At 44.2% G+C, this 121,896-nt stretch overlaps 2 protein-coding genes across 3 annotated transcripts in view; one reads left to right on the forward strand and one right to left on the reverse strand.

Moving 5' to 3' along the window:
• DSCAM (DS cell adhesion molecule) overlaps positions 1 to 20,348 on the forward strand; it is a 179,649-nt gene extending 159,301 nt beyond the window's left edge. Inside the window, exon 28 of one of the 2 annotated variants that reach the window (XM_038138300.1) lies at positions 19,364 to 20,348. In XM_038138300.1, the coding sequence (XP_037994228.1) occupies positions 19,364 to 19,707 (344 nt within the window). In that variant the 3' untranslated portion in view covers positions 19,708 to 20,348. The remainder of the gene's footprint in view (positions 1 to 19,363) is intronic. The other variant, XM_038138309.1, reaches the window with a different exon arrangement.
• A 36,550-nt stretch (positions 20,349 to 56,898) lies between these two features.
• PCP4 (Purkinje cell protein 4) lies at positions 56,899 to 105,494 on the reverse strand. Its single transcript, XM_038140382.1, has 3 exons — positions 105,410 to 105,494; positions 87,539 to 87,590; positions 56,899 to 57,706 (listed from the first exon to the last, which is right to left on the reverse strand). The coding sequence occupies exons 1-3, from the start codon at positions 105,416 to 105,418 to the stop codon at positions 57,579 to 57,581; spliced, it is 189 nt and encodes a 62-aa protein (XP_037996310.1). The 5' UTR covers positions 105,419 to 105,494; the 3' UTR covers positions 56,899 to 57,578.
• Positions 105,495 to 121,896: the final 16,402 nt, after the last annotated feature.

Consider the following 121,896-nt stretch of genomic DNA (forward strand, 5'->3'; position numbering starts at 1 on the left):
GTTATATTTATTGAAGGGCCTTCAGGTACATTTAGGGCAGACAAAGCCCCCCCAAGAGGCTACACCCTAAATGGATGATGGGTCACAGGGTTTCACACTTCTATAAGTTTGGTCCATTTGCATATTGGGAGTTAATCTTCCAATTACAGCTTCAGGTAATTAATTCATTTACCTCAAGTTTGCTCCCCTCAAACTCAATTTTGTTTCCATCTCTCAGGGCCTGAGGCAGTGAGGTGTCCTTGATCCCCAGGCCTGGAGAGGAATTGTGTTGTCTGACCAAACTGGGAAAGCAGCAGCTCACACTCTGTATGGAGTTTAGAGTTATACACTAAAGAATTCCAGGATTACAAAAATACGATAAATATAAAAGCTAAAATCCTAATCCCAGCTAATGGAACATATGAGCATGTTCTCCCACATACAGAAAACATGGGAATTTAGGAGCAGGAAGAGGCTGGCTGAGCCATCAAATCCACTCCTCACACTTGCAGCCATCAGGCCGTTGACCCTCCTGGGATAAATATGACCATATGTGGGTGCATCTGCCCATCGCCAGCTCCAACCAGCCTCTAATAAACACTGTCTCACTGTGCTGCTTCGTGCTTGGGAGCAAAAGTTGGCTCTCATTAACTGCTCATAAGGACAGATTGCAGGAGATGTGCTTGTCCCTTCTGCCTTGTGGCTTGTCAGACGTGTAACAACCCTTTAGTGATGTCCTGGATCTGTTCCACTCTCTCTCTTTGACACCACCTAATATCAAACTTGGGATATCTAAATCAGGAGGGAGCAAAAAAAAGGAGAAAATAAGGCTTCAGCTCCTTGCTGCCTGAAGGTGTGTTGTAATGTATTTACAAGGGTTAAGCCATAGTGTGCACCAGCCAGCCTGCTTCTAAATTCGTTATCAAAGCCTCAAGAATTCATCAAAGCTACTGAAACATAAATTGTACTAAATTAAAAAAGAAGAGACTAAGAAACCAAATATCAAGACCATAAAAACTAAATAACAAAAACCTATAAAACACCTAAACTGCAACCAATCATATACTCCAAAAAAATACAAACAAAAACCAAATCAACCAAACAAAAATACCAATCAAAAACTTATACCTAATAATTTATAAAATCTATAAATATATAATACAAACAATAAACAATTTCTACTTAACCCTATAATCAGTTATACAGAAATCCTAAATTTCCCACAGAGGTACTTGAGGTACATCCAACTCTTGGGCTCAATCACATTTCCAGATCACAAATATGGTGTTTCTACTGACACCTTAGTTCCCAACACCACAGGCAAGTTATTTGTGGTACTCTGAGATCAAGCAGGTTATAAAATCTCAGAAGATTTGTCAGTCTTTGTTACAGGATACAGGATGTGACACAGCAGAGTAGGATTCAAATGGGGAAAAGGCATAATTATATTTGTTTGCTTTCTGAAAACATGATTTATTTTATTTTATTTTGCATTATTTTATTTTATTTTATTTTATTTTATTTTATTTTATTTTATTTTAGTATATAATTTTGCCACTGTGAATGCTGCTACTCAGATCCACAGAAAGTAATCAGAGGTGCTCATCTATGTGAAAAAGAGTAATGAATCATCTCTGGAAGGTCTTTTGTTCAATCTTCACCATAACAAGCAGTGGTTGTGAGGACAGAGGAATGGAAGGGAGACACTGGGATCAGGAAGGGTCATTCAAAAGCAGGAACTCTGAAAAGAAAGCATCCAGGATTTGGCTGGAGAAAGCTAAAAGAAAAATGTGGGAAGAAAAAGCCCAAGCAGAAGAGAGACAGTTATAATACTCCAGGCAGGAAATTAGTGTGTCACACAGATAGATAAGAGGGAAAATAAGTAAGAAATAAAGCAGTGGGAGAAATTGCTGATTTCTGTGTAGTCACAGGGTAGAACCACAAACCCAGATGCTGTAGAAATAGATAAAGATAAAAATACTTTTCATTTCTAGCTCCAAAGGAGTAAGATAAATATTTGTCCCTGCTCTGCTAAAGGGAAGCATCTGCATTCACAGCTAAGTCAAAACTGAACTCTTTCCTTCCAAGCAGTCAACAGATATTTTTTATCATTTCTTTAACAAATATCTTGCTCTCTTTCCTTTCATGTTCCAAATGCATTACTTTTGCATATTTAGTATTTGGAAATATTCTAATATATTCTATATAAAGCTGATTTTCTTGAGGGCAGATAGAACCAAAATTTAGTCCCTGTGCTTGAGTAAAAAAATCCTCTAGGGTTGGAACAACCTCAGAGCCCCTCCAGTAATTTACAGACTTGTAGTCATGTTTAGCTCTGTTATTTTTAATGGCTTTATTTTTTTCCTTACTTTTCTTGATTAGCTTTAGCTTTCCTTTGCAGCGAGGAAATTAAATGTATTATAAAATTAATAATTAGCTTCATTACCTTGAAAGAATAATTGAGTGTTCCAGTGGGGCAATTTGAATGTTGGCCCATAAATATTGAATAATGCATTATTAAAGGTCACTTTATGAAGGGTTTTAAACAAAACATATGGATAGAAAGAACTTTCAGCAGTAGCAGACAGACCAATATTTTCATTTTCAAGTCATTGAGGAAACACTTACTGGGCATCTTTCTTCTTTTACCCACCACTTCAGGAATTTGCCAGAGGTAATTTGTAATTCAAATACAATTAATCAAAGTCATTCTCCATTTAAGGACGTGGTAAAGAAATTAAGAAACTTCAGGTACTTGGTTTCAGTAGACAAGAACATTTGAGATAAATCACTGTGCTGCTTCAGCACACTTTGTTCTTCCTTGAAGTAAATCTTGTCTTTCAAGAGAACTTTCACCTGTTTTCATGGTGCTTTGCTTTTCTTCTCAGCCAGTTCAATTTTCCTGGGAAAATGTCACTTTCAATCACTTCTGCCTCTTCCTTCCTAATTTCTGCCCTCCCTTTTCAAACTGCTGCCTGTTGCATCTTATGGGTGAAAAAAGTTTTGAGAGTTTGCAATAAGTACTATTTGGTTTCAAAATGATTCCCAACAGTTATAAGACAGTCTGAAGAAAGACTGTGAGAAAAACTTCTTTTGATAAATGGGGCATTTGGAAATGAATCCCACCCAATGGCAAAGCTGAAAATTAACTCTCAGAAGGTAACTCTCAGGAGTTTGCTGGTGAATTCCTGGGGATGGAGATGTGACTCAGAGGCTTCTTGGTTCCTGTCTCCTCCTTTTTGTCCTTCTCTTAGACAGGAGTGGCTTTTGCTTTCCTCCAGTCTTCAGGCACTTCTCCCAATCACCATGATCACTCAAAGGCTGTTGACAGAGGACTCAATGGCATCTGCCAGTTCCCTCAGCCCTTGTAGGCACATTCCATCCCAGGCCATTCATTTACACACATCCAGTTTGCTTAAGCATTCCCTGACCTGATCCTTGCCCACCAGGGCTGAGTCTCTTGCTCCAGACTGTTCCACTGATCTCTTGGACCTGGGATTCCTGAAGGCTGCTCTGGCCAGGGAAGACTGAGGCCACTAAGGCATTCAGGGTCTCAGCCTTTTCCATGTCCTGTGTCACCTGGTTTCATTCAACACTGGGGCCACATCTTCCCTGGCCTTCCTTTCCTTTCCTTTTCCTTTCCTTTCCTTTCCTTTCCTTTCCTTTCCTTTCCTTTCCTTTCCTTTCCTTGCCTTTCCTTTCCTTTCCTTTCCTTTCCTTTCCTTTCCTTTCCTTTCCTTTCCTTTCCTTTCCTTTCCTTTCCTTTCCTTTCCTTTCCTTTCTTTCCTTTCCTTTCCTTTCCTTTCCTTTCCTTTCCTTTCCTTTCCTTTCCTTTCCTTCTTTCCTTCCTTTCCTTTCCTTTCCTTTCCTTTCCTATCTTTCCTTTCCTTTCCTTTCCTTTCCTTTCCTTTCCTTTCCTTTCCTTTCCTTTCCTTTCCTTTCCTTTCCTTTCCTTTCCTTTCCTTTCCTTTCCTTCCTTCCTTTCCTTTTCCTTTCCTTTCCTTTCCTTTCCTTTCCTTTCCTTTCCTTTCCTTTCCTTTCCTTTCCTTTCCTTTCCTTTCCTTTCCTTTCCTTTCCTTTCCTTTCCTTTCCTTTCCTTTCCTTTCCTTTCCTTTCCTTTCCCTTTTCCTTTCCTTTCCTTTCCTTTCCTTTCCTTTCCTTTCCTTTCCTTTCCTTTCCTTTCCTTTCCTTTCCTTTCCTTTCCTTTCCTTTCCTTTCCTTTCCTTTCCTTTCCTTTCCTTTCCTTTCCTTTCCTTTCCTTTCCTTTCCTTTCCTTTCCTTTCCTTTCCTTTCCTTTCCTTTCCTTTCCTTTCCTTTCCTTTCCTTTCCTTTCCCTCTCCTTTTTCCTTTTCCTTTCCTTTTTCCTCTCCATTCCTTTCCTTTCCTCTTTCCTTTCCTCTTTCCTTTCCTTTCCCCTTTCCTTTCCCCTTTCCTTTCCTCTTTCCTTTCTTTTCCTCTTTCCTTCTCTCCTTTTTCCTTTCCTTTCTCCTTTCCTTTTTTTTTTTTTTTTCTTCCTTTCCTTTCCCCTTTTCCTTTCCTATTGTCTTTGACATCCTTGGACAGATTCAACTTCAGCTGGGCTTGGTCCTTCCCAACCACATTTCTGAGTGTTTGGACAATGTCTCTGTATTCCCTCTGGGTTATCCTTGCCTGCTTCCATCCTCTTGGGTACTCCCTCTCTGTGTCTGAGTTTTGCCCGGAGCTTTTTCTTCATCCATAGAGGCCTCCTAAACTTTTTGCCTGAGTTTCTGCTCGCTGAGCTTGGAGGAGGTGATCCTTGAACATCAACCAGCTCTCCTAGACACGAGAACACTTTAGCTGATGGTACCAGCAGCTGTAGATGTTTTCTGCATCATTGTCCTCACAAAACAGGCAAAAACTTTCAAGTATATGGAAAATATTTTTAAAACAGTCTTCAATTAAAAAGAAAAACAAAACAAAACAAAAAAAAAAGAACAACTTCAGAAATTTCTCTGAGTTTTCAAGAGTCATAGATACCGGGAATGGAACATAGAAGTAAGATATGTTTTTAATTAATTCCAACATTTGGTGTTTTGAAAGCATGTCCCGCACATCCTCGTGGTCTGATCTTCACAACACCCCAAGCAGATTTTTGGAAAAAGATAAGATTAGAACAGATTGCCTGGAGCAGCTGTGGCTGCCCCTGGATCCCTGGCAGTGCCCAAGGCCAGGTTGGACACTGGGGCTTGCAGCAGCCTGGCACAGTGGAAGGTGTCCCTGCCATGGCAGGGGTGACACTGGATGACTCTTTGAGGTCCCTTCCAACCCAAACCATTCTGAGATTCTGTGATTATTTGTAGTTCGTGCCTCATCATTAACAACCCCACCGCTATTTTCCCTTTTATAGTATCATTCCAAGCTGCCAAGCAAACTGGAATTGCTGCCTAACAGCAGCCTCTGCACAGCTTCCCAAAAGTGCAGGGATGGATGCAGACCTGCACACGAGGTGTTGTGGACTGCACAGAGCTGTCACACCTCCCCTGCCCAAACATTGGATGTGACTGCCTGTAGATGGTGACATTTTTCAGGAAGCCATCAGAATAGTCATGTGTCCCAAGAGGCACCTTAAAAGAGAGAATTGAAGCAGCAAAAACAGCACAGCAGGATTTTAAAGCAGTGGGATAAATCCCATCCTTTACAAAAGTGGGTCCTCTCAGCTCCTGTGCAGTGTTAAAATCCTTCAAGCTGTAAAAATGGTGGCAACACATTGTTTTCATTGCACCTTTCTCAGCATCAAAATTCCCAGAAGTTTGGGATTTGGGTTATTCTCCTCCCCACAGCTGTCATTAACTACCAGTTTGGTTAGTAAGATCAGGTCCTCAAGGAATAATTCAAGCAGAGCAAAACTGAGGCAGTTTTTCATATGAATATTCATAAATTTCAACAATTGTAAACCCAAGTTTACCTGTGAGGTTGACAAATGAGTCAGTCCCTCATCCTCCAAAAAAGGGATAGAAATTGGAAAGAAATGCACTCACGACCTCCCACTGTGCCATCAAAGAGTCTGTAATGTAGAAAAATGGAAGATAATTGTAGAGGTCCAAAGAGTTTTATAATAATGTTCCTTTTTTTCTGTTTTAAGAATAATAATCACAAACTGAGTTATCATAACAATTATTCTTCACTGCAATAAACATTGCTGGAGCAGTTTATTAAAAATAGATTCCCATTATTATAATTTTAAATCTCAGTAATAGCCTCAGCCAAGAAGCCTGTTGGGTTTTTTTCTTCTCTTTACTCCTAAATTATTGTGCTGGAGAAAAGAACCACTATTAACTGGGAAATATTTTGATATTTTTGCATCCCAAGTACTATTTATGTCTGAGGTTCTTTTGTGGACAGACCACTTACTTGTATCCCCTGGCAATGGAGTTCATGCTTGGAAGGAATAACAGCAGATGAGGGCTTGAATGGGAAATACCCAGAAAATTTTCATTTCTTTCAATTTGAAGAAACTTCCTTTCCCACAGGGGTACTGCAAAATCAGACCCCCAATTATATTTTTCTCTTTTGCTAATCAGCAGTAAAAAGAACCTTTGATTATATTTGACATTGCCCTTGAGGGTTTGTTTGACTTGGACCACGAATTTCTCTACCTGATGTCACAAAACAAGCTCAAGGTCATTTTTGACCACCCCACCTCCTCAAAAGTGGGGAGAGATCACATGAAGGACTAAAGCATTCCAAATATGATCCCAGAGAACAAATGTCTCTCAGGGGGTGTATCAGACAAGTAGATTTAAAGCATCCCAAGATTTTATATCTCAGAACTTCCTCCACAAACTTTCAGCTGCTGGAAGGAACCAGTTTGGAAAGAAACCTGCTCGTGAGAGGGGAGAAATGGCATTTTTTGAGAGGCAGACCCTGAAAAAAAGATTTTCCAGGGACTGATTGCACAGCTATGAAGATTTCAGGGACACCCCACTCTCCATAGGGAACCTGGGTGCTTTCCTGGATCCTTCCACCTGCACAAAGCAGGGGCTCCCTTTCTCCCAGCCCCTGCTCCCCTGGAAGCACTTTCCTCCTGCTGTCCTTGTGTTCTTATCTGGTGAGCAAGAACATTTCTCTCCTCTCCATTTTCCAGCCCTTCCTCTTGGCCCCCATGTCCCAGAGGAGATTTGACCAGTTGACATTGCCTTTTAACATCAGCCCAAGGCCAGGCCTGCTCTCAACCAAGCCCTCACCCTCCAGATTTGGGAACTTTTTTGGGTTTTTACAGCTGGGTACCTCAGTTCAGCAGCCCAAGTGTAGCCCTTGAACCTACTGCATATTAACTAGGAACAAATACTGATTTAACCTCTCCAGCTTTGCTGAATGATTAGGTTCTCTCCGTTTTTCAAATGCCTTAATTAGCATTTTTGACCCAATTTGGAACTTTCTCACTGTTTTGACTAATCCTGATGATTGAACAGCAAAGCCTTAACGTGTAGACAAGCCTTGAGCTAAAGAATGCAAGTACTTTATTAAAAGATTTACAAGGGTCCCTTAAATGCAGTCTGGGTATCACCTGCAGTGCCTAAATGTTGTTTTAAACACCCAAGTCAAGAAACAAATCTTCTTTTCCAGAATTCAGTCACTGCAGCTAAAAATAAGCTGCTTAGGATAATGAGAAAAATAAGAACCAGGCAGCAATGGAAGGCACAGTATTTTTCCAGTGGCAGCCCCGAGATGTGAACTCTTTTTCTCTGCCCTGTGAGTTCAGGGGTGAAGGAGCTCTTTCCCTCTGACACAGTGATTGGAGTCTATTTAGGGACTGGATTTTTGTTGGAAAGCTGCTGCCAGAGCTGCACTGGCCGTGACTGAATCCGACACAAATTCGGCCACGGGGGATTCAGCAAAGTCTGGGGCTCTTGGCAGCTCACCTTTAGCCTCCTTTCCCCATGCCTGCTATATTATCCTGACTGAAAATGGGGAATAATTCCATTAATTCCATGGTTTCCAGATCCAAAACTGAATTTCTTGAAGATGCAGAGGAACCTGTATCTTTCTGTTGTAGTTGTTCAGAAATCACAAAGCAAAGCAAACAAGGGCTGAGATAAGGGTTGTTTTCTATTTTGGTTTTATATTTGCACTGTCTGCTTTGAAATACAATAGAATATATCTGAAAAAATATGACTATATATACACACACTGTACATGATGTGTACACAGAACAAAGAAATCCCCATCCTGACTCCACAGTGGGAGACCAAGATCCCGTTTTGAGAGAAGTACATAAGGAGACAAAATCAAAATAAGCAGGTGGAAAAACAGAAGGACAGGCACAGAGTGGGAAAAAAAAAAAACCTTCTTGCCTACATTTTTAACAGTAGTAAATACTCTTAGCATGACTGTTAATTTGTATATATGCTTATGTGGTGTATCCTGAAATTACTCCCCTAGATGAGCATCTCCAATGTTTCCATATTAAATCCTTCTGTGCATGGAACACCTTCTCTTTATTTTCTGCTGCACTGTTGGAAAAGCAGGAGCACGTCACAAAAAGACAGATTGTGCCATTTGCTGCTTATCCTAGAAATGGCACATCAGTGATGAGAGGAAATTGCCTTTATCTTGTCTCAGTTTTTATTTCTGTGGAGTATCAGGAGCTTTTTCTCCTTCAGCTGAGAAAAGCTGAATGTTCTGCAGGGATGAAAACCATTTAATTCTGCATTTAATTTGATGTGACTACACACTTGATGTCACTGGCTTTGGTTTTTATTCTGGTGGATTTGCAGACAGGAAGGCTCACACTGCAAGCTTTTTAACCATGCCAGTACAATAAAAATGAACTTAAACAGGTCCAGATCAGAAGCTGAAATATTCTGGGATCAGAAAGGAAAACAGTATCAGCATGAATCTTGAGTTTAAACAGGACAGCTGTTCAGTTACAAGGCTTCTGTGCAATTGTGATGTGGAAGTCTCATTTTAGGTACTGTAGGAGATGTCTGCAACAGAAATTCAAGTCATTGGTGGCACTGGAACAGGTGTTCCAGAGAAGCTGTGGCTGCCTCATCCCTGGGTGTGTTCAGAGCCAGGCTGGACTGGGCTTGGAACAACCTGGGACAGTGGAAGGATTTGAAACTAAAAGATCTTTAACATCCAACTCAAACCCTTCTGTGAGTCTGTGATTAAAGTAATATAAATTATTTTTACAGTTCTCACCTCTGAATCAGTGATACTGGTGTTAGGAAGAGATATTTCAATTAGAGGAGAGAAACAAGTGGTACCAATTCCTCAAAGACTCTGTGAGGAGTGTGTAGCAGCAAAATTATCTTTTCCTGTTGCTTCCTAATTTATTCTTTATTTTCAAAATTAACACTGGCTTTGGGAAAAAAAACAGTATCCCAAACTGTGCTGGTTCAGGATACTCTCGGGTTCTTTTTTTTTTCCATTTCTTCCAGACTAAACTTTGCACATTAAGAAAACCCCCTGCCTGCCCCCAAGAATGCCCATTTTCTATATTTTGATTAGCAAAAAAGATCTTATTAATTGTAATTTAATTTTGGTTTTCTAAAGTGGATTATTTGCTTTGTGGTGCATATATATACATACATACATATGCATATATATATATATATATATATATATATATATATATATATATATATATAAGCTGCAGCTATTAGACTACCCATGTTGTCTGTTAGTTTTAGACACATTTGATTGAGCTGTAGTTGCTGAAGAGTTTTTTGCCTTAAGCAAGGATTACATTTATCAGTAAATTTTCAGCTACCCTCATGTTCTTACAGTAACTTCAATATTAAATTGTTAAAACTACCAGCAAAAGTTCCAAATCAAACCAAAAAGATGCTGTGTCCCCTTCAATTAACACAACAGATATTTGAGAACACTTCTGTTAAGTGTCCCTTACTTGAACCCCACTTCTGCAAAAACTAGATTTTTAATTTTGAAAATGCCAAATAATGTCACCTTCACAGTGTTGGGACACAGTGTGTGTGATTTTTTGCTGTCAGCCAGCCCAAGGTAACCAGCAGCAGGGGAGACAAGAACAGATCCAGCCCTGCTTTAAGGTCCTTACAGACATTTACAGACAGACAATTAAATCAGCCATATAATTAAGTCAGGCTCTGTTATTCCCCTGTGCCAAGGGGACCTGAGTGTAATCTGAGCTCTGCAGGAGAGCTGGCACTACCACACCTGAAAATGGAAACCAAATCTTACCTCAAGAAAGGTCATGCTTGTGCTCTTCTTGGAAATTAAAGCAGGAAATCATATCACTAGAGAAAAAACTTTCATTTTTAACAGTCCTGATCTGATTGTAGTGATGGTCTGTGCCATCCATGGCATCCTGGGGCATCCATGGCTTTATGTGCTTTAAAGCACAGCTCTGCAGGTGGATTTCAGTATGGAAATATTCAGCATCCCTAATTTAAATGTGAGGGCTGTGAGAACCCCTGATCCCAGAGGATTAATTAACAAAAATGCAATGCTGCACCTCATCAGCACCACTCAGGGGAGAGTGAGTTACAGAAATTCCTACAGAAATTCCCCCTGACCCAGCAGAGAGCAGGGCAGTGCTGATGTTGGTTTCCCTGCTGCAGCCTGACCTGCCCAGCTCTGTGAGCAGTATTTTTGCTCTCCTGTTGTCGTGGCATGGTCAGGTTTATCCCTGAATTCACAGGAATGGCTCAGAGCCTGGATGCTGGAAAATCCCAGCTCTACAGAGACAGGGCAACTGAGAGGCATTTTAAAATATTTTATTCCATTATCAGTCTTGTAGAAGGGTGAGACACAAAAGATGTAAAACTTAACACCATCCTATCAGAAGCAAACCTATTTCCTGGTTACAATACCTTATGAATGTATTTCAGCCTATTAGCTTTTGCCACACAATGCTGCTAATAATTCTACCACCACCTATTATTTTGCAAATGCCAAATAATGTTACCTTCACAGTGTTGGGACACATTGTGTGTGATTTTTGCTGTCAGCCAGCCCAAAGTAACCAGCAGCAGGGCTTTCCATCCAGACAAAAACAGATCCAGCCCTGCTTCAAGTTCCTATTATTAGTACCTTATTAATTATATTATTATTATTATTATTATTAGCTATAAATAATAGGTCACCTATTATTTTACCCCATGTGGCCTTGCTACAATGCATCTTGCACAGTTCTAATTCTCCAAAATATCTGGGTTTTTTTTGCAAGGCCATCTTTTGAAACTTGTTTGTAGTTCAATCTCTCTCTCAGCCATGTCATCTCTATTCCATGGCCTTCCTAATCAGCACGCCTCATCTCAGAGTTTGCACACAGATGTGCAAGACTCTGCGAGCTTTCAGGCAGGTTTCGGGAGTCCTTTACAAATCCATTTCTCTACACCTGGAGACGTCAACAGAGCAGCTCCTGCTGATTCCAGTGAACCCTGAAAACTCCTCACCTCTCCAGCCTCCGTGCTGAATCCAGGCTCCCAGCACATCTCAGGAATAAACGTGTTTCCATGGAGCCACAATCAATTCAACCCCCAGCTGAAGAGATGTATAATTGAGCAGCTTCTGTTCACTGCACCCAGGACCAGCAAATGAGTTTTAAAAGTCCAACCTTGCTAACCAGGGGCACCTCACTGAGGTTTTCAGCAGTTTTCCAAGTTTTCCCAGCCACTGGGCAGGAGAGTGCTGTCTCAGAACATCCTTAAAAATGCATGAAGCCGCTTGCGTGCCAAGGCGCGGACGGAAGGGGAGCGCTCCTGGCCTTACCTTTTCTGTCACCATTTCATTATTTATTGACAGATTTGCTGACTTTAGTCCTGCAGTGGGTATTGATTTACACAGTGAGGGCCCTTTTGCATGTTTTTATAACTTAGACACCTCATTAAATCCAAGCAGGAAGGGATCAGTTGTGCTGGTGCACCAGCCCTGTGAGGCTGGGCAGCCACATGGCTTATCCATAGGGTCTAAATCTATCTGACCCCTGGAGTTAATCAATTTTTCCTTCCTTGCTCAGCTCAGTGTCAGAGAAGCCCTTAAAAATACATAAATTCTCCTTAAAAGTTACTTCTGGAAAGGACAAAGCACCTGGCAGGTCTTTTGAAAGTGCAGCACTGTGTTAGAGACTTAAGTTCTGCTTTAGAGAAATGCAACCCAAAAACGTGCTTCAATTCCTGTTCCATTAGATCTTCCAAGAAGAGGTAACAATGTGATAATCAAGGCTCCTGCCATCCTCTCAGGCAGCTGCACAGCCTGTTGTGTCAGTGGAGTTCAGATGGATGATCTCAGTTCAGCTACAGCAGTCATGCTTTTGCTTTAAGACATCTTGATCAAAGGCTTTTTCTTGGAATCAGAAGGCTTAAATCTAAATAACAAAATGAATCACCTTTTAAAAAAGACAAAAAAATCCACATTAGTTGGAATCCTCATTCTCAGTCACTTAAACCTAATCTCCAGTAAGTAGAAATCAATTTAAAGTCTTGCTGAAATCAATAGAGCCAGTGATTTATAGCAGTAGCAAATTTGGCTCCTGAACTACAGATTTCCTGATACCCTGGTGTTCCTTAAGAGATAACTCCAACGATTGGAGTCAACAGCAACTGTTGTTTTTTATTTTGCTCTGTGAATCACAGCTGGTATTTTGAGTATTTTTATGAAAATGCCAGTTTTAGCAGGCTGCAACAGGAAACATTTAACAAGGTGTTATGGATCTCCAACCCATCCATGAGGGTGCAGCTTTTGTGTAGGAAGTTATAAATGTCACCCTGCAGGGGTGACTGGGAAGTCTGATTTATCCAGCTAGAAATGGGAAACCTGGCTATTTCTTTTTCACCTGTTTAGGTGAAAAATGTCAGCAGCAGAAGGGTGGGGTGTTTTTTTTGCCTGCTGAAACACAGAGAGAAGCACGAGAGGATGTGATGCTGTGGGTCGGTGAGCCAGGAAGGGCAGGTTGGCAGCTGAAATGAGTCCTGTATTCAGTCAGTTTAAAAGTACCCCCAAATGCTGAGCACTTCAATCATTTTTCCTGGGCACCTGAGCAGAGGTTGAAGCTGCTCTGGAGAAGGGAAGGGCACGTGCCTGCTCTCACAGCAGCTTTTTCACTAAAGAGGAAGCTGTGCCTTGTCTCCTCCTTCCTTCCTTTCTCCTTCTGCTGCTTGGCTGTTCTCAGACCTTCTGCCATTTATTCTGGATCACCTCAGAGGATTAATAAATCCAGTTTTTGTCTTGAAAAAGTGGCCTCAGCAGGAGCCTGTGTGTGCTGATAATGGTGTGCTCCTGTCAACAGAGAGTAAGCTGAGATTCTCACTCATACGGCCAGTCAGAAATTTTCACATGGAAATTCCATCTTCTTTTCCATTACTGATCAACACTGGCTCTAGGGAGTGGAGCTCTGGCATTCAAAGCGCTCTTCAGAAATTTTTACTCTCCACTTTGTGGCGTTTTGCTGCAAGAAAATAACAATTATCCAACAAATTGGGAAGGCAGCTGCACACTGAGCCGATCCTGGGACCTGTATCAGCCGAGAAAGGAGATGCGGGACTGATCCTGTTCACTCCCACTTCTCGGCCCAGTAGGACACAGCAGCAAGCTAAGCAAATAATTGGCTTTATTGCTCATTAAGTGTGTTTATGCCTCGTGCTGCAGAGCCCTGCAGGTGAGGGGATGGTTCCGGCGCAGTGCGGACACGAGATGGACAGGGAGGGAGCAGCAGCAGGTTTCCAACACTGACAGCAGCAATTGTGAGAAATGCTACTGCTGCTATCAGCCTGGCTTCAGACCAAGCTGCTGCTGTCCAAGAAAGCTTTGCCTGCTAAGTTTTTAATGGTGTGTCAGTTCTGGATGTGACAAAGGCCTCTGAGCATCACTTACATTCTTTTTTTTTCAGCAAACCTCTCACCCTGTCCTTGCAAACTCTTCACTCTTTCCCCGTTTCTAATGCAGGTTTTCCCTTATAGGCAGTCTTTGTCCTGAAAAACAGCCTGTGAGTAGCAGCAAAGGCTTCACTGATTTATTTACTGTGCTAGTGAGCTGGAAAAACCAACTGTAATTTTTTAATCAGCATAAACCTGAGCTTGGAACTACGTCAGCAGCTCTGTCTCCTTTGCTTCCTTTCAAAGGAAAAACACAACATCCCATCAGTGCTTCCCCTTCCAAAGTCAGCAAAGCCAGGAGATGCCCAACAGAGTGGGACTCCATCTGCACAGCACTTGTACACCCCCAGCACTGCACAAGGTCATAATTTGCTCCTAAATCAACATAATTACATCAGCACCTTCCCTGAGCTGACAGGGCTGTAGGGACTCAACCCTGGCATGGTTTCTGATCCCATGGAATCATCCCAGAGAAATCTCTGAGAGCTTTTTTTTTTTTTTTTGCCCACTCACCTCTTGAAGCAGGATGTGTGGATGCCCTATTCAAGCAGTCTCATCCTTCCCTTTGTTAAATAAAACACCCTGTCATAGTCACCAGCCCGGCTTCTCCAAACTCTCTGAGATAATCTCTCAAATAGCACAGAATTTCCTCCACACGGCAACCACAACCTGAAAACCCTCAGGCTGTCACCCTCACTGATGGTATCGCTGTTGGAGTGTTGTGAAGACAAATTGCTTTTGCTTTAGTGGAGGCTCCGATTCATGAGAAAATGCACAGGGCTCTCATGTAAAAACTTGGTAAAAGCATCTTTTTTTTGCAGTCTGTGATGATCCTCGTATTGAAAATAGCACAAATCCTTAGAAATTTTTTTTTTTTCGGAAGTAGATGAAAGCAGAAAAAAACACCATGCAAGCTCTCTGGCATTTGAAAGAGGAATGAGGTAAATCTTTTGGGAGAAAGGAGTGATTCTCAGCTTGGTTTAGTTCTGCAGACGAGACAGCTATCTTGAATAAATTCCAAGAAAAATTCAGCAGTGATGTTGTTCCCTGCATGTAGCCTGTCAAATTCATCCCAACCCTTCCCACACCTGAAGCTGACCTCTGGAATATGACTAAAAATGTGGTTTTTTGGTTTTTTGGGGGTTTTTTTGTTTTGTTTTTTTTGCAAAGTATTTTATATCAGCTTAGTTGTACTGAAATAAGGATAAATTATTTTTATTCGGTGTCGCATTAACTCAGAAAATACTCCCTTTTTGGTAGAATGTGTTGCTTATTGTAAATATCACAGTTAAGTGACTTTTAGCATTTGTTTACAAACATTTATTTGAACTAACATTTTCTTAAATGTACTATACTAAATAATTCATCAGAGGGCTGGCCATTAAGAAAAAAAAAAAAGACTGAGGTAGCTGTGGCTTAAATTGCAGCATTCAGATTTGACTGGGTGCTGATTATTTCTGTACAAACTCAAGGTTCTTATACAGCAAATTCTCCTTTCTTAAAAAATTGCAGAATCACTGAAAGGTCAGGGTGGGAAGGGACCTCTGAAGATGATCCAGTCCAAACCCCATTTTTAAAAATGCATCAGAAAACTGTAGTTTTAGAATGTCTTTTGTACTAATTAAGCCAAAGTGCATGAATTATTAAACATGCTCATTTACAGTGCTCATGCACTTGAAAGGTTTGCTTTCATTACTAATAAGGCACAAACATAGCTGAAAAGAGGTAATTAGAGCATCAAAGGCAATGAACCATCCTGAAACTTCATAATGTTTTGCCCAAAAAAACATCATTCAGCTGAACAGCAAGAAACCAAAAAAATGCCTGCACTGTTGTGTCCAGAGGATAAGAACCAAAGTTTTCCCAAGCAGCTCCAGAGATACAGCAAGAAGCTTTTTTTCCTGCTCAAAAATACCTTCAGAATTGATGTAGGAATGGCAAAGGTGAACCCCTGTGGTTACATTTCAAAGATTGTGTTTTCAAGTCAGAAACCCATTAGTTCTTCTAAATCAAAGACTTTTTTTTTTTCCATCCTGCGAGACCGTTTCAACCCTAGCACAGAAGGAAAAAAAAGTTCCATTCTCAAAATTTTTCTTTGCCAGTGATTTTAATAATGTGCCCTGTTTTATAAGCAGTTGCAGGCAGAGATGCTCCTTGCAGATGAGAAGGAGCACTGATGCTTTTTATGATGGGAAAATGTGTACATCACGTCAAATAATGAAGGCTCTGCATAAGCCATGTCAGAGATTGTGCTTTGAGTACCCAGCTTTGGAGAACAAGTTACACTCTGTGGTTTCTCATTACTGAAATCCTGCTGGAACTTTGCCCCCAGACATTTAGAAAATTGCAGTAAAATGACTGCATGTTGTTTACACAGATTATTGACTATGCTTTCTTATGTAGATTTAAGGAGGGGGGGGGGGGGAAAGGTCTTTTTTTACATAGCTCCAAGCTCCTAAATACACTTGAGAAATGTCTAGACAGCAGCTTGAAAACCAACCTCCATCTCTGTAAGGTTCAATGCTCATCTTTTCTGTAGTCCACTGATAGCAGTGGCTCTCAAGAAGCAGCAAATGTGCCAAGGCACAGCAGCAGCTCCGTGAGGTACCCACGGGGAGCTGTCAGTGAGCCACGCTCCAGCTGCTGCTCCACGCCAGCTCCTTCCTGGAAAGTCAGCCGAAAAAAGGGCAGAAAATGCAGGAGAAAGAGGGAGCAGGTGTAAAATGTCCTGGCTGGTGTTAACAAGGCAGTGGCAGCCCCTCACAGGCAGTGTTGGGTGACAGACACCTTTGGGAAAAGGCCGATTGTTGTGGGAAATGGAAACATGGAGTGGTTTGGGTTGGGAGGGAGGGCAAAGATCACCCAGTTCCAGCCTCCTGCCATGGCAGGGACACCTTCCACTGTCCCAGGCTGCTCCCAGCCCCAGTGTCCAGCCTGGCCTTGGGCACTGCCGGGGATCCAGGGGCAGCCCCAGCTGCTCTGGGCACCCTGTGCCAGGGCCTGCCCACCCTCACAGGGAACAATTCCTAATTCCCAATATCCCACCTAACCCTACTCTCTTTTGGTTTAAAGCCATTATTCCTTATCCTATCACCCCATGTCCTTGTCCCAAGTCACTCTCCAGCTGTCTTGGAGCCCCTTTAGGCACTGGAGGGGGCTCTGAGGTCTCCCTGGATCCCTGTCTTCTCCAGGCTGAACAACCTGAGCTCTCCCCTCCTATCTCCACAGCAGATGTGCTCCAGGACTGGGTTCAACATAGAAAATTTTTCTTCCTCTGGGCTGAGGAACCCCAATGGAGTATGGGAGTGGGAGAAAAAAACCCCCTTTCTGACCCCAGCAGTCTCTAAACATTCCTGGAAAGAGGGAAGTCATCCCTTTGGCATTAGAATAGTCCCAAAGCTCTCACACCTGCTGTTGCTGCCTCCAAGGTGCATTTTGCTGTCCCTGACAGTGAAACCCCCGCAGCTGAGGCAGCCAAACCTTTAGACAGAGGGCAGAGAGATGTGGGGAGCATCACGCTCACTGCTACACTCCTACCCCTCTCCCTCTGGGCAGGAGTGGGGTAGGAACAGAACACAATTCTCCAGGATATCGCAGTGCCGCACAAGGCACAGCCACAGGGAGCAAGTGACACAAGAACTTCCCATCCTGGCTGCCTCCTCCCCTCACAGGGAATGCTCTTTGGAGCCAGCCAACCCCCCAACTGCATTTTGGAAGGACTTGCACTACGAGGGGATGCAGAAGCAGAAGAACTGATGTGACCAGGGGGTCTGGGTGCCCCGGGGACGGGGCAGGTGTTGGACAGCACGGGTGTGCCCACGGGCAGCTTGGCTCAATGCCTGGGCAGAAGTGCAGTGAGCTGGTGCCTCCCTGCTCCTGTGTCCATGTCCTGCTGTCCTTCACCCCAGCAGCAGCAGCAGCAGCAGCAGCAGCAGCAGCAGCAACGTTGCTGTCTCAGCTGAAAAGGGTCTGACATGCAGAATTGTGCTTGGCATGAAAGGTACTGTAGGAGAATCGGGCAAACCAAGGAGTAAAACCAATTAAAGTTAACACCACCCATTTCTCAAGAGGCAATCAGTGTGATTACCATGACAAACCTCCCCCTCTCCCTCCAACTCCACGGTGTGTGTCAGGCTCATCTTGAGATACTCCCATCTTACTCCACGGGGGTAAAACACCACGTGCTGTGAGCCTGTGCTGGAGATGCATCCAGAAAAAACCATATGGTGTTAGACTGTGCCTGAGGGATTTCTATAGGAATAAACAAGGATTCTGGCCAAATGCAACTCCTCAGCAGTTCTCTGTCTGTGACCTGGAATTACAGATAGAGCAGATGCTGTTGGTCTTTTAGCTAAGACTTGCAGTGCCTTGACTTACGTGGGAAAGCAGAGGACCTGTTTTATTTTAGGTCATCAGACAGCTTTTAGCTGGGCTAGAAAGAACAAAATTGTTATACATTGTTTTATTATGAAGAACTGCTTTCCTGGTCTGTTGTTTATGCCACTGGCACAGGTCAGCCTTAATTTCTCCTGCTGTAAATAGCTCATGGAGAGCTACACAGGTGGTGTGGTGCCAAGAGTCTCCTACTTTAAACATTCAGGATGCATCCCATCTGTGGATGAGGCTCTGGGTTTGATATCAACCATATAAAAAAAGCAGCTCCATACCTGCAGAGATCTGTAAAGAAAGGAAAATACTGCTCTGAATGCTTCTGTAACTGTGCTTTTTTTTCAAACATAGGTGAGGTTACACCATCAAATATTTTTAGAAGGGAATGTCATTATGTGCCTGATTGCCTCTCATTTCCTTGAAGGAACATCATGAATGCCTAACAGGCCCAGGAGTTGGGGGAAATAATGAATAAGAGGTTTTCTTGACAATACAAAGCAGAAAGTTGATGCAGGAGCTCAGGTGCCAGTCCCAGTGCATTTTGTTACCACAAAACCAGCAGCATCTTGGTGGTCACAGCGGTAAAAAATTATTAGTGAATTAAACACAGTGATGATGGTTGACAGTTAAATCATTTTGTTATATGAGGACAAGAATGTTTCTGTTTTACTCAGAAATCTCTTGAAGACTACAGCCTCAACACTCTTGCATCCATTTAAAATAGTTCAGTCATTCTACTCAAGATTGGGGCTCGTTAATTGCAACTGTGAAGGTTTCCATTTAAAATGGAAAATAAAAATCGGTAATTTACTGAGCCTCCACATTTTCCAAGTTTTTGACAAAGGAAAACCAAGACCTTTTCTTTTCAGATTTTGAGAAAAAGCTCCTGGTCTTTTCATTTTATCTCCTTCATGCATGTAAAGAACATTGCACTCTCATTCCATTGTGGAAACAATTAAGAGCTAATTCTTGTGGATCTGCCCAAAAGGAGTTTGTTGCACAATTCTGTAAGACCATGGCACAGTAAATGGCTGACAAATAATCTGTCAATCATAAATTCTGATGACAGATCCTCCCCTTTGGTGGCCAAACCGCCTCAAGTCGCTCCCGTTGGGTGAGCGCCACGCGACGCACCACCCAAAATAAAGACTCACTTCTCCCTTTTGCCTCCCCAGGTGATCTCATGCACTTGCCACCCTACCTTAGGATGGACTTTTTATTGAACCGTGGCGTGCAGGGCACGAGCAGAGACCTGGGTTTGGGGCAAGCCTGCTTGGAGCCACAGAAAAGCCGAACCTTGAAGCGTCCCACCGTGCTGGAGCCGATCCCCATGGAGACATCCTCCACGAGAGATGTCCAGTCATGGCAACCCGGTGCTGTGGCAACGTTACCTCAGCGAGAAGGAGCTGAGCTAGGACAGGCTCAAGCAAAAATGAGCAGCTCCCAAGAATCCCTGCTGGACTCCCGGGGCCACTTGAAAGGAAACAATCCTTACGCAAAATCTTACACCCTGGTATAACGAAAAGAGCATGGCTGGACAGTGGCTGTAAATATTTACACTGAAAAACAAAACAAAACAAAACAAAAAAAAAGTCCAATGAAAGCTACCTTTTTTTTATTGAATTCCAATATTTATAATTAAAGAAGAAGATTGCCAAAATATTTGACAAAAAAAATAATAATATGAACGACAGACAGTGCAAAGACTCTCTTGCTTTTTTTCTGTCTGAGTGTGAGCTTCATCTGACTGGACATCTGAATTTTTGGGTAAAAGAGTCCAGTTTTCTGATCTTCACAAGCGTTTGTGTTTTTACTGATTTTCTACGAAGTGCATGGAGACTTAACAAAAACATTTTAACTGGAAGTTCCATCAGACAAGATTTAAAAGGGAAAAAAAAATCACAAAAAAAAAAAAAGAAAATCACCCTCTTTGTGAATTCAACAGGAACATTGATTTGGAAAAACGAAAAGTCTTTTGTCATGTTTGCACTTTTTTTTTTTTATTAGAAAATGGGTCCTTGATTGTTCTTTTTTTGTTGTTAATTAGGATGAGTGATGTCAGTGGAGTGAGGAGATTGATTTGGGTTTTTTTTTAATATTAATTTAATGAGACACTCTTTGCATTTTGTCTATGCGAAATAAAAGGGTCTTCTGCCTTTATTTGTGATGTCTGCTTCCATCACCTTTTGCTGTGGTTTTCCCAAAGTGTGATAATCATTTCGGTGCCATCCTCTGAGTCATGTCTTCTGGTGCCTTGGGAAAAAGGAAAAGGAACTCAGGGCTCACATTTTTGGAGAAAAATTGGGGTTCACTCACCTTTTTTTTTCTGCCATGGGGCAAAGAGGCAGAAGGGTGCAAACCCTGAGTGCTCTGAACCAAACCCACCCAGGACTCTCAGCATTTGCTCCATTTCACACCAGGAGGCTTTGGTTGAGCTTCAGTATTTCTTGGATCAGAAGAAATGCATTGACGTCACTTTACTTCCTCCTTAGAAATGGCTCTTTAGTCCATTTGAGAGCAGCTCTTATGGAAATTCTTTGCTTACGTAAGGACCGGGGTGGAAAAAAACCGACAGCTTTTCCCATAATAGGAAAAATGGGAGGAAAAAAGTTATTCCAGGTCTTTCTCTAGAGGAAAAAAAAGCTTGTTACGTGGGAGCTGTCAGCTCGTATTACTTTGTTGCATCCTCTGATTCCATGAGAAGTGATATTGCTTGTTTTATGCAGAGCATAAATGATTGAGTACCAAAGTCAGTGTTTTTAACACAACAGCCTCGCTAAGTGCCTCGTTGTGTGTGTCCTGGCCACTTGTGTGTGCCCTAGCCAAGGCAACACGGAGCAGAGCATCCCAAATTGGTGCCAAAACACTGTTCAGCACTGGCTGGAGGTACCAGCTGTGCTCTGGCAGCAGCAGAGCTCGGAGTGCTCGGGCAGGGTGGGAGCTCCCCGCGATTTCCATGGCTGTGGGCACTGCTAACACAAACATTTCTGCACCGTGCTCAACTCAGATTGTTCTAAAACAGAGAAGTGCAGCGCTGCGTGGTTGTTCTGTCACTGTTTTTAATGGGATTGTGCTGTTGAAAGGTCACTAAGGGAGCCAAGTACTTTAAGTGTCTTGAAATGAATCTGGTTGTGCTTGCACCCATAGCTTTGCCAAGCCCAAGGGCTAAAGGTCTGCAGAGTTGAACAGAAGAGGCCAGATGAAGACATCCTCAAGGTATGTACTTCTTCTAGACATGCAGATTGCTGAGACGTCACTCAGTTAAGGGAATATTCCACAACTAGTCTGCAAGTCTGGCCATTATGGTCATAAAACATTAAAAAAAATTTTTAAAGTACACCAAAAAATAAATAAACCAAACCAACCCTCCCAAAAAACCTAAACAAAAAAAAAAAAAAAAACCAAAAAAACAACAAACAACAGCCAACCTTTTGCCTCCAAACCAGAAATTAAAAATGAAATGTTAAGAATTACCTATGAAGTATTTCCAAACAGAATGAAGTAACTATCTGTTAGCACTGTGTTTCAGTTATGGGAGTGCTCAGTCAAAGGTTGGGCTCAATGATCTTGGAGGTCTTTTCCAAGCTTAACAACTCCATGAAAAAATATTAAGCTATTCATTTGCTTTGGTTTGATGTGTTATTTCTTTTTTCCACAGAGAAAAATGGTGTTAATAAGAACCTAATTAAAACATGCAGAAAGAAATGTCTTTTACTATTTCCCATTGAAAAAGCTCTGAAAATGAAACTTTTATAGAAGATTTTTGGGCAATTCAGTCCTATTTTATTCTCTCAAAAGTCTTTTCTGCTGTGCTCAGCTTGACATGGACGGGGCATTAGCGCTGCATGTAGAACTAAAAATTGATTTACTCGGTAGCATTCAGGACTTTTGAGTCTCCAAACACTTTTCATATTCTATATTCAAAGCTTCCTCCTTGTCCTCTGTAAAAAGGTGAAAAGCTTTTGGACAAAACTGAGGTTTGATACATTTGTTCCTGTGGCTCTTGGCTTCCCTCAGGCACAGGGGTGATGGGTCCTGTGGCTGCCCATCAAAACTTCAGTGACAGGCAAGAATGAACCAGCAATGGAGGCAGGAAATAGCCACATTTTAAACTCCTGGTGCCTGCTGATAGTGGAAATATTCCAACATCTCCCTACATCTACATTTGGCTGATGATCTGGAAAAGTGTCAACCGTCCTTGACTTAACGAGACTTCCTCCTCATCTGTATTCAGTGTGCCTGCTAACATCCATCCTCCTTATGAACTGAGGATGCCTTTGGGGGGCTCATATTCAAATAAATCCACTGCAAGTCTCCTGCTGGTTGAAATCAGAGTGGAACCGGGCTGCTGCTTCCCACAGGAGGCCGGGAGCAGCGGGAGCCTGGCTCGGTGCCCGCATCCCGGCGGATCTGCAGCGCGTGCAGCTGTAAACACAGTGTCCTGGTTTGAACAGACAGGTGTCTGCTAAGGAAGGCAGGAGCCTCCCCTGAAATGGAAAATGGAAACCCCCTCCCTCTGAATTATTATCATTTTGAAATTAAAATGCTCTCAGGCAAAGATATGGGGGTAGGAATAACAGTTCCTTATTAGGAAAAAATAAAACACAAATGCAATAGTACAAACAAAAACCAGCACTGCCAGAGTCAGAACAGGAGCTGAGCCCCTGTGGGTCAGGGTGGTGGCAGCAGGGCCATTCCATGGTGGCTCAGCCCTCCTGCAGTGCCAGCTGTGCTTCTGCTGGAGCAGGGATCCTGCACAAGGCTGGAGTTTTCCTCTGCAGCTCCAGGGCTGCTGGAGATGGGCCTGCTCTTCCTCTGGCAATGCAGGGCAGGAGAAAGCTGCTCCTCTGGGAATGCAGGGGGCAAAGGCTGCTGTGCTGTTCCAGGCTCAGGTTGGATCCAGGTGGGAATGCTTGGCTCCTGCCCTGGGCAGAGCATCTCCCCATGGGATGATGGAATTTTCTCAGCCATGCAGGGACACTCAGTGGCCATGGACAGCAGAGATCTCCTGGAGGGAGGATTGGCTGTGGGAGAGATAAAGAAAAAACTGCCCAAAGAACAGCAGAGAACTGCCCCAGCTCTGACAGATGGAGATAGAACACACACCCCCACTTCCAACCCAAGCACGGTCCCCTTGGCTTAGGGCTTTCATTGGCTTTACATCTTCCCAGCAGATAGATAAACATGGGGCAGGGGCTCAGAGGGACTGCCTATTCTACTCCCATCCAGTCCAGGCAGAGGGATCTTCTTAGATCAGGGCAGCCGGGAGCAGCTGAGCCCCTGCTGGATGCACTGAGCTGCAGGACCCAGGTGACAGAAAAAGAGCTCATGTGTCTCTGCCAGCACCACTTCAAATACTGGAAGAGAACCATCAAAATCCATGGATTCTGTATGCCTGCATCCTGGCATGTGATATGCTTAGAATTCTGGCATCATTAAGTTTGGAAAAGCCCATCAAGTCCAAGCTGTGCCCCATCCCCACCTTGTCCCCAGCCCAGAGCACTCAGTGCCACATCCAGGCCTTCCTTGGACACCTGCAGGGATGGGCACTCCAAACCTCCCTGGGCAGCCCCTGCCAAGGCCTGAGCACCCTTTCCATGGGCAAATTCCTGCTGCTGGCCAAGCTGAGCCTGCCCTGGCCCAGCCTGAGGCCGTTCCCTCTGCTCCTGTCCCTGTTCCCTGGCAGCACAGCCCGAACCCCCGGCTGTCCCCTCCTGGCAGGGACTTGTGCAGAGCCACAAGGTTCCCCCTGAGCCTCCTTTGCTCCAGGCTCAGCCCCTTCCCAGCTCCCTCAGCCCCTCCTGGGGCTCCAGCCCCTTCCCAGCTCCCTTCCCTGCCCTGGACACGCTCCAGCCCCTCCAGGTCTCTCCTGCAGGAGCAGAACTGGCCCCAGCCCTCGAGGGGCCTCTCAGAGCCAGCCCAGAGGGACAATCCCTGCCCTGCTCCTGCTGGACACACAATTCCTCATCCAGCCCGGCTGCCAGGGGCCTCTTGCTCACCTGGGCACACAGCTGGGCTCACCAGTTCCCCCATTGCACTGAAAATATTCATGGAAGTGAAAACAGCAGTTGGCATCAGCAGGAGCTCTCCAAAGAAAAGCCCTGAAGGTATCAGAACATCGAGGCATCAGTGTGAGCACATCTTACACAAAACTGTGACTCCATCTTAGTCCCCAGGGTGATTGGAGACTTTACTTCAAAAGATGAATTTAAGAACTAAAATTCTTCCCTGTCTTCTGTCTCCTAGAAATCATACCTCCTGAGAGAGACTCACTCTTTTTCACATTACACTTTTCCTCATACCCCAACCTCAGCTAACCCTTTAATGACTCACAGATAGCAATTAAGTCTCCCTTTTTGTCTCAAGTGAGTTAGCAACTCCCTCACTCCTGCCTTTTCTAAGAACCCTTTTATCCTTTATTCCATTACTGTTTCATTTAAATTGTCTGATTAACACAATTGCAGTTTAACTCAGTAGAGCTTTCCCCTCTCCTTGTTTTCAGGTTGAAACTTGCTTTTCCTATCCAGAACCAAAGAAATTTTGACTGTTTAAATGTTTGTCTTTTGGTCATTTAGTTTTAGCCAGGTGAGCTCCACGGCAGTGGTACCATAGCTAAGAAGAGTTATGAGCAATGTGAGGTATCATTCCACCAAATATCACAGTTGGAAAACAAACAAAACCACCCTGGGCTGCCATTTGGGACAAAAGAGAGTCCAGAGGAGCTTTGTGCAACCAGATTTCCCATTTTCCCAGGTAGCTGGAGGGATGATACCCACACCTGGCTTGCAGGTGGGCAGTAGGTGTCTTCTTGAATCCATTAATTCAGTGATTAGGGGTAAAAGTCACAAGGCTTTGACTCCCAACTCACTTTGGCAGCACAGCCAGGTTGGGTTTTTATTTTGGGGAGTGTCTTTTTTATTCTGAAGAGATGAACATCCAAGAAGTGGGAAAAAGGGGCAGCTGGACACACAGACTCTGCCAGCACGTTTGCCTGAGCAGGCTGAAAAACCCTCCCAGGAAAGGAAGCTTTATTTTAAAAGGAAGGAAAGGTAAGAAGAAGGAAAAAAAAATAAAAACATACAGCCTGCTCATAGTTTTAGTGCTAGTCAGGTTATTTTAGGTCACAGCAGTTGCTTAATGGGCTCTCTTGGTTGACTATGAAGCATTCCAGCAGGGATAAGAGAGTGCTTTTCACCATTAATTTTCTCTGAGCTTGCCTGAGCCTCCCAGGGGACAGCTCCCCTCCCTGCCCAGAATGAAAATGCCTTTGCAAGAAGTGCAGGAGCCCAGCACACCCTGCTCACGCTGCTGGGGGGTCCTGCAGAGCACCTCCCTGGGGAGGGGGCTGGAATTTCCCAACTATTCCTCCTTTTTCCACAGTGAGTGGTGTGCTCATTGGTTTCAGGATTTCAGGACAGAAGGTGCTAGAATGGACACCAAAAAAGGCTCTATAACTGTTCTCAGGGTTGACAAGAGCCCTGCAAACTTCCCAGCAGGAATTCAGCGTGGGAGAGTTTGGCATGGGGGCTCCACACCCTGCAGCACCCTCCTCCTGGCTCTGCCCTCCCAGATTAAGGATTTTCCCCTTCACAGGCACCTGATTTTCAGGCCAGATGGTGGGCAAGGGGACAAGTGACTGGGAGGACCCTGAGACAGAGCTGGCTGAACACAGCCACGGTGAGAGGGGACAATTTCCCTCCTGTTGGAGCAGCCATCTGAGCATAAAGTGCAGGCCTGTGTCCCTGCAAAGTGTTTGCAGGTATTTGTTCTGGTGCTGCTGAACACACACTCAGAATTTCTAGCCAGTGATTCTTTAAATTATTTTTAAACTAATTTTATTTAAAATTTTTAAATTAACATTATTTTATTAATATTATTGTTTTATTAATAGGATACATGTGCACATGAAAGATTTTGAAATCTCTGTGACTGAGCACGAGAGAAAATGATCCCTGCCCTTGCCCATGGGACAGTAATGCCAACAACCAGTTTCTCACAGTACCTAAACTAAAAAACTTGCTTTGAGAGAAATTGGCAAAGTCCCTGTTTTTACATTGGAATCACCAATATTTCATCCTCTCAGCCTGTCAGAAAGCACAACCCACCCCCTCCAGAGCTCAAACCTTTGGACTCTTCTTTAATTGGAAGTGAGAAAGATAGGTGTTTCATAAAAAGATAGCACATAATGGTGAGAGAAATCCACAACACAATGGCAAGAAAAGGTGGGAAACCTGAAGAAATGCTGTCATTAAGGCACCTTGTCATCACAGCAGTAATATGATTTTGGAATATTGCCCAAGCTCGGTCAAACCACATCTTGGCACCTTTTCTTTGCGCCTAAAGTTCTCCTGTATGCTTTCTTTAGGGGCTCCAGTCTCAGTGGGATGGCAAAATCACCTGATTCAACACTTTGACAGAGAAAGCAGAAGTTTTCAGGGCTATTTGTAGTGCAGTGGATGCTTTGGGTGGTGTGGGAAGGGAAGAGAGCCTTGCAGCAGGGGATCAGAAATAACGAGCACATATTGAAACATTTATTGCCATCATTTTTTCCGTTGCCTGTGGCTGATCCTACAGATTTTCCCTGAAGAAAACACACGAGCAGCTTGACAATAATCCCTCCTCCCTCAGCCTTCCAGGTCTCATCCTTTCTCCCCATCCCATCCTGCCCCTAATTTTCAGAGGATTGAAGAGCCTCAGTGCAGCTGCCTCTGGATCCCAGGGAACATCTTCTTTCCCTCCTCTCTCCAGCATCTCCCAGTCCCTCTCACACCCCAGGCTGAGCTCTTGCACCCCTGGTGCCCCTTCCTCTGGCACCCACCACCCTGCTTCTGTAAAACCAGAAAAGTGGGGCCAGGGGCTCCCCTGTGGCCAAGACAAGCCTCAGTGCAGACCATCCCCAAAAATCCTGGAGCCTGAAGCACAGACAGCTCAGCTCTGCTGGAGAAGGGTCTGTCCAGAGGCTGGAAATCAAACAGCCACCCTGCCTGCAGTGCCTGCCTGGCCAACAGCTCCCAGCTTACCCAAGCAAAGCCCTCCTGTTTTATTGGAGAGGATAAATAACCTGGCAACGTTAAAGACCTCACCTCTATTCCCAGGTGAGGGCAGGTCTGCTGGAGCTCTCCCAGATCTGGGCACCTCCCACTGTCACCTCTGGTCTGCCAGAGATGTGCAGGAAAAATGGGAACTCACTGGGATTCTGGTGGATTTAAATAAAATTATACCAAAAGACACAAGGCAGGGACATTTCTGCTCATGAAGAGAAGCATTAGAGAGCTGTAAGGTTCAGCTCTGAACCAGATTCTTCACCTCTGTGTAATTGCTCCAACATTAGTAATAGTAAAATTATATGCTTCCAATAAGGAAATTTAAATTAAATGTAACCTAAATCTATTTAAACTTTAAAACACTGAGCTCGTGCCACCTGTTCTTCCTATAGGACAAATTGTATTTAAGCCCCAAGGTCAGCAGCAAAGGGAAAGCTTAATTAAAGTTGATAGCAGACTACATAATCACACCTGAACCTACATACAAATAGATGAAGAAGCACCAGGAGCCATTTATTTTATTCTGATATCCTTGCCTGGGCTCTAATAAGATTTTCCTTTTAAAATGGCAACAGCTTCAGTTGCATTTCATCTTCCACAGTACAGGAGGGAATGGATACCTTGGCAAGCTGCTCTCCACCAACTACAAAAGCTCCTTCATTAGTCTGTGACACGTTGGGCCATAGCTCTTTGCACTTCTAATTAAAACATCATCTCTGAAGGTGAACCCTCTCCAGTATTTGTAAGCAGAAACACCTCAGGTGGAGGAGCCAACGCGCTCGGGAACACAGAATTGATGAGGTGCTGCTAAAAATAACTCTGCAGCTTTCCTGTCACTTCAAAGAGAGCCAAGACAACACTCCAGAGAGAGGGGGAAGCTCGTTTCAGGTTTTATTGGAGGAGGATTTGGGACTGAGCAGCTGGAAAAGAGCGGATGTGAACCCACAAGGGGGTCAGCTTGCAACACGAGGGGTGGGTTTGGGATTTAGGCTGCTCTTCCCTGGCCCTGGAGCCCAGCACAGCTGGATGTGGTTTTCATGGCAAACAGGGGGAGTTGGAGCACTGGGAAGGGGTGGGATTGAGGGTTATTTGTGGTCAATCTGGCCTTGCAGAGCCAGGTGTCGCCTGGCTCACACGTCCCCAGAGCACTCGTGCTCTTGGCCAAGATCCATGTCAGAGTGACCATCACAGCCCCTGCCCTGCTGGGGACGTGGGGCAAGGGAGCAGGGACAGAACTGAAACCACAGCAGCAGCTCCTTCCAGCCACATCACTCTCCAGGGCTTGTCTCAGCCCTGTGTGTGCACACAGGCAAATCTGAATTTTTCTGGCCCATCCTTTGGCCAGTATTGCCCTATCCGGGAGACAACTTCCCCTGGCTATCTTTGTAAATTTTTGTTCTATTCTTTCCCCCTCCCAGCATAAAGTTGAGCTCCTTAATCCATGCAGCAGCAGATCACAAGTCAGGGACTTGTAGAGACAAAAGCTCAGGGCAAGGTGAAGGGAGTAATTTACACTGTGTAGAAGTAGAGGAGAAGAAAAATAATTGGATGAAGTCTAAATGCTAGAGAGCCCATGATCTCCCCTCACAGCTGTGAACCACTTTTCAGGCCCACAGTCTGCATTCTCATCTCTGATGAGAGTTCTCACATTCCCAATTCTGCATTCAGAGCTGTCCCATCCCTTCCAGAGCAAACAGGAACCCCACAGCCATTTCCACAGGTGGCACATGGAAGTGGTCAGTGTTTTCCACCCCAGGGAATTGCAGAAAGCTTTATGCCAGAGCTGCCAGTGTCAGCAAGAACAGGTTTGGTACAAAGATTACTGCTACTAATGATGACTATTCTCAGTAGATTTGTTCCAGCACAGCCTGATGTTTAGGGATCTCACTGGAAAACTCCACACAGTGGACGTAATATTTTCATGCCAGTCTCCTATTTTCAGTAACAACCAGCTTAAAAACACCCTGGTTTCCTTCCAGTCCAATCAGCAGGTCCAAGATGAATGAGAGTTATCTTCATCTGAGGTTCTGAGGCCAACAAAACCTCTCCTGGCATTCCAAGGCATCTGCCTGTTGGAAGCCTCTTTCTTCTGGATTTGGGGTCCAGCAGAGGTTTCTAAGGTTTCAGAAGAGGTTTCTAAGGTTTCAGCTCCTAGGTGGGGCCTTTGAGAGTCTCTTCCCAACATCCAGGCAAATCTCCAGCCTTTGGGTGACCCTGGACACTTCCCTCAGTTTCCAGGAAGCAGCCCAAGCCACCATCTGTAGCCACAACAGGCTGGGATCAGAAAATCAACATTTGCATTTATGGTTTTGCAGGTTTTTTCCTTATAAAATGAAGTAAGGCAAATGTCAGGATTTCCATTCTCCTGGGAAGCTGCAGATCTCTTTTCCCTGAGAGGCAAACAAAGAATTTCCAGCACTCCCATTATCTAAGAGGAAAGAATGGTTTTGGCCACATCCAGTGAGGGGCACACTGACAGATTTTCTCTGTGCTATTTTGCCTGGTGTCCTGGTTTGAACAGACAGGTGTTTGCTAGGGAAGGCAGGAGCCTCCCCTGAAATGGAAAATGGAAACCCCCTCCCTCTGAATTATTATCATTTTGAAATTAAAAGGGGCTCTCAGGTAAAGATATGGGAGTAGGAATAACAGTTCTTTATTAGGAAAAGAAAATAAAAATAAAAATGCAGTAATACAAAACAACAGCACTGCCAGAGTCAGAGCAGGAGCTGACCCCCTGTGGGTCAGGGTGGTGGCAGCAGTGCCATTCCATGGTGGCTCAGCCCTCCTGCAGTGCCAGCTGTGCTTCTGCTGGAGCAGGGATCCTGCACAAGGCTGGAGTTTTCCTCTGCAGCTCCAGGGCTGCTGGAGATGGGCCTGCTCTCCCTCTGGGAATGCAGGGCAGGAGAAAGCTGCTCCTCTGGGAATGCAGTGGCAAAGGCTGCTGTGCTGTTCCAGGGTCAGGTTGGATCCAGGTGGGAATGCTTGGCTCCTGCCCTGGGCAGAGCATCTCCCCATGGGATGATGGAATTTTCTCAGCCATGCAGGGACACTCAGTGGCCATGGACAGCAGAGATCTCCTGGAGGGAGGATTGGCTGTGGGAGAGATAAAGAAAAAACTGCCCAAAGAACAGCAGAGAACTGCCCCAGCTCTGACAGATGGCAATAGAACACACACCCCCAGCCACATCTTCCAGTCTAAGACATCTGGAAACCAGAGCAGCCAGGACAAGGCTGGGCAGGCCCTGGGGCTCAGCAGGTTTGGTGAAATCAGCCCTTACTGAGCCCAGGGTACCAACAACTTTCCTGGAGCTCAGTGAGGGTTCCCAAGCAGCACGGGTTTTTTTTTAGCTGTTCATGCTGAGAGAGAGTTGAAATTTTGCCATGCAAATTAACAGTTGCCCAAGTGGCCAGGCAGCTGAAGCAGCAGAGCTGGAGCTGATGCTGACATGTCTGAACTTAGCAGGGAGATTGAGATCCACAGAGCTCAGGACACATCCCAGTCCCAGGGACAACCTCTAAACACACTAAGGAAAAGCAGAATTTCTGGAGTAAAACACCACTTTGTGTGCATGAGAATGAAACCATTTCCAGCCCATGAGATCTGAAGCAATCTTTGCAGCTCAATAAAGAGCATTAGCCCGGATCATGTAAGAAAAGAGCAAGTCTTGCCCATTACCTAGCAATATATTGACTAGTTTCTCATGTGGTTCCATAACAGAAACTCATCTCCAAAGCCTGCATGCTTCCAGTTTTATTTCCCAGTAAAACACACATCTAGCTCTGACAGGGCAAATTATTTTCACAGTCACTGAAGTCCCAAAGTCTTTAGTAGGGGTTTATGAGGAGAGAAGCAGGCAGATAAGTGGGTGATAAAGACAGAAAGTGACTCACTTGGGGGAGAAAAATGGCAAAGACCAGGAGTTAAGGCTTTGGCAAAATTCACCACAACTTTAAATTCATGAAGGTGTGCACAGGTGATGTCTGTGTCAGGATGTTGCTTGACAATACAGCTTCTATCTTTTGCAGTTTTAACCAAAAATTTCAGCATTTAGGAACAGGGGCAGTGCTGAATATTAATGTGACCCTGAGAGTGGCATGATGCAGCCTCCAAGACAGCAAAGTGTTAATGTCAGAGGTCTCTGAGCTTTTAATTTGGTCTTATTTGCACTGAAAAAGATGGCATTTCATACCATTGTACAAAGAGTCCCCTGTATAAGTACAGCAACATTTCCTGTACTAAAGGAGCTGCAGGAGCTGCAGAACTCAGAGGGGAAAAGCTGCAGGTAAAGTAAAGGTAAAGTAAAGATAAGGTAAAGTAAAACTAAATTATGGTAAAGGGGTATAACCAAATAACTCAGGGGCCTGAGTGCCTTACAGGCCCCCCACATGATGGTGGTGGAAGGCAAAGCTGCAGGGGTCAGATGATTTCCCCAAGGTCATTCTGCACACACGAGATTTCAGCCCTCCCTGCTTTACACAGAGGGGATTTGGCTCAGCCTGAACCTGGTGGCAGGCTGCCCAAAGAATTGTGGATCAAAGAATATCAGGATCTTGGAGTGGTTTGAGTTGGAAGGAACCTTAGAGATCATCTCTTAAAGATCAACCTGGCCTTGGAGACTTCCAGGGATGAGGCAGCCACAGCTTCTCTGGGCAACCTGTGCCAGCAGTTGCTTGATAAATAAGGGAGAGGACCAGAGGAGGAAGCCTTAAGCTGAGACAGGGGAAATTCAGATCACATATCAGAAAAAAAATTAAAAATCACTGTTAGGGTGGCCAGGCATGGAAATAAGTTGCCCAGTGAGGTGGTGGAGTCACCATTCCTGGAGGTTATGGGGTCACAGTGTCAGTGCTGGGTTAAAGGTTGGACTCCATGATCCTAAAGGTCTCTGCCAACCTTGATGGTTTCATGATTCCATGATTCTAGGAGGAGAATTGGAATGGGGAGGAGAGGGAAAAGAGAGGAGAGGAGAGGAGAGGAGAGGAGAGGAGAGGAGAGGAGAGGAGAGGAGAGGAGAGGAGAGGAGAGGAGAGGAGAGGAGAGGAGAGGAGAGGAGAGGAGAGGAGAGGAGAGGAGAGGAGAGGAGAGGAGAGGAGAGGAGAGGAGAGGAGAGGAGAGGAGAGGAGAGGAGAGGAGAGGAGAGGAGAGGAGCATGTTCCCTCTGCCAGTTCTCAGGACTCTTCTTGCCTCCCTGGCTGGCAGTGAGGTGATCTTGGCCAGCCCTGTTTGATCTGTTACAGCCATTTCCCTTGGATTTTCATAGAGAATGCTCCACGTATTTCCCAGCCACAACCATAATGTGAGGTCCCAAAAGCCAGGTGGGATTTTGTCCTTCACATGCAGGCATTTGCTGCCTCATCTCACCATGACCCCGTGCAGAGAAGCTCAGGAATCTCTGTGGAACACTTGGCCACTGACAGCATCCATGAAATGAAATTAGAGTCAGGAAATCTCCAGGGAGAAAAGGAATAAATTTTATGCTCATTTCAGCCTCTGAACAGTGAATTCTGAATAAAATACAGGTAGTAGAAAAGAAAAATGTCCGTTTTCCTGTGAATAGGAGTGGGCTGGGGGAGGGTGGTGGAGTCAAAACCTGTGTCATAACACATTTCATCATGGGAGAGCAAGAACCATTAATACTGCAGGGGTATCTAATTCTGGCCTTCCTCCACTTCAGATGGCTGCCTTTGCAACCCAGTTATTTTTGATGTGCTTTATAGTGTGCAGAAACTTTCTGATGGGTTCCTAACCAATGACCTTGCCTGAAAAGATCATTGATGGTATTTTAATGACTTTCAGATAACTTTTACAGAGCTGAGGTTTTCAACCAGCAGGGTAGTCTTGGGTCTATACCTAAATATATTCTGTCTGAAGAAATGTCAACTTTAAAAAAGCAGTGAAAGATGCCAATTACATCTCAACATTCCCCAGAGTGCTGGAAAATATCAATACATATATACATTTCTCAAAAAAAATCACAACAAAACAGCAACAAAGTATGTTATGCTGGAGAAAAACTTGCAAGCTTGACTTATTTATAAAAATTGAAATATTTTCTGTACTTTTTAGAAAAAGTTGCCATTTATCCATATTTTAATTTTTTTTTTTTTTTTTTTTTTTGCTACAGTATTTACTACATGATTTCTACAGGCATTATTTGCCTCATGGAAGTAATTTTTTATGCTGTCTGAATATATTCAGAACATTCAGCAGAGGAACATAACCAGAATATCTTGTGACCATATTCAGGATATATTCAGTAAGCTTTTACTGCAGGACACCTTTATTCCAGTACTCCTCAATATCAAAATAACATTTTCACATACACAGAAAACATCCCAGTTTTTTCAAAAATTGGTCACATCAGAAGATTTCCAGTACAACTGCATTCTTCAAACAGCTGTGCAATCACCTTCGAAGAAGATTTAAAGGACAAAGACTGAAATTTCTTTGACACGTGCAGCCCAAATGCCTTCCAGCTGCAGACACAAATCTGTATTTATGATGGATTTCCAGCATTAAATGTCCTGGCGGGGTGGTGCTGTTGGCTGGGCTGGTTTTTCCTGGGCACTCAGCTCCAGGGATGGTGGATGGGACAGTGGTGCCAACCTGCTGCTGGTGGCACTGGCTGATGCCACCCTGAGGAGCCACCAGAGAGCAGAGGGGCTGAGGGCTGTGCTGGGGAACTCACTGAAGTCATGGAAATGCTGCTGCAGGCTGCTGCAGCCACTTTTTGTTGTTGTTGTTGTTCTTTAAATGCAAAAACATTTTAAAGGTTACCATCTCTGTGACATTTCCATGTCTCTCCTCTTGCTGGTGGTGGTGCAGCTGACAAATTGAAGCCAAAGTGTAATTGGAATTACTGTTCTCTGGAGTGCCCTGCTTTCCCTCTGAGAGCTGGGCAGTGTTCCTGGGGCTGCTCAGAAATGCTGCAAAATGCTGAAAGCTGAATTGGACCCCTCACAGCACAGAGAGCTTCTGTCAAATCCCAAAAAAACCAGCTCCTGACTAAGAGAAGAGCAAATAAAAATCTTTAAACCCATGTGATCATATGAGAGAATATCCAACGAGGCTATTCCATGTTTTATGAAACCTTTAATAATTGTCATTACACTTTTGGGGGGGGCTGTTCACAGATGTTCTGTCTCAAATTTAACCTCCAAAAAACTATAATTTCTGCAAGAAAGCTTTCCCTGAACAGCTCCTGAAGGGAGAGATCCCTGCCTCCCTTCCCTGTATCCCATAAAATGGGAGCTCAGGCTATGGGCCACATCCCCAGCTGGTAAAATCGAGCACTTCTTGTCCAGCTGAGGACAATTTATTGATTTACACTATTAATAAAACCAGTCTCCTCCTTTTACTTTGTTTTTTGTGGTTGGGGGGATCTGCCTGCAGGTAATGAAGTATTTTTTGCATCTCTCTGCACAACCTGCACCCTTTAAGTCACAGGCACCTATGTATGCACACACATTTAAATTTATTTGTGCTTGTAACATAAACAGCAAGTCTTCACAGGCAGGTATTAGGTCATATATTACTTTATACATAAAAGTAATTGAGGTAAAATGCATGGGGAATAACTTTTGTTAGACCAAAGGCTGGAAAAACAGAGAGGTTTCAAGGCAGGTGAGTTTTCTTCAGGTAATTTTCAGGGCTCTTGTACCTCCAAACTTGTCTTTCTTCCCTTTTTTTATGTTAGGTAAGCTGAAAATAATTGTATTTTTACCTCCAATCCTTGTCTCACCTCATAGCCTTAACCCATCCTGGTTACCCAGGACTGAGCACAAATTGGTGCCTTCTCCTGGAGACATCACAAGCCTGAAACAGCCAAAATTTCCTCTCTTTTTGACTTTTGGGGTGTTTTTTAGTTTTTTGTCCTCCCACAATCCCGTAAGATGCACAGCTCCTCTGTCTGGGGACCACCTGGGGCCTGAGAGCTGCTCATTTCTGTGGTGACTGAGGAGAGAAGGGTTAATTAAATCTGTCCATCAGGAGGTGAAAATTCCCCTTTTTTTGTTTTTTACAATGGGAAGATACACAAGTAATTGCCTGTTCCTGTGTCACCTCCTGCATTGGGGCTGCTGGCACAGGGCAAGGAGGAATTGTGGGGCATTTGTCCAGTTTTGGAAAAGCATCTGGGAACAGCCTGGGAGAAATTCATCAGTTCTGCAAGATGAAGCTCAGAAGCTGAAGCCTTTCTCCTTCCCTAAGAGCTGGCTAAAAGTAAACCAGATTCTGCTGCAATGAATTATTAAAAGCAGTTCATTTAACATCATTGTGATTTGGCTGAAGTACAGACAGGGCAAAGTGGTTTCCCAAATCTTATTGACTTCCCTAAGTGTCCTATTAGAGGACAAAAATGTGAGTTTGTCAGCAAAAAAAAAATCTGCTGGACAAAAGAACACAGAGTAAAATGCTCTTTGGAGAAATAAGAGAATTGAATTGGAGCTCCTGGTGAACAAACAAACAGAATTTTTTTTAAGTTGCAATATTTTATTTTTAAGTGGCTTGATAAATAAAAATGTGCTCTGGCTGTTGTGTCACACGTCAGATTTCCCCTCTCTTTTGCCCTCTTCTGCCCTGGCCACTATTTTAATGAGTCGTATTTCACCATCTGACTTAAGAGCTGACTGTGCAGGAATGTGCGTGGCAGAACTCATGGAATCATAGAATGGTTTGGGAGGGACCACAAAGATTCCCCCAGTTCCATGAGCAGGGACATCTCCCACTAGACCAGATTGCTTTGAATCCCATCCAGCCTGGCCTCCAATGCTTCCAGGGATGGGGCATTCACCAGCATCCTGGGCAACCTGTTCCAGAGCCTCATCCTGCCCATCAGAAAAAAAATTATGCCTTCTATCTAACCTAAACCTACCCTGAGTTTGAAACCTACTGCAACAGGCCCTGCTAAAGTGCTGCTCTGATTCTCCTCAATTCTTACAGCAGAATTTTTACTTCCTCCAGTTGTTCCTTGCTTGTGGTTCAGTTTCTCCCAGCCCTGTGAGCTTTGTCTGCAGGGCTTTTAATTCTGGGTTTTGCAACCATGAGTCCCAGATCACTGAGCAAAACCAGGGTATGCCTAAAACCCAGGCTGTGAAGTTCAGTCTCCAAGGCAAAGCTCCCATTAATTTAGGATGGGCAGAACTTCTTGTAATGGATCTCGCATAAAAATGTGTGGGTAACTCCTGTTCCTAAGTGCTTTAATAAATGGATAATGATGCAGAAAGGCTTTAGGGCTTGTCTCTTCTCTCCTTCCCTTTTTCTGTTCTTTAATATGACAGAAAATAATAACTATCTCTAAAACAATTAATTAGAAAGGAAATAAAAAACTGTAAATACACATTAGCAACTGAACTGTTTAATAAAGAAAATTTAAATACACAATCCCTGAAGACAGTTCCAATATGTCTTGCATTGCTGCTACTACCAGGAAGTAAGTAAAATATGCAGAGAACCACACTCAGTTCTTATCTGACTAAAGATTTAAAGGGCTCTGTCAAAAACTATTACCACAAACATTTGTTTCATTTTTGTCTCTGTCTAATTTCCAGCGGGATGGTCCAACAAATGTCTGTGGATAACTGACACCTGTCACATGGATTGTTGTCTTCTGTTAAGTCTAATCATGGAAAAGGCTCTGGATCTGTAGAAATCCTGATGCTTTCTCCCAGCTGCTGCTGGAATACTCCATTTTCACCTCTTTCCTTCCTCACTTTCCCTCATATTTTATTAGCATTTTGTACAGCTCTAAGCAGTGGAATCTATAGTGAGGGGTCTGTCCCTGTGTCCCCCACAGGTGATTCCCCACCTGCAGAGCTGCCCCAGCCCTGAGCCCAGCACAGGGAGGAGCTGGAGCTGCTGCAGAGAGCCCAGAGGAGGCTCCAGGATGAGCAGAGGGCTGGAGCAGCTCTGCTGGCAGCAAAGGCTGGCACAGCTGGCATTGTTCACCTGCACAGGAGAAGCTTTGGGCTGAGCTCAGGGTGGCCTTGCAGGGCCTGCAGGAGCCCCAGGAAACCTGGAGAGAGACAATTTCCAGGGGATGCAGGGACAGCACACAGGGAATGGCTTCCAACTGACAGAAATTAGGTAATAGGAAGGAATTGTTCCTTCTGAGGGTGGGCAGGCCCTGGCACAGGGTGCCCAGAGCAGCTGTGGCTACCCCTGGATCCCTGTAATTCTCCAAGGCCAGGTTGGACACTGGGGCTGGGAGCATCCTGGGACAATGGAAGGTGTCCCTGCCATGGCAGGGAGTTTGAACAAGACCATCTTTAAGGTCCCTTCTGTCCTGGTTTAGGGCGAATTTGGGAGAAAACCTCCAAAGGGGCCCCTCCAGAAAGCAAACCCACACAGCCCCTCCTCCCAATGGGTTCAGGAAGGATTCCTCAGAGAGAAGTGGAAAGAACCTGTTTATTTAACAGGCACAGCACCCCCCAGCACGCAAAATGAACAATACAGGATGACAACGCTCTTTCCTCTCTCTGAAAAAGATGACAAATTCAGAAAATCTCTCCTGGGAGTGGTGGCTCTGTTATCATTCCCTCTGGGGCTGGGCATGGCTGCTGCAGGCCACGAGGTGCAGACCCTCGGTGTTTCCCAGGGCCCTGCCCAGAGCAGGCTCCAGTGGTTCCAAGAAAGGGAAAGAGAAACAGTCCAGGGAAAATTTGGACTGCCTAGTTAAACTAATGAGCAGAAGAAAAAGCAAGAGCAAAGCAGGAGCAAGAGCAAAGCAAAAGCAAGAGCAAATAAAAGCAAAAGCTGCCCTATGTACTGCCCCATCTGTGTCCTGCCAGCTGTGGGGGAGTGAGCAGGATGATAACAAAACAAAACAAAACAAAACAAAACAAAACAAAACAAAACAAAACAAAACAAAGCTTCGCTCTTCAGAGCCAGTCTTGAAGGTGCAGAACATAATATCCAGCATATACAGAACAACAACTGGGGATGCAAGCATCATAACGTCACCCCAGGACACCTCCTAACCCAAAGCATTCCATGATTCCATTCTCATATGCTCCTTTCCAAAGCGTGATGGGCAGTCAGGATTTTTAACATCCACAGGCAGGAGGATCCTTGAGAAGCACCACAGGAATGCTGTCCACACTAAACCTAGGACAGGTAGAAGAAGACATATGGTGCTTTTAATTTCAGTCTCCAAGGCAAAGCTCCCATTAATTCAGGATGGACAGAACCTCTTGTAATGGATCTCACATAAAAATGTGTGGGTAACTCCCATTCCTAAGTGCTTTAATAAATGGATGATGATACAGAAGGTGCAAACGCTCGGTGTGTCCCAGGTCCCAGTCCAGAGCAGGCTCAAGTGGTTCCAAGAAAGGTAAAGAGAAACAGTCCAGGGAAAATTTGGACTGCCTAGTTAAACTAATGAGCAGAAGAAAAAGCAAGAGCAAAGCAGGAGCAAGAGCAAAGCAAAAGCAAGAGCAAATAAAAGCAAAAGCTGCCCTATGTACTGCCCCATCTGTGTCCTGCCAGCTGTGGGGGAGTGAGCAGGATGATAAAAAAACAAAACAAAACAAAACAAAACAAAACAAAACAAAACAAAACAAAACAAAACAAAACAAAACAAAACAAAGCTTCACTCTTCAGAGCCAGTCTTGAAGGTACAGAACATAATATCCAGAATATACAGAACAACAACTGGGGATGCAAGCATCATAACATCATCCCAGGACACCTCCTAACCCAAAGCATTCCATGATTCCATTCTCATATGCTCCTTTCCAAAGCGTGATGGGCAGTCAGGATTTTTAACATCCACAGGCAGGAGGATCCTTGGGAAGCACCACAGGAATGCTGTCCACACTAAACCTAGGACAGGTAGAAGAAGACATATGGTGCTTTTAATTTCTCTACTGATCCTGGTGGTTCCCTCAATCTTTTCAAGAATCAATGGAAATTAGTTTCCTAAAGAACTGCATTTTGCAGCTAATGGGAGTCCTTGGTTATGATTATTTCCTAAATGGAAAAAAAAATGCACATTAACTCGAATATTCAAATGAGACTGCAAATCATTAAAGACCCATTTGTTCTACAAATAGAGCTGCAGTGGCTTTTTGAAAAAATTCCTCGAGAAAAGCAGTTTTCTATAGATGTGAGAGGCCAGAAATTATTTACTTACTCACAGAAAAGGGGGAGGTATCTGTTGTTTTGAAAGAGAGCAACTAAACAGACCTAGGAGATCAATCTGTTTTTCTGCCTAGGTTTTCCTAATTGCTGGTTTTTGCCATTTTCAACAGGATAATCAAGTCCCTAGGTGAACTTGAATAAAATTCTGTGTTCTTTTGAGTTTGATGGACTGGTTATTTTTAGTCAGATTTAGACGCTAGAAGGAAATTCAGGTTTTTTTAGAGAGTTTGCACAGATCCTTAAGGATTTTTATAACACTTCAGAGGCACAGGGAGAAACATTCTACTGCACTTATGATGCTTTCAAAGTATTTTAAAATGCTTCCATGAAAAACTTTACAAAATCTTGCCAAGAACCAAGGAAGATGCAAGAAAGGTGGAGATTATTTACAAGGGATGGAGTGACAGGACAAGGGGGAATGGCTTCAGACTGAAAGAGAGTGGGGTTAGGTGGGATATTGGGAAAAAATTACTCCCTGTGAGGGTTGTGGGGCCCTGGCATAAAAAAAGTTGTGGCTGCCCCATCCCTGGAAGTGTCCAAGGCCAGGGTAGACAGGGCATGGAACACCCTGGGATAGTGGAAGGTGTCCCTGCCCATATAATTGGATGGTGTTTAAGGTCTTTTCCAACCCAAGCCATTCCAGTATTCCATATATCTGTATATCCTCATATGAATATTTATATTCACATGTCCATGTGCACTGTAATACAAAAACCATTGTTAAAACAAGGGAAAAAATAGGGGAGCCCAGGTCAACATCCTCAGACTACTTCAAAGTATTTTGGTCTGCAAAAATGATAAATTTGGGCTGTACCCTTGCATTTCCAACAGTGTTTGTGTGCAGCCTAAGGCTCTGGGCATTTGTAAACCACAGCTCTCAGCTAATTAACATTGCACGGCCTCCTGGTACATCCTGAAATTTTCCCTTCCTATTTCCTCCTTCTTTTCCTCCTGATTTTGCTGAGGAACTTTACACGTGGATGCTGAAGCACTAAAACACGAGGTTTGCTCTTTCCTTCACGGAGGCAGGCTGGAAGTGCATGTTTTTCCTCTTTTGATGGCTTTTAAGGCTTGGAAAATGGATATTGCACTCTCAGTGCACAAGCGATGCGCGGCGCACAGATGCAGAGCCTTGGAAAACATTTGCATTGACTATCATGATGCTTTCCTAATTAGATGCCTCTGAATGCAGATCTATTTCCAGCATGGTTTTTACGTCGAACTGCACAACAAATTCAGTTCAACTGGCAGTTTAGCTTATCCAAATGCCATCCACAGGAGGTAGCTGAAATAAATTAAAGAGGCAGTAATGTGCTCGTGGCGTTAACATTAGCATTTCGTGGCCTTTAGCTAGCTCAGGCAATAAACAAACCCGGATTGGGAAAAGTTTCCTGCTTATGTGGAAAGAAGGGTGTCTGATGGCTGAGGGCTGAGTGCTGCTTCTCATCAGGCCCTGCTGTCACTCCCCTCTCCTGACAGGGCTCCTGAGAGCCCTCAGCACACTCAGATGTCACATTCACATTCTCTGAAAAAAGCCCTTAGCCCAGGATTTTTCTCCTGAGGAAGCTGAGAAGCCTCAGAAAAAAATGAAAACAATAATTATCTCATTTGCTTCTCCTGTGTTTTGCTCGTATGGAATGTGTTTGGAGATTGTTTACCCACAGGTGATTGTTCTATTGGATTCTGCTGTGAGTTGTTTTCACTCTTTGGCCAATTGGGGCCAAGCTGTGTCGGGGCTCTGGAAAGAGTCACGAGTTTTCATTATTATCTTTTTAGCCTTCTGTCTGTATCCTTTCTGTATTTTTTAGTATAGTTTAGTATTCTTTAATATAATATAGTATATTAAAGTAATAAATTAACCTTCTGAGAACATGGAGTCAGATTCATCATTCCTTCCTTCGTCTGGGGGGAAACACAAATACAATACTCAGAGAGGGTTCAAGGTGGGAAATCAGTGGGTCCATGGGAGTTTCATGTGGTTTCATGAGCTGGTGTAAGGTGCTGCAGGTGGATTGGGACAACACCTGGTAACAACACAGGTTAGGGATGACAAAATCAAGAGCAGCCCTGCCAGGAAGGACTTAGAGGTGCTGGAGGGTGAGAGGGTTGACATGTCCCAGCTTGGCAGCTCAGAAACCTCCAGGTCCTGGGCTCATCCCAGTGTAGCCAGCAAGAAGGGGGAATTCTGTCCCTCTGTCCCCCACAGGTGATTCCCCACCTGCAGAGCTGCCCCAGCCCTGGGCCCAGCCCCGGGAGGAGCTGGAGCTGCTGCAGAGAGCCCAGAGGAGGCTCCAGGATGAGCAGAGGGCTGGAGCAGCTCTGCTGGCAGCAAAGGCTGGCACAGCTGGCATTGTTCAGCTGCACAGGAGAAGCTTTGGGCTGAGCTCAGGGTGGCCTTGCAGGGCCTGCAGGAGCCCCAGGAAAGCTGGAGAGAGACAATTTCCAGGGCATGCAGGGACAGCACACAGGGAATGGCTGCCACTGACAGACAGTAGGGTTAGATTAGATATTAGGAAGAAATTATTCCCTGTGATGGTGGTGAAACACTGGAACAGGTTGCCCAGAGATTTTGTGGCTGCCCTTGGATCCCTGGCAGTGCCCAAGGCCAGGTTGGATGGGGCTTGGAGCCACCTTGCATAATGAAAGGTGTCCCTGTTCCTGAGGGGAGTGTTAGGACAGGATGATCTTTAAGTTCCCCTCCAACCCAACCCATTCTATGATTCCCTCATTCCATAAAATCGAACAAAAGGAGGCAAAATGGGGATGGATGTCAAAGGAACCTTGCGAATGAGCTGATGGATGAGCAGCTCAACACCCGGGGATGCAGCAGGTCCCTCTCCCTGGGTGCTGCCTGCAGTGAAGGAGGTTTGCTGACAGAAAGCAGCCAGGGTGGATTGCAATTAAGGGATTTTCCCTCTGGTTGTCCTTCAGCAAAGAGCTCGTGTGAGACAGCGGCTGCAGGGAGAGCCAGACGACCTCTGTCAGGATTTCTGGTGAAATTCAGAGGAGACATCTGTGTTTTCTCATATCGTCCTACTCCTTCCACAGCTGATGGAAGCAAAAATTGCTTTGAAGTACCTGGAGCTGCAGATATAAATTACAGCTGAATTAGGGTTCTAAACACTGCCTCGGGCTGGTTTCCTGGAGTCTCAGGCAGGGACATATGTGGCAGAGTACTTGCTACTGATAGAAAGTGGTTTTTCTAGAAATTACCCACCACAGAGAGAAATATGATTTTGCTCAGTAATTAATGTCATGACTTTATCAAATTGTAAAAACAGGAAAGGAAGGGACAGTGCAGAGCTGGCAGAAGGCAGAAAAGGGATGGAGGAGCTCTTCTGGCAGGACAAAATGGTGCCAAAAGCTGAGCAGAGATGGAAATTAGATGAGGAGAGAAGGAGAAAAGGAAAATCTCACCTTTATGAAAGTCCAAACTGTGTGGAATTGCTGTCATTTTATATCAAATTGCCTCTTTTTCTTTTTCCTCCCTGAGGAGCATGGATTACCTCAAATATTGGGACTAAAGAAGTACTGCAGCAAAGAAAAGCTCAAAATGTAGTTATTTAAATAGGTGAGCCCTGTGCTTCCCCAGGAGTTGTGTGCTGGAGCCCAGACTGGGGTAAAGAAGGAGAGCTGCTTTCTGCCATGCTTGAAGCAGATTTCCTGCCCCAGGTTTAACTTCAGATGGACGGGAATGAAGTTGGGCTCTGACAAGAAACCCTGAGGCAGGAGGGAGCAGGGGACAGGGCGGGGTGGGTTTGTGGCCCCTGGGGCCTCTGCCATGCCCTGCTGCTGAGCCTGGGGCTGATGGAGCCCTGGAACAGCTCCAGAGATGGGCAGGGACCTGGGATGAGCCAGAGGGTGATGGTGAGAGCTTCCCCCACCTCTCCACGAATCATGGAATGGTTTGGGTTGGAAGGGACTTTAAAGCCCATCCAGTGCCACCCCCTGCCATGGCAGGGACACCTTCCACTGTGCCGGGCTGCTCCAAGCCCCGGTGTCCAGCCTGGCCTTGGGCACTGCCAGGGATCCAGGGGCAGCCCCAGCTGCTCTGGGAATTCCATCCCAGCCCCTCCCTACCCTTACAGAAAATAATTTCTTCCTAATATCCCATCTGAACCTGCCCTCTTTCAGTCTAAAGCAATTTCCCCTTGTTCTGTCACTAAATGTCCTTGCAAAATGTTTCTCTCCACCTCCTGAGTGTCTGAGCTGGCCACCACATGCTGCTCTGTTTCCCCCAAACGAGGTCATCGCTCGAGAACAAATTCTAGGATGTTATCACAAGAATTTTACATATTGCCACCAAAGAATTGTCAGTATTTCCATTAATTTATATAAATACGCCTTCAGCCACCACGAGGACTGCAACTGCAAAGAGCAAACATTTTTATCATGTTCCAGAAGACTGCAATTTGCTCAAGCACCTGCCAGCTTTATCCTGGCAGGCCAGGCTAGGATTGCTCTGGCATTTTACTGTGGTTTGTGTTTGATGATCAATTTATCCCATAATTTTATTTTTTTTTTCCAGGCAATAAATACTCTCTGTGTGTGGCAAAGCATCTGGAGCCACTTGTTAGTCCAGCACACAAGGGATGCAGAGCAGTCAGCACAACCAATGTCTAATTTGGAAGCTAGAATTTATTTATTTATGTCAGCTGGTCAAGCTACATCCTTTCCTGTACTGTGACTGTAAAAGTAACTTTTATAGTCGTGGTATGTGACTTTTAAAAGCAGAAATGGCCCATCAGGGAGGCAAACATCACCTCCGGAAAGGAGAAAGGGCTCCTGCAGCAAAAATGTGGACAGGTTTGCATGGCAGAGCAGGCAGCAGCCCTGAGATTTAGCACAGCTCCAGCTGAAGGCACTGGCAGCTCCTTGGCATGGGGCTGAAGCAGGGGGGGCTGATTGCCAGGCAGCTTCAGAGCAGCTCAGCAGCAGAGCCTGGGAGAACAATTCAAACCCCACTTTTGTTGCCTGGAAATGTGGGAATACAGCAGGCAGTATGAGTGCTGTACCATTAAAAAAACCCCAAAAAAACAGCGTGGCGCTGTCCAGGCTTGATCTCATCTTTTAGTTAGACAATGCCAAAAGGTTGTTTTCCAGGATTTTACACACCTTAAAAAATAAAAACCTTGCTAAGATGTGCATTCCTTGCATTGCCAGCAATGGATCATCTGAGGAAGGTGGCAAAGACCTGCTGAAGAGAGGGGAGCTTGGTCTGGTGTGGTCACTGCTGACTCAAATCCATGTCAAAACGTTCCCAGAGTCTGGTGTACAATTATTTCAAAGGGGAATAGGCTTGCATAAATATTTCCAAGACTGTGGAGTGGATGGTCAGCACTGTTTGCAGCCACAGGCACTGTGGCACCATCAAACTGTTTTGGTTGTGCAGCTGGCAGCACTAAAATCAACTTCAGAAGAGATCCCTGCATCTTAAAATGGAAAAGGGAATTACTGAGTGCTTGTTCAGCTCAGGCACTGCAGGAACAGCAAGCACCCTCTCTCTGAGACAGGAGTTCAGCTGCTAAAGGAGACAGGACAGGAGGTTTCTGTCACGTTTCCCTCCCTGCCAGCAGATTGCTCCTGTCAGCCTTGACAGAGGGGAAACTTTGAGGCACAGAGGGCTCAGCTCTGCACGTTCTGCAGATACAGCACATGACTCTTTAATGTTCATTTATATTTGCTAAGTTATGACTCTTAAGCCTCTTAAAGATGGTGAAGATGCAGATGGGCAAATGCAGATTTTTTTTTAAATACTAAAAACTATGACAATCTTATAATTAGAACAATCTCATCTTGTACGTGCTGAAGTTTGACACAATATATTAGCTGAAGGTTAAATTACAACAAAGTACAGCTGAAAAGTTCAGAAGAGTAAAACTTCTCTAAAAAAAAACACATAAAATTATTTAATTCACTGCCACACCTTTGTTCTCCAGTAGCTGGATTCACATTTTGATTTCTGGGAGGGAAATTTTCATTCCCTGTTCGAAGTAGTTTCTGAAGGAAGGAAAAAAGGTCACTTTGAAAACTGTTGACGTCTGCAAACGGGGGAAAACTCCTGATTGATTTATGTTTGTTTGCACCATGTGTGATGGGAACTGAAATATTAAGTAAAGGGTGTGGGGAGGGCATCAGGAACCCTGTATTAGAGAAGGTCAGGTTCTATTTTCAAACATCTTAATTTTTCAGGACTCTGGCTTTCTCTCACACTTAATAGTTATGGCATTTGCTGTGTAAATTCCTAACTCAAATATATCAGCAGAAAGATGACCTTGCCAGATTGCAGAAATATGCTAAATATTAAATCCCTTAAGGCTTAGGCTTCGCTCACACAGGCAAAGAAGTTTCAAGAAATGATTATGAAATACAAATACACATCACAGCTACACTGAACTTACATAATATCTTAGGCAAGAAAGTTAAGTTTTAATAACTGACTTTTAGATGTCACTGCCACAGGAAAATTCAGGAAAAAAGATCATCTTGGGATGCTAAGGGACACATACTCCACCAGATTCCCTACTTTTCATCCAAGAAAGGCAGAAGCTCACTCAGTTTCCCTAAAACTTGATCTGAATCAAAATACCAAATCAAAATGCTTTTATCTCCCAGAATTCTTTAAACGTCCACGTATTTGTGGCCACATGGGCAACATCTGGAGCTAAACACAACAGTTGGGTGCCCTGGCCAAAAACTTTTCACAGCTCAGAGCTGCTATCATCTTTAATTGATTGATTGATTGTCCAGAAAAAAAAGAGTTGGAACTGACCTGTGCTTTGACTGACAGCTCAGTTAATGAGCTTAACTGGATAATCCTGTGAGGTCTGAGGATAAATACCACAGCTAGGGAAAGGCATTACCCCTGGTTTTCTCCTCACTCTGGCTTTACCAAGTGCACAGTTCCGAGGCAAAAACAAGGGGCACAGCTCAGTGCCCAGAAAAAAAAAAATCCCAACTGCTTCAATTGTTTTGTTAATGAAGAGCAAGGACAGCCAACTTCCAGGAACATCTCAACAAAGTTTTAAAAGGTGGCTTCTTTTTTTTTCTAGGAGAAATTACATGACTCTTGAAACCACTCTAGTAAACAAACAAAAAAAAAAAAATAGAAAAACCCACAAACAACAGGAAAAAAAAAAAGAGAGAAAAAGACCTTTTAACCCCAGAGACTGCAACTTGTTTCTTATTTTAGCAATGCAGCTCTCACCGAGGTGAGGTAGCAGAGGTGCAGTGCACTTTTCTAAAACTTCAGCTAAATGCAGAATCTCTCATGTTGCACTAAGTGGGAGAATAACACAGTTATTCTGCTGAACAGGGTATTTAGAAAGAAATCTCTCTTAGATCAATTAACTTGGCTGACTGTATGTAGGCGAGAAACAGATTTCTCTGAAATATTTGGCCTTAGTTAATCAGAGAAGTGATCAGGCTGTGTCAGTGTCAGGCTGTAGCAATGAGCTCTTTTTCTTTCTTTTCAGGTTAGAGGAAGAAGGATCCTGTGAAAATTGTCAATTTTCTCAATTATGATTCCCAACTAATTTTTGACTGCAGAAATGAAAATCCCTAAATTGCCACGAAGTCATAAATACCCTGGGTTATATAACCCAGCCTCACATCCTCATTAAAAGTGATGTCTTCAGCATCATTTACTAATTCCTCCTTTTTTCCCAACTTTGGTGAAAACTGCTTTGCAAGGAGCCCACCTCCAACACCCTGCCCCTGTCCTTGAGGGGTTTATTGGATGAGCTTCCAAGCCTCCATTAACTGTGAATTTTCAGTCTATTAACTCTTTACCTCTGGTGTCACACGGGCATTTCTGACATAAAGCCTGCTGCAGTGAATGTGGATGCTCAATATAAATAAGGAAGGAGCAGTGGATTGGATCAGCTCCATCTGGAAATGGGATAAACTCCTCCCTGCCTCACCAAACGGAGGTGATTTTGCTGCAGAAGGAGGCTGGACACTTTCAAGGGTTGGAAGCCAAGACTAAAACCTGAGGAAGGGCTTGAATAGGCAGTGGGTCAGCTTGGTTTGCTGTCCAAAAAAAGGGAATTTCAGCACCAGGAAAAGGTCCTGTTCCTCCAGAGTTCCCCTGAACTCTCTCTGCAGGCAATTCCTGCACAGCAGATAATAGATGCTGATATGTAACCAGACAGAATTTGTTTGGCTTTGTTTCTGATGCAACAGACATATCAAAAAACAATCAGATGTCACTGCAGCTCCCTTTACAAATGGATGGCTAATAACTGGAAGCTGGTGCAAATTAAGTCAGATTTATTTCGCTCTAGGTGAGAGCTTGTTAATAACAGTGAAATGCACGAGGAAGAGAGGCTCTGCTAAATCTCCCTGCTTGGCAGAAGCCTCATCCATCACAGAATTGCTGCAGTTGAATATGGCACACTTACACAGTCTGTGAAAGATTTGCAAAAGCACCCAGGGGATTAAAGTGCACGAGTGCCAATGACTTTAAATGGTACTTGCTTTTGCAAATTTCATCCCCTGAGACTTCAGTAAACTTAATAACGCACAAAAATACAGTCTGAAGTGCAATCCAGCTTTACATAAGCTGGGCAAGCCTTGCTTTTGTTTTAATTTGATTGATATTTCAAGGGGAAAACCAAAAATAACTGGCTTTTTTGGGGTTTTATTTACTAAATAATCAGACTGGAAAGTAGATTTTTAACAATGCTTAACTCCAAGGCTGACAAATACAAAAGCTCCTAACAGCCAACAGATCAGATTTTTCTTTTTTTTCAGTGGGGATCAACAGGTTTTATGTCAGAGAAGAGACAGGCAAAAGGAATTAAGTGGCCTTGACTAATCATCTCACCTAAAGAATATCACTGCTGACAGAGCACAGGAAAAAGAAGTACAAGAGGGAACAGAATAGCCTAAAGCACACAAACAAAAGTAACCTTTTAAAGTTGATTTGCATCAGAGGCTGTGGACCATTGTCTAAAAATACTAATGTTGACTCCAGGAACCCGATCAAGCCTTATGCAGTGTATCAGGAGAAAAGCTTTTCAGCTGGGAATGCTTTAGCAAGGAGCAGCAGGAAAATTGAGAGTGAAATTCGGTTGCCAGGACGAAGATCAAGCAACCCAAGTGCATGCCTGCTCATGCCATGATAACTAAGGCATGCCCTGAAAGCCTGGAAGAGCTGAGAAACCAAACTTTCTGCGTGCCTGAGTCCTCCTTGGCAGTGTGGTTTTGTATTCCTGAGCTGCAAAGCATTTTTCAGTGGCATTTTGCAAGTCCCAGATCCATCACCTGCTTATTGTCAGCTCTTTCCAGGGCAGAGAGGGAGAAGGACACTCCAGAAGTAGCAAGTAGGTGGGGATGTCTTCAAGGTCTTCTGATGATTTATTCTTTTGGATGAAGCAGTGGCTTCCACACACACAGAGGGTGACCTGTTTTGTGTCAGATATTACAATTTCACTGGGGTCTGGCTGGGTGGGAACTCACCGAAGCAATCCAAGGGCTGTCCCCTGTGCCTGCAGAGTCACAAACCCCAGAAAACACCTCCAAAACTGAGTCCAACCCGTGATCATCCCCACCCTGTCACCAGCCCAGAGCACTCAGTGCCACGTCCTTGGACACCTCCAGGGATGGGGGCCCCACTGCCACCCTGAGCATCTGTCCCAGTGTTTAACAATCCCTTCAGTTGGAAGGCCTGAATTTCAGAGGAAATCCCTCCTGATGCCCAGCCTGAACCTGCCCTGGCCCATCCTGAAGCCCCCAGCCCTCCCCAGCGAGGCAGGCTGAGCTCCAGCAGGGTGATAAATCCTGAGGTGATAACTTCCAGCAGCAGGAGCGAGGCAGCAGCTCCAGGAGTTGTATCTCACCTTTATGGGGCACATCCTCCCTCGTGCTGCAGCCCTGCAGTGAGGTGGCACCTGAGGAAAATCAAAATCAAGGGCAGGAGCAAGGTTTACGTCGTGCTGGTGCAGCCAGGGAAGCAGCTGCTCGTTGCTGCTCTGCACATGAGCCGAGCTCTGACTGTGCACTGGCACTGAAGGAAATGCCGTGCAGATGAAAAGGGGTGTTTATTATTTGGGTTCTTTTTTTTTTTTTCCCTCAAAGGAGAATTATCTGTTTCTGTGCAGGCAAAAAGGAAAAAAAAAAAACCAACAACTGTCATCGAGAGAATTTCCCCTCCTCGCTGGATGCTTTCAGGATTTCCTTTATTCTTTTTACTTTTACTTTTTGCTTTGTTGCCAGTCCTTGAAGCTTTGGCAGCTCTAAACTAAAAATACTATTGAAAATTAGTACTATTGACTACAAAGCTTGCAGGATTGCAATTTCAATGTGCAGCACAGAATCAAGATAATGGACTTTTAATTCAGATGACAGGCACTAAGTCATGTACATCTGTGAGAACCAAGCAAAAGCAGGTAGCTCTCTGATGCCAAGAAAACTTGTATTAATGGAAAGTGCTTCTATGAAAGGACCATTAACTTCTTCTGTATAAAAGTATGAAGAATGTGATGCACAATCCAAGCTTTCCCCTTGTGGGCATCCACACAGCAGTTCTGAAAAAGAGCAGAAATAGAGGAGCTAATCATCCGTCTTTTTGCTATGCAGCAGATGTCAATAAACTGGAGTTTGTGTTCCATTCCACTAAAATCCCAATGTCCCAGGCAATAACCTGTCCTTCAATAAACACAGGCTAATGTCCATTGAGATGTGAGCTAATGCTGAGTGGAAAATGACTTCTCTGTTTACCTACACCCAAATTGCATTTTATTCATTTTCATTTACCAGATAAAAACAATTGATTGCCTCAGCTTATCCTTTGTAAAGAAAAGGCCTTTGTGACCAGGGGAACATCGATGGCACAAGAATTCTAGCGGAATAAAATTGCTCTTCCCGCAAACAATGATTTTAATTTCTCCACAGATGATGTCTCCCAATTCTTTTAAGCCCTGGATGCAAGAGGGGGTTTGGGTGCTCTCCAGAGGCTGTAGGCACCATATGTCAGGGGGAAGACTAGAGGGCAAACTCCAGGCTGGCTGATCAAACTGAGTGAGGCTTTTATTTTTAACTCTGCCAGAATTTGCAGTGCACAGCTGTGCTCCCCACTGCCTGCCAGCTGCCTTGCATAACCTGGGCATGCTGCGATACCTCAGCACTGCTCCCAGGTATCCCTGAAGGCACCGCCACGTGTCCCCTTTTACATAACCAAAGGGGGAAGCTCGGAAGCAGTTTCCCCCCCATCAGCACGAGAGTGAGTGGGAAATGAAGAGCTGCAGCTCCTCAGCACCAGGCAATCGCCTCCCTCCCATTCCTGCCAGGCTCTCTGCCCACACCCTGCGCCTCCCCTCAAAGAGCTCTTGTTCCACCTGTCCCCTTCACCTCTTCCAAACCCCTTTCAGTGCAGAATTCCCCTTCCCTGCTGCCAGGCTCTGCTGCCATCTCCCCTCTCTCCATCCCCTGCCTGTGGTACCCGATGCTGGGGCTGCTCTGGGCTTCAGGGCAGGCTGGTGACTCCACAGCCCCCTGGCTGATCAGCTCAAAGCTCTCATGCTGATGCCTCTCTTGGCCTTTTTTGCTGGTGTTTTGTGTTGTTGATGGGTAATGAGATGATTTGCTCTCGCAGTTAAGGGATGACTATTGTGTGAATATTAAGAAAAGCTTTAGTGATGTGTAGTTATGTTATTGTAGTTTAGATGTCCTCTGTTCTCCCCACAGTTCCCTTTCCCCTCCCTGTATTAATGCCATCAGATAGCTGGGGTTGTCTAGGACAGGCAGAGAGGAGGTGTGCACACGTGTCCCTTACCTGGGAATGGAAAAACTTGGTGCTAAGGGGGTGACATGGCAACGCCTGACCTCCAATCAAGGTACAAGAAAACAATCTCCACTGATAAATGGCAAAGAAGAGCTGACTGACAGAATTTGGGAGGGGCCAGGGCTGGCTGATGCAACCCCCAGGGGTATAACCCCCAGGTATTATATTATTTTATACCCCCAGGGTATAAAAGACTGAGCATCCAGCTTGAAGATGAGCTGGCCATGTGGTATCCACAAGGGGCAGTTCCTAATACTGCTAGTTGTTTTTTTTTTCTTTATGTAGTCCTTTTGTTGTATTTTTGTCAAGGTTTAATAAACCTTTTTAAGGTTCCAAAGTGAGCGGCTGTTCCTCACGTTTGGCAATGGGATTTGCCTGTTCAGGTCACCTGGCCAGGCAGGCAGGTATGTGCCCCCATCAGCCCCTAAAAGGCTCCACCTCAAGGTTTGCAGGATTGGTTTGAGTTTTGTCAGAAGACCTGATAATGAGAGATCTGGCACAAACAGAAGAGTGCCTGAAGGGCGCTGCTCCATCCCCAGGTGATCCTAAAGTGGGGAGCAGACACTGCATCCCCTGGGAAGAGGGATGGTGCCAGCCCTGGGCAAGGGCACAGCACAGCAGGAACGTGGCCAGAAATGTCCCTGGTGCCAAGGAGAGACAATTTGCTGCCACTACAGATGGGTTTGGTTGCAGCAGGAGGAGGGTGGCAGCTCTGCCCGTGCCACACAAAGAAAAGTCTCACTGTGGTCGCGTGCGTGATCTGAACTAAACGTGTTTGGAGAGTTCATGGAGTCATGGAATGGTTGGGGTTGGGAGGGTTCTTACAGGTCATGGAATTCCACCCCTGCCATGGCAGGGACCTTCCACTGTCCCAGGCTGCTCCCAGCCCCAGTGTCCAGCCTGGCCTTGGGCACTGCCAGGGATCCAGGGTCAGCCACAGCTGCTCTGGCAATTCCATCCCAGCCCCTCCCCACCCTCCCAGAGTAAATTTTTTTTTCTAATATCCAGTCTAAACCCGCTTCTTTCCCCCTTGTCCTGTCACCAGTTACTCCCAGCCTTCTGGAAACCTGTCCATTTTCCCCTTGCTGTAGTAATTATTGTATCTGTTATTAATCATTGCCATCATCTGCTGCTTATTTTATTTTTTTTTTCAATAATTCACTCTATTAAATACAGGCTTGGCTCCCAACAAGAAATTACAAGGAATACGGGGATATAATTTTGCCAAGATCTGCAAAGCAAGCACGGAAAGTCACTGTACTTTGTGTACTGGATGAGGCCAAGGGATCATGTGCTCACACCCCCTCCCTGTGTCACATTAGTCCTGAAGATTTCTGCAGGAATATTCGTGCTGGAAACTACCCCTGAATGTGAGTAATAGTAGAAGTTTGGCCTTTGTGAAAAGATCATTAAATCACAATGCACTGAGAAGGGACAAGAGTCCTCGGGCTTATTTCAAAAGCTATTTTTAGCTGTGGATATGAAGACTTTTCTTATCAAATAATTAGTCATCACCAGTCAAGGCAAGTTAACTTTTCAGAATAAAATAGGAAGTCATTGAAACCTTTTCTGAGTTTCCAAAAAAGGTTGATTTAGAGATCATTGAAGCCTCTGCACCTGACTGTAATTATTTAGTAACAGAAAATGGGAAAGCACAAAAAAAAAAAATTGAAACTATTACAGTTCTTGCCTTATTTGAAGGAAAAAGTGCTACAGATAAAGACATTGATCCAGATTTCTGTGTCATCCCAGTATTGCAGAGTGCAGGGAGATTATAAAATTAAAAAAATAAAGATGTTTTACAGCCAGAGTAGTCTTTTGCAGGAAAAAAAAAATTTTAAAAAGTGAAATCCTGACCAGCCAGAGAGATCACAGAGCAACTCCATATTCTTGGGAAATGATGTTCTGACTACAAGCCAGCAAAATAATGCTGTCACAAAAAAAAAATGCCAAAAGCTGTGTAAATTTGTGGTGAGGGGCTCATCACTTGTGAAATAGTGGAGATAATTCTGCTGCTGTGCCTGGCACTGGGTACATTTCATCTGGATGGCTGCATTTCATTCCAGGCACACAGATAAACTGGCAGAGTTCAAAGGAGAGTAACAAAAAATAAGGAAAAGGGCTGAAAAGGAGACCTAGAAGATAAGATTAGGGAAACTGGGTATAGCTGGACTGGAACAAATTAATCTAAATGGCAGGAGGGAGGATTTAGGTTTTAAGTACAAACCAACCTTTATAGCTTTAAGAAAAGTTCAACCATGGAACACGCTGCCAAGGAAGGTTTTAGCCTTACCATCACTAGAGATACTAAAAGGCAGGAGACCATCTGTCAGGGAGAGTTTGGGGATTAAAAAAAAAGACAGAGAAAAAAAATGCACTGCCTTAATTTAAGGATTGAGCTAAATAACCCGTTCGTGACTAGACTTTAATGGATTAGAAATGGCAGAGCTTCTCTTTTGAGGGGACGTCCCTGGATCTTCCCCCTCTGAAGATTGTCTTGATCATGTAAACCAATACAAGGGATTTCTGCTGTTTTCAGAATGAGAAGGATATTTGCATTTAAATGCTTCCAGGAGATAGATGTCTAAATATTAATTTCATCATATTGATAGTACAATATCTGCTTTTTTCCCATCAGGCTTTGAACACTTCTATAGAGCAAATATTGAGAAAAGAATTCCAGAATCATGGAATATCCTGAGTGGGAAGGGACCCACAGGGATCATCAAAGCCCAACTCCTGGCCCTGCACAGACATCCCAAAATCCCACCCTGTGCCTGGGAGCTTTGTCCAAACACTCCTTCAGCCTTGGGGCTGTGCCCACTGCCCTGGGGAGCTGTAAAACAAATTGTCACCTTACCTGTTTTCCTGTGGGACCCTTTGTTCCCACACCTCAGCTCCTCTGAGAGGCACTCAAGGGATTCCTGGTAAAACCTCTGGAAAATCCAGGTGTCTCTGGGTTCCCAGTTCCCATCTCCACCAGCAGCAGGTTTTGGAATCACCGTGTGGCCGGTGGTGATGCATCCTGGCTGGATCACATCACGTCTTTGGTTCTCTCTCAGGACTCCTAATGAAGTTGCTCTTTGGAAATCCCTGAATTCTGCTAGAGTCCTCTCTAAATGACATTTCTAAAAGATGTTGTTAATTTTCCCTGGAGCTGAAGCCAGTGGGAGCAATGGTTTGAGCAAGGCAGGTGCTGTGCATCTGAGCTCCTCCACCAGCCACGGCTGAACCTCGTGCACTCCTGGTGATTTGTTGATGGGATATTGGGAAGGAATTCCTCCCTGGGAGGGTGGGCAGGCCCTGGCACAGGGTGCTCAGAGCAGCTGGGGCTGCCCCTGGATCCCTGGCAGTGCCCCAGGCCAGGTTGGACACTGGGGCTTGGAGCAGCCTGGCACAGTGGATGTTCCCTTCTTATGGAAAAGAAGGTCAGAAAGAGCTGAGCTTTAAAAACCCTTCCAACCCAACCCATGCCATGGCTCAATTCTATGATTCTGTGATTTTGCCAGGTTCCTCCAAACTCTGACTGAGTTGTTGCAGCCTCTGCTCTGGGCTTGAATCCAAAACTCATTTCTACTTTCTGTAAAACCTCCACTTCCCCCACAGGTTTGGCTGTGGCTTGCTTTCTCTCTTTAACTTGACAGACTCCACATTCTTTGCTGTTTTCCTTGTGTGGGCATTCCTGTGCTTTTTGATGGCTTTTGGTTCCTTCTGTTGGTCTCCTCTGTGTTTACTTCCTCAGGTTATTTCACAGGCCAGGCAAGCATGTGAACTAAGGATTTCACAGGCTCAGGCAATTGTTCTGATCACTCAGCTGTAGGTTATTCTCTTTTGGGACAGTCTGGCAGCAATTTGGAGCAGAGGCAGCATGGATGTGTCTGGGGAGGGTGTGGGTGTCAGTGGTGGGAGCCATAACCCCGTTTCCTGCAAAATCTGCTGCTCTGAGTATTCTTGCATGTTACCTATGGGAACTTTGGGGCTATCAGCACTGATATCCCCCTAATTTAAATCTTTCTTTCCATTACTGTGTTGCTCACAGCTAGGCAGAGCTCGGTGAGTGAATGGAAGTTAAAAGACCCACATTATCCCTGGAATACTTAAGTGTCCTCTCTCACCCATCCTGGTTGAATCCAATTCCTTTTCTCACCTCAGCCAAACCCAGAGAGGTCTTTGAAAAGTGTGAGTTGGTGGTAAGAAAAGAAATTAACAGCTGTCACCTTGGATATAAGCAAAAGATGAGAGAAGAGCAAGACTCAGGAGCAAGAAAGCTCTCCTGGGAACATGAATCTGTGTGCAAACACACTTCCATAAAAAAAGGAAATTGTCTGACAGGGGCAGCCACAATTATTCCAAATTTCATGCCATATCACTGTTTCCTCATCACATTAAGGCTGTGTCTGTAAGATGCACTCTGAACTGCACACTGAAGGAAAACCCTGCTGCTGGAAGAGCCATAATTCATTTACTAACAGCCCCCGTTGCTGTGCTTCAATAATGCAATCATTTTCTCTGTGTCCCAACCATATGATTATTCCTGTTGTGTAGGAAATTTAAGTCCAAGGAATGTCAGATCAAATATAAAAGCCTAGTGCTTACCCATAGTTTTTATTCAATTAAGTAGCCATTACAGAGCTCATGCTGTTTCAAATGACATAATGCAGAACACAAATGCAGTCTTTTATTACAAATATATGTTCATCTAAACAAAATGGCACCAAAACAATCCAAAGCCATGACAATTTTTAGATTATTATGCTTAGGCTATCATTATATGGTGAGCAGTTGCTGTGAAAGACAAGTGGGGGAACTGGGGCCTCCACAAACCACACTTTGAGCACAGCAGCACTGTTGTTTGAGGTTTATTTGTGCAATTCCTAAATGCAGAGGAACAGTGCTGATAAAAAAATAAATATTGAAAGCACCGAGCTGCAGGTGATGAGTGGGAAAGTCATGCCTAGGACCTGACACACAGAGGGAGGTGCCACAGCAGGGTCTGGGTGTTCCCCCCCACAATCACTTCTAAAAAACTCTGTGCCTTCCCACACAGCCTCAAGCAGCTCACAAATCATGTCTGCACATGCCTTCTTCACTGCCCACAGGATTTTCTCCTGAGGGATCCCCATAACCAGCACAGGGCCAGAGCTCTTGGCACCACCTCTAAGATGATGCCCAGCACCACGAGTGCCTCAACCTGCAGAAGGTTTTTCCTTTTCCTTTGTAATCCCACAGCTCTGCACCTCTCCAGCACTGATGGGCTCCCGTGGGAAGGCCACGAGGTCCCTCCTTCCCTCTGTTCCTGCCCCCTGCTCTGGATTTCTGTTTGAAGGTGACTAATGATGCTCTGGTCCCTTGCCCTGGTGATCAAACAATCCTGTGGAAGGTGGGAGAGGAAGAAAAGAATCCCCCTGGGCAGAGCTGGGAATGACACCTGGATCTGTGCCCCCTGAAGGAGTGAAAGGCAGGCAGGCTGTCACCACTCACCTCCCCATTTCAGACACGTTGTAGCTGACCCTTTGTTGATCCAAAGCTGGGCTAGCACAGCAATAAAGGTGAATACAGAACAGTGCAAGTGGACACAGGAAGCCTGTTATGATTTACTCCTCAAACACTGAGAATAATATGGAAACACAGAGATGGCACAGAAACAGTTGCTGATTATGTAGAGACTGAAAAACTGCACCAAGAAATAGAGTTTAGACGGTCAGTTTCTATTTTTACAGAAAAAAAAAATCAATGCCAGACTTCCAAAGGTGTTTTGTGTCTGGTTTATTATTTTCTTTCCATAACAGTCAATGTGGTCCAAGATCTCTGAATGTTATCATGCAAAGAGGAAGGACAGGCACAATTTCCCCACTCAAACCACTTTATTGACACACTTGCAAGACAAAAATAAACTCCCTGCTTCCTACACCCCTCATGCCAGCTTCTGTCTGCAACTTTCCTCTTTTTTTATTTTACTTTCATCTCATTACAAGAAAGTCATTTTATTTTCACATTTTGCTGGCAGCTGGAATTCTCCAAATGAGGGAAGCAGGGCTGAGATGCATCTATCTCATCCCTCAGCAAAAATCCCTGCAACATACGGTGCTGTTATGACTCTGAGCTGTAGGTGGAGAGGGAAACAGGCATCTGGGCTGGGTTCATTTGTAACGCTGCACTTGCTGGATTAATATGGAAAGACAGATGAAGGCAGACACTTTAATTACTTCACCCTAACTTTTTATTACAACATCAAGTAAAATGGTGAGTTACAGAGGATAATGGGCGTGAAACATCTGGGATGAAGTCGCACACAAGCTCACGGGTTGTTATCTGCCAATGGGGTTTTAAATATTGATAATTTCTGTACATGCATCTTTGTGTTATTTCTGATCTTGATAAATCATCTCAGGATTACTTTGTTTTGAGCTGTGAGGTAGCTACTAGGACTGGGACCCAGCTTTTTTCTTCTGGAATTTTCTGAACTGCGACTGTATCGCCACGGCCGCCCGCTCTGTCTCTGGCGCGTCCATGTCTATGTCAAACTCCTCTTGGACCTTCTTTTGCCCATCTGCTCAAAGGAAACAGAACAAAAACATCAACAGCTTTTTCAGACAGGGATAATCACTGAACAGCACAGGTGGAAAATTCTGCTGCTTTCTCCTTCTTCCTAAAGATCCTTATTAAATACTGAGGTAAAAGCCCTTTATCCCTTAACCGTATCCAGCTCTCCATTCTCAGACCAAGGAAAAGGCATCAGTAGACACAGCCATGGCCAGGGGGAGCAGATTCAGGGAAAAAACCTGGCCCAAGTTCCATCAAACCCCTCCCAGGGACAGAGTTTGGGGAGCTGGGCACTGAGGAGCAACATCCAGAGGCTGCTCAGCACTCATCCAGTACCTGGGCAAGTCCCCCCAGCCCAGGGAGCCAACGGTGAGGGACAGAGGGACTCCTCTCTGCCACCCAGCAGGGACAACTTAAAGTTCCTTTCCAGCCTAAATTATTCTATGTTTACCCTAAAAAAAGAGGCAGATTAAAATATTTTACAGTAGAGGCATTAAGACCCTGTTCTTATCACACCTCCAACATGAGAGGAAGAGATAATACTTCCTAAGGCTAATTTCCATCCTTTCCACTCGTTTCCTGCCTCATCCCTTCCAACACGCACAGCTCTTCCCCTCTGAATCATTTATGTCCAATCTCTCCACCACTGTGCTGCTTCCCTCACTTCTCTCCAGGCTCTGCTCTTGTCTTTCATCCTCAATCCTTGGCTCTTTGCCTTCCTTTATTCCCAGGCCTCAGCCTTCCCTTCAGCTGCATTCGGCCTCCACGTGGCCAACCCAGCTGACTCTGCTGAATTTTCCTTCACCCACCTACGAGTTAAAAGTGCAGCCCTGGGAAAATTCCTGCCCTGGTTGCAAAGAGAACCCTAAACTGCCTGGACTGAGGTGGTGTTCGCCCCACTAACCTTGTCACAGCACCACGTTTTTTCACCATAAACTGGTTTGTTAAACTCACTGATGTAACTGCTGTGTGCCAGCCTGCAGTGCACGTCACACCAGGAGTCTGCAGGGAGCTCTGCTTGGGGGAATTCACTCGTTTTGAACCACTTTGCTTTTAATTCTTGACATTAATATCTCCAGGATGCTCATCCCCAAGTAGCGTTAATGCAAATAAAGGCAGCGCAGTCAATGTATTATTAAAATGAAAACAAACTTGTGCCCCATTGTCCTGCACACTAGAAAACAGGGATGCCACTCCATACTTTTAGCATGAATCCTGCAGGATTTCTTGCCTTTATTTCTCATTCTTATGCAAATCTCAGTTTTTGTGTCCATTTTCTATTCTAAACTGAGGAAATATTTAAAGGGAAGGTTTTGCAATATCCCATATTGATTTTATTTTAACTACACTAACCAAATAAATGCAGCTATGCTAACGTAAGAGAAACGTTCACTTAGTATTTTGTTTTATTTAGAAAACATTTAAGAAGAAAGATGAAAATGGAAGAAGAAAGAGAAAATCTGGATTAAAAGAACAGCTTGAGAGCTCACCAAATTTTATTATACAGGCTAATGAAAAGCTAAGCTATCAAAACAAAGATTTTTGTGGAACAAAATCAATCCATTAACTTTATGTCATTACATCACAGAATCATGTCATTAAATCTGAGAATCTGCATGGTTTGTGTAGCTATTCAAGCAATACAACCACATTAGTACAGAAATACAATTATAGTTTATCTTCCATGGGGAAAGGGACGTGAAGGTCAGAAGTGACACAGCCAAGGAGAAAGTGGAACTGATTTTTATTTGGTGTTTATGGGTTAAAGGGAACCTAACAGTAAAAGTGGAGCCCATCCATTGATTTTAGCCTTTCAGTGCAATAATTGCTGTCCTTTGGAAATGCCCGTTGGGAAAATGGGATGGGGGGGATGAACAGACACAATTGGGTCTGTACCTCTTGGAGAAATCTGGCTTGTACAGCTCAGTTCCTATTACAGCCAAGTTTTAGCACTATCCTAACTTGCAACAGTGACTCAGCAATCTCCCGTTAACACTTAAGAAAATGCAGCATTTAGAGTAATTTGTCTCTAAAATTTCCAGGACACTTAAATTTTTGCTCGATGTGTACCATCATCACTGCCTTAAAATCAACTGTAATACAAGAATTTACAATACCTCAAGGTGTGACTTCCTTTTATTTCTTTTGACCTACAATTGTTGACATCAAAACCAAAATTCCATATGAGCTCTTCCTGTATTTCTATTTTCCTGTCACCACTGAGAAACGGTAGGACGAGAAGTTTTCAGCCATGGCTTGGACTTGTAAATTAAGAAATTAGAAGTGCTCAAATGGGCCAAGATATTTATATGAATAAAGGAGAAATTCATAATTAGCAGATGGTAGGGAAATATAATGATTACACATATGTGCATAATACACATTATAAAACAACATGTGCATTATCTATATAGGTAATGTAATATAATGGACATATCTGTATAATTTTCTTTCTCCCTATGCCCATATTTCACTTTTTTATACATGGATGGTCCATCCACATTTCTATACATAGAAAATACATAATATATAATTGCACAGACATATTTGCTTAAAGAATTTAAAGTCCTATGTTAAACTGAAAAGAGCTGCATTGGGTATTTCCCAAATTTTGGGAGTGGATTTTCTTGGAGTTCTCCCCAAACCATTTCCTATTGATACCTGTCACAACACAGATACTTTACCAGATGGACTGTCAATCTGAAGAGAAAATTCAGTGGGGTGCCAGCTCAGGCTTTGTCTAAGGGAATAAAATTTTAGCTTTTACCTTGAGCTGCTTCCCTAAAAGCAGTTTTGTGATTTAAAAAATATCACACCCTGCAAACAACACAGTTTTACTGGTTGGGAGCAGGAGTTCCAACTCCTTTGTGATAGAGGAGCTGGAACCAGGTGATCTTTAAGCTCCCTTCCAACCCACACCATTGTCTGATTCTACAAATTAGGAATTAACCAATTAATTACAATGGAAACCCAGCCTGGGCTCAGGACCTGCACACACTAGAAATCACCTCACTGCACTGATAAAAAGATTAAAGCCTTTTTGCACCCTCCCTACTCCATATCCACCCCTGCCACAGTAACTTTTACCTGTCAGAAGTTGTTCACATATCTCAAGCGTGCAGGCTGCTGGATTTGAGTCCTCAAGTCATTAAATTTCTGCAGAGAGCTGAAAGCATGCCTGCAGAAATGCTCCTCTTTCATGCACTCCTGGTTTTCCTTTCACAAGGGATAATTAGCTTGGAAATGGTCTGAAAACCCAGGAAATTCTTGCTCTCAGCAGGCCAGAGCACAGGTAAGCACTGGCAGGAGTTTTACTCCTGGACTTGATTTTTTCATTCCTGCTGGTGGGGGCCAACCATTCTGATAACAAACCACATTCTTCCAAGCTGCCTTTATGTGGCAACAAAAGTGGATCAGGATTCCCTCCCCACCCTCTGCCACACAACCTTTGGTTGGTATCTTCACTTTCTAAATTAAATGATGATTCCTTCCACATGGATATCTGAGGATCCCTGGACTACACCCACCCCCAGGAGAAAACCAGGGAAAACAAAACTGTTGTCAGCGGACTTAAAACTCACGAGCTTCTTGTGATTTTACAGGATTCAGAGATGGCTGATGAGCCCTGGCCTGCATTTTCTGCTTTCTCAGGGGGGATCTGCTTTCATTAGCACCACAACAAATAAATCCCCCTAACCCTTCCCACTGAACTCAGCTATGGCAAGGCTTTCCCTGAAAGATTCCTTCATACTTTGCAGGACTCTTCTGACACCCTGACCAACCAGGGCAGCCAGTGCTTGTCCCTGCTGGGCTCTGATCACTGGCCATAACAGAAGATTGTTACCCAATGAATTTCCCAAAATCCCGTTTAACTATGGACTGGCTCTGGTGCCAATTGAGGCAAATGTGATCAAAACTGATCAAAACTCCTTAGAGAACAACATCAACTGCCTGCTGACGAGGGGCACCCCACACCCCAGCACCATCACACTGCAGGGCTGGAGTCAGAGACAATTTGTAGGGCACAGGTTTTCCCTCACCACAGGCAGCACTCATCCCAGCAGGAGAGCCTGAAGCAGCAACTAATGAGCTGCTTTCCAAGTCTCCCATCATCTTGCACTGCTGCAGCTGAAAAAAGATCTGTGTTTTCCCTTTCCAGATGAAACGGCACTAGAATGCTGTCTCCATGATCTGCTACAGCGCCTTGTGATCCATGGCAAACACTGGATGGATAATGAAGCTGAGGGAAAACAATAAAATCTTACACATAAATCTACCCATCAAACTCTGAAGAAATGTGCTGCAAATGTAATTACTCACAAATGTGCCTCCAGCTATTTCTTTCATTTACTTTTCAGCTATGAAGTAGAATGAATTGTGATAACGCTGGGAAAAGGAAACATTGTGTATTCCATATGGGCCAAAAGTTAAAGCAGTCTTTTGTGACATTTGAACACAGCCCAAACAGACCAGTCCTTCCCAAAACTGCTCAGGGAAGGAAAAAGGTTAGTGGGGTGGAAAAGGCGACTCAGTCTTTATTCTCAGAAATTCCCATCTTCCAGATGAAACAGAAATTGCTCGTCACATTCTGGAAAACCATTCAGCATGAAAAATCTCATGGGCTGAAGCCTCTACCTGGCATTTCATGTCTCAGGTGCCATCCTCTGCCCTTGCTCACCCTGCTCACGTCTAACAGGAATTATGGACCAGATTGAAGATGGAATATACACTCATAAAAACACTGCATTTTTCAGGGGCTAAACTGCAGCGTTTGGGAAAAAAGATTCAATGGAGTGTGGGACAGAATCACGGTGCCAGAAGCAGTGTTTTGCCTCAGGCAGGATCATTACCTCCCACTGCTCCAAAGATTTTTCAAGCTGTGACAATCTTTATCCCAAGCTATTACACCAGCCTGTCCAATGAGGCAGAACAGCCCCTAATTAAAGAAGACCAAAATGGGCAGGAATCACATGGATGTTGACATCCATGTGCAGCATTATCTTTATGTGATGGGAAGAGTCATTTTGTCTGCCCAGACTCCACAGAGCAACCAGCCAGCTGGAGAAAACATATGGATGCTCAGAGGTGTGGAGGCCACATTTAATTCCTCACAAGAAACAGTTTTAAAAGCCAAGAATTGGTTTTGGCCGTTCTTTCCCCTCTGTATCTATTTGAGGGTGAGGAAGTAAATGACTCGTTTTTTAAGGGAGATATAGAATCATGGAATGGCCTAGGTTGGAAGGGACCTCAGAGATCATCCAGTGCCACCCCTGCCATGGGCAGGGACACCTTCCACTGTGCCAGGCTGCTCCAAGCCCCAGTGTCCAACCTGGCCTTGGGCACTGCCAGGGATCCAGGGGCAGCCATAAAATTTCTGGGCAAACTGTTACAGTTCCTCACTAAGCTCACAGTAGAGAATTTCTTCTAATGTCTAACCTAAACCTACTCTCTGTCACTTTGAAGCCATTCCCCCTTGTACTTGGAATTGTCTCTCTCTTCCCATCTCCTCCAGGCCCTGCAAGGCCACCCTGAGCTCAGCCCAAAGCTTCTCCTGTGCAGGTGAACAATGCCAGCTGTGCCAGCCTTTGCTGCCAGCAGAGCTGCTCCAGCCCTCTGCTCATCCTGGAGCCTCCTCTGGGCTCTCTGCAGCAGCTCCAGCTCCTCCCAGGGCTGGGCCCAGGGCTGGGGCAGCAGAACCCCACAACCCTCCTGGCAGGGACTTGTGCAGAGCCACAAGGTCCCCCCTGAGCCTCCTTTGCTCCAGGCTCAGCCCCTTCCCAGCTCCCTCAGCCCCTCCTGGGGCTCCAGCCCCTTCCCAGCTCCCTTCCCTGCCCTGGACACGTTCCAGCCCCTCCAGGTCTCTCCTGCAGGAGCAGAACTGGCCCCAGCCCTCGAGGGGCCTCTCAGAGCCAGCCCAGAGGGACAATCCCTGCCCTGCTCCTGCTGGACACACAATTCCTCATCCAGCCCAGCTGCCATCAGCCTTCCTGGCCACAACCATTCAGCTCATCATTCATTAATAAGCACAGAATTTTTCTCTAATTAGATTAGGAACAACAGTAATTTTCCTTCCTGCTCATTAGAAGTGCTGCAGGGTGAGATGCTCGTTTTGTGACAAGGACTCCATCCCCAAAGCTGTTCCTGTTTTGTCACTCCAAGAGGAACCCAGACATTCCAGGGCCACCTTCCAGAGTCCAGGGCTCCCTGTTGTGTTTGTCAGGAGAGAGGCACTCGATGGTGGGGAATTACAGCTTTACAAAAGGTGTTTTTCTTTTCAGGTTTTCGAAGGTGGAAGATGCTGGGGAAATGTGAAGTCCACAAAGGAGCCATCTCTGAAACTGAAAAGCAACCCCTGGAGCTCAGCTGTCTCCTGAGACTTCAAAAGCTCCATGTGGAAAAAAAATAAAAGTTATTATTAAGGATAAGACCAAATGTAACATCTATTTTTATCTGAACTACACCAACTGGCCCCAGAATATCACTCAAAGCAAGCCAGAAATAATTAATATCATTTGATTCAACTGTAAATTACAATTTGGTATAAAAGAACATGACCTTATTAGGCAACCAGAATCTTTTATTTTTCAAATTGACCTTTACTTTCAGACTATGGTGTTGCTATCTCGAACTCGAAAAATTAATTTTGCTGTAAAAAATAATGGTTGTTCTTCTATAATTTTTAAAATGTTATTTCAGCACCAGGCTTTTGAAATGTCTGATTAATCTTTTTTTTTTTCCTGGTTGTAATAATGTTTGAGAACAGGAATATTATTTCTGACATAAGATAAATGAAGTAGTACAAAAAAGATGTACATTGGGGTAATATAATGGACCAGAAAAGAATAGCAATAAAATTCAGTTTACAAAAATTGCATTCTCAAGTAGATTGTAGCCAACTACAGATGAATTGATTTTGCTCAACAATTAATAAAGAGACAAATATTGTTTTTCCTTAAATGCTAATATTATTTAAGCAATTATTCCTCGTCGTCAAAGTAATTAATGGATCACTGCCAGCCTTTTAAAATGGTTTACAAACACATAACTGATGCACAGACAGGTACATAATTCATGGGAGGCATTCTGGGAATGAAACCAGAGGCCCTAATTCACATTCCCTCATGGGGATCAAACTTTGTGCAAGTTTTACTGGGAACCTGGCAAATAAAACCAGCCCGTTTTCAGCTTTGTAATCTCATCTCTTACCAGCTAAAGCTGGGTCTGAGGGGTGCTAAACTGGAAAATTCATTGGGAGCTCTGGGGTCTGAAGGGAAATGGTGCTGGGGAGCAAGTGCTGGCACTGACACAGAATCACAGAATTTCCTGACTTGGAAGGGCCCCCCAAGGACCACAGAGTCCAGCTCCTGCCAGGTCCCTTTGTCCCTGCAGAACGACACCCCAGCAGCAGGGATAACACACCCAGCCCTAACTCAGCCTCTCCTGCAGGTCAAGATGCCAAAATCCTCCTCACAAATTCAGCCCGGAGCTGTGGGAGTCTCATTCTGCAGCTGCCCATGATGCCCAAGGCTCCAGCCAAGTTTGAAACGGGAATTGTTACAACGTGGTTTTAATTTCCTCTGCAATTTCCAGGTCTCATTTCCCGGTTAAACACTGTGCCTTTAACCAGCTTTGCTGTGGAGGGAGCTGCATGAAGCAAGCTGCCCTCCCGACTGGCTCCTCCACTGCTTGATTAATATATGATCAGTTATTTCCCTATTATGGTAGCATGCAGGCGCTCCCAGCCCGAGCTGGGAGCCCTAATGTGGTTACGAATGCAGAACAATAAATTCTTTCCCCTCCACCACCCCTCGGTGCTCTGACCTTTGCAAAAGTGTCTTCAGCAGTAACGTTTAAAATAACAACGGGAGAACTTCCTCGGGGCTACCTCGACACCAGCACATTATCCAAGGCCCCGGCACAGCTCAGGCATCATCCACAGCTTCCCTAAATATCTGAGAGCTGCTGCAGCCACGGGCATGGCTGGGATTGCTGCAGACAGACTCTGCCAAGGGACTGTGGTGGCAGAGGGTGGGAACCCAGGGGTGGGTTATTCACATGCCCTCTGAACAGAGAGAAGCTGTGAGAGAAGCAGAGAAAAGAAGGAGCAAAACAATTCTTATCTCATTTGCTGCTCCCGGTGTTTTGCACGTGTGGAATGTGTTGGGAAAATTGTTCACCTGAAGTGAGTCCTTAATTGGTCTCCAGTGATGGTTGTTTATATTAATTGGCCTTTTGGGTCAAAGCCGTGTCCTGACTGTTGGGGGACAGTCAAAAGTTTTCTTTAATATTCTTCAGTATTCTTTGTAGTAGAGTTACAGTATAGTATAATGTAACATAATGTAGTTTTAATAAAGTTCAGTTTCCGAAGCCTTGGAGTCAGATGCCAATCATTTTCCTTCCTCTGGAGCGCCTGATTTTACTATACTGGGGTGTGGAGGGAAAGAGAGTTCAGCCCTTTTGATTCAAGCCATGCTGCACCATTTTGCACCAAAACCATATAAAAGGCTCTAAACACATTTTGTTTTCTAAGAGGGATGTTGCCCCCAGCATTGTGGAAACCCAGGGCCCTGGGAATATTTCTCTGTCTGCTCTGGGGTGCCCTGACCCCCAGGGCAGCACTGACTCTGACCCTCATTCATGGAGAAAGTTTCCTAAACTTCAAGACAGACTGGAATCCACAAAAGTGTGAAATGGATTATAGAGAGCAGTGTGGGTGTGTCACTTGGGGAGAAATTTAGGTTTTGGGATGTTTAGTATGTTGTGGATGGAAGCAGGATGGAGGGCACAGGGTGTGGTGCTGGGTTTCTTCTTCATGCTTCTCCTTCCTTCTTCTCCATGGGTTTGGGTGGCATTTTGGAATTGGGCAGAAAAGTCCACATTGCGGCTGTTTGGGATCAGTTGTTGGGTTAAAAGAGAAAATAATCTAGGTATCAGTTCTTAATTGGATAGTTTAGTCTTTAAAGACCTTGTAAGAAGAGATTGTTAGCCATTTGTGCCTCCTGAAAAGCTGTCAAACTCACAGCAGTGAGACTGTTTTACTGATAAGAAATAATAAACACCTGAGTCCGAACATGAAATACTGTCTGAAGTGCCTTCAATCCAGACCCAGAGAAACCCACAACTGGTACCCCCACACAGCACTTCCACACACTCTCCTCTCCAGACTGCAAAGGCACTGCTTCAGAATGAGCTGGCACTCGCTGCTAATTGTGGGATGACCGATGATACCTGAGAGCACTCGCCAGGAAAACACGAAACAGAGGATTTTATCTTCCAGCGCGGCACTGCCTCCCTCAGCTTTGCTTTCCAGGGATGCTCCCTCAAGAGCAGCTGGGGAAGGAGCTCGGAGAAGTGGCAGCTATCACAACATGCCACACAGGAGTGGCAGGAAAGGGGGATCAAACCCGTGCCTGCCAAAGTGACAGGCGCTGGGGAAGGTGGCAGGGGTTACAGAGCAAAACCTGTCACTCACACAAAGGAGAGGAATCAATCAAAAGCACCGTGGTATGGAGTCAGAAGACGGTTTTTTCCACGCACAAAGAAGAGTGAGACTTTGCCCTGCTCATCTTCAAAGTGGAAAATGATGGCATTTACTTGGAGTGACTGGATACCAGCATATCTGTTAGCAACTAATGAGAGGCTATTTTAAGTTTACAGGGTGATTTTAATAAAAACTACTTTATCAGCACTTGGAAAGTCACAGTGAGAAAACACTCTCCTCTTGTAAAATCTATCACAGCTTTTAATTACAAATGACTTAATCCCACACTCAGAGGGGTGAGGTACAGGGACTGAGCTTTGCCATTCAATATCACATTCTGCAGCAAAGGAGACATTGCAGAGAAATTCTTCCCTGGGAGGGTGGGCAGGCCCTGGCACAGGTGTCCAGAGAAGCTGTGGCTGCCCCTGGATCCCTGGAAATGTCCAAGGCCAGGCTGGACAGGGCTTGGAGCAGCCTGGAACAGTGGATATTCCCTTCCTATGGCAGAGGTGGTTGGAATTTGAGCTTGAAGACCCCTTCCAGTCCAAACCATTCTATAATTCTATTTCAGTATCTTCTAAGCCTTGTAAATATTATCAGTAAGAACCACTTTGCTGCACAGATTAAGTGCAAGAAACAAACAACTTTAATAATGGCCAAACAGTGCAGCTTTTATTTGCACAAACGTGGGCATTGCTCATGATGCAATAGGATAAATTGATTTAGCATAATCACACCAGAAAAAAAGCCACTGCTTTAACACATGTACCAAGTTTTTTTAACATCTTGCACTACCTGCCAGTTTGGGGATGCTTGTGGAGGTAACTAGTCAATAATTGGGTAGAAGTGGAACTTGTGAGGTTAAAAATGCCCAAGGAAGTATCTGGAGTTCTTCAGTGACAGAACAGAATTGTCAGAGGGTAAAAACAGGCTGGGATGAACAAACCTGCTCTAAGTCATTCCTTTAGGAGAGCATTTGGCAAAAGAAAATTTGTCACCCCTCCATAAAACCAAACTCATCCCTTCAGGAGAGCCCCACAGATGTGATGGATGTAAAATCCAGACTTCTGGAGCAGCTCCAAGGTAGTTCAGCCTGAGCAAACACCAGGAAACTCTGATGGACATCAATTTACCATGAAACTTGGCCTGCCTGTGGGTCTTACATGCTCCTGCATCACTTGGCTTTGTCACTTCTGCTCCAGCATCCACAAGTTCAGCCAGAGTGCTGGATAGACTCAGTCTGACCAGAAGTTTTACTGAATGTTCCACAGAATGAAATTTTCTCACAAAAGGTACAGAATTTTAACATCTCTGACTCCTGAAAGCAGTCACCCAGCTGTAGTTTTCCACCACAAAGCAAAGAAATCCTGTTGCAGGCGGGCTGGTTCTAGGAAATTTCCACTGCTTTCTTTTGCTTGGGCTCTTACCCGAACAGAATCATTAATTTGAGTTTACATGTCTCCACTGAACACAAAGAGCCACATTCTCTGTTTATTTCCCCTGCAGGCTGGCTTGCTTAACTTTCTTAGGAAGAGAGGAGGGGCTGCTCAGGAGAATGTGGGATAACACTGAAACAGCAGCAAGGAGGAGATAAATTAAGATCCAGTGGCAATGTGGCTCTGAAAGAGGATGAGAAGGAATTAAATGCTGGAGGGTACTGTGAGTATGTTCCAGTATGTTCCAGGCTGTCTTGCCCAAGAGCCACTTGGAAAGCCATGTCACACGTTCTGCAGAAGCTTATTAAGCCAAATATTTCAAAACCAGATTCTAGGTAAAAAGATCTGGCCAATTTCTAGGGGAGGAAAATCCTTAATCTAACTTAGAATCATAGAATCATTCAGGTTGGAAAAGATCTTTGAGATCATCAAGTCCAGCTGTAAAGGAAGCCAAACTTGAATGTGTTTAGAAATGGAGAAAAGCAAGGATTCCAAGGGTGCGATTCCAACAGTTTTTTGGACAGCGTGAATGTCACCCTTGAATCCCCTTCCTTCACTGCTTAATTCTCCATTAGTGTTAAAGGCAGCTCAGAGGGACTGGTTCAGATGTAGGTATTGTTCTTTAAATGAGTTACATTGCCTGAGCCTGAGTGGTGCCTGAACTACACACTGTAGAATTTCAGATGAACACACTTATCTGCTATTTCATGAGAAATTCTTTCTCACCAAATGAATTATTTAGCCCTTATGAAAAGTACTACACTGAAACTGCAGCAGCTAAGAAATCTTGTTTGCTCCAGGAAGGAAGAAAATAAAATAAAGGTAGGCACACTTTCTCTCAAAACTCCGTGTGCTCTGATCCCACGGGATGGAGAAGAAGAGAACAGCTCACCTTCAGCAGAGGGTCAGAATGAACATTTGTTCCCTCTGCTGAGATGGCCAGGGAAGCTGCCAGTTGTGGAGCTGATCTGGATCCTCTCATGCTCCCTCAGGAGCTGACTGAACAGTGTGCATACACTTTTCTTTTTATAGAAATATAGTTGAACAGACAAAAAAACCTGTATCAGCACCTCTCGCTCTCGTTTCAATTTAATTCAGAGATAGTGAATTTTTGTGTACACTGTGTGCCTTTATGTGTACATCAATAAGACTCCTTCTATACCTCTAATAAGGGATTACAGCTAACACCACGACAAGCAATATCAAATGCTTCATGTGAACAAGCAGCCAAATGACAGTTTCTGTGAGAGCTGTAATTGAATTCAGCAGCTACAGCAAACACCAAACCTCTGCTCTGCTACTTAGCTAAGAGTGAGCCAGGTGATGGCTGCTGCCATCCTGAAGGGTGGAGGTGCTCCAAGGAACCTTGCTGAACCAAGGAACCTTGCTGCACCCAGCATGTGGCAAAGGCAGCCAAAACAGCGCTGAGAATGCGGGAGGAATAAAATGTGGGTGTCAGATGAGCTGGGTGGCCATCTGTAGAAGGCAAGAACACTTTAAAAGGTATTGCCATGATTCTCATGGCTGATCCAAGCCAAGGAACACTGACATCACACTGGGATCTGCATGCAGAGCTCAGAAAACCACAGTGACCACCTCCTAGGGCATCTCCCCAACATGGTGCACTCAACAGAGAACTCTGATTTCACAGCACAGTCACACTCACACATTCCTTACATGCCAAAGCACACAAGTTACTGCTTCATCATTCCTTAATGGAAGAAATCCAGCCTCACCACACATCCTTGCCATGTTTTTTTTTCTTTCCTCTCCCCTACTGTGGAAACTGATGCTGAGGTGGACACGACTCTTGGCTCTGACGCAGAACTGGAGCACAGCTCTGCTCTTCCACTAATTTCCTCTCCCAGAGTAATAAAAGCCACCTTATTGTCACATAGGACAATTTACTGTATAGCAAAAGGGAGTAAAAAATGGCAGTGAACAGATCCTACAGCAGAGGGGGGAATGAATCCAAAAGGGCAAGGTGTCCTTCTGAGCAGCCCTTTCATTACCCAAAGGCAGTTTCTGTACTGGGAGCCTAAAGCCTGGAATTGTAACGAGTCAATACCAAAGCTCTGTGGGATTTCTTGTCCCCTGCCTTTAGCCTCTGTATTTATTGAGTGAGGACTGATGGTTGTAGGGTAATGTAATTTTCCAAGCCTTTCCAAAGCAGCAGAGATAATGAGCAAGGTCGGGCTCCAAAGCCACTAGACAGTACTTCAAATCCTACTTCTGCTTTTTTTTTTTCCCCTTTCCCCCCACCTCATAAAAAAACAGAATTCCAAACCTGCTAGGTCCTAGGCACTGACTCAGCAACATCCTCTTTTGAACTCGATGCTATTTCAGAAAAGGGTGGAGGGGTTGTTCTCCCTTAAGAGTGCAGTTCTGTGTTCTGACAAGCATCTGACTAAAGCGTAGATCATTAATGCTGCCTTGCAGTGGGTTTATTCTCAGGTGTGTAGCAAGGAGGAGTATCCACCTTTTTATAGCCTGTGTATTGATTAATCACACCCACACACCTTTTTATTTTATTTTTTATTTTTTTTGTTAATGTGGGTAAAAGCAAGCATGTTTTTCCAATAAAGGAAAGAGAAAGCGGGTCCATATTCCGAGCTCTCTATCTACATCAGGAGGTTATGGAGCAGGGAAGTGAAAATGGTCTCATTATCCTGACAGATGGTGCACTTAACAAACCCACACAGAACACTGAGGACACAAAGGAAGGTTGTACGTGCTGGAAGTGTGGTGCATTTCTGAGCTGCCAGAGAAGTGGTGTGTGAGGTACCATACTGGCCCTCCAGCCTTGCTGCTTTCCAGTCCTCAGAGCTGGAACAAATCCCTTTTGTCATCCTCTGCCTCCTTCTCCAGAAGGGACTGTCCCCTCTTTTAATCCTCCCATCCTGCAACATCTCAAAGGAAGCTCAGAAAGATTCCTCTGTAATTTCAATTTCTTTTCCAATGCAAAAACATGTTGAGGCAAAACAAAACAAAAAGCAAGTTTTATTAATATGAGCTGTCTAGAAGAAAAGGAGGCTTCCTATTCATCTTGGTTTTCACCTCACTAAGTTTTCACCTGGTGCCTTTTAACAACGGCTATTTAAAATCAATTTTATCAGGAGGGGTGGCCATTGATTTAGCTAAGTGCTGCAACTGCAATTAGAAAGTTATTAAACCCTGTGCCAGACAGACTAATTGACATGAAAATCTGACTGAGGCCGGGGGATAAAGGTTTCCCTCCTGCTTCAGCTGTAAGTTTATTGCACACATAAAGCTATCTTAAAAGAGCATTCAGGTTACAAAGTTAAACGTGAGAAAGTTAACAAATGACAAAAAGAACTGATACCATTAGGCAAAATTAACTGAATCGTTGAGTGGGAAACTTGAATTTTTGACATTGAAACTTCCATGGTCTTAGGAGCACAGTGTTTCCTAGATTTAAAGCAAAAAAAAAAAAAAGTATTTTGATGCAACATATGGACACCCACATGGCTCCCCAGCACTGCTGCTGGGAACTGTTAAATCAACACCAGTTTTAATGGAGTAACTGGCGGTGGTGGGAGGCCACTGTCCTGTTCCTGAATCAGCAGCAAAGGGAATGAACTTGACTATTTTTTGGGTGGGATTCATGGAGCTGATGGGAAAGGAACAATGAGAAAGCTCTGATGCCCTCAGGTGTGGAGGCTGCTCCTGCTCCACCTCGTCCATCCCAGCTCGGGGCCAGCCCCAGCCCCCACGGTCACCACAGCTCCCGGCAGAGCTCAACAATGCTGTGTCTTTATTTGGCTATTCCTGCTCCCCAAAACTGCTCCAGGACATTCCCTAACCTCAAAATTCCAGCCCAGCCCCTTCCCACACCAGCCAACTCTTGCTCTCCTCTCCACTTCTCACATCCCAGTCCATATTCCTCCCTCTCGGTCCCGCTTCCCATCCCAAAAGTACCAAATCCTGCCTAATCCTCTGTGGTTCCAGCTTCCCGAGGAGCCCTACTGAATTCCTTTGTCATCCCATCCTTTGACCTCCCAGCTCCAGCTTCTGGAACCCTCTGGTCCCAAGCAAGCAGGCACATTTTTTTTCCTAAGCAATTGTGATGTTTTGGGAGCACAGAAAGGGCACGACCCTGCCTTTGGCTTCAGCTCCTGGCCAAAGCATTGCTGAATGTAGCAGCAATTAAGGAAAACTATGATTTCCTTAAGCCTTTCAAAGACAGTGTTGGTTTAATTGCTTTAGTGTTTACTATTTGGCTCAGTGATGGTGAGTTTTAACAGAAAAAAAAAAAAAATTAACTGCTTCACTGAACCCACACAAATGTAGGACTTGTTTAACAGATAGAAAAGTCACATCCCAGATGACAAATCTTACATTTCTGTTCAAAATGACAAAGGCTCAAAGCAGTCAAATAAAAGGCCACCAGAAATTGTTTTTAATTTCTTGATGTGCTAACATTTTGCTCAAGCCTCGTTTTTGGAAAGTACTGGAATGACTTTGCTGAACCCTTCCAAAATAATTCGGCTTGAGGCAAGCAATCAAAATGACAAATTTCAGCCTGAGCAATTGGATTTTGGCAAGGTTGTGTACAACTGAAAAGGGAGCTTTTAACCAGCAGAGTTCAGCAGCTGTTAATCGGCCTTGCCACCAGTCCAGATTGCAATAAACAAAATAAGTGCATGTAATAACAGTGAAGGAATGTAAACTAAATGAAATAAAAGTTACAGATAGCTGGAAAATCTTTAAAGGGGATAAAAATCAGAGGGTGAATGTTACTCTAGTGGTGTTTTGAGAGTTGCCAATGATTTCTTGAAGATTTAAGCACGGGAAAAAAACTGAAAACAGTTGAGTCACTTAAAATGATTACATGGAAGGCAAAAAATTAATCTGAATAGTGCTTTACACATTCTATGTTGAGGATTTCTCTCGACTTGTCTCTGCTACTCATTTAAGAATTCTCTAGAAAACATTTTCCCTTATGTGAATTTAAACCCTGACAGGCACTTTTTAAGGTCTGTCTGGATTTAGAGACATGTCAGCTTGTCAATAGAGCTGATCAGAAAGAGCACCTGAGCGGACACACACGGCTGGCCAACCTCAGATCATCTCTGATGAGTGTTTTCTGATCTAGAGAGATCCATTCTTCCTCTCCCTGCTTCTGAGGATTACAAGGACAAAGCTTACAAGCATCTGGAAGTAGGACTAAACCTTTCAAGCATCTGCTCTGCTCCAGAAAACACAAGCCTTGGTTGGTGCAAGGAAGGACTTAAGTTGGGACTCGCATCCCTCACTGCCTCCAAAGTGTTGGCATGGGCAGAAGGCACAGGATACAGCACACCCCTGTTCCACTAAAACCCAACTAATTGTCTTTACTGCTCAAATTTTAGATCTGAATGTAAACAGAACCAATTACTTCCTTTTTTCTCCTTTTTTGCTCTGAAAACACAATTACTTTCATTTCCCCTTTCCCTTTCCTTTCCTTTCCTTTCCTTTCCTTTCCTTTCCTTTCCCTTTCCTTTCCTTTCCTTTCCTTTCCTTTCCTTTCCTTTCCTTTCCTTTCCTTTCCTTTCCTTTCCTTTCCTTTCCTTTCCTTTCCTTTCCTTTCCTTTCCTTTCCTTTCCTTTCCTTTCCTTTCCTTTCCCTTCCTTCCCTTCCCTTCCCTTCCCTTCCCTTCCCTTCCCTTCCCTTCCCTTCCCCTTCCCTTCCCTTCCCTTCCCTTCCCTTCCCTTCCCTTCCCTTCCCTTCCCTTCCCTTCCCTTCCCTTCCCTTCCCTTCCCTTCCCTTTCCCCTCTCTTCTAATTCTGCTACTTTCAAAACTGCTTTGACTCCTACTTGTGTTTCCCTCCTTCCAGGTGACTCCTCACCTGGCCCTTGCTTAAACCTAGTCTAGGAAATTGACTGGAGAGGAATGAGAAACTTCGGGTGAGGGTCACCCCAAATTAGAGCATCAGTCAGGACCCTTCTTTATGGCAAATGAATTTTCTTCACTAATGACCCAGAGTGCATATTTTCCTGGGAAAATAGGAGGGGAAATGAGGCAGTCAGAGAGAGAAACAGCACTTGACCTGGCTGTGCTGGGAAGATACAAAATTCTCTGGAGGAGAAGGAATGAGAGGTGAGACAGAAGAAATGAGGGAGACAGGAAGAGGGGCAGACAGAGAAGACCCTACTTGTGGAAAAGATGAAAGGCAAACTTCAGGTTTTCTGAAGAAAGTAAGGAATAGGTGACTTGACCCATCACAGCAGCCTGGCCTGCTCGGCAGGAGTTTGGATTCATCCTGGAGCATCCCAGCACACCACGGCCTTCATCCCACTCCCATGGCACACTCACTTGTTGCCTGTAACAAGGGGTCTCAGTGGCAGGAAAATACCTACCTACACAAGCCAGTGACTGGTTAAAAACTTCAGTATTGTGAGTGAATGTCTCTTGGGCCTTGCAAAAACCAGCAGAATCCACTGCCAGGAGAGCTGTGGCAATGTGCACCAAGGATCTGAGCGTTTTCTAGTGCTCACTTCAATCTGTGCAGCCTCTCCTGATGGCAAAAAGCAAAACTTTCTCCTTTTTTTTTTTTAACCAAATCGATCAGATTTTCTCCTGAAACAACTCACTGATGAGGGCAGAACACCCTGGAGGTTTGTTTAACTGCCTGGGCTGGAAGTCCACATTGCTTTTTGTTTTTTTGTTTTGTTTTCTGGCACGCTTGGCCAAGCTTATCAAGTGTTTTGTCACATTCAGACAGCATCACTTACAACAACAAAAGGTATCCCTGACACCAGCAAATGAGGCTGGCAGCTGCATCACTCCCTTTCTCAGCAATTACACTGAAATAAAAAGAAATAAATAAACTCAGCCTTTTGCCAGAAAAAATAAAACTCTGCCAGGCCAGAACCCCCAGAAATCCACAGCACAATAGAAGCAGCTGCTCTCTAACTCAGTTTAGGTTAATTGTTGGTTTCTACTCTGCAAGTTCTGTCAAGAAATTCAGCTTCAAATATGCACCACAGTACTACAGAATCCTGCAGAAAACTACTTAGAGCCACAGAAAATTACTGTGGTGTCCAAAGAGTTGTGGGAGACTCAAAACAAGGGTCAAATTTATGGTAGTTATAAAATCTTTTCATGCCAAGTTTCAAGTAAATTTGAATGTATTTATAGTTTGGAGAGGAAAACAGTAACTTCTTAGTGGTTTCACATAGTACCCACTCAAAAATAATGGCAGTTGTGGATGTGCTTATATTTAATTTCATTTAAAGTTGAAACTTAGAAGCAAACTGAGTTGGAATTAAAAGCTCACATAAACAGTTATATGGGTGAGAAACTACAAAGCACTGGCATCCCTTGATGCAGCTTTCTTCACTGGCTTTTTTTTGTGTCTATCATCTTCTACTGGAAGAAGAAAAAGAACTAATAAAAGGAAAGAAGTAAGTATTCTAATTCCAACTCAGTCTGGACTTCAGCCAGTCCACCATGTAATAGCAAAAATGCTAATGTTAGCTGCAGTAATCTTCTTAAGATGATGAATAGAGACCAAAAATCTACACAACTCTGCTGCATCTGAGAACAGCTTCTAGACTGTGCTGTCCCCAAGGTTTGCCCGTGGCATGGGGAGGAATGGGGGGGGCAAGTGCCAAAAATTACATTTTCTTTTTGATGTTCTTCCATAATGGAATGGTTCTGAGCTGAGGAACCTCCAGAGGATTCCATCTCATGACTTAAATCTTTTGCGTTTTGTTTCTGTGCTCCCTCCTGTGAAAACCATAAATACTTACACAAGAATCGTGACACTTTTCCCTGGCATAGCTGGGGAAAAGCTTCAAAGAGGTCCAGCAGTGAGAGCAGACATGGTCCACCAAGCCTCCCACACCTGGTCCCGCTGGGCAAATGGCACAGGAATATACACCATTGTTCATGGATCATTAATCTCCAAACTCCTTCCCACTGGGGTCTAGAAAAGCAATTTCTTTCTCCTTAATTTGACAGAGGAAGGAATTTAAGCCAAAGAAGTTTGTCTGAGATGAGACCAAGTGGTGCTGATGGAGAGAATGATTGATTGGCAACGCCAGTGTCGTGCCTTCTGCTGACAGCATCCATCACCCTTTGACAGAAAAGGTCCAAACCTCCACATCTTCCATTTGTCTTCTTACCCTCTTGGCTAAAATAAGCCAGCAATGCTTTTTCCCCCCATTTCTCCACATCTCTGCCTGCCAGAGGCAGAGCTCACATGAGAGACACAGAGCTCTCACCAGAGACACAGAGTTTGGTTGTGAACAGATTCATTGGAAAGGTCACCAAGAGATTTCTGCCAGTGACAAATACAGCTGTCTGCTTGATGAATACAACGATTAGGTGAGATTAAAATACAAACTTCCTGCTGGTAATTATTCTGCTGGCTGCTAGACCCAGAGGTGGCTGCTCCAGGACACCAAACAGCCTTGGATACAGCTCAGCTCTGTCTCAAAGTCCTTCCCTTGATGGGTTCTGTCCCCCGAGAGTTGAAAAGAAGGAGGTTGTCTGATCCTCACTTGTGCTGTATGGACCTGGATAAACCAGGATGGGTTTATGTGCACCCATCATTCCTCAGGATGGGACCCAAATGCAGCTGGAGGTCTGGAATGCACACAGGTGTCTCCACACCTTCCCTCAAAGGTAGCACACCTGATAACCTACATTCAGCTCTGAAATCAAAGGCCAGAAGAATAAACAATTCTTCAGTCTTAATTAATCTCACCTCTCCCACCCTTCTGTTTGGTTCTACCACACAACAAGGGATGTGGCACAGAATTTTCTCCACAGCTAATTCCTGTAGCCCAGAATTTGCTCCATGGCCAACTCCTATAGCCCAGAATCTTCCCCACAGCCAGTCCCTGTTTCCTGTCACACACCTGGGTCAGAAATTCTCTGCAGTGTCTGTGGGCATTATAAACTAAATTTTAGGTGTCTATCAGTATGAGATCTTTACCTTCGATAAGGAGCTGCAGTGATAGTTACTGTTGGATTAGCACAGGCACATAATGAATTCCAGAATCCTGCAGGAACGTGTTGTGCTCCTGGCTATTAGCCTAGGTTTTAATTAGTTTGTGCTAATGAATATATTTGTACATGTCCTTCTTTTATTGGCAGCCTTTACAGGAGTAGTAAATTGGTCACTGTGGAGTGCCAGTGTTTCACTGAGACCTAAGGAATAATTAATGCTTTCTCCACCTAGAGTCAACCAGCAGTCTCAGGGGGTTTTAGGTATAAATTAGAATGAAAGATGAGATACTCAAAATACAGTTAGAGAACTCATTCATCAGCAGTGATTAAATAATGTCACTGTGAGACCCTGGAGAAGTGCTGAGAGCTGATTTCCAGCTCTGGAATACCCACACCATCTCCCAGGAGCTGCCAGAGCACCCTGCCCTATTTTTGTTCCCCACTGTGACTTTCAAAATGCCTTTTCCATATCCAGTGCTATCCAACTTTCTTCTGTTCTTGGAAATTCCTCCTTGGAAAATACGTATTTTTCTCAGTCTTTCCTATTCCTAACCCACTGTGGGCTGTAGGAAAAATGAACCAATGAGCCAATCAGTAAGAGTGCTTGGCTAAAGCAAATGCTTCCATCAAATCCAGTATCCTGGCTAACAAAATCCTCCAGCCAGAAAATATTTGGATGTTTCCACATGCATATTTCTACAGATAAAATGGCTGTGAGAGCTGGCACAAGGTGGTCAGGCTAAGTCAAATCTGAATTAGGATGGAGAGGTTTGAGACAGATTTAAGGAAAAGTTAAATGTTCAGGTACAAACCAGACATTTGGAAATACCCTGCTGAGCATCCACTTAACTCCAGAGATAGACAAAAAAAAAAAACCTCTTACATTTATGATTTATTTTATTATATTATTTTTATTATTTTGCAATGTTTGTATTAGCCACAAATTCTTCAGCCTTGAGAGAGCTAAGCAAATTAGAAGCCTAAATCAAATTAAGATCTATGAACACCAGGCCCTCCAGAGAAGGTCATTCTGATAAACACAAAAAAAGTCACCAAAAATACATTTTTCTCTGTTGAGAACAAACAAAGCTTTAGGTCTCTCACACGGATGAGCACCCAGAGAGCAAGACATAAAGAATTTCACCCCAAACTTACAGAGAGAGGCATAGGAACCCAAAACACATGTAGGGCTGACTTTGTGGCACTCCTCTTCTTCCCTTGGACAAGCAACCTAAGCATTTTAAATAAGGTCCTGAGATACTCTGAGCATGGGAACTACAGGGGAAGTGTTGTGCTGGTTCCTGAGGCAGCATCTACTTCCTTCCTGCTTTTTGTTCTGGCCACCACTTCAGCAAAGGACCACATTTTCATCATGTCTGTAACACTCCTGCTGTTCTAAATTCTGGAGCCTGCTTACACAAGGGAGCCTGATAACACCAAATTACAAGCTAATTTTGGAGCATCGAGCTAAGTGCCTGAAGACAGCTGTGTGCTACAAATTAAAATCTTAAAAACCTTCAGAAAAAAAAATATGATTAATCATTTACCGATTGCTAACGGAGGAGCTCTTAAGTAGGAAAGTATTTTCATTCCATTTACAAACCCAAGTCAGAAGAAAACAAAAACCTGTGGTGTGAAGTAAAGCAGGACTGTGTACAGTCATGTGTGTACAGTCAAAAAGAAAAGTGATGTTTCCACAACAGTAAATCCTGGTAACCACTGTTGGGCATTGACTGTGTTCCTCTTTCATTTTTCACTTCCACTAAATTAAAAAAAACCCATGCAGCTCAGCTATATGCAGCTCTTGTAGCCTTTTAATCATGTGTTGTTAGTGTCGGGGAACGTGGAGAGATGAATTTCCAAGTTGTGCCAGTCAGCCCAGCTCCATGGATTCCCAAGGTAAATATTCCAGCTCCCACATCCCAGTCCTTACACACCCCAAACCACCCTTGGTGATGCAGGAGCAGATGAATTTCAGAGGTAACTTTAGAGGTGCTACCAAGATTCTTGAGGGGCTGGCTTGAGCTGGATTCTCCCTTTGGGTCAGCACCAAAGCACAACTAAAGGCTCCTGCTCCCAAAAAACCCCACGTTTTCCAGGCAGTGCACATTTGAGGAAGGCAGCCAGTTACGTGCCAGTCAGGGAAAGAAGGCTCCTTGTCCCTGGTGCACAGTCAGGCAGCTCACTGATAATTACACACTGATTTCCAGAAGAAATATGGCACTTGTCAAAGACATCATTTCAATTCTGCCTTTCCTCGTTAACACTTGATGGGAACTCCAGCATATTTATGACTCATCCAAAAGGCAAAACCCACCAGCATCACCACAGCTTTATTTTCTTTTGCTTAATTTAATTTTTTCTTCATTTCTAAGCACTGACTTTTTTTTTCCCCCTAGTGACCTTGGCTGATTTTCCAGACAGTTTCTCAGAAAGGAGCTGGGCTACCACCACCTTCCAGGTGTTCAAATTCACAATGAGGCACCTCATGATGATTTCCCTGGGCTTCTCCTGATCTCAACTCTGCAGGAATGCTGCAGTTCTACCTCCTGCAAAGGAGCAGACTGTGAGGGACCATATAGAAATATATATAACTCCCGTACATGTGTTCATCTCTCACATTTTTAGAAATGCAGCCGGATTTTTGGATGCACTGGCTTTGAGAACATCACATCCACGCAGGCACACGAGGTTCCCAAGCTGTGTGCAGGCACTGTGTGCAAAATAAAGATCCCATAAATTAATCAAGTTGTTCTCCTGGCAAGCTGGAAAGAAAGAGGTGGACCAGGGCAAGAATTGTTATTGTTATCTCTATTTTTAAATACTTGGAAGACTCTCAGTTACTATGGTGGTGAGGACCATATAAGTACCTAGACAGATTCACTGGTAGCACGAGTACTGTGTGAAGGTTCTCCTTGTCAAAGGTACCAGTTAACAGAAGGTTTATATTTTGAAATAATTTCCCATTGTTGAACTCCTTAAAAAGCAGGTTTAAAAAGCTGAAATTTTATTCTATGCTTGTGCTGTTCTGATCCACTTTTTTTTTTTTTCCTAGTGGGACCTCTGCAGTAAAAAATAAAACCAAAACATGCAAGAAAAAGCTGCATAATTAACATCATATAGCAACATACTCACAGATATCCTTCATGTGCATAGTGCTATATTCGTTGTATGGGAAGATGGACTTATTTGGGAGTCATGAGAGTGGTTATAAATGATACACAAAATGAAAACTTGTGGGGAATTCCAGAGCCAGGGCACAAGCCAGACTACAAGAGCACTGCTGTTAATTGATGAAACTTGTAATACAGTCCTTTTTTTTTTTTAAATATGCTTCTGCCTAAACTTTTAAAAAATGAAAGCTCCTCATTACCAGATGAGGTGCAGCTGTAATGCACAGTGTCAAAGCCAACTTGACAGGTAACAGAAAAATAAGAGCAATATCTACTCTTTCAGAAGTATTACTTCAGTTTAGATCAGACATTGATTAAACTCCCCCAGAGGCTCCTCTCCATGAAACCAGATGGTCACTGCACATGGACAGGCACACGTGGGTGTAGGTGAAGTTTCAGTGCAGAAGGTGCCCACATTATCTCAAACACACATAAAAATCCTCACTTTACAAGTTTTGTTGCTGGATAAACACCAAAAATTCCTGATCGGAGATTTTTTGTGAACAATCCTTCACTGCCTTCATCACCCCGAATAAAAAAGCACACAGCATCCCTCTGGGGAGGACTCATGCTCATCCCTGGCCTCTAGAAATGGAAATTCACCTAGGAGAGGAAATAAAGTTCACGTATAATTCCCTTCTCTTCCTCTCAGCATCCTCTCCAGGGAAGATCTGTGAGCAATCCCAGAGCCTTGTTATAAAAGGCTCAATCTGCCTTTAGCTGAGCCCTGCTGGCTGCTGCAGGGATGGGCACATTCCTTGATAAACACACCAAGATGGGCAAAGGGAGAGAACCAGGCCAGGAGAGCACCTGAGACATCTTTGGTTTGGTTCTGGGCAAACTTTACCTGCAGCTGTGCCCAGGAAAACACCTAAACTGAAACTCAGCATTTTCCTGCAGTGTTTCTGCCTTGCTTTGAGATGGGATTCATCTAGAACTGTTCACTTGGGACTTTTTCTCCTCTGATCTAATCCACCCTCAGCTACAGATCACAGTGTTGAGTTCTCACAGGTTTTTACACCTCTCTGAGCCTCAGTGATCTGTACATGACTGAACACAACTTATGTAACCAAGCTTAGGGTTCAGACACTTTTGGATTTAGGCTCTGTGAAGGTGTTATGGTATTTGGTGGTTGCAGACACGTCTGGGAATGTTGCTGAAGCACAGACTTTTTATTTTAAGAGATGTGGGATGAGGTACAACAAATCATTCTCATTACACTTCCCAAATCCCCACTAGTACTGGTTAGACCGGATGAAAGAGGGCAGAATTTGGCTGAAAGCAGAATAAGAGAGACTGCATTACTGAGAGATCATATCCCTTGAAGCACCACTTAAAAGGGATGAGAGAATTTTAGAACACCACAGTGAAAAGAGACAACAAGGCAAGCTAATTTCCCTGCCAGCTCTCAACCTATCACCCAGGAAAACTCAATATTAATTACCTTCATCCAATACTCCTCATCCTAACTTCTGATCAGTGCTGTGGGGGTGAAATATCAGAGAGCAGCAATTTGAAAGGGTCAGGTAGGTTTTTTTTTACATTGATTCAGCAGTTGCTCGCAATACTGAAAATTCATCTCTTGCCACACAAGTGATGTTTTGTGGGAAAGAAAATACAGGAGCATTGCAGTGCAGCAGTTCAGGCTCTGTCCTTTCCTTGGACTAAAAAAAATGTGACCTCTAGGCCCGGGAAGATACAGCAAACCCTGTTCCATGAGGTCCTTTGAATATTTATACAAAAATTACCCTCATGTGTTCCCCTCCCTCCTCAGAATTGCCTTTTCCACCAGTAAGTTTATTTGTAGGGCTGTTCCCAAAAACAGCACTTTTTTTTTTTTACGCAGTCATTGGAGAATATTAGTGGAAAATTAATTTTGAGTTCTTAAAGAGATATTTATATTAGCCCATACTACAATAATGATCCTGGCCTCTAGCCAGGAATTGAAGCTAAGCACTCTACATAAATAACTATGAAATATTAGAACCAGATCTGGTGAGATTTTTTTTTGTATTCCTGAGTGCAGGGAGCAGAATTTCCCAAATTTCTTGAGTAGATGGAGTGGGTGAGTGGACTGTTGATAACACTTCACGATGCCTATCCCTACACCAGGAAAGTTTACTAGAGAGACAGATCTCTAGTCTCCCTCACAGAATTGCTTTGCAATTATTTACCCTTACCCTTAGTGTTTTCTAGAAGAATTCAGACTGAAGTGACTCCATTTTAGATGTAAAATAAAAGAATTTACTTTATTAAATCTACCGTATCTTCATCTTTTATGTAGAAGAATCCCATGGACAGGACAAAACACAGAATATTTATTCATGTATAATTTTCTGAATGCCCTAAAGCAGAGCTCATACACTGACAAGTGTTTGGGAATGAGAAGAAACTGAAAACACAAGTGACCATCTTGCTGTGATTGGATTAATCCACCATGACATCTCAGTTCATGCAAAACCTACTCATTTTCATTTCACTCAGAGCCAGGAAGGCATAGAATTCGTCCCATGATAACATTCACTTTGTTATCATAAATATTCATGTTACTGAATGATAAATTTCATCTTCCAAGAAAAAAAAAATATTAATACCAATTAATAATCACATGCTTTATGTAGTTTGAGAAGAAAGGGCGAGATCTATTAATAGGAAAAAGAGCGATTCTAAATTTGAAGACAGAAATAATTGCTTCTGATGCAATTGTTTCCCTGGCAGTTGTGCTGGGCTATTAAAGAGTAGATTGCATGAGAGCAGCTTGCAAATTACACCAAGAGAGAAAAAACCAACACAGAGCAATGCGAAACAGAACAAGAAGTGACAAGTGTTAACCTACAAGGGAACTTTGTGACATTGCCAAGGTCACAGAGGAGAATCACTTATTCACTAAGAATAGTCGGGGGGAACATTCTGTTTTCGTACTTGCATCTGCAAATATGATTGTCCCAACTAATCAAACCAGGTGAGCATAAAAGAAATTACAGCTTCTTATCCCACACTGAGCTGTGTGGGAATAGTAGCGCTGTCTTCCCTTTGGATTTTCCACCACAGAGAACAGCGTTATGGAAAAGGTTTACAAGTTACATTTGCAGTTTCACAAATAAGCATCTCCTGGCTTTCGGGTAGACTGAGGTCCTTCAAGGTCCCAGTGAGGTTACGGGTTCAATACTGGGCCCAGACTGTTTAACTTGTTCACCAATAACTTGGATGAAGGAGCAGAAGCCTCCTCAGCAAGTCTGATGATGCCACAGAGCTTGGAGGAGCAGCTGGTCCCCCCAAGGGCTGTGCAGCTCTTCAGGGGCACCTCGACAGGCTGGAGAGATGGGCAGAGAAGAACTGTCTGAAACTCAACCAGGGCAAACACAGGGTCCTGCACCTGGGAATAAATAACTCCAGGCACCAGCACACGCTGGGGGTGACCTGCTGGAGAAGGATGTGGGAGTCCTGAGGGAAACTGAGCTGTCCCTGAGCCAGCAGAGCATCCTGGGGACAGGAAGGCCAATGGGATCCTGGGGGACATTGGGATGAGCATTGCCAGCAGGGCAGGGGTGATCCTGCCCCTGTGCCCAGCCCTGGGGACACCTCTGGATGCTGTGTCCAGCTCTGGCTCCTCGGCACAGCAGGGCCAGGAGCTCCTGGAGCTGAGCAGGGGCCTGGAGCAACTCCGTGCCCAGGAAAGGCTGAGGGAGCTGGGGCTGCTCAGCCTGGAGAGGAGCCCCAGCTGAGAGGGGCCTCAGCCCTGCCTGGCCCGTGTCTGTCCCTGTGTCTGTCCCTGCCTGTCCCTGTGTCTGTCCCTGTGTCTGTCCCTGTGTGCAGGAGGTCAGAGCAGGCCCAGGCTCTGCTCCAGGCCCAGCAATGGCCCCAGAGCCACGGGCAGGGCCTGAGCCCAGCAATTCCCCTGCCCAGGAGGCACAACTCCTGCCCTGGGCAGTGCCAGCCCTGAGCAGAGCCCACAGAGGCTCTGGGGACTCCTCCCTGGGGACATTCCAGAGCCACCTGGACACAGCCCTGTGCCCTGTGCTCTGGGATGGCCCTGCTGGAGCAGGGAGGTGGCACCAGTGACCCTCTGTGGTCCCTGCCATCCTCTCCCATCCCTTGTGTGCAGCACAGTCCCTGCTGCTGAAGGGAGCTTTGCTAAGAGCTGCCACTGCTGCTGTGGGGGTAGGAACTAAACACAATTAAGGATGGACTGCGCCTGTCCAAGGAAGGTCAAACAAGAACACGCATTTGTGTCTACCCGAACCGCCCCTGCTATAAAAGGAATCCTCAGAGACTGGATTTCCCTGAGTGCTGCATGCTGACAGCAAGGCCATACATGTCCTCAAAGAGGGACACTGCTGATTGCCATGGTCATTTATTCCATTTTCTTCAGTTTCAACCTAACCTAGAGGCGAGCCCAAAATTTATTTTCTACTGCGATGCACGAACAAAGCTCGACCCCAGAGTGTCTCACTGTGTGAACCAAACCCTGAGAAAAGCCAAGCATCTCTGCTTGTTGTCTGAGCCAGTTTTCAGCAGCTTTTCCTGATCTGTAAACAAGAGCAAAGACAGCAACCAGACCAGTTTGCCTTTGCAAACATTGTCAGAGCATGACTTTTCTTTTTTTTCTTTCTTTCTTTTTATAGGATGAAAGAGTTTTTTTGTTTCTCCACCCTCCATCCTTTTCAACAAAAGGGAAACAAGCAGGAAAGTTTCCTTTTGACAGGGAAACAAACACTTGGAAGAAAAGGCTAATAACATTTAAGACATGGACATATTGCAGACTTCTGGCCAGAAAAACACGGAACAGAGGATTTATATTGTGTATGTAGGTTTCCAGCACACCCCAATTTTCTGAGCAATAAATCACTGCTTGAGTTTGAACGACACAGAGCTAATAAGGACAAAGAGTTACACATTTCTGCTTCTTTGATTTAGCATTCAATCTCAGGTTCTAAGTTCTGATTCTGCTTTATTTTTATGCAAGCATGTGGGCTGGGGAGATCAGAGGACTCTATTCCATCTCCCCTGCTGCTCCTGTGTTTTATGTAGGTGACAGCTTTTCTGCTATAATTTCATTACAAAAAATAATTGGTATCTATTTACCCAAGATTAACTGTGCATCTGTCTGTGTGTGCTATACATAAAATTATGCTACAACTAGAACCATATATATATTTTGAATTAATGATGCAGCCCTTGCTCACTCAAAATCCCCACTAAGAAAAAAAATTGCTTTTAAAAAGGCTGCAGAATCAGTAAATCTAAGCTAAACTTGACAACAGAACAATTTTATTCAGGAAGAAATTTTTATTTGGGAAAGAAATTCAAGGCAAATGAGCTGAGTTCATAATGTGCTCAAACAGAAAAGAGAAAAACATGCTCCCCATGCTGCCCGAATGGCTGACATGATTTTGCTTGCTTTCCTTCCCTGTTAACTTGAAAATGCAAATTGCTTTGCTGTCAGGGTACATTTGTTCCCACTAATTCAAGACATTATAACAAGCCAAAATATTTATTTGTTGGGTTTTTTCCTCCACTCCAATTTGTGTTTTATCATAGTGGGAGCATCATCTATGGATTTCATTTACTGAAACATTATGCAAACAGCCCTTATGGGAAAGTCACCTCCCTGTAATAGGAAAACCATCCATAAAGAAGGCTCTTAATGCTTTAGGATGTGTTGCCTCAAAGGGCCCAAAAATTCTACTCTGACCAACACTTAAAAGGCCAAAACATATCCAAGATAACTGCTCAAATGACCCATTGGAAAAGCCTTGGCTTTTAGAGAAGGGACTACGTGGATCTTTCCTGCTTTTCAGGGGATGGGATGGACACAGAACACATTATTTTAATTAGAACTGGATGAGCAAACAGAAGCAGAGAGCACATGTTATAGTTCAATCCTCTTTCTGATGCTGCTTCTTTTTCAGCTGGCTGTATTAAAAAAAATAAAATATTCTTTAAAATGTTTCCTTTGAAAAATGTTTTTGATGGTAACCAGCTTTTAATCAATTATCACTTGTGTGTCAAGCATTTCTGCTCCTGTAAGAAATAAAATGAGATTTCATCTGATAAAACCCCAATTACTGTTTTTCTGAAAATTCCATTTTGCCTTCTTCTGGGGGGAAAAAAAATTCAACATTTTAAATTAGAAGTGTTTGTGCTACTTAAAGGGCTGACATTGGTATCTGCCAGCCCCTTTGTTAAGGTCTGCAAAAGCCCCATGAGTCACCCCTTGGAGGAGTGGAGATGAGTCCAGACTCACTCCAGTGAAGAAATTCAGAGCTCTTTGCCATCTGGTCCTTCCATGAGAGCTGCTCCATCCATAGATTCTCTCCAGCAACACTCAAATGAGCTCTAAATAAGTGGATTTTAACTTCGGTGTCTTAGTTTTGGGCCTAAAGTTAGGTAAGATTAATCAGACTATAGGAACTCTATGAGCAAATCCTTTGAAACGTTTTTTCTCTTCACCTTCCTCATTCATGGAGCAGCTCACAATACCTCACCTTGTTTTTTGATGTTTCACATATCTAATCTTGTTTTAGCCCCATTTGTGTCTGCTCTGACTTCTGTGAAGTCCTTTGGTTTACCACAGTACACACTCAGAAGAGACTCTACTTCAGCAAAGGGTTTAAACATGCAAATAAAAAGCAAACAAACCCACTGAAGCTCTTCCAGTTTCTCAAACACAATCAAAAGATAACTTGTGACACCAAAGCCTTCACTGCAGACATCTGTCACTACAGTAAGAAGTATTTTGGCTCCGTTTTACTCAGTTTTCTCCATCCAGAAATAAGGCAACCCTTACCATTCTCACCAGACGTCTTGTCTTTCCCATTTGTAGCCCCGGTTCCTTGTCTCTGTTAGGGAGGGACAAAAAAAAATACAAAACAAGAGGTTACAACACACTTGAACATGCATTTTCCCCTTGGAATTCCTGGTAATTACAGCCCTGATTTCTCCTCAATACATTGGATAATCCATTCATCCTCAAGCAATGCTGCTTTGAGACACTGCCAGTGAACCAGGAATGTTTAGTTCCATTTCAAGGCCGGACTCTGTGATCCTGGAGTTCTTTTCCGATATAAAAAAAGTCAGATTTAGGTCCAGCTGCATCACTTCTTGTGCCCCTGCATGTAATTTTCACCATGAGTGATATGTACGTGTGTAATCAGGTTCCCAGCAGTACAAGGGTAGGAGATGCTCTGCAGCATTTCATTTCTTCAGCTGCTTGCTGTGCCTCCTCTTCCATGACTCAGGAGGACTACAGGGAAGTCATGAGGTTTTGCAGGGACAAAATTATAAGAGTCAAAGCCAGCCTGAAGTTAATTTGGACAATGCCATAAAAAAGACACAATAACAATGTTCCCTAGAAATACATTAGCAACGGAAGGAGGGCTAAGGAGAATCTCCAGATCTCATTTTGGCTGGAAGATTCATTTTCTGCTTTGGTCACAAGAGAAGATGGAATTTCCCACTTTAATTCACTTTGTCCAAAGAATTGCCTCCTGAATTTCCACGTGAAAGAACTGATTTAGATCACTCTGCCAAGTGACAGGTGGCAAACACCAGTGGCAGAGCACCAGAGTGGTAACAATAGCAGGAACTTCCCAGCTTAGGAATGATCACTCTATGAAAATTACTCTGCATCCACCATCTCAAGGTGGATTAAGGTATTTAAAGGGTATGGCAAAACTGTTATTTCTTATGCAAAATTATTCGTGCTTGTGTGTGTTACTGAAATAGAACTGAAGAAATAGTCCTTTAGGGTTGTACATGTAAAAATCTGGGAATATTAAACTCGGAGAATAAATCCAGCTGCACTCAGCATCAGAGGCAGCACATCCTCAAGCACCAGGGAAGTGAACAGGTACAGGAGCACTGCAAACCAAATGGCTTTTACCAACATCTGCACAGTCATATGGATTCTCCCAAGAAAATTTATACAGCCGTACTTATCTGAAGGCATTTTCTCTAAAATTTCTGGTTAAAACCTCCTCTGGTTTGGTTTCTGTCTTTTGCCTTTCCTAGCATTGTTATTTCCAAGGTATTTTTGTATATAATAGACCTCATCATGAGGTAAGTACAAAACTTTCACGTGTGCTCTTAGCTCTGACATGGAAAATGGAAATACATTTGTTTTCCCCCTGGAGCCTCAGAGCCAAGACAAAAACTTGGCCAATAACAGAGATGGGATTCTAAAGGGATAAACACTTTTGACAAAGGCATAAGTTACCAACAGCCAGGAATCAATACATTCACCCAACATCCAGTTTTGCTTTGTGCCTTTAAATAAAGTCTGGTTAATATTTCCATGTTTCAACTCTAAGCTGCACTTTAAAGAAGATTTTAGTGTTCATTTACCAAATACTTTACTTTTCCTATCAATAAAAAGGTACCTATATTCCTCCTTCTTCCCCTGTATATTTTTAAATGCTTTTTCAAGTTGTCTTATTTCCTGAGCATTTCAGGCTGTGCTACTTAAGCTTTATGAAAGCTTCTCTTTCCTCCCTAGGCTATACCTGTCAGGTTCAGTCTGCTTATGATGGAGTGCTGGAATATGGATTCACACATTTATTTCGTGTCTCGAGATTTCCCCTCGGGGAGAGCAGAATGTTGTCAAAGAAAAAAGAATAAAAACTTGGGTTTGGTAAATTAAGGTTTTTCTATTCATGAGGTCACGGTATTTTTCTTTGAGTCTGAAATCAGTTGCAATATTCTGCAGCCATTTGTTTGATTGGTGACCACTGGACTTGTACAGAAAGAAACCTGAAAGTCTGCCAAGCCAGCTTCTGAGAGCTTTTCCTTTAGTTATAGATGTATTTTGATCTATAAGCCCTGTGCTGTCTTCCAAGTGACTGCAATGGATTTGAAAGTCAGAATCAGCTGCTCATTAACTGAAACTCAGGAAAAAGCCAGATACAATGGGATCATCCTCCTGCAAAGCCTTTAGTCTTTTATTTCAATACTTTCAGTGGACCTACTTTTCAAAACATTTTCAAGGTGTTGTATTATTAGCAGCTGGAGTTTCTTTCTTCTTTCATCACCTTTCATGATGCTACTGCAGGTTGCAGAACAAAGCTGAGCTTTTTTATGTGGTTCAGAGCAAAAGGGGACTAAACACGAGGAGGAGTTACTGGGGGTATTTTCAAGAAGCAATGGATGAAACGCTGGGATAGCAGATATTGTCCATAGATAAAATAAATGAAATTAAAATCACTGAAATACAAGAAAAGCAATATTCATTTCTAGGATCTGATAGGCAGAACATCCCCAGCTCCCTCAGCCTTTCCTCCCAAGAGAGGATTCCCATCCCCTGTAACTTGCAGCCTGCTCCCTTCCTTCAGAGACTGCTTCTGGAATTCCACAGCATCTTTTAAGGCAAGCACCAGGACAGAAACACTGAATAAACTTTCCACCAGACATCAAAGAAACATCAGAGCTAAAATGAACATGAGTGCAGACCTGTAATGATTATACAGTAAAACATGATAAACAGTTTTGTTGCTGTGTTGCGTAGGAGGAAACAGAGTTTATGACTGCTTCGGGCTATATTAATTTTTAACTCAGTGGTTTTACAAAACACCAAAGACACATAATTAAAAAATGTCTCCAAAAATCAAAGTGACTCCCAATTTGTCAGCAGAGGAAGTTAAAAAGACTTCTGCCATATGCTCAAAATCCCAGTAAGAAAAGAACAGGTTTGCTTTCCTGTTAAACTCTCAGAGCTTTACGCAGAGGCCAGTTAATGTGGTATGAAAATCTGTACTAAATTAGTCCCCAAGGCGAGCAAACTAAGGTCAAAAGTGAACTTTGAGCCACGAGGACATTTCAAGAAGAATGTTAAATTACTGCAGCAGCTTTTTGACTCATTCTTCTAGCCCCTGCTGCACTCCCAAGCCTAATTTTTGCCTTTAATCTTACATTCTGTTCTTGTCTTGAAATAGCCTGACCTTTTCAGCGATGCTTTTAATTAGCACCTCAGTGTTAGGGATTGCAGCCAGGTGTTGATTAGAGAATTTTTGGGGGCAGAAGGGTTGTTTGTTTTATGGTGAGCCACAGAAAGTCCAAGATCAGGGACATGAAACTGCCAGAACGTTCTGACAAATGGGCTCTTCCAGATAATAACATCATGCTGATGCTTCGCCTCAGTGCAGGGTCAACAAGGTACAAAGGGCTGAATCCCAGGAAAGCAGCGGCTGCAAATTTTCAACAGGATGTGTTTCTACATAAAAGAATGGAAAAAAAATAAAAAAGATCCAAGAGTGGAATTAAAAGAATAGAAACAGGTGGAAAGTCTCAGTAAAGTGGACAGCAGAACAAGTCAGCGTAGACTGATAGGGGTGACACGTATGAAATGTTATTTAGGATGTTCTGAATTGGCAAGGAGAGCAGCAGGGAAATTTGTGCATGTCCTAAGCTTTTCCTAAGCTCTGTTTGGACACCCTAAGGTGTGACAAAATGAAATACACGTTGGTACTAAGCAACACAAAAAAGCTGTGGCTTTGACAGCATTATGCCAAGCAAGCCTTCCCTCTGCATCACCACCCCGTCTCCACACAAAGATTTCCCTTTAAGAAACATAAATTGAATCCAACTGAACTATTTCATAAGGACCTTATTTTTTAATAGTATTCTGCTTTGATTAAAAAAAAAAAACAAACCTCAACAGTTTCAGCCTTAATATGAAAAGAAAGTACTGAAAAAATAGATTTCAAAGATTTATGGAGTTTATGATCTTTCTGCAAATAAAAATGTCACTGAAAATATCTGCTTAGGGACTCGTGGTGTTTTTCAAGCAAGGAAAGCTTCCCAATCACAGCAGAATGATCAGGAGATACATCAAAATCTAAATGAAAATCCAGAATTTAAGTAGGGGCAAGAAGCAATCAGTATGATCTGAGTGGCTACACTCTGCAGAATTTGGGATTTCAATATTATTATTTAGGTTAAGTTCTCCTTTACTGGAGATTTCTGTGTCACTACCTCTTTCTAACGTCATGTACCAACCTGAAACTGTGGCACTCAGCATTTCACACCCCGAAGTGTGAAAAGCATTACTCTTAGCCACAACACAGTAAAAATTTGGTTTAGAAATGGATAAAATAAATCACAATGCTCAAAAATAAAAATTAAGAGCAGGGAAAATTAGGTTGCTGTGACAAAATGATTTTGGTTGCTGAAGCTGCAAGGGATTCCAGTAATGGGACTGGAATTTTAGCACCACTAAAAAGTATTTTTTGGAGTTATGTATCAGAAAGCATGGAAATGAACAGCTGAGAGGGATAAAGCACCCTGCTGGAGAGCCAGGCACAACTTCTATCATTTCACTCATTTCCTTCTAATTATTTCTTCTCCAAACTGGTCTGCAGCACAGACAGATGGCAAATCCCAAACCAACTCTGTGACGTACAGGTTCACTCACATCAGTCACCTAAACAACATCTGCAGACAGAGCTGAAGAACCCCAGACAGGAGCTGGGATAAAGCAATAAAAATTGCAACAAGACACTACACAAATAAACCTTCCTCACTCATCTACTTGTGCCTCCTTTACAAGTTCCTCCACTCTTCCACACATTTTTATAGATGTGGGACTGAGTATTTATGAGATGGAAGTGTCCTTCAAAGGCCACATTTAAGGGAATTGCAGCAGGTACAGAAGATCTAGCCAAGATTTTGTAGGAATGATGGATAAATCTGATAAGGTGTCTGTTACTTCTGTCTTACACATCATTGTGAGAAATCACAGACCACACTTCCTGAGCAGCCTGACAGAAAGATAAATTATTTATCAACTTATACTTCCTCACCTATGCATCCCCTCCCTCCCTGCATGCTTCTCTACTCCAAGGGAGTTTTCCACAGCCAGTTTTCCGTCTGTTTTGCTTTGCCAGGGCAGCACAATGTTGCCAAAACAAGAGCACCAAAATCCATCTTTCCATACTGGCTGTCAAAGCTAAATGATCCCTGGCACTCTGACAACTCCTGTAATTATCCTCATGGGTCAGACAGTTTTCTACTTGACTGGGCTCCTGATTGTCCCTGATTTTATTAAGGCTTTCCTACAGCTATTTTAATAAATTAAAACTACACAGGTGGGCTGACATGAGCCGATGGGATTCTAAGTGCAGTGGCTTCAAGCTGACAGAGGGACAGAGGTTTTTTGGGACTTTTTTAGTCACTGAAGGGACATGGTTATGCACATTGTCATCCTGGAAAGCACAGTATTATCTGTCCAAAATTAAAGAGTCTCTGATAACTACAAATGGTGTTTGCAGTGTAGCCATTGCCCACGTGGAACACACATTTTTATTTACGTGGCTACAGGAAATGCACACAGAGTGCTTAATTGCAGAGTTGCTCGTAGGCTTAGGGCATTTGCTTCAATTTAAGAAGCATGATTTGTTCATTTTTGCCCAGACAGAACTTCTGGCTTGAGGTAAATGCTCAAGAGTGTACACAGACAGCAGGAGGTCCTCCAGAGCTGAGCACACTTAGAACCATGGAATGGTTTGGGTTGGAAGGGACCTCAAAGACCACCCAGTGCCACCCCTGCCATGGCAGGGACACCTTCCACTGTGCCAGGCTGCTCCAAGCCCCAGTGTCCAACCTGGCCTTGGCCACTGCCAGGGATCCAGGGGCAGCCCCAGCTGCTCTGGCAATTCCATCCCAGCCCCTGCCCCTCTGGCACTGGGAGCCATTCCCTGTGTGCTGTCCCTGCATGCCCTGGGAATTGTCTCTCTCCAGCTTTCCTGGGGCTCCTCCAGGCCCTGCAAGGCCACCCTGAGCTCAGCCCAAAGCTTCTCCTGTGCAGCTGAACAATGCCAGCTGTGCCAGCCTTTGCTGCCAGCAGAGCTGCTCCATCCCTCTGCTCATCCTGGAGCCTCCTCTGGGCTCTCTGCAGCAGCTCCAGCTCCTCCCAGGGCTGGGGCCCACATCTGGAGGCAGATCCCTGGATAAATTAGGAGGCATCTGATGAAAATGGGCTGAGGGAATCACTGCCTGGGATAGAGGAACCTACTTACAGTGCTGGTTTTAAATATTCTAATAGCACAGAAAAGAACTTTAGCTGTGCCCCACTTTTGCCGATGCTGGGCTGTAATTTATAAATCAGCACAGTGAGAACCTGCTGATTTTGTATTCAGATTCCATATAATGTTGTAAACTGAATATTTACACCAAGACCAAATGTAATCAACGTAATTAGCACAAACAGTAGCTTGCTTACTATTTAGGTTATTAGCATATTTTGAATTAAAACATTATTTCTCCAAAGACATTGTAATCACAATTTTTTATTTTTTTTCAGAGGCAGGGATTAATGGAATCTTTGAAGTTAATTTTGAAAGCAGCTGCAAGAATGTATTTTCCAAATCCTGTTAATTACCATGCCAGCCATGAGAAGTAATCCCCTTTTTTTTTTTTTTTTTTCCTGCAGGAAATGGAAGATTTGATCCAGCATGGTTTATTTACAGGGCTAACTCAGATGTGGACAAGGAGTTGTCTTCAACTCAGCAGAATTACTTTTATGAGTGGAATTGGAACCTGAATTGCACGTTGGGTTTTGTTTAGCAAAGGGCAAAGAGAGTAAAATCAACCAACTAACAAAACCCTTCTCACACCACTTGCCAAAAAGTGACCTCATTTCTCACTTGGACATGGGTGATAAGCCCATATCTCAATTACACTGAGGTCTCCTCTTTATCCATTTCCAAGGTGACCCAAGAGGAATATTTTAATTACATAAAAATTGATTAAGCTAGATGGCATAAATAAAAACTGACTGGTTTTATTTATCTATTTTATTTATATTTATCTTAAGGTGGTTTCTTCCTTTTTTTTCCCCTCCTATTATTTCTTATCTATTGGTAGCATCAGAGCTGGCATTACAGTTCCAAAATGGGCATTTTTGGGCAGGAAACCTGCCTTAAGAACTCCTACTTCCCATTAGAGCTCAATCCAGCCACACCTTCCCATCCCCAAGGCCTGATTTCTTTGGAAACAATTGTTTGCAAGGTCACACGGAAAATAGGAGCACTGAAATTATTCAAGTTAAAAATAACCCTTCAGCAGAGCCGTGTTGAAAACAATCATTGAAATGATCCAGCTAAAAAAAGAAATACATATTTCAACTGTTTCTGTTGATCATTTCAGTCATGTAGTTGATGTCTCTGATCCACAAACAGTTGTACCAGGCAACCTAAATAATCAGCCTTGGTCCCCTGTGTGGGAAATACAGGCAGAGCACCTGATTAGGAGCAAGAGAACCTCGGGGATTTGGAAACAGAATTTGGATACAGACAATATCCTGGGTATCCTTTCATATCAGCATCCTCAGATAGGAAGAGTGTTCTAAGCCAATTAAGGGGTCAGAGTCCGTGCCTAGGCATAATATCACTGATTTGGATAGTGGTTTTGCAGCAAAAAAATTACTTTATATTTTATTCTTCTGAGCCCTTCTGAAGTTTTGGGTAATGCAATTTGCTGAACTCTAAACCCAGCTGTAATTGAGTTAGAGGTTGTCTTCAAGGGCCAGCTTGGATTATTCACAGTGAAAATCAGCGCTGACAAATTGCTTCATCTCTGATGATATTGGCTATCATTAATAAAACAGGCTGCTTCTTCCCAGACTGCAAAAATTCTGATGCTTGTTTTTTTGGTTTTTTTTTTCTGTTGGCATGTTTTTATTTCCAGTTGCACAATTAGAAAAAAAAAATCTGTTCTTTCTTCCCTGCTGTTTCCCTACATATTTCAGAGGTAAACAGGTATTATCACAGTCAGTTAGACTGATCTAGTAACTGGGCCAGCCAGGATTTTCCAAAAATATTAATTATGGCAGTTTCAAGCCACCATGCAAAGGAACTTTCTGCCTTTAGCCTGGGGCAAAGCCTTTGATTTTCAAGACAAGAGCAAGACCAAGCGGCAGGGATGTTTCTGCATCACTTACTCCACTGCTCCACCCACCCCGGGGTGGGGCTCGAGCAGCCCCCAGCCGTCTACTGGGATGGCAGGAGCTTCTCCAGGGTCATTCCAGCACCAGGGACTCTCTGGGTCATGAGTGTGCCACAGCCTTGCCCAGGGGGATGACGCAAAGCTGGCACCCCTGGCTCCGTGCCACAGGCACATCCCTGCCAGGGGGACTCGGGATGGGCTGCTGGAACTGCCCTTGGCATGGGGCAGTGCTCAACAGAGGATTTGTCCAGCATTGTCCCAATCTGGATGGGGAATGACCCGCTGAGAGCTTTAGAGGAGATGCTTTGTTAAGGGGGGGATGTGGTTCAGAGCAGAGCTCTTGGCACTGGGAGGAAAAACCACAGCCAAGGGATTAGAAAGAACCCTGCCACAGTGGAAGGAAAATGGGCAGGGTGAGGCACAAGGTCACCTTGATGGCCACAGATCAGGGACAGAGAACAAATAAGCTCATATGTAGCAAGCAGAAGACAAGTCAGGTCAGTGCCTCTGTCCAAGAGACGGACAGAAAACTGGGATTTCCACAAATCACAAACTCTGAGGACCTTGCAGCTGCTCGGGGAAATTGTTGCTGCGATCCATTTCATTGCTAACAGCAGCAAAGATAAGAAAGCAATTTTCACAGAAAAGCTGTAAGAGTTCCCAGGTTCCCTGGCCCCAGCAGAGACAGACCAGGTTACCTGCCCTAAGACTAAATCCATCCCTGTGAGAGTGGGGAGGCCCTGGCACTGCCTGCCCAGAGAATCTGTGGATGCCCCATCCCTGGAAGTGTCCAAGGCCAAGTGGGACACGGCATGGAACAACATGGAACAGTGAAAGCTGTCCCTGCCCATGGCAGGGTTGGAATGAAAAGATCTTTAAGGTCCTTTCCAACCCAAACAAACCATTCTGTGATTCTATAAACTGTGTTTTCCAATTCAAGTTCAATGAAAACTTGCAAGTTTCTCCATGCAGTCCTCTTTCATTCCCTCTGTCCTCAGTCTCACGTTATGAACCAGGCTCCATTCTGCACTTTGTGCCTTGCATATGAAATAAAAGAAAAATCATTTACACATTCACACATGAATATGGCAAAACATCATGCAATGCCATTTAAAACAGTCCTTAGGTGCTCCTACAAGAAAAGTCTTGCATTTTGGTAACAGTCTCCCATACTTATCCTGTAACTAGACAGAACATAGGTTCCTTAGAAGTTCCATGCAGAAAGCAGGTTTAGATCCAGCTGTGCTGCCTGAAGCACTGCAGTCAGACAAAAACATCTATTAAAGACTTACATGGCATGACTGCAAAAGCTATTGCTAGAATTCAGGTAATTTGCAATTTGGGTTCTCTGCAATTCACAATATTAAGGTAGGACCTTTGCTACCAATGTTCCCACACCTGCAGATCCATCCCCTAAGCCCAATTCCAGGATAGAAAAGCACAAAGCTCTTGATCCACGGAAGGAACACAAAGCAAAGCTCAGAATAAAAGCCCTGTGAGAAAGAGAGGATCCCCTGTAATCTATCCTGAGAGATTCATTCAGCTTGCTTTGGGTGTTAGTTCTCTCCAGTAGCTTGCAAAATATGCTGAAGGAAAGAAGTGATAACTAGCCAAGTCTGACTGGCAAATTAAAATTGGCATCAAGCTGGCCTGCCTTAGGCATTTGGCTGCCCTGCTTAAACTGCAGCACATGTGTGCTGGCACATGCACTCTCAAATGTGCCAAGCCAACAATATGTTTGCTCTCTTCCAGGGGTGTGTATCTGTCAGCTCTGACTGCAGCAGTGATATGTGTGAAGCAGCCATGAAGCCACATGGCTCATTTTCCCCCCCCATGTCATCTGCCTGCCCAGCCATCCTTCCTCCTCCTTCCTTCCAATCAACTTAATGCCTCTAATTTCTGGCAGTTTATCTTCTGCCTCCCTCGACCTCACATTTTATAAGTACTCTTTTGGAATTCCAAGAAACAGATTTCCATGTCGCTCCAATTTTCTCCTGGAACACTCCAGTAAAAAGTTCAAATAAAAGTCATTATTCAGAGCATTTCCATTAATGTAAAAATTATGTGCTTTACAGTCAACATGCACAGTATTCAGTATTTTAATACAAGAGTAATTTAATGCTGGCTATTGCAAAAAAAAGCCTTTTTCCTCCAAGGGAAAAAAAGAAAGAAAGATCCCCAAGAGAAAAAAAAGAGCCCCACTTCTTGTAACATTAAGGCTAGAGAATAAAAATCACAGAAATTCAAATGGAGAACACACTTGTGATTTTTGTAAGGGTTATTTTTCTGCCTCTGTACCCTCTTCACCTAAACTTGGACTTCTGTCTTTTAAAATGTGTTTTCATATTTATCTAGGCACTGCACCCTGATACTCACCTGGCAAACCAACCTCACCCTAGTGCCTGGTGAGGCAAACATTTCATGGGAAAAATGCTGTGATGTCTGTGAAAACCATTCCCACAAATCACTGGTCCTCCTTCATGTCCTGAGTGTCTCTAGGAAAAGGTCTAATATCCTGAAAATCCTCAAGAAATCACTTATGTCCTCAGATCTATTAATTTTTTGCTTCATCTGCTGTTACACATCTGCATTTTGGGAAACAGCTGTTGAGACCATGGCACCTGCTGGGTAACCAGGCTAACTTTGATCACAGTGGACACATGGAGATGCAAAATCATCCCCAGATAATTGCAGTGGGTGCTGCCAGCTTCCCAACACTCTGCCCAGAGACTCTGAAGCTGTGCAGACCCCAAGTCTTCTTTGAAGATCTCTTCCAGCCCCTGATTCACTCCAGAAGAGCCTGTGAACTCTCGTCAAGCTGATTTAGCAGGACATGGATTTGTCCCATTTCCAGGGTCAGTCCTGGCCAGAGCTGGCTTGGGCATTTCTGAACTGTGCTCCATCACTCCCAGAACAGGTGCACCCAAAATCCCCACAAATCCATCCACACCAGTGTGTGCAGCCAGCCAGGATCCCCAAAGGGATCTCTCCTTTTTATTTTTAGGAGATTCCTGTTGTGCAGTGATCCAACATGAACCTCCACAGCCCTGCTCACTCCTTCTAAGTTTAAACTATCATAACCTGACCACATTTCAGGTTTCTCTGCTTCTACTGCTGCAGCTTTCCACTTCTGCTGGCACCACAACCCACCAATAATCTAACTGGCAGCCAAGCAACACCAGGTAAGGGTGGTGACAAAGCAGCTCAGACCTTTCTGTCAGGCATTTGGACACTCAGACTCAATGTTAAAGATATTAAATACACACCTCCAAACTTTTTGGCAGAGCTAGAGTCTGTGTTTCCAAGATATGATGCCTACCTGGTGCCACCCTTCTCAGAAGCTCCTCGTCTCAGCCCAGGGATCTCTGAGGTCTCCAAGGTCAGACAGAAGGACACCAGATTTCACAAGTTTTTTTACTTTCTTCTTTTTCCTTTTGTTTCTTACTTTCATCTCTCACAAAAGAGCTTTCTAACATCATTCTGTCTACTGTTACAGCACTCACAGTGTCAGCTACACCTCTGGTTAAGGTCATATTTCATGCACTCTAGACTAAGGTGATAATGCAAGAACATTCAGTGTCTATAAAGTAATACTTTTCTCTTTCAGAGGAAATACAGTTCAGCTGTAACTAATATTCAAGTCATGTAGGCAGAGCATTTTCATTTCTTCTTTGACTAAACTTGTGCTTCTCCCTCCAAATTCCATGTTAGTGCATAAATAAGGCTTTATCCCTCTTGGTATGAATTGATGAGGTGAGACAGCACCAGCCAAAGACCTGCTTTGTGTGACACTTGCCCAATTTACCTTAGAGGAAGCAGACATGGAGAGTGGGGATAAACTGTGACCCCAAATCCTGTCATTTGTAATATTTCACAGCTGATTTCCTTTGCAGTTGCTCGCCATTTATCTTCCTAACAAGACTAATGTTTAGAGTCTGTCTTCCACCTCTTTTTTATAAGAGAACTAGAGATTGTTTTTCTGAATTAAAATTAGAGGACAACGTTTAAAAGGGATTATTTATGATTTGACCTAGTTTGTAGGTATCTATCATATTTTTTTATTTATTTAGAAACCCAATACCCAAACAACTGAAGAAACAGAAGATGTTTCCCCAGAAAGAGGGGTAATGTCTGTTTTTCATCATCATGAGAAGACCCTGTGTCTTGCAGAGAACGTGGTACACGGCTCAGGGAATTTAGGGCTCTGTTATAAGTGAGAGGCTGAAGGAAGGAATTGCTTTCCCCCATCCTCTTCAGCCAATGGGGTGTCTCAGGATTGACATACCCAGTGTGTTCAGCCCACCCTGTTACAAGCTCTTCCATAGCAGAGTTAAAAGCAAAACATGCAAACGCATTTTCCAAGCCTTCCCTACAAAAAAACTGAGACAGACAAGAGCAAGTGGCAGTTAGGAAATGAAATATTTTATTAAAATTAATAAAAAAAACCCCAAAAACAACCCACAACAACAAAAAACACAGAAACCTTTAATGGAAATGCACTGCTGATCCTGCTGAAGTTAACTGCTACTTTACACCACATTTCATCACTAGCATGATCTAGATAATGTAATAACTGTTGGATGATGACTCCTATAAGCCTGCCAACTCATTACAAATTTAGGGATATTGGACTGGAAACTAATACTCCTTTTCACTCTGAAATTATATTGTACTGTCAAGTCCTGCAGCATGAAGGTTGGAGTAAGTTACTCTTTTACAAGGAAACATGATATCAAAGCACACTATTAAAGCTAAATGTCCTTTTTTCAGAGTGTTGCCTGAATCTGTTGGCATTCTATACATGGCAAGAAAACCCGTGAGCTTCTGCCAGTGTCATCAAATTAAGATCAATTTCCAACATCACTTCTAAGTGCTATTTTAGAAGATGCTTGATCCCACTGAAACCACACTGATGGAAAGAGTAGGCAAAGTGACAGATGTAAAACTTATTGTTCTCCCTTCTTCCTCCTCTTTTGAGCTGCAATTTACCACTCAGCTAATAAATAGATGTGAGTTAAAATTAAAAACTGATGTTCATGTGCTTATCGATCCCACCCCCATCCTGTAACAGCTGCAGAATTTCCTCCTCTTCGTCCTCTCTGCCATGTTCTTGCTGGGGTTTTTAGAGCTGCACAGTTTTTGTACCTACTGTGGGTATGATAAGGGAAATAATTAACAATTGGGGTTGTGGCAATATCTGAAAAATGCAGCCAGAAGGCCCCCCCCAAGGTGAGGGGCTGGCTCAGACACCCACCAGGACTGGAAAAACCAGAGCAGAGGACAGGAGCTCCTTTAAACAAATGTGGTGTGTTCTTCTCTTACAAACAGCAGTTCTCTGATTCAGTGCCATCAGGATTATGGTTGTATAATCCTCCCTTATGTTTATGTGGTTCCAAGATGCTGAATACCATTTCAATGGAAAGGTTTCAAGGGAATTCAGGAGAACAACCCAGGAAAGAACCCCAGTTTTACCATTTAACCACCTGAAGCAGACACAGTTTCAGCCAAAAACCTCCACTTACACCTCACATTTCACACATTGCCCATCCTTCTCCAACAGCCTCCTGCTGAACACGCCTGTCCAGAGGGACAGGAACATATTTCAGGTTCTCCCTCAAGTCTGAGGGAAAAGGACACTCTCTCCAAGCCTGCCAGCTGTGAGACATGCCCAAACCACAGGGTATCAGTTGTTTGGAAAGCAGAGGCTGCCTTGCTGATGGGTGTGTTACAGACACACCTCAGGCACTGGTGAAGCTCCTTTTTCAGAAGAACATCTTTGACCCCAGAGTTATGCCACGTCAGCCTGCATGTCTGCTGAGCCAGCTGCTTGGACACCTCCCAGTGAGGGTGATCTGAGCTCCAAAGCAAAGGTTCAGCTCTCCAGGCTGCAGAGCAGAGCTGCATGACCCACCAGCACAGCTCATCCCCCAGGAACACCCTGCACCTCCCAGTTACAGGACACACAAACACCCTCCATGATCCTTTTGAAGGTGGGCACAGCACAGCAGGGGCTGCAGGATTCCAAAGCCACCCCAAGGCAAAGGGAAAGAGCTTGGTGCAGCTCAAAAAAAGCAAGATTTGGAACAAGATTTGGTGCTCTTTGGTTTCAAAGCCTGACTAAAAATTCTGCACTTACACAGAGATCAAGTCCCCAGCTCCTCACCTTCCCAACTAAGAGAGTCAGACCTCTTAGAGCTCTCTGAATTTCACGGGCCTGGTTGCTTGACATCTGTTTCCAAAGGAAAGCCAGAATATTCTTGCTGCTGTCTGGTAACCAGGCTGATTCTCAAATATAAAATGCTGCTGGCTCAAGGAACACACCCCTCAAGGGGTGCACATCAGCACCCTGGCAATCAGTGCTGCACTTCACTCACATTGCACAAGGCTCTTCCAGGGCATGTTCTTCAATCAGAGGTGCCTCAGGCAATCAAAAAGAGATTTCCCAAATGGCTCTCCTAAAGTCACACACCTAAAGAACATGTATTAAAGCTGAGCTTGTCCCCTACACCAGCAACACCACTCTGACCCTTTCAAATCAAAAGGAAATAAATGCACCCAAGGCAATCTCTGCTGGAGACTCCTCATCCCTGAGCCACTGGAGCAGCACCCAGGGCTGTGGGACCACGTTGTTTAAGTGCTCTCCTTCCTAAGCCCAGAGCTGATTCCTGATGACAACCACGAACATTCCACACAGAAGGCAAGAGTGAACATCATAAAAATGTCTGTGTGATTGAATGCCTCTTGTGAAGCCTCATGGCAGGGGAATACCACGACCCAACATCATCTGCAACATGTCAGGATAGCTAAATGACTGACCAGATGACAGGACTCCCTGTGGTGAATCAAGATTATGCCAGATGTGAGTCTAGAGTCTCACTGGTACAACTGCTGACTGTGAATAAAGATTTGGCACTGGTCTGTGGGCACATTACCCAAGATCTCTTCCCTCACTTCAGCTTGTGTCACTGGAGATCTCTAATGGAAGCCAGGCTGCATCTCATGGCTGCTCATTGACAGCAGCCGATACTTTTCAGCACTGCTCTCCTCTCCAGGCTCATTAAAAACAACAGACAACAGCCACAGACCTACAGAAAAGGCTCCCCAGTTATCTGAGGACAGACTTCCACAGCCAAAGATGCATTTCCACGTACACTGACATTCCCAAGGAACTCCCATACACCTAAGGGACATGTCTGCCACTCAACCAGGCAGCAGGAAAGAGAAATCACCATTTGCAAAGCCACCAGGTCAACTCTTACACCTCACATTCCCACTGGCTACTTCTAGGTCCAGACTTCTGCCCAGCAGAAGGAACTCGTTAAACATGTCTTCAGACAAATACTGCAGAGAAAGGAATGTAATGTTCTTCCTGCAGACAAGGTCCTTATCCTTCCTGAAAAATTACAAGCTAGCTGCTAGGAAATAGAAAAGTACTACAGGCAGATGAATAGCTGCTTCCTTTTCAGCTTTTTCTTCCAGGAGACTGGTGATTACAGAATGGTTTGGGTTAGAAGGGACCTTTAAAGATCATCTAGTTCCTCCCCTTGCCATGGGCAGGGACATCTCCCACTATCCCAGGTCACTCAGAGCCACATCCAACCTCTCCTTGAGCCCTTCCAGGGATCCAGGGGCAGCCACAGGTGCTCTGCACAACCTGTTGAAGAGCCTCACCACACTCATAAATCACCCTGATCGCTGCCCATAAACAGGAAAGAAGTTTAATTTCGCTTGAAGCATAAAATGAGAATTCATGCAAAGTCTCAGTAAATAACTCAGGGAGATGAAAGCTCTTTCCAGAGATCTGTGACCGCAATTCCAGCGCTGCTCAAATCCAGGCAACTGGTAATATAGCAAAAAAAAAACCCAAAAAAAACCCCAATAAACACCTTCCCACCCTCCCAACACTGCTGTATGTGGGATAATCTATTGAAGGCTCTAATTGAGCCTCTTTTCAATCACCCTGTCCACAATTTTTTTTATCAGATTAAGCCAAAAATAAAACTAGCTTTCAATTGGAGCATTGCAAGATAAAACCGCCAAGACCCCTCCCTCAACAGCAAACAGTTATCCAGGAGCTCCCTTTCTGCTCAGGGTATTTTTTGTCTAATTTTTAAACAATCTTTTGCAGTGAGTGGTTTGGGGTGGTGTAGTTGCTCTCCGCTGCCTTTTGGGGAAGAGCTGACAGCAAGGAACAGCAGGGAGGCTTTTCTTCACTGGAGCTTAGAGTGATGAACTCCCCAGTTTTGTCAGGGGAACGACAGCAAGTGCAGTGCTCAGTGTCACAGGCACAGGACACAGCTCTGCACCAGGGAAACATCTCCCAGCTCCAGGGGTTTGCCAGGAATACAGCTCTGTCAAGCACAAAAAAATGCATTGGGAATAGAGAACCCCTGTGCTGGTAGCAGGGAGGAACTTTATCTTCACTGTGTCTCTTCAAATCCAAAAGGAAATGAGTCTAATTCAAATTATTAAAGGAAATTATAAGCAAATACAACCCAGCACAAAGCTGGGACGAGAATGCCTCATATAGTTATAGCAGCACCACCCAAGCATCACTCCTCTCCGTAAGATTTTCCCCCAAATTATAAATTTAAAGTAAAATTTAATGTTACTGCGTCTCACAGCACACTTCAGCCAACCTGGGCAGCAAAGTCACAGTGGCTGAAACAAAAACAAAACAAAAAAACCCCAACAAAACCCCAAACACGGCACGAACTCCAGCCAGGTGATGGAAATACAGGCAGCAGCAGAGGAGAGGATTCTCATGAAGAGATCCCTGTGCCTGATCCCTGCAGGCAGCAGAGACGAGGATTTCCTCTGCTCTCCCCACCTGGCATGACCTGAAAGCCAAAATGCAAGCTGCTCCTCACAAATCCCTGCACCACAGACCAGGCTGCTCCTGCTTTGCATCTCTGCTTGTCACCTCACGGAAAACCACAGCTGATTGTAACACCTGCACAGCAAACAGTCACAGCTTATCCTGTGTCACTCTCAGTTGTGCTTCTAAAAAAGGAAAATCCCATTTGTTAATGGAGTGGCAGGTGTTTTGTAACAAGCAGCCTCCAAAAATAGGTGCTGGGTTACAGGTACCTCTGCTGATTCCCAAAGAATGAGCTGAGCTGGAGAACGTGGGATCTCTCAGCTGAACCTAAGGAGTCCTTCTGCCTAACAATACATTTAACTAAAAAAAATTTTCTAGGTTGAACTTTTCCACTGCAAAGAAAAAAAAAAAAAGGCAAGCAAAAACCTCACAAGTGCAAAATTTCAGCTTATTTATTTACAAGGGCACAAGTGATCCTTACATGTTTGGCACTATTTACATTTTTTCGCCTCGACTGTAATCCCTCTCAGGACGCTACTCCCAAAGTTTACATCAGCACCCAACCAAACACAGAGCGGTTTTTTCCATGAGCTCTAGCAGGCAACTTTCCCACAACTCAACTAAACCCTCCTTCCCACGCAGGAAAGCGCTGGGTAGGTATGAGAAATCATCACAGATTTGTAACTAGGACTCTCCATCGGCTCCTCCAGAGGGCAAACCCACCTTGCCTTACGCTCCGCAGGTGCGCGCACACCTGCGGGGATGCGCTCAGGAGGAGATGCTGAGCCCCTCAGCGCTCCCAGCCCGGGATGCGCATCTCCCTCCGGGGGTGCCCGCGGAGAGGCAAAGGTGACGCTGACCCCCCGTTCTGCACCCTCCCCGTGCCCGCTCAGCCCGGCTCACCTCGCTCATGTCGCGACAGTGGCAGCGTGACAGTGGCAGCGGCCCCGCCGGCGCTCAGCGCTCCCGCCGCCCCGCGACGCGCGTTAAGAAGCGGCGCCGCGCGCCCGGCCCGGCCCGCGCCGGCCAATCAGCGCCGCGCGCGCGCGCGGGCCCCACCCAATCCCCGCGCCCGCCGCATCCCGAGAGCGCGCGGCGCCCCCTGGCGGCTCTCGGAGCCCTCACGGCCCGGAGCGCTCCCCGCGTCCTCCTCCTCCTCCTCATCTTCCTCCTTTTCTTCCTCCTTTTCTTCCTCCTTTTCCTCCTCTTCCTCCTTCTCCCCTTTCCCTCCGCACTTCCCCGAGTGCCCGGCAGCACGCGCGCCACTCTGGGGTGGCTTCAGGGCATCCCCGCAGGGGAGAGACACCTCTCCAGGTGTGCTGGAGGCAGCCTGGCAGTGGGGAATTATTACATAAATAAATTACATGGGGAACGTTTTTTTCTCTTACGGTGAGAATGGTGAGGCACTGGAACAGGCTGGCCAGGGAGGTTTTGGGTGCCTCAATCTGGCAGTGTTCAGAGCAAGTTTGCAGCCTGGAACGATGGAAGGTGTCCCATGCCAGAGGGGATGGGGGGAGATGATCTTTAAGATCCTTTTCTAACCCCTTAATGTCCTGCGAGCCTATAAATCAGGCAGAGAATCTCTGCTATGCTCCCCCCGGCTTTCCTCTCTGTCTCTTCAATCTTGCTGCCATTCCTGTTAAAATAAACAGCATTTTTTTTTTCCAGATACATGGAAAACAGCCCTTTCTATCATTTCTCTGAATGGTTAATTAAAGCAAGACTTTGGGATGTGTGCTGTTGTGCTCCAGCATCCGTCTTTTGATGGAGCACAATCGCTATATTTGGCAATACACGCTCAGATGCTCTGACTCACGTATCTGTGAAGAAATATAGGTTCAATTAGCTCTGGGAATGCACTTAACTCCCTCAAATTTTCCTCAAATCAATAAAAAAGTTGCAGGATTATATTGGAGAGCCCAAGAAGCTTGACAAGCCCTCCCACTTCCAGGGACTACCTTGCAGCAGCCTCATCTCTTCGCCAACATCTGTCTTCAGGGCCTGTATTAATAGAGGCAGGGAAATAAATTTGATGAGAAACCACATTTTCCCTTGGAGCTGGAGAGGCAGGAGGGTCTGGGCTCCTTCATCTGAGGATGAGGAGGCTCCACAGGCAGTGGGACCAGGGGTGTGTATCCTGGGAATATTTTAGGGATGCTGGCCAAATATGTAGGGATGGGATCAGGACAGCTGAAGCAGAACTGGAGCTGAATTTGGCAAGGGATGTGAAAAATGATAAGGGCTTGCTTCTACAAGTGTGTTGGCCAGAAAAGGACGAGAACAGAAAATTTACCCTTGTGAGAAACAAAGCAGGAAATCTGAGGTACTGAACACAATTTTTGCCTCTTTCATCATACCACTGTTCCCAGGACCTCCACCAGCATCTGACACTTTTAAAATTAACATGAATTGTCCCAGTTTTTGGTGTGAGTCGCCGAAGCAGGCAACAAACATGGTAAGAGTTCATTGCACGAGCAGCTTCAGGAGCTGCCCTGTGAGGACCCAAAATAAAGATGATGAAGTTTAGCCCCTGAAGAAGCTGTGTTTCATGTGACACCATTTTCCAGCGAAGAGCAATTGCATTAGTATTCCTGTTCTGACAGGAGTGCCACAGGTCTGTCAGCTTATGGATACAAGGCACAATGCTAACATAAATTATTAACAGAGTATTGCTGATCAAAGGGCTCCCAATCTCATGGGAAGGAACGCAGACCACTGAGAGGAAATCTGCTCAGGTCCCTTTGACTCTGAGAGGAATCACGTCAGTCTCGCTCCTCATCATCAAAATAAATGTGTCAGATCCAAGGAGAAAATCTCCTGGTGATAATTCAGGCTGTGTGCCCCGAGAAGCAGGTTAGCAGAGAAAGCTCTTTGCACTAAATGCTGCAGGAGAACATACAAAATTCTTATTTTCTGATCTGTTTGGAGGAGCTCAGAGTTTCACAAGAGAGGCACCCTGGAGGGCACACTGAGCTGTGTCTGGGAGGTGGCACTCTGGAAATACAGTACTGAGCCTGGTGCCTCTTCTAGGGGAACAATGCTGAGGTGTGACGGTACCCTCCAAGCAGTGACTCTGCTCTGAGGACAACTTGCACATTTTGTGGCATGCAGACACAGTAAAAGGTGCATCATCTGCCCTCAGAAAGGTTCTTGAGTGAGCACAGAGCTCCCCTCTCCCAGGAAAAGCCTCTGACCTGCAGAGATGCAGCTGTTCTCTCTCTCCCTCTAAATCTTTTTCCCTGCTTCCCAGCTCTGCATGTCATACACTGCAGAAAATTTCTGTAGCCAGCCAGAGCAATCCAGATATGAACTTTGGGCTGAAATGCTCTGTGCCTCTCCTCCTTCTCAGTGTGGACCTGCTGAACTTAATTGTTCTTCAATTCCCAGGCACAGACACACCGATGCCTCCAAATCATGGGTCTAATGATCTTAAATGGGCAAATCCCAAGTTCTGGGAATGCAGCAGCAACCTGAGCATTTCAAAAGGTTCTTACAATAAAGGTAACTCTAGTAGTTGTTTTATTTATACCCTGCCATTTATGCTGTCTGAAGGCACCATATTTTAGTTTTGAGGTACCCCTTTCCCTGTCAGCCTTTCTAACCCATGACAGTCCCTCAATTTAAAGGTGTCCCAAAGTTCTGCTTTTACTTAAGTGCACAGCTAAGTAGTGGCACTTCTAAGTACAGAAAATATTCTAAGCAATCTATTTTCAAGAGCCATTATATTCTGAAAATTGACTATTAAAATACCACCTTCTTATTCATCAAGTCTGCACTCAGTGTGTGTTCAATCTTGTCTGCTGGCATATGACTGCAATTTTACTGCCTTTTACTCCCACTTACCTGAAAAATTCAGCAGAGAGAAGAGAATCTGTGCTGGGTGTTGGAACAGAAAGGCTCTCAGGCTTCCAACGAGCTTCACCTGTTTAAGGGGACTGAAGATGGCTCTTCTGTGCCAGACTGTGCAATCCATAATCGGAGGAGTGTGTGTTAAAGTCCTGGAATGATTTGGGTTGAAAGGACCTTAAAGATCATCTTGTTCCAAACCCCTGCCATGCGCAGGGAAACTTCCACTAGATCAGGGTGCTCAGAGCCCCATAGAGCTTTCAGTTCCAGGGGCAAGGAGTCCACAACCTCTTGGGCAACCTGTTCCTGGACCTCAGCACCCTCACAGGGAAGAATTTCTGCCCAACATCCCACCCATTCCTGCCCTCTGTCAGTTTGAATCCATTCCCCCTTGTCCTGTCACTACATGTGAAAAATCCCTCTCCAGCTCTCTTGGAGCCCCCTGGCAGGGGCTCTAAAGTCTTTTCTTCAGGCTCAACAGCCCCAGGTTTCTCAGCCTTTCCTCACAGGAGAGGTGCCCCTCTGGTGCTGTATTTGTACAAGGAAAGAGCTGATTGTGTGCTCAGTCTTTGTCACTGACAGCGACACACAACTGCAGTCTTCCTTTGCTTTCAATCCCACCACTGAAGGTGTCGGCAAAGTTTCATCAGAAGCACAGAATTGCTCCAGAAGAGACAGAATCACAGAATTCTTTAGTTGGAAAAGGCCTTCCAGCCCATCAAGTCCCAGCTGTGCCCGACGCCCATCTTGTCACCCAGCCCAGATCACTGAGTGCTACCTCCAGGCCTTCCTTGGACACCTCCAGGGATGGGGACTCCAAACCTCCCTGGGCAGCCCCTTCCAGGGTCTGACCACCCTTTCCAGGAAGAAATTCCTCCTGATGTGCAACCTGAGTCTCCCCTGGCACAGCTCGAGGCCATTTCATCTTATCCTGTCACTTGTCACCTGGGAGCAGAGCCTGACCCTCACCTGGCTCCGAACTCCTTCCAGAAGGTACCGCAGAGTGCAGGGGAAGATCTCTCCTCAGGCTGCTGTATTTTTCAGCCAAAATTTGATTCAAATCAAATCCAAAAAGATCAAAATGAAAATACGGCTGTGCCTTGAACAGCATTCCACATTCCATCAGAGCAGAACTGCTCAGCTTGGTAGAATATATTTGAATTTTGACTGTGACTGCAAAAACTGAAGTTTCCCAGCATTTGAAATTGGTACAGTGAAGTGAAACCTCTGCTGGTTTTACACTCTATGAATTTTTAAATAGAAGGAACAATTTCACACAAACTTTCTGCAAAAAAAAAAAAGTCCATATTGAAGGTGAAATTAAGGATGTTGATTTCAAATGGAAAGCTTTTGTTTCAGAAAGATTTGTGCTTTTGAATCCTAGAAAACAGGAGAGGATCTGGATCACAGCCTTAATCACAGAGAATATGCTGTGATTATAGGCTTTGGTAGCAATAGATTTAACAAGCACAGCCTCAGATGCTGGATGATGGATGACTGGTCATCTCAGACTTATCAGCTAATTTGCCCAAGAAAAAAATTTAAAGAGACAGTTTCCACAGCTGAACTCCCATTAGTATGCCTTCTTACCTTTTAATTAAGAAGCTAATGGCTGTGGGTAGTTAATCAACAAAATACCTTTAAAGATCTGGGCCTGAGGGCCTTTGTTACAACCTAACCTTTGTTCCCATGCAAGAGGAATGAGTCAATGGCTCCAACAAAATCTTATCGCTCTCGTTGTCACAAAGATATCAAATATAATTTGAAAAATTGAGTCTTTTCTCAGGAGGGTTACAAGACATGACTTACTGTACAGTGTGAGTCATCCAACATCCTAAAAAAATACAGCCCAAAAACCAATCACCCAAATATATGTGTCAATTCTTCTGCCTGGCCAAAGAGTTTTGATGGATTTAATTCAGAGCCGTGTCCTTAACTTGGACAGACTTGCAAAGAAAGCCATTCTCAGTTTAAGCCAAACTCCCTAAACTTTTGAAAGCCTGAAGAATGTTCTGGGGTTTGAGTCCTTGACTGGCTCAGCTCTGCAGAGGATGTGAAGATGTGGAGCATTCAGATGTTACCTGGCTCTTACCTGTGGCAGTTCGCCTCTTAATTAGAAGGTAAAAAGACATCGTAATTACCAGTTAACAATTTTCAATCTCTGTACAGGCAAAGGAATTACCGTGATTTAGAAGATCCACAATTATAACTTGTGATGTGGAGAGATAAGGAAGTTTTAAGTAGATTTCTTCCCTTACTTTACTTCTGTGAGTTTGGGGAGGTTAAGGGCAAATTCTCAAGGAGTCTCTTCCCTAAATCCTTGTTCAGATAATGGATTTACAAGGCTCCCAGCTTCAAAAGGGCTGAGGTAACATCCCTATCAGTATTAACCTCGAGGAGGACCTGAGGGATCCCATCCTTTTCTCCTACCCCAGCTGCAGAGAACTGGTTTGGCCAAAAAAGGAGACTCCATCCACCAAACACCACCCAGCAGTGCTGCTGGGACTGGGGGAGCTGCTGGATTATTATTTTTCTTGGGCTCTGTAACAGCAAAAACCCGAGGTTCAGAAGAGCTTCCCTCCTATTTGTCTTTCATCTTTTAGACAGAGCAGAGCCCCCAAAAGAACCCCCGACCTTTGTGTCGTAGCAGTCCCAAAATTTGCCAGACATTTTATAGGAAAAAGAATAATTAAGTTGAGACATCCAAACCCTTTCTTTCCACTTCATCTAGAAACCTTTTTATTGCTGTGTTGACAGTAATTACACGTAACATCTTCCAGTAAAAGGAAGCTAAAGTCACCAGGTCAAGTGATGCATAGTTAGTGGCTGCCAAAAGAGGAAACAAGTATGAACTCATTTCATCTCTGCTCTTCCCTCATGCAAGCACCTGTTGGGATTCCTCACTTTCTCAGAGGGCACAAAAATGCCTCTGCTGTGCAGGATGGGCAGGGATAGGGCATGGATCAGGACAGAACATTTTGCTGGAGAGGGAAAACCCTCATCAGTGTAAGGACTCACACATAAGAAGGTCAGTGAACAGCAGGAGTTGTCACTATTGCTAAATCCCTTCTTTAAAATATATTTATGGACTGATAAGTGAAGTTTGGCAGTTCTCAGCCTCAGCTGCTGGGCCTTTTTTCCCTTGCATGCGTGATTTTTGAACAGAGCCAATTAGAATTAATGTTACATACAACATTGGCTGGAGGTAGGAAGCATGAAATGGGCTTGATACTTCAAGAGGTCCTATCTAGGTTTATTTTCTACATTCCGTTTATTCACAAAGTGGAATCTCTTCCACTTAGCAAGGTAAAGGTATTTACTCAACATTCAGAAATTGAGCCAGTCAAGGGAGAGGTGAGCTCAGCACTTTTTAATTTCTGAGCTGTGAAGTGCAACAACAGACTGAGACACATTGGGCTGCCTTGTAGAAATACCCATTTAGCAATGGGCATAGTCAGAGACCCAAAACCAGGCTCTTTAGCACAGCCTGTTCTGTCCCACTGAGTTAAATCTCTCCTTTTAGCCATGGTTGGTTTGCTGAGAGGAGTGTGAGGCATGGAAAGGAAAGGAGACATAAAGTATGCTACCAAAAAAAATTTATCCTGTTCAGCATCTAAAGACCTAAGATGATGAATAGGTGCAGCTAATTTGGCTGAATCTTTTTTAATGATAGTCTTTGTAATTTTTTATACTAAAAATGAGAAAATGGAAGTGGAAATAAAAGCAACTCCCTGCTGACTGATGGAAAAGGGTGACCCCTCACTTTTAACAGAAATAAATGCTTAGTTCCCTTTCCTTCATCTTTCTTCTGCAATGTCTGTGTTACCAATAATAACACCTCATTTAGCTATTTCCTATGGGCTTATGGTGACATTTCAGTTTGATGGTTGATGACTTTTCTGAGGCCTTTGCCCACCTTGTATCCTTGCTAGAAAGTGCTCTCTCTGAGCCAGTCTCTTTATTTGAGGTATTATTAAGTGAAGGTTCTTGCAAAGGTCAGCACAACTCTAAAATAGATTCACGTTCTCAAAAGGGAAGTGGTTCTCTGTCCTGGCTCACCGTGGTGCCACTTTATTCAGAGTTTTCCATGGTGGCATTTCCAAAGCACCATCAGAAGGTGAGGTTGGAAGGTCTGGGCTCTCAGGGATCTTTCTGCAGACCATGAAAGGGAAGTTTCCCCTGAGGTAATTTCAGGACGTAACTGACCATCCTGATTTGTGCCTTGCCAGAGCATCTCCCACTCCCTCCTCCTCCCTCTCCTTTGACTTTCTACTCAGGTGAAGGGAAAAAAAATATCCCAAACCTATTTTTTGGTCATTGTGGCTACACCCCTAAGGGCTGACACAGAAACCTTTCTCCTGAAAGATGAAAGTCTTCAATGGATGACACTTGGAGGAGTGTGAGAACAAGGCCAAGCTGTGGGATCCCCCAACTCCAACCTCCCAGGCTGCATGTCTGGCACTGTGCTGCTCCTACAGCTTTTTTCTACTGAGGTTACCTTTCAAAATGCAAGTGAGGGCATGTGGAGCTTGTTTAACACTTGCTGCTGCACAGAAATTAAAAATAGCTGCACTGTGTTACCTGGGACTAGGAAAAAAAAGCAGAGTGAGGTTTAATGCATTCTTGGGTAGTTGGTTTGTCCCTCTGCCCCTCAAGTGCCCTGAAGCACAAAGAGCCCTGACATTTACATCAGGATCTGGCCAGAACAAAAGTCCAGCCAGTGCTCCCTCAAATGAGCAGAAATAAAATCATTTTGACTCAATTAGAAGCAGTTCAGGCCCTAAAGTGTCCTTAGCAGTGTGATGGAGCACTGGCTGTGAGCCTAATGGACAAACAAGATCTGATCTCAGCTATAAAAAACAGGAGTAGTCCTGGATTTACTTTCTTTTTTCATGCATTTTATTTGCATGAATAATAAGTAGGTTCATTTATATAAATTACTCAAAGAAGTTTCTGAAGGTCAGAGGAATCTAATCCCAGGTTCTCTTAAATATTTATTTTATCATCTCTTTGTATTTAAAGTTTCAGAAGCTGAAACTTTAATGATGTTATGCAACTCTAAACAGATGAGTTCACCTGATATTGAGGAAGGCGAGGGTGTTAAATAACACAGCTCTTACCCAGGAAGGACCAAAAACCTGCTGGCTTATTTTACAGAGCACATTGCCATTTTGCTAAGCATGTATCTACCCTGTTTCATGTTACGGAGCAATTCAGTGGAATTCAAAACAATTCATTGAATCAAAGAAAAATTTAGGTCAAAAAGGGATTTCTGGAGGTCATCAGTGGAACAGCAATGAAATACTGAATGCAAGGAGACAGTTCAAGCACTTGCTAGAAATTTCTGGGCACTGTGTGCAAGGAACTCTGACCTAAACCTGGAATTTTTTTGTTTGTGTGTGTGCATTTATTTTGTCAATAACACATTGTTATGGTGCTGGGTGGCATTAGCTATGTGACTGTATTTTTATCCAAATTTCAGATGAGTAAAGAGGGCTTTTGTGTGAACTCAGGAGATGTCAGTAGCCCTAACACACACTCACAGGGCTCCTGCCATCTGGCCAGGGGCTGTTCCTCGGTTGAGAACTTTGGAGTTCCTGTGAAGCATGGCCAAATTTTTGGGAGGCAGAAAACCTTCAAACCCAGGGCCTGAGGGGAAGGGCTGCCCCATGCTGGACCTGTCTTAGCCTGGGGCAGGAGGAAAACTCTGCCAGTCCTGTTCTAGCCAGCACGGGTGACATGGGATCTTTAATGATATCTGAAGCTTTACTTCCTAATGGGATTTACTGTTGTTGTTTGTTCTGGAGAGCTCAGTTTGATGAGCACTGATCAGGGCAAAGACTGAGAAGTAGGTGAATGGCCACTGTATCCACATGCTCACTAATACCTCATTAAGCAGGATGGTTAATTATACTCTCAGTGCTGCATCTATAAACAGTTTGCTTCTTATCTGCTTAGACCACATTTAAATGCAGGATAAAAAGGCAGTGACAAGAACTGTCACTAACCAGTGCAATACGTGGTGTTCAGTGGGAAAAGGCTCATGATTAGTGTAAAACTGGGGGATTGGGCTCTCAGGACAGCTGTTAGCACATCTGGGCTCAGTCTTCCTCAAAGTAGTGTCTTTCAAGAAAACAGCTTCAAATAAATGAGCTTTGGTTTACTGTTGGAACTCCAGATACTAAGAATGTTAGACTTTCTGTGTTGAAAAACACAGACCCTGAAGAAAACACTACATTTAACCTAAAACCATAGAAAAAAAAACTCCAAAATTGAATATTGAATGATAGAACTAAGATTATAAGCGTGTAGTTTCAATAAAAGTGTGTAATATCATGTAGCAAAACCCTTAGAATCCAAAGTTTTAACATGTAATAATATATATAAAACTAAAATAGAAGTTTTAGGATGGTAGCTAATCCTTCTTCTTCACCTTCTTCTTCGTAAGTTTAAGTACTATTTTATAATTAGACAAAAAATCCACATTACAAAACAAAAGTAATTAGTTATTAAATTTTAAAAAATAATTTAAGTGTCATTCTTAATTAAATATTTTTCCTTAAAAAACCTTATAGATACGAGGCCATTTTGTAAGGTGTTAGTAAAATACTGTAAAACTTATAAAACTTATTAAAAAAAAACTTATAAAAGCTTATAAAACTGTAATATAAATAAGAAATAATAAACATCTAAATCTGAACACAAAATACCATCTCAAATACTTTCAATCCCAACCCTAACCCAAACCAAAAAAATGTAAATAAATAAACCATTTTGCAAAAGCAGAGAGGCTGCTCTTGCTGCTGCTGAACTGTGTCCTTCCCTCTCTGTCCATGTTCTCCTTCCTCCCTCACTGCTGCGCTGTTCTAGATGGTGACCAAGAGTATTTCCAAAAGATGCTTCTTGCTGCTTTCTATTATTGTCAAGCAAAGAAATGTGCGAGTACATAAACACCCCAACAAAATTCCATTTCCATATTACAGCTTTATTCTCCCTGTTCCATTACACACATTTCTGATTTAAAGGGGGACGTGACTGATGCCTGGAGAGCAAAGGAACCACTGTGTCCTTTTGAGGTTTTGTGTTATAAATTATCTTTGCCATAAAGTAAATTAAAATTGTACTGTTCCAGGACCTGAAGGGAGCTTACAAGAAAGATGGAGAGAGATTATTATTGCAAGGCCCTGGAGTGACAGGACAAGGGGGGATTTCTTCAAACTGACAGAGAGCTGGTTTAAATTGGATATTAGAAAAAAAATCTTTACTGTGAGGGTGGGCAGGCCCTGGCACGGGGTGCCCAGAGCAGCTGGGACTGCCCCTGGATCCCTGGCAGTGCCCAAGGCCAGGTTGGACACTGGGGCTTGGAGCAGCCTGGGACAGTGGAAGGTGTCCCTGCCATGGCAGGGGTGGCACTGGGGGGGCTTTGAGGTCCCTTCCAGCCCAAACCATTCCGAGATTCTGTGGTTCCATTGGGAATCACCATGCCCTGAACACTGAAATGCCACTTCTAACCCAGGGGCTGGAATCATTAATTGGCTAATGAAATTGAAAGCATGATAATAGATTTATTACTTAAATTGCTGATTATGCCAATTGACCTTTTACTTAGGTCTTTAGGCCTTCGTAAAATCTTTTCCTTGACAGGAGAATAAAAAAAGCAGCCCTGTTCTATAAAACCTGTTCATTTGACAGCTGTGGCTGAGAAGCAGAAAACAGCAAATGGAGCAAAGTGAGTTCAGTGAACTCTTCCCCATGGAGTCTCCGGCATGGCATCAGCTCCGGCAGTGGGGGCTGAACCCTCAGCTCTCTGCACCTGCAGCAGGAAAAGCAGCCACAGCCCGGCACTTCCATGGAAATTGTTGCAATTAGAGGCTGTTTAGCTGATGGTTTTAATTGCCTTGGGTGCTGACCCACGAGTGTGGCTGCAGGCAGTGTGTCCCCGGAGGGCAGACACGCAGAATATGAGAGGTGCTGTGCCCTGTCTCTCACTTGCCCACGGTGAACTTTGATCATCCAGCAGCTACAAGAGGGCACAAAGGACACGGGTGCCGCTTGGCAAATCCTGCTCCGTGGCAAAATTAACAAACACCAGCCACGGAGTGATTTAAGTGTTGTAATGTGGGTAACCATAGCTTGTGGCTCTTCTTACAGTTTCCATTTCAAAGCACCATCAGTGCCTTCATAATCTTCTGACATTAACTGTATCCACCTCTGCCCTACCAAAAGGGATTAGCAGTTGGGATCAAGTAAACCAAGGCTTTGTAACTTATTAGCTGTAAGCTGCTGAGTGTAGCAATACAGCAGAAGAAAGAAAAGCTCCATGTTTTAGTGGATGGTCTTCCCAATATGCATTAGAAAGTCTTCATTAATTATTTCTGATTGGGTTCATTGAAATAATTGAATCGCCTCTGCAATGCAGGGCAGAATTTGTCAGCAGCCTGGCCAGTGAGGGGAAAGGATATAGATTTCCTTCCTTATTTCTTCTGCAGAGGCATGTGGCTGCTCACAGAGCTTGGCAGCCAGCTGGGCAGTCAAGGCACCTTCTCTGAGGCATTTGGGTTCCTGATTAAACAAGTAAAGCTCTGAGAGTCGACAGTAAATGGGGGGCAGAGGGGGAGAAAAGAAGCATCTGCAAAGAAGGGTGAGAAAGGAAACTTTCTGGAGGGAAATAAAACATTATTGGCAGTAGTGCTGCATAGTTCAGCAGTGTCGCAGCAGGAAAGGAGTTGCAGTGAAAAGGTTTCTGAACACTGAAGCAATTTTCTTTGGGCATCTGCTTAGGGGTGACAAGGATGAGTGGCCTCTGCATTGATGCACACAGGCGGCTCAGTGAACACACAGGGATGAAGGCAAAAGGCTCATCTCCCTCTTCCCTGTACGACCACTGGCTCCATTGTTATGTGGCAAAAGGAGCTTTGCCCCTCAAAAAAAAAACAACAAAAAAACCAACAAACAAACAAAAAAAAAACCAAACCCAGCCTGTCCCTCTGGGTAAAGGATGTTCCCACCCGTGCCCTGCGAGTGATGCTGTGGCTGTTTCAGAAGGAGCCCCTGTGTCAGGGACACAAGGAGCACAAACAGAATCCCACAGAGCATCATTCAGGTTGGACAAAGCCTCTAAGATCAGAGTCCAGCCTTTGCCTGAACACCATCATCTCACCCTGACCACAGCACTGAGTGCCACATCTAGTCATTTCTAGAACACCTCCAGGGATGGTGATATTCCTTCCCTGGGCAGCCCATTCCAATGCTTAACCACCCTTTCCATGAAGAAATTCTTCCTGATGTCCAGCCTGAACCTCCCCTGGCATAATCTGAGGTCGTTTCCTGATGTCTGGCAGACGGGACCAGCCCCAAACTGCTACAACCTCCTGTCAGGGAATTGCAGAGGATGATACTGTACCTCACTCCTGGTGGAAGGATTTGCACTTAAATCTGGAAGTAATTCTGTCCCAGAATGGATGGGGGTTACTCATCATAATGTGCAACCAGTGGAAGCTACAGAAGGTGCATTAACCACTTAGTTTTTGTTGTCGGTAAAAATAACTTTTAAATCTGTCCCCAAATGAATCTTTCCTACAACCTGAGCAATTCCTACAGCCCTTTGCCAGGAAACAGAACTTTTCTGCAGCTCACCAAGGGTCTGGCAGCAGCACACGGGGTCCAGGTCCCACCAGGCAGTCACCAGAAGCCCAGATGACCACACAGGTATGGGAATAAATCACACAGGAATCCATTTTCTTCATGGTGGAGACAGATAAATATTCTTTATTCACATGATTCCTTTTATCCAGTTTTACAGACCTCATGTGGGACTCCAATTGGTCAGTAGTTTTTTGCCAATTACTTTATTGGTAATTAACAAGTTGTTATTCTGTATCGGTTGGTCACTCAAACTGTCAGTGTACACATGCAGGAAAAGTTGTTTGTGTGAAAGATAATTTTCATTTTTCTGTCTAATGGTGTAAAGACAGTTTATGCAGGTGCAAGTTGGTTTTTAGCCAGGAATAGATTGTTACACTAACAAATTGCTCACAGCAGCATTGCTTTCACATGGGAACTCGCAAAAAGCTAGCTTTGACAAGGCCAGCCAGTGATTCCAGGAGAGCAGGCTTGATTTGATGAAGCCTTTCTTCATGATTTTTCTACCTTACTGCAACACACAGGGGCAGAGGGACAGGGAGGTGCAAGGTCCAGGCAGCCCAGGAGGGGCCGGGCAGTGGGGAGGGAATCCAAACTCCCTGCCAGGCACTGAGCAGAAGCCCTGGCTGAGGATTCTCTCTGCTCTTTCCCCCAGCTCAGCTGTGCTCTCAGCAGTGTGAGGGAAGGTTGCACAGCATCACCTCAAACACTGGCAGCAAAGCCTTGGATGTGCAGGGTGGAATTCCCTGCAGAGGAGGATTACAGGGAAAGGTTGCTCCAGAGACTGCTGGCATTCCCAGGGCCCCGAGGAGCTGCACTGAATGCTCTCAAAATTGCATTTACAGCAGCTAAGCCATTGCAGCAGGTCCCCCAAGACCTCAGCTCTCAGGTATCTGCTCAGAGCAGTGGAAATGTTTGTGTACCACAGCCACCTCCTCCCTTACCTTGTACTTTCCAGCTTTGCACCTCTCAGTGTTCCATCCTCATTAGTACCTGCCTCTTGTAAACACATTTAATACACTCAGCTAACCTTTAAACATGATGAAAAATATGAAAGTTTTGGAAAGAATACATTTATTTGTAACTCTGGATGGTCCTATTGCATAAGAGAGGTATTTTAGTTTTAAAAATAGACTCAACCCCACTGAGATCAGCAAAGGTTTTGCATGAGCAAAGGGAACAGAATTTTGACTTGTCATTTCATACAAAGTTCTAAAATGGCTTCAAATTTGGTAGCACAACAGAGCTTAGAATGTCACAATTCTTTTCAGGCTCTCTAGGGAAAGGTAATCATGGAATCATAGAACAGTTTGGAATGGACCTTAAAATCACATCTTTCCAGCCCCTGCCATGGCAGGGACACCTTCCCCTGTGCCAGGCTGCTCCAAGCCCCAGTGTCCAGCCTGGCCTTGGGCACTGCCAGGGATCCAGGGGCAGCCCCAGCTGCTCTGGGAATTCCATCCCAGCCCCTGCCCACCCTCCCAGGGAAGGGTAAACAATAATTATTAGTACTATCACAGAACCCATGATGTAACCATCCTATATCATTTTAGGGGGAAGTGATAGATTTTCTTTTCATCTGTGCAGCAGTTTCAGCTGTTCTCCCAATCCTTTGCTCCCTTCCACCCGGCACAGCAGTGTGAGCACTCCTGGTGAGCAGCACTCCCAAAGCACTCACTTGGGTTTGTCCCCTGCTCTGGCAATGGATAAAGGGAGTAGGGGACAGTAATTGTTCCTCTGCCAGCTCAGATGCCTCTCCAGTGAATTTTGAAGGCTGGCACAGGCGCTGCTTCCCTCTTTGCTACCTTTTCGTTGTCATTTTGCAAATGGAGACAGTGATCAAATTTAAAGAGGTTTCTGAGCTCAGGCAGCATCAGAGGGCTTGGCTGGTAACTTTAGATCTTCATGAGGATGTTTTTAGAGGATCAGGGAACAGACTTGCAAATTTCCAAGATGAAGATCTCTACAAAAATTGTGGCTAAATTTGCTGGCGTTTTAACAGAACAGTCTCTGGTTTAGGATCATCAGATCACAAAATGGTTTGGGTTAGAAGGCACCTTAAGGATCGCCCCATTCCATCCCCTGCCACCAGCAGGGACACCTTCCACTGTCCCAGGCTGCTCCAAGCCCCATCCAACCTGGCCTTGGACTCTTCCAGGGATCCAGGGGCAGCCACAGCTTCTCTGGGCACCCCGTGCCAGTGTTTGCATGGTTTGAATGTGTCTAACTTCTTTATACCGGAAAACATCACAACTTAATGCTAATTTTCAAGCAGGAATTGTTTCCCCAACACAATTCCAGTGTGGATCAGCAGTTGTCAGGAAGATCAGGCTTCCCCAGAGATGCTGCAACATGAAAGAGGCAAACCCAAAGGGAGCAGTGCTCATCAAGGGGCTGTGCGTCAGTGGGGTGACACCTAAATGGAACAATTGGAATAATTGGAATAATTATAGAATGGAATAATCCCAGCAACTGGTAGATTGTAGCCCCACATGAATCCTTGCTCTGCTGGGGAAGGAAAATCCATCCTGGCAGGATCTCTGGAAGAGCTGTGGGGCAGCAGGGCTGAGCCACAAGGCTCCATCCTTGCACAGGGGCTGTGAAATGGCCACTGTTTGCAGTGGAGAGAGCCAGGGGGCAGAAAACACAGCCCAGGAAAGACCTGAGCCCACAGCATCAGTATCTGCTGGGAAGGGCACTGGGATGAAGGGAATCAATAGCACAGATGAGCTGATCCAAGGTCAGGGCAGGCCCTGGGCCCATTTGATGGGAAGCTGATGAGCAGGAGGCAGGGCTGAGATGGATCTGGTTGACTTCTCTAATAAAAACCTCTCAAGCATTGTTTTCCCTCGATTTTGGCATTCTTCCCCCAAAACAAAACCAAACAGAGCATTTTGCTGGAACATGGTTTTTGTTTTGTTTTGTTTTTTTAAAGCACTCGGTGTAAACCTCATTTGAGGGAGTGATCATAGCACAGGAGAAAATGAACAATATAAATAACATCTGTGTGACACGAGCTCTGCTATCAGAGCTAATGCCAAATGATGCTGGGAACTCCCAAACATTGATTATCTGAGCTGGAAAGAAGTTGCACTATTCCTCTGAGCCTGCAAATATGCATCATTTAAATAACTAACTGTGCTAATCTAGCATAAACAATCCATGGGATTATTCCCATTATTTCCAGGATAATGGGAAGGAGTTGATACCAACCCGCCCCTCCCAAAGAACAGAGAGCAGGGTGAGGATGGGTAAGAGAAAACTGAACTCAGAAGGGCAGAAATCTCACACAGAGCTCCAAACTGCAGCAATGCAGAACATTCCTGTCAAATTCCACCTCCACCACGACATGGAGAACTTTCCTGCTGGCTAAGGGGGTTTGGTGCAGACATATTAATGCAGACCAGGTTTGGCTCTTTTTTTTTTCCCCACCAGCAGTTCAGGAAGGTCAGCTGAGGTGTGCACAGTGTCCTCCTGAAGTCCTGATATATGGGATAATGGGAATACACAGCCATCAGTGTGTGTTTTATTGGATCAACTGGCATTGCTGGAAATACCAGGCAAACTTTCAGGTGTGCGAGGCCTTATTCAGGTCTGAAATAGAAGCAGCAATTTTCAGAGCTAAATACAAGCTGAGAACAAACGCTCAGATGTTAATTAGGTATGTATCAATTAGGCCTTTGTTTAAAGGAAATGTATTTGGGAGCTGTGGAGAAGAAAGGATGGGGAAGAGGGCGGAAAATGAGAGACAGAGAAAGTTAAAGTTAAATGAAGCTGCTTGTCACCTGGGGGGAGGAAGAGGCAGGTAGTTTATAGCCTGGGGAACAAGAGTCAATCGTGCTGAGTGGGAGGAGAGTAATCATAAAAGTCACATCTGCCGAGTGCATGCTCCTCCAGATCAA

This window comes from Motacilla alba, chromosome 1, assembly GCF_015832195.1.
Source record: "Motacilla alba alba isolate MOTALB_02 chromosome 1, Motacilla_alba_V1.0_pri, whole genome shotgun sequence".
Classification (NCBI taxonomy): Eukaryota; Metazoa; Chordata; class Aves; order Passeriformes; family Motacillidae; genus Motacilla; species Motacilla alba.

Coding starts and splice junctions, on each gene's coding strand:
- PCP4 (XM_038140382.1), bottom strand. Junction 57,707..87,538: donor CAAGACGTCTGGTGAGAATG/GTAAGGGTTGCC, acceptor TCCTTTGAGCAG/ATGGGCAAAAGAAGGTCCAA.